The sequence below is a fragment of the Gymnogyps californianus genome, unplaced genomic scaffold, assembly GCF_018139145.2.
Source record: "Gymnogyps californianus isolate 813 unplaced genomic scaffold, ASM1813914v2 HiC_scaffold_95, whole genome shotgun sequence".
Taxonomy (NCBI): Eukaryota; Metazoa; Chordata; class Aves; order Accipitriformes; family Cathartidae; genus Gymnogyps; species Gymnogyps californianus.
In genome coordinates this window covers 73529-213240 of record NW_026114488.1, presented here as the reverse complement: position 1 = coordinate 213240, position 139712 = coordinate 73529, and the positions used below count along the sequence as shown (strand labels likewise).

General features: G+C 42.6%; 1 protein-coding gene across 1 annotated transcript; it reads left to right on the top strand.

The window, feature by feature from the left end:
- Positions 1-19842: 19842 nt before the first annotated feature.
- LOC127029289 (succinyl-CoA:3-ketoacid coenzyme A transferase 1, mitochondrial-like) lies at positions 19843-81157 on the top strand (the record flags this gene model as incomplete). Its single annotated transcript, XM_050914856.1, is given in 9 exon segments — positions 19843-19978; positions 22677-22826; positions 25572-25678; positions 31529-31589; positions 55332-55420; positions 55864-55939; positions 69773-69851; positions 71820-71923; positions 81122-81157. Coding segments are annotated over 9 exon segments (838 nt in total), but the record flags the coding sequence as incomplete, so codon positions are not given.
- Between the last annotated feature and the right edge of the window lie 58555 nt (positions 81158-139712).

Here is a 139712-nt window from a genome sequence, read left to right as displayed (position 1 = left end):
AAAGTCAGATGTCTCCTAGTGGCATTGTACTTTCTTTAGCAGCCTTTCTTTCATTAGGGAGCTCATCCTAAACTCTGTCTTGTGAAATAAGAGTCTTCTCACAGCTAGATGTACTGAGGTTACACACCCTAGTTGCTAAGGAAGCTAGTTTGTGAGCATTCTTTCCTTTTTTTCTTTTTTCTTAAAATTTTTTTATAACATTGCTTACCTTCAGCAAATGGTAACATCTGTGTTATTACATTTTCTGTGAACTTTTTACTTTTGGATGTGTATTTGTGGTGAAATAATAATGGGAATTTTGTATTGTTTTCATGGAACTTCATTAATGCTTGCAATTATGAGCTCTTTCCTTGGGTTGGAAGTCTCCCATCTGTTCTGTAGAAGCTCAGCCTTTATCTGATTGCAGAACAAGAGCTGTAGGGGAAAAAGAGACTGGGAAGCTGTTTTCTTCTGTACTTACTTTATTCTTCATACAAAATGAAAATACGTGTCAAACCCTGCTCCCACAATTCCTCCAGCCTTGCCAAAGAAGTGAATTAGGTTGGATTTATCTAGTCATGCAGATGTAGCATTAAATAATGAAAAAAGCTGTTTTAAAAAAATCATTGTCCCTTCTCATTTAAATTACCTATAACAAGGCTTCTTGGAGCAAGGAAACAACAAAAATCTGCATGCAGTCTTTTGCACTACCTTTTCAAATGCAGGTTTAAACACTAACAGAAGTCAGAATTTATCTTATTATCTACTCTGTTATTGACAGCGTTGCCTGGATGATGAGATAATACCAACCTGTAGATTGAAATTACCAGTGGTAAAAGGGAAAAGTGTTTAAAAAATGTTATTTTGTAAAAGATTGATATCATAAGAGGAAAAAATGCATTTGAGAAAAGAGTCAGGAAATAAATTGTCATGGTATGTGTCGTGGTTTAACCCCAGCCAGCAACTAAGCACCACGCAGCCGCTTCCCCCTCCCCCTCCCAGTGGGGTGGGGAGGAGGAAAGAAAAAAAAGTAAAACTTGTGGGTTGAGATAAGAACAGTTTAATAACTAAAGTAAAAATAAAAATACACTACTAACTAAGAATAATAACAATTGTAATGAAAGGAATACAACAAAAAAAGAAATAACACCCAAGAAAAGACAAGTGATGCACAATGCAATTGCTCACCACCCGCTGACCGATGCCAGAGCTGCGATCCACCCCTCCCGGCCAACTCCCCCCTGTTTATATACTGGGCATGACATTCCATGGTATGGAATACCCCTTTGGCTAGTTCAGGTCAGCTGCCCCGGCTCTGCTCCCTCCCAGCTTCTTGCACACCTGCTTGCTGGCAGAGCATGGGAAACTGAAAAGTCCTTGGCTTAAGATAAGCGCTACTTAGCAACAACTAAAACATCAGAGTGTTATCAACATCATTCTCACACTAAATCCAAACCCAGCACTGTACCAGCTACTAAGAAGAGAGTTAACTCTATTCCAGCCGAAACCAGGACAATATCCACCCCTTATTCTATACCATTTATGTTATGCCCATATCCCACACTTTCTGATACATTTCCAATTAATCATCATCACTTTTCCCGTCTTTTAATATATACACACAGATATCATTCCTGTGGTCTATGGGCCATCTCTATCCAATGTCTGCTGAGTTCATTCAGTCCATGACTTTGAGCTCCATCTGTCATAACAGTCTGTCTGGGCAGGAGGGATGGTGCAAAGTCCGCTCAGTCGGCAGAACAGGATCGGGCTTTGTGGTGTGGTGGGCGGGTAACATTGGGCGCAGCAGGAGGATGGTGTGTGGTGTCGGATTGTTGCATGCTGCAGTCAGTCCTGGTTCCATCACTACTGCACTTCACACAGTTTTGTCAAAGTTCATTCTTCATTAATCTAAGTAATTCTTACTGTAATACCATTAATATAGCACATAACAATTATAATAATGATGACATATAGTGGCAAGATTATATAGCAATTAACATCATACAATTTAATTCACTGGCTGTTCTCACCTAAAATCAAATCCCCTTGAGGCACACATCGGACTTCCCATCCTTCCGCATCACCCACCAAGTGCACCCAGGCCCTTGAGCAAAAGCAATCCCACGAATGGGTTTGCCTTTGCCTGAGGCAGGAGTAACCCAAACTGTTTTTCCTAGCATATTTTTTATGTGCACCACAGGGACTTTATCCCCTTCTACAGCATGTAAAAGTTCTGATTGGGCAGGGCCAGCTCGATTGACAGATCCTCTAGTGTTGACTAACCAGGTGGCCTTTGCTAAATGTATATCTGTGGGATTCGCAGGGAGTGTTGCGAGCGACCTTGAACAATTAGACATAGCCTTGAAAGACATAGAATGGCGGAGTAAATAAGTGATGAAGCAGGTGCGCAGAAAAGAAGCTGAAGACTGAAATAATTTGGAATACAGATATGAGACCGAAGCCAGAAGACGTGTGTCTTGCTCGAAAGCACCAATCAGAAGCTTAGCCGCGGCGCGTGAACAGAAAGTATTAACTAATCAAGGAACAAGCCTGAGCGCGTGGACAGCTAATGAATCTATATAAGCATAAACTTGTAAACAATAAAGGTCTTTGGTTTTACCCGCACCAGAGTCCGTGAATCAATCCCTACATATATTCCAATGTTTGAAGGTCCCACCACCCATTGCTCTCAATGTAGTCTTTAACAATCCATTGTATCGCTCGATTTTCCCAGAGGCTGGTGCATGATAGGGGATGTGATACACCCACTCAATGCCGTGCTCTTTGGCCCAGGTGTCTATGAGATTGTTCCGGAAATGAGTCCCGTTGTCTGACTCAATTCTTTCTGGGGTGCCATGTCGCCATAAGATTTGCTTCTCAAGGCCCAGGATAGTGTTCCGGGCGGTGGCATGGGGCACGGGATATGTTTCCAGCCATCCGGTGGTTGCTTCCACCATTGTGGAGCACATGGTGCTTACCTTGACGGGTTCGTGGGAGTGTGATATAGTCAATCTGCCAGGCCTCTCCATATTTGTATTTCAGCCATCGTCCTCCATACCAAAGAGGCTTTAACTGCTTGGCTTGCTTAATTGCAGCGCATGTTTCACATTCATGGATAACCTGTGCGATAGTGTCCATGGTCAGGTCCATCCCTCGATCATGAGCCCATCTATATGTTGCATCTCTTCCCTGATGGCCTGAGGTGTCATGAGCCCACCAAGCCAGAAATAATTCACCTTTATGCTGCCAGTCCAGATCTACCTGAGCCACTTCAATCCTAGCAGCCTTGTCTACCTGTTGATTGTTTTGATGTTCTTCAGTGGCCCGGCTCTTGGGTACATGAACATCTACATGACATACTTTCACAACAAGGTTCTCTAGCCGGGCAGCAATATCTTGCCACAGTGCGGCAGCCCAGATGGGTTTACCTCTGCGTTGCCAGTTACTCCGCTTCCATTGCTGCAACCACCCCCACAGAGCATTTGCCACCATCCATGAGTCAGTATAGAGATAAAGTATTGGCCATTTTTCTCATTCAGCAATGTCTAAAGCCAGCTGGATGGCTTTCACCTCTGCAAACTGACTCGATTCACCTTCTCCTTCTGCAGTTTCTGCAACTTGTCGTATAGAACTCCATACAGCCGCCTTCCACCTCCGATGCTTTCCTACAATGCGACAGGACCCATCAGTGAACAGGGCATATTGCCTCTCATTTTCTGGCACTTTATTATACAGTGGGGCCTCTTCAGCACGCGTTACCTCCTCCTCTGGTGATATTCCAAAATCTTTGCCTTCTGGCCAGTCCGTGATCACTTCCAGAATTCCTGGGTGACTGGGGTTTCCTATTCGACTTCGTTGTGTGATCAGTGCAATCCACTTACTCCATGTAGCATCAGCTGCATGATGTGTAGAAGGGACCTTCCCTTTGAACATCCAGCCCAGCACTGGCAGTCGGGGTGCCAACAGGAGCTGTGTTTCAGTACCAACCACTTCTGAAGCAGCTCGAACTCCTTCATATGCTGCTAATATCTCCTTTTCAGTTGGGATATGCATTCTCCAAAAACCTACAACACCTAAGAAAGCTTGCGTTTCCTGTTTACTAGTCAGTGGAGACATAGCTGCTATTTTGCTGATCACATCCATTGGGATGTGACGACGTCCGTCTTGCCATTTTATTCCTAAAAACTGAATCTCCTGTGCGGGTCCCTTCACCTTGCTCTGTTTTATGGTGAAACCAGCTTTCAGAAGGATTTGGATTATTTTCTCCCCTTTCTCAAAAACTTCTTCTGCTGTGTTGCCCCATACGATGATGTCATCAATGTACTGCAGGTGTTCTGGAGCTCCACCTTTTTCCAGTGCAGTCTGGATCAGTCCATGGCAAATGGTGGGGCTGTGTTTCCACCCCTGGGGCAGTCGATTCCAGGTGTACTGGACGCCCCTCCAAGTGAAAGCAAACTGTGGCCGGCACTCTGCTGCCAAAGGGATTGAGAAAAATGCATTAGCGATATCACTTGTGGCGTACCACTTGGCTGCCTTTGACTCCAGTTCATATTGAAGTTCTAGCATGTCTGGCACAGCAGCACTCAGCAACAGCATGACTTCATTCAGGCCACGATAGTCTACTGTTAGTCTCCACTCTCCATTAGACTTTCTACACTGGCCATATGGGGCTGTTAAAGGGTGAGCGAGTCCTGCTGATCACTCCTTGGCTCTCCAGTCGACAAATCAGCGTATGGATGGGAATCAGGGAGTCTCGGTTGGTGCGATATTGCTGCCAGTGCACCCTTGTGGTAGCGATTGGCACCTGTTGTTCTTCAACCCTCAGCAACCCCACAACCGAAGGGTCCTCAGAGAGACCGGGCAAGGTGGACAGCTGTTCAATTCCCTCTGTCTCCAAGGCAGCTATACCAAAGGCCCACCGGTACCTCTTTGGGTCCTTGAAATACCCTCTCCTGAGCTAATCTATGCCAAGAATGCACGGGGCCTCCGGACCAGTCACAATGGGGTGTTTTTGCCACTCATTCCCAGTTAGGCTTATTTCAGCCTCCAATACAGTTAGCTGTTGAGATCCCCCTGTCACCCCAGAAATACAGATGGGTTCTACCCCTTTATAGCTTGATGGCATTGGGGTACACTGTGCACCGGTGTCTACTAGAGCTTTATACTCCTGTGGATCTGATGTGCCAGGCCATCGGATCCACACAGTGCAGTAAACACGGTTGTCCCTCTCCTCCGCCTGGCTGGAGGCAGGGCCCCTCTAGTCCTGGTCATAAGATTCTCCACTCACTTTTTGTAAAAATGGATTAGAATTCCTTCTCATAGGATCAGGAGTAAGATCAGCCCTTCCACTCTGTCGGCCACACCGCTCACAGTGCTCACTGGAGGCTGAAGCAGCAATTTTCCTGGAAGAACCCTCATTTGTGATTGTTTTTCCTCTCAATTCATGTACCCGTGCATCTAGGGTCGAGGTAGGTTTTCCATCCCACTTCCTCATGTCCTCTCCGTGCTCACGCAGGTAAGACCACAGGGTACCCCATGGTGTGTACCTTCTCTCTCCTCTCTCTTGCCCAGAGGAATACCTTCTCCCAATAGCTGAGACATTGGTCCATACAGGTGGGCGGCCAAACGTATCCTCAAATCGCTGGAACTCTTGGGACCATTTCTCGGCTAGTATGTCTGGCAGTTTCTCCACAGCCGCGACGAGGGAGGAAGTGAGACTTTCTTCGTATTGCTGGAGATGTCCAGCCAATTCATCCACTGTTGGTCCCTCTTCATCTTTCCAGTCCATTACTGCCAATGCATTGGCATAGGACGATGGTGAGCTCTGTGTAAACTTCCGCCACATGGGTTGTGCACATTGGACTTTGTCTGGATCTCTGGGTAACCGCCCATCGTCTGGGTCATAATAAACCATCTCCCGCACTGCTAATTCCCTCAGGTACTGGATACCTCTCTCCATGGTGGTCCACTTGCCTGGGTGACATACAACATCTTCCTTGAAGGGGTACCTTTCCCTCACGCCCGATAGAAGTCGCCTCCAGAGGCTGAGGGCTTGTGTCTTTTTTCCAATCGCCTTGTCAATGCCCCCTTCCCTAGAAAGGGATCCCAGCTGCTTGGCTTCCTTACCCTCTAATTCCAAGCTACTTGCCCCGTTATCCCAACATCGGAGCAGCCAGGTGATAATGTGCTCGCCTGGATGACGGCTGAAGTCTTTTCGCATATCTCGCAGCTCACTCGGGGATAGGGATCGGGTGATTATCTCCGGTTCTGCCTCTTCCTCCTGTTCTCGTGATGGCCCTGCTTCACCTTCATCCTTTGCTAAGTGAACCGATTTTTTTGTATATTTCTTCTTCTGTATAGGGGCGATTGATATTGGCACCGGTTGATTCTCTAGTTCAGCTGCATCATCCATCGCCAAGGTTTGAATAGCCACAGGGCCTGTCGCCGGAGTCTGAGTAGCTACAGTGCTTATCGCTGGGGTTTGAGTAGCCATAGTTGTGGGGATTGGAGTAGCCACAGCGCCTGTCGTCACGGTTTGAGTAGCCGCAGTGCTTGTTGCGGGAATTAGAGTAGCTGCAGTGCCTGTCACCAGGGTTTGCGTAGCCACAGTCATGGGAGCTGATCTCTGGGTGGTATTTTTAAATAGTTGTTTAACCCTAGACAAGATCTGAATCACATGCAGGAACAGGCTGGTTCCTAGCAATAGGACCATGCTGAGTTTAACATCCCAAGGATATTCAAAATTTACAAACTCCTCCAATGCTATTGCAATGAACCTGGCAGAGAAAGGGAAGATGTGGGAAGATGTCTCCCCAATAGGTTGGCTCCCCGAGGAGAAAAGGTAGAAAGTGCAGTTATTAATATTCTCTAGGAGATAGCACCCGAAGTACGGAGATGTCTCCTCCACAGATTGGCTCCCAGAGGAGAAAAGGTAAAAGGTACAATTATTAATAGTCTCCCATAGGCGGCTCCCGAAGTACAGAGGTGACAACAATGCCGAGTACAAACACCCAATTAGTTTCACGGCCTGCACTTCTATCATATCATAAGCCAGTGTTACAAACAACAACAACAAGATGATAACTCTAGCCCGGTTCCCACAGGTGATAAACAGCACAACAGGGAGCATATACTGCAAGTAGGGCATTACATAACACAACTTCAAGAACCACAACACCAACTTTGAGAGCAAAAGAACCCACATTGCAACCAGTGACTATCAAACCAATACAATGAATACTTATAACAAGTTTGTTTTAACACACTCTGATCAAATCCGTCGTTATCTCAACCCTTCCTTGCCCCACGTTGGGCGCCAAAAAAGGCTGTCGTGGTTTAACCCCAGCCAGCAACTCAGCACCACGCAGCCGCTTCCCCCTTCCCCCTCCCAGTGGGGTGGGGAGGAGGAAAGGGAAAAAAAGTAAAACTCGTGGGTTGAGATAAGAAAGGTTTAATAACTAAAGTAAAAATAAAATACACTACTAACTAAGATTAATAATAATAGTAATGAAAATGAATACAACAAAAAAGAAATAAAACCCAAGAAAAGACAAGTGATGCACAATGCAATTGCTCACCACCCACTGACCGATGCCAGAGCTGCGATCTGCCCCTCCCGGCCAACTCCCCCTTGTTTATATACTGGGCATGACATTCCATGGTATGGAATACCCCTTCGGCTAGTTCAGGTCAGCTGCCCCGGCTCTGCTCCCTCCCAGCTTCTTGCACACCTGCTTGCTGGCAGAGCATGAGAAACTGAAAAGTCCTTGGCTTAAGATAAGCGCTACTTAGCAACAACTAAAACATCAGCGTGTTATCAACATCATTCTCACACTAAATCCAAAACCCAGCACTGTACCAGCTACTAAGAAGAAAATTAACTCTATCCCAGCCGAAACCAGGACACTGTGTAATCTTAAAAGGTTTGGAATATTCTTTTTGGCAATGATATGAAAATTCTGAAGTATCTGAGTTTGCACTTCAGATTAAATTGGAAAAGTATGTGGCCCTTCTGCATTGCAAAACTTTTGATGTTTGATAGAAGGTCACTCAGCTATTGATTGAATCCTGCTAGGTAGAGAAAGGTATGAGATATTAATGTTTAGTTCTGTTAAGGTTCTCACTTCTGTTCTCTCCTGTTTGAGTTCCTTTGCCCACCTTAGAAATAAGACACCAGTTTTTTTCTTATATTTGCTTTTATTGAAAGATAGTTGTGATTTTATTATTTTTAAATTTTTTTTAGAAGAGATTTAGTTCCTATATATAGTCCAGGCTTCTGAGGCTGAAGTTCACAATATATTGATCTTAATTTTTTTTTAGTGCTTCATGCTTGCCATTGCACACTCATGGATAACAGATATGATTTGTATTGGTATTTGGCACATAGATGGTCAAACTCAAGCTCCTCAGACTCTTGTTGGAAACAATTTCTGTTGGATGCTAAAAAGGAGAGAGAAAGAGATGGAAATAATTTTGAGAGGAAAGATCAGTGTTAAGGGAGAAGCCGCTGTCCGAGCATTCACACGCCAATCAAGGAGTCGCACACACACCACCCGAGAATTTAACTGCTAGGACCGGAGTCCCTTCACAGCGGGCAACTCCAGTGAGCCGACGGGTGCCCCTTTCAACTCCTTACACACACACACACTCACCCTCGGGCGCTGCTTCTTCCCTCAGGCTCGACCCTAGGTTCCCCGAAGCAGAATCTCTAATCAAGGCCTTCAAAATAAAAAGCATAATTTATTCTATCTATGGTGCACAAATTCAGACAGCTCGAGCTGGGTGCCTCTGGAGAGGGACCCCAAACACTAAAATCCCTGGGCAATACCCTTGCAATCTAAATTCCCGCCCCTCACACTATAGTTTGGTCCAATAGTAATATTTGGGTCTGGGGTCATCTTCTCTCTCATTGGGTCCTTTTTTGTCATCTCTAGGCAGGTTCTTTCTCTTTCCTGTTTGGTTTTTTTTTAGGCTAGTTGTTACTATGTCTCCTTTTCCTGGCTCAAACTGGCTCTGGGGCTTTCCGAATCTTCTTATTCCTCCAATCAGGGAATAGGTCAACATTAAGCAAAAGCATTAAGCAAGCTATGAGTTCTGCTTTATTATGAACAACTACTTTTAAGCAGCTAAACAAAGTCCTTAAAGCCCTCCAAAACATATTAACAGCCTCTATAACTTATATACATTCCTGTGCTATTATAGCCTCACAATCTTATCCCATTATTGCCATGTGCTGTTTACTTCTCGTTCGGGTGTGGTCCGCATGCTCATGTAGCTCAGCTTTGCCACCTTCCACAACATCAGTCACTTAAAGTAGACATCGATCACTTTTCTCATACTTTTATTTCTGAATGACACAGATATATGTAGATTGCACACCCTATTGTTCAGTGCTGCAATGTAATAGGGAGGAGATTCCTCCTGCAAATCCTTGCTCAATTCATGTAGTTGCTGGAAGGTAAAGTCCTCGTTTTGACCTTAGAAAGGCTTGCCAGGGACAGGTTGTACAGTAGTGTATAGAGTGCTCTTAGGCACCCTAGTTAGAAACATGATACTGCTAAACTTACTGTCTGTTGCTGTGGATTATGGTAGTGCGTACACTGTGTGCTAGCTAGTGAAATGGCACCTATAAGAGTAGTTACTCTTGCCAAGCCAAACAAGGCAAAGTGTTTGAAAGGAAAGCGATACAAATATCTAGTATCTCTGATATTTACACAACTTGCTGCAGGGGAAATGGGAGCTTGTGAACCAGGGAGATATTGAAAGATACCATGGTGGGTGAGTGTGCTTCTAAAATACCACCTCTCACACCTTCCCTTATAACTTGTTTTGCCTACATTGTTAGTATTTTAATTATTTCCTTTAGAGTATGTGTGGTGGGTTGACCCTGGCTGGATGCCAGGTGCCCACCAAAGCCGCTCTATCACTCCCCTCCTCAGCTGGACAGGGGGAGAGAAAATAAAACGAAAGGCTCGTGGGTCGAGATAAGGACAGGGAGATCACTCACCAATTACCGTCATGGGCAAAACAGACTCGACTTGGGGAAAAATTAGTTTAATTTATTACTAGTCAAATCAGAGTAGGATAATGAGAAATAAAACCAAATCTTAAAAACACCTTCCTCCCACTCCTCCCTTCTTCCCAGGCTTAGCTTTACTCCTGATTCTCTATACCTCCTCCCACCCCGAGCGGCACAGGGGGATGGGGAATGGGGGTTTGGGTCAGTTCATCACATGTTGTTTCTGCTGCTCCTTCCTCCTCAGGGGGAGGAGGACTCCTCACACTCTTCCCCTGCTCCAGCGTGGGGTCCCTCCCACGGGAGACAGTCCTCCACGAACTTCTCCAACGTGAGTCCTTCCCACGGGCTGCAGTTCTTCACGAACTGCTCCAGCATGGGTCCCATCCAGGGGGTGCAGTCCTTCAGGAGCAGACTGCTCCAGCGTGGGTCCCCCATGGGGTCACAAGTCCTGCCAGCAAACCTGCTTCAGCGTGGGCTCCTCTCTCCACGGGGCCATGGGTCCGCAGGTCCTGCCAGGAGCCTGCTCCAGCACGGGCTTCCCATGGGGTCACAGCCTCCTTCGGGCATCCGCCTGCTCCTGTGTGGGGTCCTCCACGGGCTGCAGGTGGATATCTGCTCCACCGTGGACCTCCATGGGCTGCAGGGGGACAGCCTGCCTCACCATGGTCTTCAGCATGGGCTGCAGGGGAATCTCTGCTCCGGCGCCTGGAGCACCTCCTCCCCCTCCTTCTTCCCTGACCTTGGTGTCTGCAGAGTTGTTCCTCTCACATCTTCTCACTCCGCTCTCTCTGGCTGCAACTGCAACTCCCCTGTAACTTCTTTTCCCTTTCTTCAATATGCTACCACAGAGGCGCTACCACTGTTGCTGATGGGCTCGGCCTTGGCCAGTGGTGGGTCCGTCTTGGAGCCAGCTGGCATTGGCTCTATCAGACATAGGGGAAGCTTCTGGCATCTTCTCACAGAAGCCACCCCTGTAGCCCCCCCGACTACCAAAACTTTGCCGCGCAAACCCAATACAGTATGTGATTATATGCTCTTTAAATTTAGAGGATTCTGTCTCAATAAGCTACTAAAATCCATTTTTTCAATCTTTGCTGCATTATTGTTTAAATAACGCAGCAAACATACATCAGTAGGTCCTTACTTTAAATCTTGATTCAGTAAATGCCCAACATAGTTGTGATTAGTATACAGTACCTTCTTGCACATGGCTGTTTTGTCATCTGCTTGTGACTTCGTGGTGTCTTGTTGCATACTGATTTCAAGTTACAGTAGACTTGGACGTTTCAGGTCAGCTTATGCTAAGGCTTCCCTAATGCAGGCTGTCAGACCTATTGTTTCAGGATCTGTGTTGCAACAAAACTAAGTTCTTGTTGCTAACAGTCAACACAGCCAAATATTTAAAATGAAAGTTTAAGAAATTGGATCCAAGTTATTATTTTTAATTATGCTTCATGAAATTGGTAATTAACTTTGGGTGTAATCGCATTCTGAGATCAACACCTTTGTTCTGTCTCTACCATCTCAATAGGCTGAATTTGTGCTGGGTAAAAATGAAGTCCATTACTTGTCATAGCTGCGCATGTGGTCTGACTGTTGTATCAAATTAGCTACTTCCCTCTAGGTTTTGTCTGCTTTTGGGACTTAAATATGCATTCTTTTTGAATGCAATAATGTTGAATGGTAGGGTTTCACTTTAAAGTAAAAATAGAAAAGTTACAGTTAATATCTTAATTACTAATCACCTGGGTGATCATCTAAAAGGAGATAGACAGCATGCTGTCAGATTATCACAGATTCAAACTGTCTGCTTAAAAGGCATTACCAGGTTTTTGAACCTTTGGTCTCTGTCTATTTATGGAGAAGTTCTTTTTATGTTACGATGTTATGCATTAGTATGAAGAAAATAGCTTTGCGATAAACATTTGAACTGTTGGTCATGGTGCCTGAGTGCACTAAGTTGTTTAGTTCCGTTGAATATAATGCTCTGGTTTTCCTTATGGGCTAATTGCAGTTGTAGAGTCTCCAGATAAGGCACTACTCTATGGCAGTCTTTTTACCATCTAAACTGTGTATCAGCTTATTGCATCAGATGCAGTGGTAAACTTACTGCACCCCATATTCTAAAGCACGAAAGGTATTTTTCTGTTCTTAGCAATTAAATATTTTGAATTTAAGACAGGATCAATAACCTTAAACTTTAACATACATAACATTTATCACATTTGTCAGTCATTGCTTTGAGCTGTATGTTTCTGTTAAAAACCAAAATGTGTCTGCCATCTTTACCACAGACTTCCTGTTTGTTCTTGCATGTGTAACTCCTATGGGTTAATTCATCCTTATTTTATATATATATATAAAAAAAATGCCCTCAGGTGGAAGTTCATAGAAAGTTGAGAAATCAAGGTGATGCTGAGAGTATCTTACATTGTGTGTGTCATTTTTGTATATACCTAAGAAATTCTTTAAACATTCCAAATTAAATGTACTTTCAGAAGTGAAATACAAGGTCATCAATGACTCTTATCTCTCTTGGTGGAGATATAAGAGTGGAGTTAGTTAGGTAAAATCCTGCTCATGGCAAGTTGCCAAAATAATGAGGCAAGGTCTATAAGATATTTTGAGTGTTAAGTTGAATATTTGGAGCAGTTTACTTTTTTTAATCTCTATTCTTTGTAAAGAATCTAATCAGATGCTTTTATTACAGCTGTTAAATTGGTGACACTGTATGAACTGAAAATCCCTGAAGATCTGACCAGGTCATCTTGCTAATTTTAGTGTGGAGGTTATTTAGGATTTTAGCAGGGCAAATTGTACCAAACTTTTGCACTACATGGAACTATTGAGAAATCAGCTGTGCAGATGACTTTCTGGTTGTGATTACAAACGAGGAAGATAAAATAGTTATAGAACTCAGCATGGTCAAGGAACTGTGTCAACTTGATTTTAGAAAAGTGACAATAAAAGTTCAGCCAGGAGAATTTTGAAGTATGATGCGTTCATGATGAAATTCAAATATTTAATGGATTAAGTCTGCATTACATAACTTCACTGCGAAGGAAAAATATGGTAAATTTTAAAAGTTGACGTAACTATGCAATGTACAGTACTTGTCCTCTTCAAAAATCATCTGCCTTCACAACCTTTTGATGGACTTGGCCTATATGCTTAAACCTGTCATTCTTACAGCAATGGTGCATCTTTTTTGGAGGAGGATGGCAGAGGATTCTGCTTTCTGTTAAGCAGTTCTCTTTAGGATGGATGAAAGAATGTCCTAGGAAAAAGGAAAGAAATAAGATGGCTGAAGACAGTGGCTCAAGGATCAATGGGGCAAATAAACATGCTTCTGTCTAATTTACCTTTCTATGAGCTGAATCTGTTTTCCTCTTCCTGTTAGTTGACTCCCATTCCTCATCTTCCCCTAATTCCATGTACTCTGCTGGGAGTGGGGAACAGAAAAGAAGCAGAAACAGAATATCATCTGAGCTGACTCCTCAATAATCTTTCAACGTAATGCATGGGGAATTATTGTGGGACATAGTCTCACTGTTAAGAGCCAGCTAGATGATTGGGGAAGACAAGTCATCAAGAGCTGTTACATGAGTGATTGTCCGCATTTATTTTAGCCTTGGTGTGCTTGCACTTTTATTTGGTGTCTTCTGGCAAAGGCCGTCTAGTAGGCATCTACTCATTTTCTGGTGCTGCCAGGATTACGCTTTATGATTATTTTTGTGGACCTGTGAATGTGCATCACTAAGAACTTGGATGGTATCTTCAGCCACATACATACCTTCTTTCATGTTGGTCAAGTTTCATGCCATACTTCAGGCACCCCTGTGAGCCTGAAAACTTAAGGCTGTGTTACTAAGAGATGCCAAACAGATAGCGATTGATGCATTCCTCTTAGTTGAGGAGCATATCTGGACTTCCCTAGGAAGTGTGGACCTATTGGGAGACATAATTGTATGTAACTTGGAGCAGATCCTTTCAAGGACTTAAAAGCTGATGTTACGAAGTTAAACAGACAAGATGAAGCCTTTTTTAAGTGGAGAAAGATGGAGGAAATTGTTTCCCTCTCCCACTCCTAGCCTCTTGCCAGGAAAATTTCTAGCTCTGAAACAGGTCCATCCATTATCAAGTTTCATGCATAGCTGTGCAACACTCGGACCTGCAGAATGCCTAGAGAGACTGCTCATGTATCTCCAGAAACTGACTACTGTCTTTATATAAAGCATTCTTCAGGAGTAGGACCAACCATAAATATGCTTTTTTTGCAGCAACAGCAAGTTGCGGGAAACTCTAGTTTCTGCCTGAGGTGGAGCCTTGCCCCAGGATTCTTACTACATGCTTTTCTTTCTCAATCCATAGTCTCCAGGGGTGATGTAGTTAGCCTCCCATCCTTCTGATCCCCAAATTGTGAGAGGAGAATGGTCAGATAGGGCATCTTGTTAGCTCCTCTTTGGCCAACATGTTTTAATTCTCCAAAACTCAAATATGCATGTTAACCTTTCCTAACCAGTGACTTCTGGTCTTGGTGGGGTCTCCATGGAATATCCACTGCAGGTCCTAGAGAATCCTTGGACAACAAGTATAGAGAAAGACTTCTCTTTAAGAGATGTAGAACGAAGCCCTCGTGCTAATTGATGCCGCTCGCCAGCAGTTTCCAGTGTTCCCAATAAGGGCAGCCAGTCTGTCCTGACTACCCCCACTTTTCTTGGACACCTATAAATGTCTTTACAAAGGCAGAGAGAAAGGAGAGTGTAATTATCTCCATTTACTCAAAAAAACCCCAAAAGCCATCTTATGTCTCTTGCCAGAGTAGTGTGACATTCCAAGTCTCCTTTTTTTTTTTCTGCATAAGAATGCAAATTTCTTTTCCCTACTTCATCAGGCTGTGTAAGGATTGTTGGTGTGTGAAGCTCTTATCAGTTTGGAAATTTTGTAATCTCTTCTTCACTGTGATGCTGTAGAATGTATTTTGCTTAGGCCATGAAAGGGAAAGGGCTGAGAACTCCTTGTATCTGGAGTGCAACACTGGCATGTTGCCTTTGACTACTTCCAGTATATTTGAGATTTGTGGGCTAGATCTGACTAGAAGTCGTCTTTGGCTAATTTTTTTTATTAGAAAAGGCAGACATTAGTTTTTGACCAGAAGGTTTTGTAGGTCTGAGAGGGACAAAACAATAGGAAGGAATGTGTTGCTAAACAACCAGACATGCTTGACTGTGATTACTTTTTCTGGCCCGCATCAGTAGAATGGGGACCATGAACTTGCATCACCTACGTTCTTGATGAGTGCCATGTTAGATCTCTCTTCCTATATTTGTTTCATGTATTCTGTAGATTCAGATTTCATCCTAATACAGAATGGGAAACTTCTAGAAATCTTAACATTTTTGAGGGTGAAAGTAAGCATTCTCTGTCTAGCGCTAATGTGTACTTTCCTTCTTCCAACAGCATATGTAACAACTATATCACCTTCCATGCCTTTTTCCTTCCTATCTAGGGCAACACATTTTTATTACACTCACCTTTGTTTAAATTTTTGAAGGACTGAACCCAGCTTTTAAAATAGATATACAGGATGTATTCTTCCCATGCCCTCAGTAAAGGATCTTTTTTTCTTTTTATAGTTACTATTTGATAGGAAGGGCATTGCCTGCAAGACAGATATTTTAGGGGTAACATTTTCAGTATAAACGTAATTTAAGCTGAAAAGTTCAAAGAAACTTTTGTGCCTAAAACAAAATGACCAAGAAAGCAGCAAAATACAGAAAGGGAGAACAGGTAACTAATAATTGCCATAAAAAAAGTTATATTGAAAGAAATTTCCCTAAACTGGAAATTGTTTTTATTTTTATTCTGGGATAGAGATGTCAAGTAAAGAGCAAAGGGTAGAGAGAATGGGAGCGAGAACAGCATTATGATGTGACTTGTATGAAATGTTGGTTTCTCGGGATATTCAATATAAGAAAAAAACATAGGAAACTTAGGATGAAGTGTTCAAAATGAGTTTTTGGAGGGAGATGAAAGGAAAACTGATGTGCATGGAAGGCAAAAGGGTTATTTCAGCTGGAAACCTGAATGCAGATTGCATCCTTAAAAAAAGATAGATAGCACTATATTTCTTTTAAGAAATTTACATCTAAAATAAACATATAAGTGAGTAACAGCAATTTGATTTTGTGATGCTGCTCTGAAGATGAAATGCACCTGGGAATGGAAGTAATCAGGCAGGCAGAGCCTCTTGATGCATAACTTTCTGAAGGTAAAATTCCTCTTCTTGTTGTGCTAGGAAAATAAGCTTGTATGACCAGTGTGCTTAGTGACTGATTCTCACTGCAATTTTATTTTTGAATAAATTGACTGCCTTTGAGGTAAAGAGAAAGAGTGACTTAAGAAGTAAAGAATAACTTGGGATGAGTGTGATGGAGAATAACTTTTGTGCAAATTTCTATTTAATTTCTATAGGGATCTTTGTAACTACAAAGTTTTGTTTGAGAGAAGATACCTTCCTGTAGTACATAAGGGAATCGAGCATATCCATATGGGATCCTGCAGCACGATACATAGAAATCCTGTTATAGACTATGTGCTCCAGTAGCTGCTTCTGAGACTGTGGGAGCAAGGATTATAGATCTTGGTGAGATGAGGCAGAAATTTCTTTAACTATTACAAATCTGCTGTTGACCCTCTGTTGTCATCCTTTTCTCATGTGAACACGCACTCAGAATTTTGTGTCTGCATGCAGAAATCTCGTGTCTGCCTGTTTCTATTTGATAGCTTGCAAGTTTTGCAATGGTAAGAGCAGTGTTAACCATCTGAATGATACATAGAAGTAGCAAACTCTGGTTTGTAAACAGTTCAAGTTGCCCCTGCTTGTTCTTGCACTACAAAGCACTGCACAATGTTTAACTTCTGTTCTTTTGCTATGTGGTACTCTAGTTATACAAACCCATTAAAGAGCTGTCAGATGCTGGCTGGTCTGTTACATTTGCTTATTATCTTTTATAATGAGAAGTCAGGGTTTGATGGTTTTCTTGTGAGAGGGATTGTCCTGCTTTGAGTGACCCTATACAGCAAATCCTGGCACTTGTGGTTGTTTTTTTTTTAATCCCTTTCTTTGCTCATAAGACTTCTCTTTCTACTCTGTCCTCAGCTCTTTTAGTTCCAAACTGCTGGGATTTTTTCCTGTGGGGAGTTAGAAAAATAGGTTGTTTCCAGGCAGCACACATTTTATTCTCAAGGCACTGCAACACTTCTGACATTGCATCAGAGTTAAGATTTTTTTTTTTTTTTTAATAGGTCAGAGTTGGAGAGTGGAGAAAGCTTTTAAAATAAGTCAAGTTCTTTACATCTAGAGAACGTAGAATAAATTTGGAGAACCAGATCAGAGAAGCTTATTTTACTTCCTCTCATGCAAAGTTTCCAAAATGCCTGAGTATGTGTAGAAGTGGGCTATCTTCTTAAAATAGTCCTAAGTCTTTCTGACTGCACATCTGTCTGTGCAGCTATTGTGAATATTATGATAGGAGGCGACGAGCTGGTGCTAGTACTGCTCTGCTCAGCCCCTCTCCCTTCACACCCAACACTGCAGCATGTGCTATGGGACATCGGTGCTGGCAAGCAAGAGGATAGTGGTGCTGTTGTAACAGTGGGTGAGTTGGGCCTGATACGGCCTGGAGAAGAGACAACTTGGTCTCTTTACTGACTTTGGGTTAATTGCTTAGGGGAAATTTTCAAAGGTGTCCCCCTAGCCACCTCCTTCTGCTTTTGAAATTTAGACTTTCAACACCTCTGTGCTTGAAAAACAGTCAATGTGAAGTAAATATATGCTCTATGTTGGATCGGTTGGTGTCTGTGGAGCTTTTTGAACTGGGAAATACCATATATGACATACCACATCTGAATTACTATATCTATCTGTGTTAATTAACCAGTATTAAACTTCAAAATAAAAATGGATGAGCCCATGGATTAGGTTCATCATTACCACTTTTATATTAGAAAATGAATACTATATATTAGTAAACTTTTTTAATCTGGCCTTTTGAAAGGATGCCAGGAGGTCACAGCTGGGATGTCTAACATGGAATCCTGAAGTGGTGGAATATTAACATACATTAAATGAGGTTTGGTTGTTGCTCAGTGGGTTCTTTCCTCTGATCTACACTGATTTATTGTGCAAAACAAATACCTCTCATCTCACTCAGCATCATAACTTGATTTTTAAGGGTGGGTTGTTTTTTTTTCTTTTTTGAGGAAGATAGTATTTTTTTGTACGGGGAGTATAGATTTGTTTTACAGTACTTATACGTGTCTCCTTTACATTCTTTTCTTTTCCCCATCACCATACTTTATAAAGCCAGGGTTAGAGGATATGCTTACCGATAATTTGGGTAAGGTATAAGGAGGGAGAATAGAGGGAAAGCAGTCTGATGCATTACTTTCTCCATGTGGTCATTAGTGGAAAGAGAGTTCATTTCTGACAGTACCTAGAGAAGAAAGCAGTATTATAGGCATGGTGGTGTAAGAATACCAAGAAGGTGAGATTTATATAGGGAATGGATATATTTCATTAAAGCAATTAATATAATTAGAAAATACAGACAACTGTTTTGGATACATATATTGTAAACATGTGCATGTTAATTACAGCGTGCTAGATACTGGGTTCGGTTTCTTAAAGGAGTCTTAATATTTTTCAATATTTCTTATCCTGAAATCTGAAGCCATTGTGTGGATAATTAAGTCTTGATGAATTGAGACAACTAGTGGCAAATATACATCACTTCTTGTGAGGTGCTTCTGGATCGTGGCATATTTCCCATAGGTCTGAGTTCTCCACTCTTACGTTACAGAGACCAACATAAACCTAGAGGAGCTTCACGCACATGTACCAGTCTGCCAATATCCTGCATAATGTATTGGGAATGTGAAAGAAACATGCCTTTGTAATATGGTCTTTGTTTATTTCCATTTTTATATTTTAACCTCATGTTTTGTCAAATTGAAATAGCTTTTTTTACAGAGCTTCTTTGTCACAGGAACTCTTGAAACATGTTCTTGTCCCATCAGTACACAATATAGGGTGACAAACATCACAAAAATGCTAAAGACTAATAGACACTGATGTCTTTAAGACATCAGAATTTAAAAACATTTAGAAGTATTGGCACAAGAAAAATATTGTATGTTATCTTTGGCATTCAGTTTAAGCTGGTATTATGACAGACAAGAAAATCTTGACTGCAGTGTTAATGTCTTCTGCTGGAGTAGGCAATTTCTTAGAAAGTGAAATATTTACTGTAATAAGAAAATTTAAATACAAATATTCTCTTGCCTTAGATATGAACCAGCACTATAAATGTGAATGTGCCTTTCTCCTTGAGCTGCTAAGCAATCACTTGCCTTTTTCTTGGGGAGCAAGAGTTTAAACAAAAATTAAGTCTTTGTTCACTAAAAGCCAAGTTTTGCCATGTGTGACTTTTTATTAATTAGTAAGGCTTTTTAAAGGAGCAGATATGTAAAATAACACCACTTGTTAAGCTGGTATTTGTAGCTGTTACATGTGAAACGTCTTTAAAATGAAGTTTTGGGTGCAGTCAGTGCCTTGGAAGACATGAGGTCTGAGCACTGGACTCCTAAATTTTAATTGTAGCTTTGATTGTTTTTTTTCCCCCTAAAAGCTGGAATTTGATTTTTGTCTTCAATTCCTTATGTCTAAAATAGGGGAAGATAACTTTGTCCTATCTTGTTAAGTCATTAAAGTTTATCAAGTGCTTTGAGTACAACAAAACTCTATTATAAATGCTGAGTATTGTCTTTTTTCTACACAGTGTTGACAATTTTGGACTTGGTCTTCTGCTTCACACTAAGCAGATAAAACACATGGTGTCATCATATGTTGGAGAGAATACTGAATTTGAACACCAGTATTTATCTGGCGAGCTTGAAGTTGAGCTTACACCTCAGGTAAGGAGTGTCTCTAGGAGACTGATTTCTTTTCATCTGAAATACTGAGTAGAATATTGCTTAAGTTCTTATAAAATTATTTTGCAAACCTAATGTTTTGCCTGTGTGCAGATGTGCAGTAAAGACAGATGGCACTTGCCATCTTAGGATCATGGGCTGTAGGCTGCAACTGGTCTATTAAGAACTGACTGGTCATATTGTGTGAATTCCTTTTATGGCTTGGTACATTATATTAATTTCAAGTACATATATATATTTTATTGTACAACATTTGATTTTTGGTAGTTCCTCCCGGATTGTAGAAAAACATATGAAGTATGCCTTGCTCACTGCTGTGGCCCATATAAGGGGAAAAAAGTCAGAGAGACCCTGGATTCCCATACTGGGGGCAACTCTTGTGTGCTTTTGGGGTTGTTGCATGTGCAGTGTCTGTCATCTAGTGGGTAGGAATCATAAGAGGAGATTTCAGTTCATTGTGAGACTTAAGAATACCTTAACTCTTTTATGCTTGTTCATTAAATCTCAACTGAATTAATCTCTGCATAATGTTATGATCGAATATTTAGAAATTTACTTTTTAGCACCATAGTTTAACTATTATAGCACTGCCAAGCTACCCACGTAGCCTGAATGCAATGAGATCCTAAAATCATAGAATGGTTTGGGTTGGAAAGGACCTTAAAGATCATCTAGTTCCAACTCCCCTGCGATGGGCAGGGACACCTTCCACTAGATCAGGTTGCTCAAAGCCCCATCCAACCTGGCCTGATCACTTCCAGGGAGGGGGCATCCACAGCCTCTCTGGGCAACCTGTTCCAGTACCTCACCACCCTTATCATGAGTATCGGTCATATTCTATTGAGATCTAGTTTTGTAAAATTAGTACTATAACTTTAAAACTTACAGCATGTTAGTGTGTGGCATTTCCAAAGGTGACACATAACCTTTGGGCTTTAAACAGCTATTGATTTAAGTCTCTGGGAAAAGCAAGAGTCTTAAATTTTTATGGAGAAGAGAGTCTCTTGGGCTCCATCTCTTGGGAATGTCTCTTAGAATCCCAGAGATGGGTAGGAAAGCTCCTTTTATACCCAGTCAGCTGACATGGAAATAACCAGGCACTTGTCACTTCTCATGTTTCAAAAGTCGCAAATCTCACCTTTCTATCATCTCACAATTCATTTTTTCACTCTTCCTACTTCATGCTCAATGCTTCCATCTAAAAGACCTTGAACTCCTTAGACGTGTCATTGGCTTTGTCGTGGTTTAACCCCAGCTGGCAACTAAGCACCACACAGCCGCTCGCTCACTCCCCCCCGGTGGGATGGGGGAGAGAATCGGAAGGGTAAAAGTGAGGAAACTCATGGGTTGAGATAAAGACAGTTTAATAGGGAAAGCAAAAGCCGTGCGCACAAGCAAAGCAAAACAAGGAATTCATTCACCACTTCCCATCGGCAGGCAGGTGTTCAGCCATCTCCAGGAAAGCAGGGCTCCATCATGCGTAACCATTACTTGGGAAGACAAAACGCCATCACTCCGAATGTCCCCCCCTTCCTTCTTCTTCCCCCAGCTTTATATTGCTGAGCATGACATCATATGGTATGGAATATCCCTTTGGTCAGTTGGGGTCAGCTGTCCCGGCTGTGTCCCCTCCCAACTTCTTGTGCACCCCCAGCCTACTCACTGGTGGGGTGGGGTGAGAAGCAGAAAAGGCCTTGACTCTGTGTAAGCACTGCTCAGCAATAACTAAAACATCCCTGTATTATCAACACTGTTTCCAGCACAAATCCAAAACATAGCCCATACTAGCTACTATGAAGAAAATTATCTCTACCCCAGCCAAAACCAGCACAGGCTTTGTGGACTGCACAGACAAGCTATGTAGATCCAGCATGACAATACTGGGTCTACAGTGTGCAATGGTAAACAGTAAGGTGAATTAATAACTTGGTAGGAGATGTGGGGATTTGAAATATTTGTGTCAAGATAAAATAGCATTTTGGAAAATGCTCTTCAAGTTTGGTATGACTTCAGGCAAAATTGGGGACTGTTGCATCCTTGTTATACAGTAAGGGAGAGGTCATGGTGAGATCTAGAAATGCTAAGGCTGCTTGGAACACAGGACTTGGTATCATTGCATGGTTCACATCTGCCTCTTGTCACCATTTAGTAAACCTAGCAGAAGTCATCGTGTTTCTTGCAGGAATAACTGGGGAAAATGCAACCTATGTTTTGGAAGCAGTCAAGCTAGATAATTGACCATGATGGTCTTTTCTTGCTTTAAATCCAGAAAAATATCAACAAAGTTTGGGAAAGGACACTAATGAAAAGCAGGCAGACATGTCTTTGGCCATAAGTCTACAATTAAGGCTGATGAGGAATTTGGGCTGTTAATATCCATGGTACGGCTGGACATAGAGCAGAGTACAGATGAGGTCAAATAGAGTAGAAATGCTCTATCAGCTTCTTGGTATTCTTAGCACGGGGAACTCAGATCACTGGACTCCCTCTTCCTTTCTTGATCTGCTATGCATGGCTGTTTCAACTTGGAGTGAAGTATTTGTTTTCCTAAGATGGGGGAAAAAAAAAAGCTGGAGCTTTTCCAGGATGACAGGATATAAAAATAAGTTCATGCAAGCCATTCATCAAAGTTTGATTTGTTATTTCCAAATGACTGCCTCTTGAATGTGTTTTCCCATAGGGTACGCTTGCTGAATGTATTAGAGCAGGAGGAGCAGGAGTCCCAGTGTTTTACGCCAGTACCGGCTATGGGACGCTGGTGCAGGAAGGGGGTGCACCTATCAAATACAACACAGATGGCACCATTGCCATTGCCAGCCAGCCAAGAGAGGTAAGATGTCAATTTGTTATTAGGAAGCCTTCTGCTTTGAAAACTGAATTTCTTGCATATTTCCAAGATAAACAGTAGCTTAAGTGCTTCCTGGCCAAGTTTAACCTTGGTATGTTGGATTAATGGGATGGCTGTGATACCAGACACATTAGTTTTCCTCCCATGACTCACTCCTGTCCCCTGTGATGTGTTAGTAAAGTTTTTGCAGCTTCAGGGTGACTTAGCATCAAGAACTGATCCAGGTGAAAACCTTCCTTGATGTATTACTCTTCACTTGACAGTTCTCTGACCAGGTTCGCTGTGTATTCAAACAAAATCTTGTACCAGGCCACTGCAATGCACAGTACGGATTGAGAACAACCTCCTATTAGCAGGGCAGGTTGCTCCTTACATACTGTGGCATGGAGTAAGCAGCCCTGCAGCTGTACATGAAGCTTTAGCATTAGAAGAGATGGGACATTTTCCTGTTAAACAGGGAAAAGCTCAGTTGACACACACTTTCAGGAAACGCATTTGCCAACAGTTGAAATGCAATTTAGTATCAGTATTTGAAATTGCAAAGAAATAAAACCAGTGTGGTTTCCAAGTGAGAAACAAGGGCTTCAAATTGAAATTGGGTTTTAGAATTTGGAGAGGGGAAGAGATTTCTCAGTGCCATAACTGTACTTGAAGAAATGGATGGGGCTAATGCTGTATGTTCCAATTAGGCTGCAGTAGGCATTAAACTCTACCTCAAGAACATCTCTGGGTATAGGTAACTTTTTCCCCCCATGGATTTTGTGTATTTTATACATGGCTATTTTCAGTATCTAATAATTAGCTTAGTCTTTTTTTTCCCTTTAATTTTCTTACTGAATATGTCATTATGATGTTTTACCATTTGAAGGAATGTCTTGTTTATTAAATAGCTTATAATTTTGATAAAACTTTTCTTCTACCTTTTAACATTTGTGGAAAAGTCTTTCTTACTCTCCTCAGTCTTTTGGGGGGGCTAATAACATCACTAACATGATTTGATCAAATCCATTCTCCAAATCCATTTCAAGTGCAAGTGTCATTTTATAAAAGCTCAGTTCTTCTTTTACAGGACCAGAAAACTGACTTCTGATAAACTTTTGTCATACTTCCTACCCCTCTCAGAAATTTTAAATTGCTCTCGAGTAGTATTTGTGTATACTCCTAACCTTCTACGTTGTTATGCATGTTATGTATATTAAGAAATGCTGGTTCATGTTTCTATATAGGATTTGTGTCTTACCTGCTTGGTGGTGACTGGCAATCATAAATATTCACCCCATCTTTTCTGAGACAGTAGAGTGTTGGGTTTTTTCTTGGTGTTTTTTTATGTTCTTTTGCTTTGCTTTCCTTTCTGCAATGGTCCTAGCGATATGCTATACTTAATGGAAATGCTTAATGAAGAGGTTAGGGGTTGATTTTCATGAGTATATCCATATTGTTTGGAACTGAGGTCTTGGATATGAATCTACATAGACTTGGAGTTCTCATATAAAGCAAGATGGGGAAGAACAAGGTTCTTGAAGAAGCCACAGTCTTCAGTGTGACTGGAGGATCTTGGATAATTTCAGGTTCCTTGACAGAGAACGCAGAGACATAGTCCAGATAACCTTTCTTTGGCAGATTGAGCTGGCTTCATGAAATTTTGAAAATGTTCTTGTATTTCCTAAAATTTGTCTAATAACATAAGAGGAATTCCTTTTGCCTTCCTCATTTTTCTCCATTTTTTATCTGAGTTTTATTCCTGTATACATTGTAACACAGTTCTGCATGAATAATTTTGAAATAATTTGATTCCTTATTTTAATGATTTAACAAAGTCCAAAACCTTTTCTTTTGGATGTCAGTGATCTTGTGGATGCAAAAATATATCCTGAGTTTGCCTGTATTGAATATTCTTTGAAACTAAAACTGATTTCCACTGAGATTCAATTCTGCCTCTATTCTATGAAGTGGTTTAATATTGAGCGTCACTTGTGACTGCAAAGAAAATGCAAGTATGTATTGGAGAATCTAGTGATAAGTTTGCCAGAATACTTCTGTTAGACTTCAGTTTCTACATTGAATGGAATTTGCATGTTTTAGTTTGCTTCCCCAGCCCAGTTGTTATGAGTGAGCTTGGCAATGAATCAGAAGAATTTTTATCTTCATAAAAAGAGATTCCATTTTGATTCTTGAAAAATGCATTTAATTTTATGGAGCTGTTAAAATACTAGCTGTTTGTCAGTTACATATTCTGGCTTCATGCACAACATCATTACAAATATTGATCATAAATGCAGAGAAAACCATATGAAATTCAACCTGTCGGATAATCTGACTTGAGTACTCTGTCTCAAATCCTCCTCATTTTAGATTTGGGTTTTCTGGTGATGGGCAGTGATTATGAACTTTTTCAACAGTTCTGCTTTAGCACTTTGGTTTTTGGTTAGCTGGTAGATGTGCAACAAAAACCCATGTCTAATTCCAGTATATGGAGCAGCAGGAATATGGATCTGATTCTCATTCTGTTTCACTAAACAGAGACACTATGATAAAACTGGGGTTTACAGACTTTCTGTGCTTCTCTGTGATTACACACTTGAGCTTACAGTTTTTCAGATAAAAACATATGTAGTGCAAAAAGAAGTCTAAATATAATAGTCTGTAAAATTAACCCCATAAAATAAATATTACATGGGAGATCTGTTTGAAAAAACCTACATCTCAATAGTGTACTTTTCTCTGTAGGTGTGAGAGTTTGATGGCCATCACTTTATTCTGGAGAAGTCGATTACAGGAGATTTTGCTCTTGTGAAGGCATGGAAGGCTGATCGTGCAGGAAACATCATTTTCAGGTATGGCTTGTTTACCAGTGGGAAGAGATTCTTTAATGGTTTAGATAATGAAAGAGGAGAATCCTGTCTGCTGGCAAAATAATGTTTTACTGATTTCACTTTCTTTCATATTGCCTTTCCCTACTGTCAAATTATACTGCTATAAAATAAAATATAATTGCTTTTTCTAATTACTTTTGTGAATTCAAATATAGCCATGAAATAAAACATTGGTAGTTAAAAATGAGGCATAGCAGACCAAAGTCGTCATGTTGACTGTAGAGAAATGTGGCGACATTCTGTTCATTTCAATTTTCATGTTAGTTTGGATCCTTTCTCTTGCGCAACTGAAGGCTGACCCAAGAAGTGCAGGTTCATGTACGTCAGAACAGAAGGGAGCTGAGTCACTCTCCTGGACAGTCAGTGATGGGAAAACTTGATTCTGTCCCCAGAAAAGTATGTTTAAAGTCTGTTTGATCTCAGTGGTATAGGGAGAAGCATCATATGAATTTAAACATCTTTTGTAGTAAAAAGTTTGGGCATTGCACTAGTGATAACTGTCCTGGTTTCGGCTGGGATAGAGTTAACTCTCTTCTTAGTAGCTGGTACAGTGCTGGGTTTTGGATTTAGTGTGAGAATGATGTTGATAACACTCTGAGGTTTTAGTTGTTGCTAAGTAGCACTTATCTTAAGCCAAGGACTTTTCAGTTCCCCATGCTCTGCCAGCAAGCAGGTGTGCAAGAAGCTGGGAGGGAGCAGAGCTGGGGCAGCTGACCTGAACTAGCCAAAGGGGTATTCCATACCATGGAACATCATGCCCAGTATATAAACAGGGGGGAGCTGGCCGGGAGGGGCGGATCGCGGCTCCGGCATCGGTCAGCGGGTGGTGAGCAATTGCATTGTGCATCACTTGTCTTTTCTTGGGTGTTATTTCTCTCTTTTTTTTGTTCTATTCCTTTTCATTACAATAATAATTATTATTATTATTTTTTATTATTCTTAGTATTATATTTTATTTTACCTTAGTTATTAAACTGCTCTTATCTCAACCAATGAGTTTTACTTTTTTCCCTGATTCTCCTCCCCATCCCACTGGGAGGGGGGAGGAGTGAGGGAGTGGCTGCATGGTGCTTAGCTGCTGGCTGGGGTTAAATCACGACAATAACATAATTTGTTTGGGTTGATATATTTGTGCTCTGGTTTGTCCTGAACTGAAGCAGGAGAGGTTTGCTTATGTTTAACGACTGGGTTTTATTTGTTTGTTTTATGGCAAGTGTTATAGTAATCAGTTGCAGTTTACTACAAGAAGATGCTGAATGATGCAGTCTGTCCTTGTATGTATTAAAAGGAACAAGGAGTTGAAAAAGCAACTAAAAAATATGTGAATAAAATAATACAGATAAAGTAATGCTTTTTATGTGTATGTATACACACATGTATTTATATAATTTTTTGTATATTTAATAGATATAATAATAAATTAAAATACTTGAAAATGAAGAGAGAATTTTTTATTTTACCTAACTTGACATCCTGGCTTCCCCATTGGCAAGACAAGATGGTTTCTGATTGAAAACTGAACTTTCCTCTGTGTGTGCACATGAATTTGATGGCTGTTAAACTGCTTTCCTTAGGCTCTGTGACATGGAATACAGAAAATAGTCTTCCCCCTTGGGCTTGTCTGTTTGACATGATCTTGAGTATCTACTGTCTGTGCTGCTACCCCATATCTATCTTACCTCTGAAAAATTCTTTCATTCTCCACAGATACAGATTGATTGTATTCTCCCTTTCCCCCCCCTTCCTTTGCATCCTGTTGGTCTCTTTCTGCCTTTACCTCTCCCTCCTGTTCCTTTCAGAAGTCTTCATATCCCTCCCACGTTCACACAATACAGTTGATACCAGATACTGCTTCCATCTGGAGTGGAGACCTAAAAATCTTGGCGACTTCTTTTAAGCGCAACTAATCAAAGATGGAAACATCATCATCCAGTGTCTTATTTCATGTAGAGTATTGCTAGCTTAAAAGAACTTGCTCATAACAAGCAGTGACCCATTCCATTTTTGGATGAGACACAGATTACCTGATAGCCTAGAACAGAGAAACATAGGCTCTTCTCATAGCCTGCAGGAGACAACAGAGGAGGAAATTGTAATAGATTAGATCTACAGGATGAAAAGGAAAATGTATTTTTGACATCATGCTACATACTGTGTATGTATTCACTGTCGGTGGGACTTTTCCATACTGTCGTGGTTTAACCCCAGCCAACAACTAAGCACCACACAGCCGTTCACTCACTCCTCCCCCCCTCTCCCCCCCCCGTGGGATGGGGAGGAGAATCGGAAAAAAAGTAAAACTTGTGGGTTGAGATAAGAACGGTTTAATAATTGAAATAAAAAATAAAATATTATAATAATAATAGTAATGAAAAGAGAGATAACAAAAAGAGAGAGAAATAAAACCCAAGAAAAGACAAGTGATGCACAATGCAATTGCTCACCACCCGCTGACCGATGCCCAGCCAGTCCCTGAGCAGCGATTAGCCCCCCCGGCCAACTCCCCACACTTTATATACTGAGCATGATGTTCCATGGTATGGAATACCCTTTGGCTAGTTCAGGTCAGCTGCCCCGGCTCTGCTCCCTCCCAGCTTCTTGCACACCTGCTTGCTGGCAGAGCATGGGAAACTGAAAAGTCCTTGGCTTAAGATAAGTGCTACTTAGCAACAACTAAAACATCAGAGTGTTATCAACATCATTCTCACACTAAATCCAAAACACAGCACTGTACCAGATACTAAGAAGAGAGTTAACTCTATCCCAGCTGAAACCAGGACACATACTTTTTTTTTTTTATGTGACTTCTGGTTTTGTTTGCTGAGGTATGCCTAGATAGACATAGACTCTGTGTTTACTCACATCTGCCACTGCTTTCACAGCAGTGCGGTACTATTTATAGTGTATTTTTCATGACTCTGGTATCTGTTGAGCCAATAGGAATGGAGTAAGTGTCTGCCAAACTGTTAATCACTCTCAAGCTAAGAGCTTTTTTAAATCTAAAGGATGTACTTCAGGTTGACTTATTAGGACCACACAGGCCAGCATGACTTTTTTTTGTCTATTCTCATACATGAAGCTATACTGTTTTCTTGGGGATCCTGAATGGCACCAGGTCCTTTAGAAAGCAATTTTTTAAACAGGGTTTTCTGCATGAGAATTCATGTCCTCTAGCTCTTTTGTTCCATACAGCATGCTGTGGCTGCTTTCCTTCCAGGCATCTTTATATGGAGAGGACTATTCTGCACCACAACTCTTGCCTAACGAGACCTGTGTCTGTCCCAGTAGATAATCATTCTTAAGTGTAGTGCACCATTACCAAGACAAATAATCCAAGACTCCCTCAAACATAATGAAATAATCTCACCTTGTTCCTGTGCTAGCTGAAAGGATGCATATATGGACATTTCACTTTGTTAGTCTGATGCAGGTACTAGTTCTGCTTAGCTGAACAGTGTCTCCAGGTTTTAAAGCTCGCTTGGAGCTTTGCTTGTTAGCACAACAGCAGGGAGCTTTACTGCTTTTGTGGGTATTCCACCTACTTTGGCTGTCCTCCCTTTTCATCTGGTACCATTCTGCTTTGGAGTTCTAGCCCAATATATTCTCGCTCTACAAGCGGAGGTGTAGTTTGGTGCCACTAAAAGTACGCTCTTGACAAAGGAACAGAGAAGTTGAAGGGATATCCAGAGTCAGGACCCCTGCTGTCACAGACAGTCATGTCAGGTCATCTCTTCATGCTTCAAGTGGTTCTGCAATACGTAAATTCAGCTCGTATCTGAGGTGTCCCTTCATCTCCTCACCAATAGGTGCGTAGTGGATGTAGTTGGTTGTTTTAGTCTACTATGAACTAGTTTGCTATCTTTTGCCTTTGGGAGAAAAGCCGTTGTCATGCCTTTGGGTCAGTTTAGGAATCAATCGCTGGAACAATGGACTTTGTATACATTGCTGAGTCTAGATGTCCAGAAAGCTATCTTAAAATAAAAAGACAGACTTGGCTAGCTAGTTTCTGGATTTCAAAGTCTGAAAACCTGAACCCTATTCTGTGTTGGAAAATAAGTGTAGTATTTCTGTTTTTTCTTCTTCTGGATTGATGTGTTCTTTAGAAATAAGACCTTTGATCTTGTAAAAGACTGCTTCTTCTGAAAGAATTTTACTAACCCAAGAACATTCTAAATTGCATAAGCTTTTGTAAATACAGTCAGAATCAAGCCCATTAATTCTTCTTAATTTGACATTGAAATGTTTTTTTTCTTGTAACTTTTTCCTCTATGTGAAAATAATTTTATATCAGTTTCTTTTACTGGCAGACCAGCCACTACAATCTTGAGAAAGTCTTTGGCTCAGAAAAGTAGTCTCTTGGGATGAAATACTGAATTCTTTGTTTCCACATCTGCCTTCCCCTATCTGTATCCGTTCCCCTGCTATTTTAATTCATCTTTTGTAACTTTATTTTTCTTTGCATTTTTCTACTCTACCTAGTTTAGGGTATTTTCCCCTAAATCACTACTAGCTAGTATTGTATTCATGCCCTAAGAGAAGAATATAAATTCAAGTCTTTTTTTATGATTTCCTCCTCTTATGTTCTTTTGTATTTACACAGCCCAATTGAAGACCCATGGAGAAAATATATTGCCCCTTCTATAGCCTCTGTTAGAGGTTTCACAGCTGGATAAAACAGGATTGCACAAAATATGTGCCTTGGGGGTATAGCTTTGATTCTGTAGGTCTGTGCATTAGTAATCAGCTTAAAACTGCATGGTTAGATTAGTCTCAGGACTTGGCCATTTCAGTTCCCCTAAAGCCACGAGGTGGCAGCAGCATCCCAAAGTTCAGCATGGTTATAGCGCTAGACATGGTCATCAGGCAAAAGGGTGAAGAAAGGAGAAGACATTGGGAAATAAGGATAGTCAGAAAAAGAAATGCTTCTGTGGAAAGGGGAAAAAAAGGAGGTTTTGACTTGTTTTGAACCTTAGTTTCATGCTAAAATGCATGAAAAATTTTCAAGGATTCTACTTTGTAAGAGAAAAATGCTGAGAAGCTATCAGTGGAACCCCACCAAAATATACATCATTTTTCTTAAATATTATGCCCCACAGTTTTGTTTGCTTTGTGGAAAATAGAGAGGGGCTGACACAGGTCACTTGTTTTTCCTTGTGCCTATTAGGATCTGGGTGCAGATCCCAGCATGGTTATACATGTCGTGTTACTTTTATTCCCTAGAGGTTCTTTTTCCTTATTACAGAAATACTGCGTGGGAATACTTAGGATGAATGCAAAGTGAGTGCCAAAACTGGCACAACTTTTTTAATCAAGTGAATTGGATTAAATTTGCTACCGTGCAAAGTGCTAGCCCAAGTCCATATAGCTTCCTAGTCTGAATTATGAAGGCATATGTGGGACTTGAGAGGTGGTTAGGCCCTGTGCTGGCTGTGGAGATTAATTTAATTCTTTGTGCAGTGAAATAATGGGAAGGTACATTGTACACAGCCCAGCTTGCTGCTACTCTTGTATCTGATAAATGAAGATACCAGTAGCACACCCAATTTCAATCAAACAATGTGCTGATTAAAAGTCAAAAGAGCTGTAATAAATACTTTCTAATGTAGCAAAATATGATTTAATTTCATATGTACCTTACACAATTCCATAATACTTTTTCCTCCTTCCTATTTTTTATTAGCCCTCTAGTGATGTGGTAAAAAGATTTGTGATGTTTATATTACAGAGATACTTGTAGTATTTTATGTCTGAAAAGTCTTTCCTTGTACTTTTACAGCTTTTAATATTTACTATTTTTCTTTTCTTTTGCAGGAAAACTGCAAGAAACTTCAACCAACCTATGTGCAAAGCTGCCAAGACAACTGTGGTGGAGGTAGGGAATTGAAGCATAGTAAGCCATATTTCTCTGTAGTCAACAAACTCCTTTGGTTTGCATGGCATTCTGAGGACAGAGTTCTCCTTTTCTTGACTCGTTGAATGGATTTCATACCAGAGACAGTGATCTAACCTGTCTCCTTGAATTGGCTACTCCTAACACTGTGTTCCGTTTTAGTGATTAGTTCACCATGATTCCTCAGTTTATTACTGTTCATCTGATCTTGGCCAGGACTTTGTGTTCACTGTGATCAGCCTTTGAAAGGGAAACACAGCAACAGGCTTCAAGTTTGTTAAATAAAAGAATATGTGGATGAAAGAAGAAACAATAGGCTTAGGCTGCGCTTGAAAAGATTCACATAAGACCATATGCAAAGCTTCCTGATAATAAGGATAAGTACATAACAACATAGATTGGGCAAGTCATGGAGCTATCACAGTTGAGGTCTCTAAAAATAAAATATATAAATATCAGTCCAGAATGAGATACAGACATTTGGTTATGCCATGAGAAAGAGGATGGTCTAGATGGTCTAGAAGTTTCTTCCAATCTTTTTGTCCTTTTGACTTGTTGTCTAAAACTATAATGTTTAAAAACATGAAGCAGCCTACACTGGAAATATATTGGTGACTGGAGAGTTGCTAAGGCATAGTAATATCTAAAAGATAGACTGCTCTATTAGCTTTTTCTTCACTCCCTGATAAGTTGGGTTTTTTATATATGCCTAATAAAAGCTAAATATGGTTTGATAGTAAGATCAAGACAAACTCTTCTAGACCATTTCTAGTAAATTCTAAATGGAAGAGGCTTGTGTTTCTTCAGGTTTTGGTTTTGTTGTTTTGAAGGGGGGGTGGTGGTTGGTAAAAACTTATCTGGAAAAGATATTTGTTATATAAACATCTCTGGATAATACATTTGGAAACTTGAATTATTTCTTTGTGTTTTACAGAACTATGGCAAAAATACCATAGAATTTGTCACACGACTTACAGTGACAATTCAGGAACAGTACATGAATTTTCACAATTGGTTTTCAAGAAAGGCTTAAAACATTTTTCCATTTAAAAAATGAAATAAAGAATCCGTAATTCCCTTTCCTTCTAGTCACTTGCCCTTCATGCTTTGTTCACAGTCTGGCATTTAGAGAATTTAAGTGCCTTCCACCTACATTCCATCTCATTCTCTCTTTCTGCTTTTCTATCCATATGTGATAGGATAGAATTTTCTTGTCAGTGAGCAGCAATTATCCAAACATCTTTCTTGCTATAATTCCACTTAACAATCTTTGGTAGATCTGCCGTGAACTGTGTCCACCATGAGTCTTGTTGCATTTTCAATACCATTTAAAAACTGATATGCTTTTTGCAAGATGGCACATTAATATTACTTTACAACTCTAGTTTTTTATGGACAAATTAATGGGCAAAGAGGCATAAACAGAGATTGACAAATAGATATTTCGAACCAAATGCAGTGCCACATTGGCTTAACTTTAAAGTGTCTTTTTTCCAAAGTGGAATTCAGAATGTTGTGTTTGGATTTAAGAGTTCAAACCCAGGGAATCAGAAGGAGATATCTCACTATGGCATCTAGTATATCCTCAGTACTGAGCATCGTCAGCCTGCAGCTGTCTAGAGTTAATCAGTAGGGAACTGAGGTGACTGAAAAGAGTTTTGTCTGACTCCTTAGTTAACATTGTTCAAAGCTGAAGGGTGAAATTCTCAATCCCACTTACAGGGAGAAGAAAAAAGATTCTGTAGGCTAGTAATTCAGATATTCCTTGGCAGCAGGGATTTCTGAGTTCTGATATCTGTTCCTAGCTCTGTTTCTGTTTGAGATTTGAAGCTATCCCTGCTCCTTTCCATCACCACTAGCTACAGGTCAGACTTGTCTTCAGAGTCATGCAGTGATTAATTGGGATTTGCAGGATTGTAGTTTCTCAGTCTGGTGCTCCCATCCCAAGTTTCAACTTGGAGCTTTGTACCTGTTATGCAACCAGACTTATGCTGCCAACATCTGCTTGTCTAGCACAAAGCACCAAGATGAGGCAGGTAACTAGCAAAAATTAGAGGCACATCCCTCTGTGTTTCTGTATTTTTGAGTTGCTGAAATTTTTCCTTTAAAATGAATGCTGTAAATACACAGAAAAAGAGAGTTGTTGTTCCTAGTAGCTACTCTGATGGGTTATTTATTTCCCTTTTCTACTTTTTTGTATACATCTAGTTTTAATCCAGTCTTTTAGAAGCAATCTCTTTTTCAGGAACAGAACTTCATTTGTTAAACTTTAGGTTAGAAGGATGGGTACTAGGCCATTCACTTATGTCTCTATTAAGCTCAGTAAGTACATTCAATCAAAGTATAACTTGAATTTTGGAAGATAGGTTTCATCAGAAAGTTATCCTGCCTTGATGTGAACAAAACAAGATATGGAAAACCCATCCTTCTGTTTGTGCTTGTTCCAGTGGTTAATCACCCTCACTGGTATAAATATGTCTTTTTACTGCAATTAGTTTGGCTTTAGGTTCCATCCAGTGCTTTTGCTCTCTTCTGCTAGATTAAAAAACTTTCTGAAGCTGGCATTTCCTTCCCACTGAGTGACTTCTCAGTGCTGTTGATACGATGAACAGATTGAGGTCTGATTCTAACTGTAAAACATTTTATTCAGCTCTCCTATCCTTTTTATGTTCATCTCCTTCTCGCTCTGTTTTTTTCTGAAACTTTACAAATGTGACCAACAGGAATGTCTTCAGCATTGCAATACTGCTGCCACTAATGATACCTGAGAACTAGTTACTCTTCTGTTTGGTCCTGCTGCTCCCGTTTGCATACCCATACTCTTTGCTGATTATTACACGGGGGGGGTGTTCTACAGATTTAGTTGCTTACACCTTGTTGATCCTTTTCTGGCATACTTCAGGAAAAGTGTAGTCAGTGTTTTCCAACATGCATTCTGTAAGTATGGCAGGTATTTTTTGATCACAGATGTCTAACTTTGTGTTTTGTTATGAAACATGTTATGCTTGAATAGACCCAGTTTACCTGTTGTGTCTGGTATTGCCGCTTCCTTCTTAGGATTTATTATTCCATCAATCTTTCCTCAGATTTATTTTGTTTTCTGATTATTGATGAAAATATGGAATGGCACTGGGCATAGCAAGATCCATATCAAGGGAAATATAAACTATGGGAAATATAAACTACTGGAAGTCCAAGAGGAAAGTGCACTGGGAATCAATTGCATTTGTTAACCTGTCCTTCTAAGTTATCCTGTGGAGCTGTGAAATCTCCTGACATGCATACACAATAGAAGGCACATTTTTCTTTAATGTATTAAAGCTGTTGTTCTCTAGTTTAAGACAGTGTGGCGTTTTACACTCTCTTAGCTGAAGTATGGACAGGCACTTAATTTTTGTAAGAATTCAGAGGTGGGAGAACTTGGCAGCATTTGCAGATGTGGAGGATAGGAGTAGAGACAAAAAAAACCCCATCTCCTCACAAACTGATAGCTATTGCTTGCTTAAAAATTGTCCTTTGTTGCGAGGAATGAGGCTGGCTGTGTGTAGAGAGGCTTCTGAAGGAGGAGGAAGTCAGACTGTACCATTACCAGTTATGTCTGTGGCACAGAGCTGAGGGCTGATTTTAAAATTCCCGTAGAACAAATTCAGATTAAAGTATCTGAGCCTCAGCCTTATTTATTTTGACTAGGCAAATGGTCAGAAGTAGCTGTTCAGTACCCTTTTTGGGATCAGAAATACATTGATTGTAAACTTCTAAAAAAATGCAGGAGGTGTTTACTGATGTCCTGGTTTTGGCTGGGACAGAGTTAACTCTCTTCTTAGTAGCTGGTACAGTGCTGGGTTTTGGATTTAGTGTGAGAATGATGTTGAAAACACTCCGATGTTTTAGTTGTTGCTAAGTAGCGCTTATCTTAAGCCAAGGACTTTTCAGTTTCCCATGCTCTGCCAGCAAGCAGGTGGGCAAGAAGCTGGGAGGGAGCAGAGCCGGGGCAGCTGACCCGAACTAGCCAAAGGGATATTCCATACCATGGAACGCCATGCCCAGTATATAAACAGGGGGGAGTTGGCCGGGAGGCGTGGATCGCGGCTCTGGCATCGGTCAGCGGGTGGTGAGCAATTGCATTGTGCATCACTGGTTTTTTTTTCCTCCCCGCCCTTCCTTTTTTTGTTATATTCCTTTTCATTACAATTATTATTATTATTATATTTCATTATTACTATTGTTAGTATTATATTTTACTTTAGTTATTAAACTGTTCTTATCTCAACCCACGAGTTTTACTTTGTTTTCCCTCTTTCCTCCTCCCCACCCCACTGGGAGGGGGAAGGGGGAAACGGCTGCGTGGTGCTTAGTTGCTGGCTGGGGTTAAACCACGACAACTGAACTGCACAAATATTTTGGATTGTTACATGCATTTTGTTTGTTTTTCTAAGTGATAGGAAGTAGAACCTGATAACGTTCATGATAATAAGGATGTATGCTGAGGCATAGATAACTTATGTAAAGATCTAACTGTGCTGAGTCCGGTGGAATTTCTACTTTAAAGATGATCAGTATTAAGGGTCAAGAAGAAGTTTTAACTGAATTGCATGATTCCTGTTATTTGGAAGGTAACTGTTGCAGAGACAAATGTTAAATAATCCAGTATCAGCAATATTATTTAGCTCGGCTTTATCTATATGTGAAAGTAAAATGATACAGGAATTTATTTGGTTTTTAGTTCTTCTACAGTGTTGCATTCCAAAATGGTTCTCTATTTGTTACATCTACTTCTCACTTCATCTTGCAGAACTTGCAGGAGTTAAGCATGCAGTTAGAGCTGCAGCTTTGTTTGGACCTGAGCCCTTGCACATGCACTCAGCCTGAGGCTTTCAGTTGATTTTCAGATCTATAAACACTTTCCTGCTCCCATGGTGTAGGCGCTCCTATTGCAAAGACGGGAGAGTTGGGAAATCAGCCAGTCTACAAGGAACTCAGCGCTCACAAGTTATATACGAGCCACAAGCCCTTGTAAAAGTGCAGAGGAAGGGCTTGGCACGTGAAGAAACTTCGAGGGCTTGTGTGGTCTTATATATGTGGTAACATTTCAAACACTCTCTGTTGTATGAAGGACGTGTCTGCTGAATTCAGCAGGCGGCACTGCTGTCAGGCCCCTCAACAGACCCATTGAATTGTGTGATAGGAAATGAAATGTGTAGCAGCTCGGAGTTACAGGGAGGCCTCCTGGATGTGTGCCTAGACTGCTAGGGCAAGGGCTGTGATATTAGGCTGTTTCCTAAGATGTGCATCTTCCTGTAGAGGCTCCTGTGAGCAGAGCCCCACCGGGAGGGACAGCTTTTGGTGATGATGCTTCTCTTTCGGAGAAAATCAAGGCAACCCAAAGCCACAGGAAAAAACTTGGTGTGACTTTGCCTGGTGTGGATGTCATGGCAGCACTGGAGAGGTGAAGGGTGATTTAGGATCAGGCTCTTGCTCTCTGCCATGGAGGAGTACATAAACATCCATAACAGCCCCAAATGTCCCTAAGCTGCTGTCAGTTTCCTGCCATTGTTATTCTTTGCTGTGAGACCTACTGAATACTTGTCCCTGGTGAAGTGGTTTGAGATCTCAGCCACTGCCACGATGTAAGTGTTTGATAGTGGTAATAGTCAATATGTTTAGAAATATTTATTGACTGGCTGTTTGAATATCCAGTTTAAATAATTTTCTTGTTCAGATTGCAGAGGATGGCTAAATATATCTCCCTGTGTAAACAGCATTTCCACCTCAAATAATATTGAGGAGGAAAAAAGTGTACTTTCTCATAAATGCATTAAATAAAAATCATTAAACCCTGCATTTTATCTCTGGTTGCCTAGTAACAACACAGCCATGTCAGTGAGTGCCATTATCTCAGGTACAATGAACTGCTCTGCACTGAGGGACAGAAGCCGACTGAAATAAGCCATTTGTATCCTGTTATTTGTGCTAAATCATGGTATTGTGTTTTATTAAGGAAACTGGAAAATTAACCCTTTTTTTTCCCTGATGTCTACTCCTCCAAATGTTTTAACACCGGGAAAACTTTCCTCAGATGCATAGGTCCATTCTGAGGAATTCTTCAAGGTTTTTACACAGTGACAGTTTATTGTAGAAAGCCTATAAGTACTTGTCATGGTTTAACCCCAGTCAGCAACTCAGCACCACGCAGCCGCTTCCCCCTTCCCCCTCCCAGTGGGGTGGGGAGGAGGAAAGAGGGAAAAAAAAGTAAAACTCGTGGGTTGAGATAAGAACAGTTTAATAACTAAAGTAAAATATAATACTAACAATAGTAATAATGAAATATAATAATAATAATAGTAATGAAAAGGAATATAACAAAAAAAGGAAGGGGGGGAAGAAAAAAACCAGTGATGCACAATGCAATTGCTCACCACCCGTTGACCGATGCCCAGTTAGTTCCCGAGCTGCGATCTGCGCCTCCCAGCCAACTCCCCCCTGTTTATATACTGGGCATGACGTTCCATGGTATGGAATATCCCTTTGGCTAGTTCAGGTCAGCTGCCCCAGCTCTGCTCCCTCCCAGCTTCTTGCACACCTGCTTGCTGGCAGAGCATGGGAAACTGAAAAGTCCTTAACTTAGGATAAGCGCTACTTAGCAACAACTAAAACATCGGAGTGTTATCAACATTATTCTCACACTAAATCCAAAACCCAGCACTGTACCAGCTACTAAGAAGAGAGTTAACTCTGTCCCAGCCGAAACCAGGACAATATCCACCCCTTATTCTATACCATTTACGTTATGCCCAGATCCCACACTTTCTGATACATTTGCAATTAATCACCATCACCTTTCCCGTCTTTTAATATATACATATAGATATCATTCCCGCGGTCTATGGGCCATCTTTATCAAATGTCTGTTGAGTTCATTCAGTCCATGACTTTGAGCTCCATCTATCGTAACAGTCTGTCTGGGCAGGAGGGATGATGCAAAGTCCGCTCAGTCGGCAGAACAGGATTGGGCTTCGGTGTGATGTGGCAGGCAGGTGACATTGGGCGCAGCAGGAGGATGGTGTGTGGTGTCGGATTGTTGCATGCTGCAGTCAGTCCTGGTTCCATCACTACTGCACTTCACACAGTTTTGTCAAAGTTCATTCTTCATTAATCTAAGTGATTCTTACTATAATACCGTTAATATAGCACATAATTATAATAATGATGACATACAGTGGCAGGATTATATAGCAATTAATAGCATACAATTTAATCTATTGGCTGTTCTCACCTAAAATCAAATCCCCTTGAGGCACACATCGGACTTCCCCATCCTTCCGCATCACCCACCAAGTGCACCCAGGCCCTTGAGCAAAAGCAATCCCACGAATGGGTTTGCCTTTGCCTGAGGCAGGAGTAACCCAGACTGTCTTCCCTAGCATATTTTTCATGTGCACTACAGGGACGTTTATCCCCTTCTACAGTACGTAAAAGTTCTGATTGGGCAGGGCCAGCTCAATTGACAGATCCTCTAGTGTTGACTAACCAGGTGGCCTTTGCTAGATGTGTATCCCAATGTTTGAAGGTCCCACCACCCATTGCTCTCAATGTAGTCTTTAACAGTCCATTGTATCACCCGATTTTCCCAGAGGCTGGTGCATGATAGGGATGTGATACACCCACTCAATGCCGTGCTCTTTGGCCCAGGTGTCTATGAGATTGTTTCAGAAATGAGTCCCGTTGTCTGACTCAATTCTTTCTGGGTGCCATGTCGCCATAAGACTTGCTTCTCAAGGCCCAGGATAGTGTTCCGGGCGGTGGCATGGGGCACGGGATATGTTTCCCGCCATCCGGTGGTTGCTTCCACCATTGTAAGCACATGGCGCTTGCCTTGGCGGGTTTGTGGGAGTGTGATATAGTCAATCTGCCAGGCCTCCCCATATTTGTATTTCAGCCATCGTCCCCCATACCAAAGAGGCTTTAACCGCTTGGCTTGCTTGATTGCAGCGCATGTTTCACATTCATGGATAACCTGTGTGATAGTGTCCATGGTCAGGTCCACCCCTTGATCACGAGCCCATCTATATGTTGCATCTCTTCCCTGGTGGCCTGAGGTGTTGTGGGCCCACCGAGCCATGAATAATTCACCCTTATGCTGCCAATCCAGATCCACCTGAGCTACTTCAATCCTAGCAGCCTTGTCTACCTGTTGATTGTTTTGATGTTCTTCAGTGGCCCGACTCTTGGGTACGTGGGCATCTACCTGATGTACTTTCACAACAAGGTTCTCTAGCCGGGCAGCAATATCTTGCCACAATGGGGCAGCCCAGATGGGTTTACCTCTGCGTTGCCAGTTACTCTGCTTCCATTGCTGCAACCACCCCCACAGAGCATTTGCCACCATCCATGAGTCAGTATAGAGATAAAGTATTGGCCATTTTTCTCGTTCAGCAATGTCTAAAGCCAGCTGGATGGCTTTCACCTCTGCAAACTGACTCGATTCACCTTCTCCTTCTGCAGTTTCTGCAACTTGTCGCATAGGACTCCATACAGCCGCCTTCCACCTCCGATGCTTTCCTACAATGCGACAGGACCCATCAGTGAACAGGGCATATTGCCTCTCATTTTCTGGCAGTTTATGATACAGTGGGGCCTCTTCAGCACGCGTTACCTCCTCCTCTGGTGATATTCCAAAATCTTTGCCTTCTGGCCAGTCTGTGATCACTTCCAGAATTCCTGGGCGACTGGGGTTTCCTATTCGACTTCATTGTATGATCAGTGCAACCCACTTACTCCACGTAGCATCAGTTGCATGATGTGTAGAAGGGACCTTCCCTTTGAACATCCAGCCTAGCACTGGCAGTCGGGGTGCTAAGAGGAGCTGTGTTTCAGTACCAACCACTTCTGAAGCAGCTCGAACTCCTTCATATGCTGCTAATATCTCCTTTTCAGTTGGGATATGCATTCTCCAAAAACCTACAACACCTAAGAAAGCTTGCGTTTCCTGTTTACTAGTCAGTGGAGACATAGCTGCTATTTTGCTGATCACATCCATTGGGATGTGACGACGTCCATCTTGCCATTTTATTCCTAAAAACTGAATCTCCTGTGCGGGTCCCTTCACCTTACTCTGTTTTATGGCAAAACCAGCTTTCAGAAGGATTTGGATTATTTTCTCCCCTTTCTCAAAAACTTCTTCTGCTGTGTTGCCCCATACGATGATGTCATCAATGTACTGCAGGTGTTCTGGAGCTTCACCTTTTTCCAGTGCAGTCTGGATCAGTCCATGGCAAATGGTGGGGCTGTGTTTCCACCCCTGGGGCAGTCGATTCCAGGTGTACTGGACGCCCCTCCAAGTGAAAGCAAACTGTGGCCGGCACTCTGCTGCCAAAGGGATTGAGAAAAATGCATTAGCGATATCACTTGTGGCGTACCACTTGGCTGCCTTTGACTCCAGTTCATATTGAAGTTCTAGCATGTCTGGCATGGCAGCACTCAGCGGTGGCGTGACTTCATTCAGGCCACGATAGTCTACTGTGAGTCTCCATTCTCCATTAGACTTTCGCACTGGCCATATGGGGCTGTTAAAGGGTGAGCGAGTCCTGCTGATCACTCCTTGGCTCTCCAGTCGACGAATCAGCGTATGGATGGGAATCAGGGAGTCTCGGTTGGTGCGATATTGCCGCCAGTGCACCCTTGTGGTAGCGATTGGCACCTGTTGTTCTTCAACCCTCAGCAACCCCACATCCAAAGGGTCCTCAGAGAGACCGGGCAAGGTGGACAGCTGTTCAATTCCCTCTGTCTCCAAGGCAGCTATACCAAAGGCCCACCGGTACCCCTTTGGGTCCTTGAAATACCCTCTCCTGAGATAATCTATGCCAAGGATGCATGGGGCCTCTGGGCCAGTCACAATGGGGTGTTTCTGCCACTCATTCCCAGTTAGGCTTATTTCAGCCTCCAATACAGTTAGCTGTTGGGATCCTCCTGTCACCCCAGAAATACAAATGGGTTCTACCCCTTTATAGCTTGATGGCATTAGGGTACACTGTGCACTGGTGTCTACTAGGGCTTTATACTCCTGTGGGTCTGTTGTGCCAGGCCATCAGATCCATGCAGTCCAGTAAACCCGGTTGTCCCTCTCCTCCGCCTGGCTGGAGGCAGGGCCCCTCTAGTCCTGGTCATAAGATTCTCCACTCACTTTTTGTAAAAATGGATCAGAATTCCTTCTCATAGGATCAGGAGTAAGATCAGCCCTTCCACTCTGTCGGCCACACCGCTCACAGTGCTCACTAGAGCCTGAAGCAACCATTTTCCTGGAAGAACCCTCATTTGTGATTGTTTTTCCTTGCAATTCACGTACCCGTGCATCTAGGACCAAGGTAGGTTTTCCATCCCACTTCATCATATCCTCTCCGTGCTCACGCAGGTAAGACCACAGGGTACCCCGTGAGGTGTACCTTCTATCTCCTCTCTCTTGAGCAGAGGGACGCTTATTCCTAATAGCTGAGATATTGGTCCGTGCAGGTGGGAGGCAGAACTTATCCTCAAATCGCTGGAACTCTTGGGACAGTTTCTCGGCTAGTATGTCTGGCAGTTTCTCCACAGCCGCGACGAGGGAGGAAGTGAGACTTTCTTCGTATTGCCAAAGTCGGCGAGCCAATTCATCCACTGTTGGTCCCTCCTCGTCTTTCCAGTCCATTACTGCCAATGCATTGGCATACGACGATGGTGAGCTTCGTACAAACTTCCACCACATGGGTCGTGCACATTGGACTTCATCTGGATCTGTGGGTAACCGCCCATCATCTGGGTCATAATAAACCATCTCCCGCACGGCTAATTCCCTCAGGTACTGGATACCTCTCTCCATGGTGGTCCACTTGCCTGGGTGACATACAACATCTTCCTTGAAGGGGTGCCTTTCCCTCATGCCCAATAGAAGTCGCCTCCAGAGGCTGAGGGCTTGTGTCTTTTTTTCCAATCGCCTTGTCAATGCCCCCTTCCCTAGAAAGGGATCCCAACTGCTTGGCTTCCTTACCCTCTAATTCCAAGGTACTTGCCCCATTGTCCCAGCATCGGAGCAGCCAGGTGATAATGTGCTCGCCTGGATGACGGCTGAAATCTTTTCGCATATCTCGCAGCTCACTCGGGGATAGGGATGGGGTGATTATCTCTGGTTCTGCCTCTTCCTCCTGTTCTCGTGATGGCCCTGGTTCACCTTCATCCTTTGCTAAGCGAGCTGTCTTTTTTGAGTATTTCTTCTTCTGTACAGGGGCAACTGATACCGGCATGGGTTGGTTCTCTGGTTCAGCTGCAGTGCCTGTCACAGGCATTGCAGTAACTGTAGTGCCTGTTGCTGGGATCAGAGGGGCTGCAGTGCCTGTCACGGGGGTCAGAGTGGCTGCAGTGTCTGTCATGGGGGTTGAAGTGGCTGCAGTGCCTGTTGCTGGGGTCGGAGTGGCTGCAGTGCCTGTCGCCGGGGCTGGAGGGGCTGCAGTGGCTGTCATCTTGTTGTCAGATCCAGAGACCTTCGCTTCCCCTTGAATAGTGTTAAACAGAGCTCGGTAGGCATGGGCCAGGCCCCAGCACATTGCAGTGATTTGTGTCTCCCTGGAATTGTCGGGGTGACAGCATACTTTTTCCAAATGTTCTACTAGTTTTTCAGGATTCTGCACTTGTTCAAGGGTGAAGTTCCAAAACACTGGAGGTCCCCACCATCCTAGGCATTTACTCATGCTACCCCACACACCCTGCCACTCATAACTCTGCAGCTTTGGGGCAGATCTCTGGGTGATCCTCTTAAATAGTTGTTTAACCCTAAACAAGACCTGAACCACATTCAGGAACAAGCTAGTTCCTAGCAATAGGACCATGTTAGTTTCAACATTCCAAGGATATTCAAAATTTTCAAAATTCTCAAACACTACTGTAATCAGCCTGGAAGAGGAGGGGAAGGTGAAGGAAGGTGTCTCCCCCATAGATTGTCTCTCTGAGGAGAAAAGGTAAAGGGTGTAATTATTAACAGTTTCCGCTAGATAGCTCTCGAAGTACAGAGATAACGGCAATGCTGAGTACAAATACCGGATTAGTCCCACGACCGATAATTTTATCGTACCATAAACCAGTGTTACATAGTAAAGCAAAGTGAAAACCTTAATCCACCTCACCTTATGGGTGATAAGCAGCAGCACAGGGACTATATACGGCAAGTGAGGTGATACATAACACAACTCTAAGAACGAACGCCACAACTCTAAGAGCCAATAACCCAACATTGTGACCAGCGACTACTAAACTAATACAATACAACAAATAACAAATTCGTTTTAACATGCTCTGGTCAGATCTGTCATTATCTCAACCCTTTACGCCCCACGTTGGGCGCCAAAAAGGACTGTTGTGGTTTAACACCAGCCAGCAGCTAAGCACCACGCAGCCGCTTCCCCCTCCCCCCTCCCAGTGGGGTGAGGAGGAGGAAAGAGGGGAAAAAAAAGGAAAACTCGTGGGTTGAGATAAGAACAGTTTAATAACTAAAGTAAAATATAATACTAACAATAGTAATAATGAAATATAATAATAATAATAGTAATGAAAAGGAATATAACAAAAAAGGAAGGGGGGGGAAGAAAAAAAACAGTGATGCACAATGCAATTGCTCACCACCCGCTGACCGATGCCCAGTTAGTTCCTGAGCCGCGATCCCCCCCTCCCGGCCAACTCCCCCCTGTTTATATACTGGGCATGACGTTCCATGGTATGGAATATCCCTTTGGCTAGTTCAGGTCAGCTGCCCCGGCTCTGCTCCCTCCCAGCTTCTTGCACACCTGCTTGCTGGCAGAGCATGGGAAGCTGAAAAGTCCTTGGCTTAAGATAAGTGCTACTTAGCAACAACTAAAACATCAGCGTGTTATCAACATCATTCTCACACTAAATCCAAAACACAGCACTGTACCAGCTACTAAAAAGAAAGTTAACTCTGTCCCAGCCGAAACCGTGACAGTACTATTTTAAGGTGGAAAAAGAATCTAAAAGAATCTTATTCCTTACCTGGATGCCCCAGCCATAGAACTTGAAACTGAACCCTGGTACAGGAAGCAATTCTACATTTGGGATGGGCACTGACATTTGCATTAGGATGTTTTTCATTAGGATGTTTTTCTGGGGAACCACAGATCAGGATTTGAGGCTGAGGAGGATACAGAACCAAGGTCCTTCTGTGCAAGTGCTGTAACCACTGAGCTGTTGTGTTGCTATAGCCTTTTTCGATATTGTTTAGGTGCTCAGTGATGACTATGTGTGTGTTCAGGGGATGGTTGCTGAGAGGGCATCCCAGGGGTCTGCAGTGGGGGAATGTTTTGTTTGAGAATCGCATTTGGCACAGGATGAACACTGAGCTGCTTAGTCCTGCCACCTTACCAGCAGCTTTTGGCACAAATGACATTAGAACTCTAGTTGCCATAATATATTAGTATAATATATGTAAAATATATATAAAATATTAAGTACGGAAATACTTGCATCTTAAACATTTAGGTGGTTAGATGGGACTTTGCATTATTGGATTTACATGCCTAGGTTTTGGCTAAATCCTGAATCAGAGATGTTTGTGGATCTGAATTTAGATGAACCCAGTTATAGAGTACAAATGTTACAATATCCTTTCCCAAAGGAACCTTAGATGAAAGATTTGAGTGAACACTTGTAGGAGAGTAACTATGAAATGCAAGCTCATGATCCTTAAATTACATAGAAGTAAAAACAGGAAAATATCAGGAATGGCTTTTAGGAAGACTGACTTTGGGAGCTCATAGACTTGGTAGATGAAGGCTTCTGGGAGGTATAGCTAAGAAGAAATGAAGTTAAGGGAAGACTGTGTTAAGGGCTTGAGAATAAACTTTTACAGCATGGAGAAAGCATTGGAAGAGCAGTAGGAGTTTGACCTCGATCACAATCGTCGCTATCTCAAACACAGGAAAAAAAAATACGACAGAAAGTGAGACCAAGGTCAGATATCTGAGGCTGAGCATTACAAAAACCAAACAAACACAAAAAGCTTAAGCACATAGGAGCAAACTCGGAAAACTCCAGCCCAGTACAAAATAAAGAAGACACGAAGGTAGCAAGAAATCTTTCTAAGAGTACATACGTAGTGGGCTGGAAGACCAAAGACCTTGATACTTCACTGCTGAATGAAGAGAGTAAAATTACCAATGCAGAGTACAAAGAAGGCTGAATGCCTTTTCTGCTTCAGTCTTCAGTAATGTTAAAAAGCAGTGTGGTGGCTATTATGGTGCCAGTCATAGAAGGTTAAAGAACAATTCTGAGAAGGACTGGAGTTGAAATCCAGGGACTACTCGTACTTTTTTTGGAAAAGCAGCTCCTAGAAACATTTGCACACCATTGGGACAGTAATTTTAGTTTGCCAAAAAGAAGCCCACCTCCAGACTTTGAATGCTCTTTTGTTGCTTTTATTTCACAGAATCACTTAGGTTGGAAAGGACCCTTAAGATCATAGAGTCCAACCGTAAATCTAACACTGCCAAGTCCACCACTAAACCATGTCCCTAAGCACCCCCTGTCTACATGTCTTTTAAATACCGCCAGGGATGGTGACTCAACCACTTCCCTGGGCAGCCTGTTCCAATGCTTGACAACCCTTTCAGTGAAGACATTTTTCCTAATATCCAATCTAAACCTCCCCTGGCACAACTTGAGGCCGTTTCCTCTTGTCCTATCACTTGTTACTTGGGAGAAGAGACCGACACCCACCTCGCTACAACCTCCTTTCAGGTAGTTGTAGAGAGCGATAAGGTCTCCCCTCAGCCTCCTTTTCTCCAGGCTAAACAACCCCAGTTCCCTCAGCTGCTCCTCATAAGACTTGTGCTCTAGGCCCTTCACCAGCTTCATTGCTCTTCTTTGGACACACTCCAGCACCTCAATGTCTTTCTTGTAGTGAGGGGCCCAAAACTGAACACAGTATTCGAGGTGCGGCCTCACCAGTGCCAGGTACAAAGGGACAATCACTTCCCTAGTCCTGCTGGCCACACTATTTCTGATACAAGCCAGGATGCTATTGGCCTTCTTGGCCACCTGGGCACACTGCCAGCTCATATCCAGCTGGCTGTTGACCAACACCCCCAGGTCCTCTTCCACCAGGCAGCTTTCCAGCCACTCTTCCCCAAGCCTGTAGCGTTGCATGGGGTTGTTGTGACCCAAGTGCAGGACCCGGCACTTAGCCTTGTTGAATCTCATACAATTGGCCTCGGCCCATCAATCCAGCCTGTCCAGATCCCTCTGTAGAGCCTTTCTACCCTCAGGCAGATCAACACTCCCACCCAACTTGGTGTCGTCTGCAAACTTCCTGAGGGTGCACTCGATCCCCTCATCCAGCTCATTGATAAAGATATTAAACAGAACTGGCCCCAATACTGAGCCCTGGGGAACACCACTTGTGACCGGCCGCCAACTGGATTTAACTCCATTCACCACAACTCTTTGGGCCTGGCCATCCAGACAGCTTTTTACCCAGCGAAGAGTACACCCGTCCATGCCATGAGCAGCCAGTTTCTCCAGGAGAATGCTGTGGGAAATGGTGTCAAAGGCTTTACTACAGTCCAGGTAAACAACATCCACAGCCTTTCCCTCATCCACTAAGCGGGTCATCTTGTCATAGAAGGAGATCAGGTCAGTCAAGCAGGACCTGCCTTTCATAAACCCATGCTGACTGGGCCTGATCACCTGGTTGTGCTGTACGTGCCGTGCAATGGTGCTCAAGATGATCTGCTCCATAACCTTCCCCAGCACCAAGGTCAAACTGACAGGCCTGTAGTTCCCCGGATCCTCCTTTCGGCCCTTCTTGTAGATGGGTGTCACATTGGCTAACCTCCAGTCAGCTGGGTCCTCCCCGGTTAGCCAGGACTGCTGATAAGTGATTGAAAGTGGCTTGGTGAGCACTTCTGCCAGCTCCCTCAGTACCCTTGGGTGGATCCCATCCGGCCCCATAGACTTGTGTGTGTCTAAGAGGTGTAGCAGGTCGCTAACCATTTCCCCTTGGATTATGGGGGCTTCATTCTGCTCCCTGTCCCTGTCTTCCAGCTCAGGGGGCTGGGTACCCCGAGAACAACTGGTCTTACTATTAAAGACTGAGGCAAAGAAGGCATTAAGCACCTCAGCCTTTTCCTCATCCTTTGTCACTATGTTTCCCCCCGCATCCAATAAAGGATGGAGATTCTCCTTAGCCCTCCTTTTGTTGCTAATGTATTTATAGAAAGATTTTTTATTGTCTTTTACCACAGTAGCCAAATTAAGTTCTAGTTGGGCTTTGGCCCTTCTAATTTCCTCCCTGCATAACCTCACAACATCTTTGTTGTCCTCCTGAGTTGCCTGCCCCTACTTCCAAAGATCATAAACTCTTTTTTTTTTTTTTTTTCCTGAGTTCCAGCCAAAGCTCTCTGTTCAGCCAGGCCGGTCTTCTTCACCGCCAGCTCGTCTTTCGGCACATAGGGACAGCCTGCTCCTGTGCCTTTAGGATTTCCTTCTTGAAGAATGTCCAGCCTTCCTGGACTCCTTTGCCCTTCAGGACTGCCTCCCAAGGGACTCTGTCAACCAGGCCCCTGAATAGGCCAGAGTCTGCCCTCCGGAAGTCCAAGGTAGCAGTTCTGCTAACCACCCTCCTTACTTCTCCAAGAATCAAAAACTCTATCATTTCATGATCGCTGTGCCCAAGACGGCCTCCAACCATCACATCACCCACAAGTCCTTCTCTGTTCGCAAACAACAGGTCCAGCGGGGCGCCTTCCCTAGTTGGCTCCCTCACCAGCTGTGTCAGGAAGTTATCATCTTCCACACACTCCAGGAACCTCCTAGACTGTTTCCTCTCCGCTGTATTGTATTTCCAGCGGACATCTGGTAAGTTGAAGTCCCCCATGAGAACAAGGGCTAGCGATCATGAGACTTCTCCCAGCTGCTTACAGAATATTTCATCTGCCTCTTCATCCTGGTTGGGTGGCCTATAACAGACTCCCACCATGATATCTGCCTTGTTGGCCTTTCCCCTGATTCTTACCCATAAACACTCAACCCTTTCATCACCATTGTCAAGCTCTAGACAGTCAAAACACTCCCTAACATACAGGGCTACCCCACCGCCTCTCCTTCCTTGCCTATCCCTTCTGAAGAGCTTATAGCCATCCATTGCAGCACTCTAGTTGTGCGAGTCGTCCCACCATGTTTCCGTGACTGCAACTACATCATAGTTTTGCAGCTGCACAATGGCTTCCAACTCCTCCTGTTTGTTGCCCATGCTGCGTGCATTGGCGTAGATGCACTTCAGTTGGGCTATTGACTCTGCCACCTTTTTTGGGGGAGAAGCCCTAATTCCTATGTGACTGTTCTCAGGTGCTTCCGTGGTTTCTAACGCATCGACAACCCTTGCGTCTTTGCTGCCGTGTGGATCTCCATCCTCTGCCCCCACCAAGATGGTTATGGAGCATTAATTACTGCTCTGGTTGGTTTGACTTTTTACCCTGTTGCTTTCAACCTCACAGGTGTCACCTCTATGGACCCCATCCCCCAGGCTTGTCAGTTTAAAGCTCAATTCAGCGAGTTTGCTAGCCTGCTGGCAAAGGTTCCTTTGCCTTTTCTAGTCAGGTGGATCCCATCTCTCCCTAGCAGGTTATGGTCATCAAAGAGTGTCCCATGATCATGAAAGCCAAAACTCTGGCGATAGCACCAGCCACGTAGCTAAGTGTTGATGCGTCTATTCCTGCTTGCACCCTTTCCTCTAACTGGTAAAATAGAGGAAGAGATAATTTGAGCACCAATCCCTTTCAGTCACACCCCCAGAGTTTTGTAGTCTTGCTTGATTCTGCCCAGGTTCTGGGTTGCCATGTGTCGTGGTTTAACCCCAGCTGGCAACTAAGCACCACACAGCTGCTCGCTCACTCCCCCCACATTGGGATGGGGGAGAGAATCAGAAGAGTAAAAGTGAGAAAACTCATGGGTTGAGATAAAGACAGTTTAATAGGTAAAGCAAAAGCCGTGCGCACAAGCAAAGCAAAAGAAGGAATTCATTCACCACTTCCCATCGGCAGGCAGGTGTTCAGCCATCTCCAGGAAAGCAGGGCTCCATCACGCATAACTGTTACTTGGGAAGACAAAACACCATCACTCCGAACATCCCCACCCTTCCTTCTTCTTCCCCCAGCTTTATATGCTGAGCATGACGTCATATGGTATGGAATATCCCTTTGGTCAGTTGGGGTCAGCTGTCCCGGCTGTGTCCCCTCCCAACTTTTTGTGCACCCCCAGCCTCCTCGCTGGTGGGGTGGGGTGAGAAGCAGAAAAGGCCTTGACTCTGTGTAAGCGCTGCTCAGCAATAACAAAAACATCCCTGTATTTATCAACACTGTTTCCAGCACAAATCCAAAACATAGCTCCATACTAGCTACTATGAAGAAAATTAACTCTATCCCAGCCAAAACCAGCACACTGTGTCATTCGTGCCCACGTGAAAAAGTAATATTGGATAATAATCCATGTTTCTAACAGGTTGTGGTATCCTCTCAGTGACATCCTGGACCTTATCACCTGGAAGGCAGCAAATGTCACATGATTCCCTGTCAGGCTGACAAATAGGTGCCTCAGTGCCCCTTAGCAGAGATTCACCCACTACGAGCACTCATTTCTTTTTGTGGTTTCTAGTGTGTGCTGCTGGTACGATTTCTCCCTGTGGAGCTTGCTCATAAGTGTCTTTAGCTGTTAAGACATCATATCTGTTTCTGGTTGTTGTGCAGGAGGATGGAGAGTGAAGCGGAGTCCTGCTCTTGTGGGTCACCAGGGTCCATGGTGCCTTGTTCCAAGTAGCGTCAACCATAGCAGGCTGGCTGTGAAACAACTCATCTATCTCTTCTTCAGCCCCTCTAATACCGTGCAGTCTTCTCACTGTCTCCTGTAACTCAGCCACCTGGTGTGACAGATCCTTGACCTGCTTGCATCTTTTGCAGGTACTTGCCCGTGCCTCAGGAGGAAGGTCTGGCCGCTCATTGTAACCTGAGGTCTGCACCGCAATCTCCTTCCTTAGCAGTTCTGTCTGGGTGGAAGCATCGGACATCTCAGGGGTTGTTGCTGTATAAACTCCGGCTTTCACACTGAGATGAGTGCCCACCGTTCTACTAAGAGGGGCAGATGGAGCTGACCAATAACAGGAAGAGAGGGTGGCCCTCCCTGTGTGCCCTTCCGCGTGAACTGCCACGCCACATCCTGTTTGCCCACCCTGGTTGCAGTGCTCCTGGTTGCTAGCGCTCCCTAGGGCTGCCTTCATTGTATTTGATTCCTTGCTTCTGTGTGTGCATGTGTTAATTAAAAGACAGAACAGAACAACAAAACATTTTTACAGCTGTTGTGCAGACCATCTCATGATGATTTGAGAAGCACTGGAATAGACTAGGCTAGAAGGGAGTTCATAAGGTAGTTCTTTTTATATTTAGTTAACACGCTTCTGATTTTCAGGGGAATAAACTTTAATAGTTAATTTAGCTATGTTTTTTTTCTACTGTTGCTTTTCTTTTATATATAGCCTCTAATTATGTGGGTTCAGATTTGGCACTTCATTGATAGAGTAGTGAATGTTAAGTGGTTAAAATTCATAGCAGATCAAATTGTTGCTGACTGCTGTTCAGACAGTTTTACCTAAACATAACATTGTGCTGGAAGAGTTGAATTTGTTTTTCTTTTATGATGTGACTCATTTTTTTCTTTCTAAATTGATACTTTCTTGAAGGAGTATCATGAGCTTCCTCAGCATTCAACTTCAGAAGTTCATTGCAGATGTGAATATAATCTTCAATGAAAAAAATTTCCTTTTATTCTTGTCACTGTCGTGGTTTAACCCCAGTCAGCAGCTAAGCACCACGCAGCCACTCCCTCCCCCCCCGCTCCCAGTGGGGTGAGGAGGAGAATCAGGAAAGAAGGTAGAACTCGTGGGTTGAGATAAAAACAGTTTAATAACTAAAGTAAAATATAATACTAACAATAGTAATAATGAAATATTATAATAATAATAATTGTAATGAAAAGGAATAGAACAAAAAAGAAGAGGGAAATTAAAAAAAAGGGAAAAAAAACCCAACAGTGATGCACAATGCAATTGCTCACCACCCGCTGACCGATGCCCCAGCAGCGATCCACGCCTCCCGGCCCACTCCCCCCTGTTTATATACTGGGCATGACGTTCCATGGTATGGAATACCCCTTTGGCTAGTTCAGGTCAGCTGCCCCGGCTCTGCTCCCTCCCAGCTCCTTGCACACCTGCTTGCTGGCAGAGCATGGGAAACTGAAAAGTCCTTGGCTTAAGAGAAGCGCTACTTAGCAACAACTAAAACCTCAGAGTGTTATCAACATCATTCTCACACTAAATCCAAAACCCAGCACTGTACCAGCTACTAAGAAGAGAGTTAACTCTGTCCCAGCCGAAACCAGGAAATTTTAATTTAATATCATGGTGCAGTCCAGCAATTGTTCACTGACTTGAAACATTTGCTACCTGGCTTAACAAATTGATACAATTATTGTACTGCCATGTTATTGCCCCTGTTTCAGTATTATATTTTAAATGTGAAGTTATTTAAGGCCATCTTCTGATTTGAAATAAGAAATTGAGGAATAAGGAATTGAGTCCAGCATTTCCCCAGTAGCTAGATAACTGTTGAGATACACTGTATGAAGGAAAATTTCAGAGGCACATGGGAGCTGAGTTAATGCTTGAACTGAAATTGAGGGCTTTAAAAAAAAATAATTATTGAAGGTATCATTGGAAGGAAAAAATTATTTAGAATAAAAAACATTTACCATAAAAGGTGAAATGATGCACGTGCATTAGAACTTATGTTCTAATATGGGTGCATTAGAAATGAACACGTTAACAGAGTGACAATGGAAGAATTCCAAGAACTTGATAAATACTCTGAAAAATCATTGTGCTTTTATATGGATATCAAGATGATCTTGAATTGTTATTTATGATTGATAAATACTTTTGAAGAGATAATCTTGCAGGGATGAAGCTGACATAAGAGATCAGAATGCAACATGGAAATCAGATTATTCTAGTATTGTTAATTCAGTGTTAAGCACCTTAACATCTTCCTCTGAAGCTGCAGTAGACAGGACACAGGATAGGTGAACTTCAGCTCTACCACCAAAATTATTATTATCATTGTTAAAACATTCAGAAGCTGCTAAATCCCACTGACACTTAGTTGGATTAAGACCACTCTAGGTGCTTTTCAGCCAAATTTATAAAACCATGTGAAGAAAATAGAAGCTAAAAGGCAAAGGAATAGAATTTAATTCTGTTTGCATTCATAGACTGGAATGGTCCAGTATCAGCCCCCAAAGTCCACAGTTTCAAAATATTCTCCCAGTTTGGGCTTTTGCCAATTTTTTATCTGCAAATGTAATGGTATTTTTCTAAAATTTATATGTGGTTTTTTTGTTCCATTTTCTGAATGTCTGTCTTAAATGAAGTTTATCTTCACTGTAATTGAAAGGTAGACTTCTGTCTTATAGATGAAATATTTACAAGTACTGACTTCCTGAGAGCATTTTCAAGAAGTAGGTAATACAGTGCTCTTGTTAAATTATTGTGTGGCCCTCACCCTGTGTCTCTTTCTTCTCAGCATTGCCTTAGCTTGTCACTTTATCCCAGGGTTCTTGCTCCATGTTGCTGCTTGCAGACTGTGTTGTCTCTCCCAATCTCTTGGGTGGGTGCCTGATAGGGAAAGACAATTCAGGCAGTTTCACAGCTGATCTGGATGTTTGCATGGTGAATTCTTGTGATCAGACTGCAAGACCGCTTGTATGACCTTAATTCTATACTATTTTGTGTGTCAAAATTTAATTTCCATACAGTGTCTTGGCATATAATATACATCAAATGAACTCGGTAAATTAATGCAGGTAACTTAGGTCTCTATTTTAACTTTCCTACAGTGTTTCCTTCCCTTTTCCCATCTTCTTAGTTAATCTCATTGTCTTTTTTCCCTGTTTTCTGGAAACTGTTTAATGATGTCTCATTTCTCTTCCCCTCTGTTGGAATAGAATAGAATAGTTCAGTTGGAAGGGACCTACAATGATCATCTAGTCCAACTGTGTGACCACTTCAGGGCTGACCAAAAGTTAAAGCATGTCATTAAGGGCATTGTCCAAATGCCTCTTAAACACTGACAGGCTTGGGGCATCGACCACCTCTCTAGGAAGCCTGTTCCAGTGTTTGACCACCCTCTCGGTAAAGAAATGCTTCCTGATGTCAAGTCTGAGCCTCCCCTGACGCAGCTTTGAACCATTCCCATGCGTCCTGTCACTGGATACCAGGGAGAAGAGGTCAGCACCTCCCTCTCCACTTCCCCTCCTCAGGAAGCTGTAGAGAGCAATGAGGTCGCCCCTCAGCCTCCTTTTCTCCAAACTAGACAACCCCAGAGTCCTCAGCCGCTCCTCACGGGACATGCCTTCCAGCCCTTTCACCAGCTTGGTCGCCCTCCTCTGGACGCATTCAAGGACCTTAACAGCCTTCTTAAATTGTGGGGCCCAGAACTGCACACAGTACTCAAGGTGAGGCCGCACCAAGGCTAAAGACAGCGGGATAATCACCTCTTTTGACCAGCTGGTTATGCTGTGCTTGCTGCACCCCAGGATGCGGTTTGCCCTCTTGGCTGCCAGGGCACACTGCTGACTCATATTGAGCCTGCTGTCAACCAGCACCCCCAGATCCCTTTCTGCAGGGCTGCTCTCCAGCCACTCCTCTCCCAATCTATACTTGTGTCCGGCATTACTCCATCCCAGGTGCAGAATCCTGCACTTGAACTTGTTAAATTTCATCCCACTGACGATTGCCCAATGCTCCGATCTATCTAGATGCCTCTGCAAGGCCTCTTGTCCCTCGAGACAGTCAACAGCACCTCCCAGTTTAGTATCATCAGCAAACTTGCTAATGGTGCATTCAAGTGTTACACTAACTTTTTCTTCTCAATGTCATCTGGTGCTGTAGTCTATTTTTTTTTTTTCTCTCTCAAGTTTCCCATGCTTGGTTGATAATTTCACCTACAGCTATGTTTCTTATGCCTTTCCACAGGGACTCTATATACAGGTGGTTGCTCAGACTGATTCAAAGTGCCAGCAGGAGAGGAAAGGGAGGGCTCTGGACAAAGTCAAAATAAGACACTTCCATGTGTGCTCCATTGCTTGACCCAAGCACTGTGCAGAGAACAGTACAGCACACAGAAGCACATTTTCTCGTGCACTTAAAGCAAGAGTAGACTATATCTGTCATTTATTTTTCTGTATTCTACATCATTATTACTCTAGATTATGTTGAATCTGGTCTGTTCACTCTTCCTTGCAACCTCTGTCTCCTGAAGATGCTCTTTCTCTGTTTCAGAAGAGAGTTACCTTTTGCTTTTTCTGTGGATAGAGCAGAAAGCTGAAGTCCACAGAGATTTCTTAGCCTCTGGTGTCAGTGATGTCTTGCCTGGAACTGCTGGTGGTCAAGGAGCAGGCAGTCCTCTCATTAAAAACTGTCATAAACTGCTTCACAATTCATTATGATTGATTAGGTTTACATGTGACTTAGTAAGTGTAATCGGGTCCGTAGTTGTACAGAATCCAAAGGAATTTGATATAAAACCTTTTTTCTTGGTTAATAGCTGTGACTTCATTTGTCAGAGACAAAATACATACATACTATAGCTTATTTCTTTTACAGGTAAGGAGACAGTCACGGTTCTTCCAGGTTCTTCCTATTTCTCTAGCAATGAATCATTTGCAATGAAAAGAGGGTATGTAATGACACAAACCCTGGTCTTTTGAAACATGAAAAGAATAAACTGAGTCAGTGACTGAACTCATTATTAATTCTTTGAAATGTGGTTAGCATTTAACAACCTGTAAAATGATCATGGACTTAATCAGTGATGGTTTACAGAGAATTAGGTCTAGCTATTGGAAAGTATGAGTTCAGAGCTGATTGACTGTGCGTGCAGTTAACCAAAACCAGACAAAAGTAGTAACATTTTTGAGGCTCAGTAGGCAGACAAAAATTTGCATCTGCGATACATCTAGAGGGAAAAAAAACCAACTACATGTGTGACAAAATGGTTGCTACCTCTGTGGTATACCAACGTTTTTATATTGATGTAATGAGAATATGAACAAAAGCTTGTAAAGATTTGTGGGCTGTTACTTGCTCATGATATGCTAATTACACACCTTCTGTTGCCAGAGGCCATGTTGATTTGACAATGCTTGGAGCTATGCAGGTTTCTAAGTACGGTGACCTGGCCAACTGGATGATTCCTGTAAGTAAGTAGGTGTTTGTACTACTGTCAGTGCACTATATTTAGGATAATATAAATGTATTTGTAGCTGAGAGTCAGGCAAAGGAGAAGAGGGCTGAAGCAGAAGGGGGGTTGTGAAGCTCAAAGCATTGAAATAGAGGATATGTGCAGCTTTAAGGTTAACAGGTTTTCTTGCATACTGCTGGCACCAAGCAATCAAATATCAGGAGTCAGCCCTCTAAAATTATGCTTGTGCTAAGCATTGTAAAAAGCTAAACATGATTTATGTAAGTCTTTTCCTCTTGGGTCTGTGCCTTTCAAATGTCATGTTTTTGAGCTGAGGACTGATGCTTTTTCTTGAGAGAGCAACAACTCTTGTATAGTTGTAACTGGAGCAAAAACTTGAAGGAAGGTGTGAAATAGCATGTGGCTCATCATAAAATTATAAAAAATTGTCTGCATTATTTTTCTCAGTGTTCCTGTCAAAGGATCGCAGCATTGCCATTTTGAATACATCTAGAAGGAAGCAATACTATTGTATTTACCTGAATAGTCCTACAGGTTTCAACCATAGAAATATAAGATAATCCCAGTATTATTTCAGCAGCTGATGACATTAAGCCATTCTTTGAACACAGTTTAGGTTTTAACATTAAACAACATACATATCTTTCACATGGTTTACAAGTTTGATATTTTCAATGTCTTTCAATATGGTACTGTTTGTATCAGAGATGCCCAGAAACAAATTTTATTTTTAGCCTTGTTTAAGGTAATGAGGTATATTTCTATCTGTCTGAGCAGTGATAAAGGTCTTGGGAAAGTCTTTAGAAACTGAAAGCTGGATAGAGGAGGAAAAAACCCAAATGAATGTCCTGTCTGTCTTCTGGAGAAGCATTAGTTGAGCCCAGCAGTCTGTGTGACTTCTCCAGGAGGCCTGCAAGGAGCGCACAAGTCGTGGAGCGGTAGCTGGAGCATAAGCTGCTTTTAGCAAGAGGGGACAAAGACAGGGTCTGTACAGGCAGATGTGGGAGAAAGGGTTATCTGAAGGGCTATTCCAGGTGTCAGTGTGTGAGGGATTGTAGGGGATGTGAAGGGGTTATGGCTAGGTTGGAATATAGCACATAGGGGAGAAATCCATAAGAAAACAGACTTCCTTAGTTGTTCTTTTCATAGCACAATCTGTTTTTATGGTCACACAACTGAGAACAGACAGACTAGTTCTGGCTAGACCTTTTCAGACCCCACTGATACAAGTGCTAGTTTTTTCAAGACTCTTCTACTTGCAGTGTCATCCAGTTAATATTGTGAAAAATGGGATCTGAAAATTAATGCTTCTACTAGTGCATCACTCTGGGATCCTGTGTGTGCTGTTCTATTGCTGTTTTATGTCTTTTGGTAGAACTCTGTGTTTGAACCTAATCTGATGGTTAGATATACTGTAGGAGTCCAAGTATGACGTGCATTAAGGTAATACTGGTTAGCTTTGCATTTTCCAATTTCAAATTTGTGCTCCTGGAATGTGATTAGGAACTTTTTTTTGTCTTGAGTTACAAGAACTTGTCACTAGAATCCAAAATAATGAAACCAGCCTCTATGGAGGAACCCACACACACTTTGAAATATAAGGAATAAATCAAATTACATTTTTAACCCTAGGTTTGCTGGTTGAACCAAGGCAAAAGTATGACAGTATCAGTTTTCAAGGAGTTGAAACCTTGGGTAACTAAAACTGGAGTTCACCTGATTTATCCATGGCCCTGTATCTTAAAGGTGTGATAAGTCACCCAAACTCTAATTATATATTTTAAATAGCTAACTTGAAAAAAATTACATTTAGTAAACTGTATTTTTTTTTTCAGATGATTGACATAAATAAATGTAAGTAATCTACACTGTCAGTCCAATAGTGCAGGTATATCACTGAGAAGCTGAGTGGGATTTTTTTTCCTTCATGTCAGGCTAAGAACTACTCTTTTTTCTTTTACTGGATGAAGTAGCTCTGGTTTTGTGAAAGTACTTGCTTCACTTTAACTTGTGGTGGCTATGATATCTTAAACAAGTATAAATTACTTGCTTACATAGTGGCTTGTAAAAATGATTCTGAATTATTACATTCTCTGTCAAAATTGAATTTTGAAGATAGACTAGAAAACATACTTAAAGATAAATTGTTATAGTGTAAACTCATTTCTTTTGGTAAATAGTATTTAGAGATTTTCTTATAGGCACAGCTCAAGATGATTTTAATGTATACATCTTTTTATTTCAATTGTCAGATAAATTCTAGATTTTGTTTAGCTGGGTTGTCTTAGACTGACATTCTCTTCATACTTTTGCAAAATGAAAGTCACTATATTAACGTGTCCCTAGACTGTCTGTTATATTCAAGATTACTTAACTCGTTAGATTTTCTTCTTTCACAATCCTTTGGTCCTGCTAAAGCAATGTTAAATGTTTCTGCACCTGGTAAAGCCTTCTGTTTACTCAAGCTGTTTCTGAAATGCCTATTAGAAAGCAGAAGGGAGTGGTTTGAATTTTAGGTAGGAAGAATTGCTTTGTTTGCTTTTTCATTGCTTTTGTAAATTGAAAGGGCAAGAGAAGTATTCTTCAAAATACCCAAGTGAACAAGTAATAAATAAAGATCCCTGCTCTACAGTATTCCTAGTAAACCAGCAAAAATACACATGTAGTGATAGCTCACGAAGCTGAAATGTTTGAAAAAAGGCACTCCTGATTCATCAGTGGATAGATTTTAATGCCAAAAAATCCCTGTAATTTCAACTGACCATATTTGTATCTCAGGATTTTATTTTTATTTTGACCTCCACTCCCATTGGCTTTTGCTAGGCCTTTCCTGCTATGTTAGGTTTTTAGCAAGCAGTGTTCAGGGTTGTTATTCATTATAGTATTTGTAAATAGAGTTGTAGGACTTTTTCTTTTTTTTTTTAATTAAAACTTGCCATTAAAATCAGCATGTATTGCCATTTTCTCATGCCAACTTTTGTTGGTTTTCCTAGTTCTGTCTTTTCTATTTTCGACAAAATTAGTCATGCTTAACAAGCATTTTCTAAACTTGATAAACTATGTGTATTTATAGTTTATACAACAAAGTATGTTTTGATGTTGCTTAAATATTGAATTAAAAATATAATTTTTGCACAGGGCATGTATATAGTTATCTTTAGAGAAAGAGGTGAAATTAAACTTTTGCTGTATTTAGATAAACTTCAAAATGAAGCTGCTAATTTTTTCCACAAATATTTTACCAATATATTTAGTTGACTGTCCAGAGCTTGTTTGATTCCTGTTAGCATCAGTTTCCAAAGATATGTCACAGTCGGAGACTATCATCAGAATTGTTTTTGTGATATTTTCAACTTGCTACTAACATCTGTGTTGAAGCAAAACATTTAACAGTCTGAACTGCTTCTAAAAACTCAACTTTAGCTTTTGTCCTAAACTTCTGAGACTGATCAAAAGCACAGCATTCACAGACACTGCAGGCACAAATAATACTTACAATACCACATAATACTTTCAGGAACTAAATAGTATTCACTTTTCCAGTAACTTTGTGCACTTTTTACTTTCTTTCAGAATACCTTTTGCCATATAGAGGTTAAACTCATTTTTCTGATCATGATGTTGAAATTCTTTCACTGACAATTTTTGTGACTTGTCTTTCAAGATCTGAACTATCAAAAGATGAAGCCAGCATTTTGCATTAGTAAAACAGTTTAATTTACAAACATGTTTCTTGAAACGTGGATCATTCTTGGAAAAAATAAATAAATCATCCTTGAATTTTAGAAGCAGCAGCCTTAGTTTTTAATGCTCTGACTTTGAGTAGCCAAACATAAAGGATTAAAGCATTAATAATGAAATAAATTGAAAGAAAAATTATACAAAAATTCTAAGCTTTACCAAAGAAAATTATCTGAAAAGAAGACATGAGGAAACCCACTTCAAATTTAGTAATAAATCTTTTAATTTACTATCTGTAGAGGTCAGTATAACCTAAGGCATTAGGAATGTAATTTTATATGTTATTGATAGGTATTTTTACAGGGCTTCAAAGTATATCTTTTGCACAGTTTTGGATGCTTTGACCATAAGGTGAACTGCATGTTCATTGGCAGAGACATTTTGAAAATGAAAGTAAACTGTGGCAGAGGCTGACTATGTGATTGCAGGAGGGGGTTTTTTGGTTTTGTGAGGTTTTTTAATTATTATTTGTAGCACCTAACCTAAAAGCAGAGGGCTCCACAGCAAGAGCTTTTCTGACTTGAAATGATTATTGTTAATGATGGGAGAAAGGACACGTATCCCTGTGTCATGGTTTAACCCCAGCCAGCAGCTAAGCACCATGCAGCTGCTTCCCCCTCCCAGTGGGGTGGGGAGGAGGATCGGGAAAAAAAAAAAAAAAGGTAAAACTCGTGGGTTGAGATAAGAACAGTTTAATAACTAAGGTAAAATAATAATAATAGTAATGAAAAGGAATATAACAAAAAAACGATAAATAACACCCAAGAAAAGACAAGTGATGCACAATGCAATTGCTCACCACCCACTGACCGATGCCCGAGCAGTGATCCACCCCTCCCGGCCAACTCCCCCCTGTTTATATACTGGGCATGACATTCCATGGTATGGAATACCCCTTTGGCTAGTTCAGGTCAGCTGCCCCGGCTCTGCTCCCTCCCAGCTTCTTGCACACCTGCTTGCTGGCAGAGCATGGGAAACTGAAAAGTCCTTGGCTTAAGATAAGCGCTACTTAGCAACAACTAAACCATCAGAGTGTTATCAACATCATTCTCACACTAAATCCAAAACACAGCACTGTACCAGCTACTAAGAAGAAAATTGACTCTATCCCAGCCAAAACCAGGACACCCTGAATGCCTGAGAACATTGTAGGTTCTTCTGCAAGGAGCCCCATTGCAGGCTATTTGCCTCTTTGCTTGAATAGGAGGGTCTTTGAACAAGGCTTGTCTTCATTTTGAATCCAAACACGCTGTCTGGTAACTGTCTCCTAGTATTTCTGTTGCACTGAGTGCATCAAACTGTCAGCATTTTCTTTCAAGTTGTACAGCATTGTAAGAAATTTTGAGAAACATATTTTATATATATTGTCTCTAAAATAAATGAAGCACTACAAATTAGCTAAATTCTGTATGAATAGAAAATATGCAGGTTAATTATGCTCAGTGATTGTGGGTTTCTCTTAGTACTAATGTGAAGTTGTCTGTTTGATGTCTAGGACATGATTGAATAGGGCTTATACAGCAGTAGTTTAACAAAGGGGAAGGACAGGACCTGCAGTTACCTAGATTCTCCTTGGAAATCTACATTTCAGTGGGATATTATTTTAATATGAAGTGATATTAATTTTTTGTGGACACATGCCTTGGAATGAAACCTACAGTAGTATATCAGCTTACTGTTTCTTTCCTAACAAACACATGCCTGGAAGCCCTGTAGAGCCCTTTCAGCACATAATTACCACCATTGGAAGAGTCCTGGAGCCTCAAAGGAGAAAGGGAGCATATTGTGTTAGCTCTACTTCTTCCACCTTTTTGAGGGCTTTTTCTATCAATTTTGTTTGTGTTTATTCCTCTTCAGACTGCATGGAAGGAATGTAGGAGCTCATTGTTGGTATTTTATTCATACTCTCTTAAATTTTCAATGTGGGAAGTGGCAGCTATGCATTAGGCATCTGTATAATGAGAGCAGCTCAGAAATTCTGCCTGTCTCAAAAATACAAGCATATGTCAAAAGACTCCTGATCTGTGAGTTAGTGGTAACAATTGTGAACTGTGATATGGAACCATCACTTTCAAGTGAGACTAGTATTACGTTGACAGTAATATTTAATTATTGCATGCTATGCTGTGTGTTTTGGGAATGGTATGCAAAGGTAAATGGAAGGCTTAACTGTCCCATTACACTGAAATAACATTCATCATTGTAAAGCCAGTCCATTTCACTGAAGCACGTCACAGACTGTTTTGAGTTGCTCTTGAGATGCAGTTTCTCAGTGTATTTATTTGAATTTCACTCAGTCATTCGAATCCATTGCCAACAGTTATTTCAAGTTAATTTTATGAGAGAATAAAGGAATAAAATTTCACCAACTTTCTTTGCACGTATTTTATGCTGTCTTAATTTTCTGTTTATGGAAAGTATTACTATGGCATATAGCAACTGTAGTAGTGATGACATACAGTGGCAGGGTTATTTAGCAATTAATATCATACAATTTAATTCACTGCTTTGTCTCACCCAAAATCAAAACCCCTTGAGGCACTCATTGGACATCCCCATCCTTCCGCATCACCCACCAAGTGCACCCAAGCCCTTGAGCAAAAGCAATCCCATGGATGGGTTTGCCTTTGCCCAAGGCAGGACTAACCCAGGCTGTTTTACCTAACATATTCTTCATGTGCACCACAGGACCTTTATCCCCTTCTACAGTACGTAAAAGTTCTGACTGGGCAGGGCCAGCTCGATTGGCAGATCCTCTAGTGTTGACTAACCAGGTGGCCTTTGCTAGATGTGTATCCCAATGTTTGAAGGTCCCACCACCCATTGCTCTCAATGTAGTCTTTAACAATCCATTGTATCGCTCGATTTTCCCAGAGGCTGGTGCATGATAGGGGATGTGATACACCCACTCAATGCCGTGCTCTTTGGCCCAGGTGTCTATGAGATTGTTCCGGAAATGAGTCCCGTTGTCTGACTCAATTCTTTCTGGGGTGCCATGTCGCCATAAGACTTGCTTCTCAAGGCCCAGGATAGTGTTCTGGGCAGTGGCATGGGGCACGGGATATGTTTCCCGCCATCCGGTGGTTGCTTCCACCATTGGAAGCACATGGCGCTTGCCTTGGCGGGTTTGTGGGAGTGTGATATAGTCAATCTGCCAGGCCTCCCCATATTTGTATTTCAGCCATCGTCCCCCATACCAAAGAGGCTTTAACCGCTTGGCTTGCTTGATTGCAGCGCATGTTTCACATTCATGGATGACCTGTGTGATAGTGTCCATGGTCAAGTCCACCCCTCGATCATGAGTCCATCTATATGTTGCATCTCTTCCCTGATGGCCTGAGGTGTCATGGGCCCACCGAGCCATAAATAATTCACCCTTATGTTGCAAATCCAGATCGATCCACCTGAGCTACTTCAATCCTAGCAGCCTTGTCTACCTGTTGATTGTTTTGATGTTCTTCAGTGGCCCGACTCTTGGGTACGTGGGCATCTACCTGATGTACTTTCACAACAAGGTTCTCTAGCCAGGCAGCAATATCTTGCCACAATGGGGCAGCCCAGATGGGTTTACCTCTGCGTTGCCAGTTACTCCGCTTCCATTGCTGCAACCACCCCCACAGAGCATTTGCCACCATCCATGAGTCAGTATAGAGATAAAGTATTGGCCATTTTTCTCATTCAGCAATGTCTAAAGCCAGCTGGATGGCTTTCACCTCTGCAAACTGACTCGATTCACCTTCTCCTTCTGCAGTTTCTGCAACTTGTCGTATAGAACTCCATACAGCCGCCTTCCACCTCCGATGCTTTCCTACAATGCGACAGGACCCATCACTGAACAGGGCATATTGCCTCTCATGTTCTGGCAGTTTATGATACAGTGGGGCCTCTTTAGCACGCATTACCTCCTCCTCTGGTGATATTCCAAAATCTTTGCCTTCTGGCCAGTCTGTGATCACTTCCAGAATTCCTGGGCGACTGGGGTTTCCTGGTCAAGTCCGTTGTGTGATCAGTGCAACCCACTTACTCCACATAGCATCAGTTGCATGATGTGTAGAAGGGACCTTCCCTTTGAACATCCAGCCTAGCACTGGCAGTCGGGGTGCCAACAGGAGCTGTGTTTCAGTACCAACCACTTCTGAAGCAGCTCGAACTCCTTCATATGCTGCTAATATCTCCTTTTCAGTTGGAGTATAGCAGGCCTCAGATCCTCGATATCCCCGACTCCAAAACCCTAGGGGTCGACCTCGGGTCTCCCCTGGTGGTGCTTTCTGCCAGAGACTCCAGGTAGGGCCATTCTCCCCGGCTGCGGTGTAGAGCACATTTTTAACATCTGGTCCTGCCTGGACTGGCCCAAGGGCTACTGCATGAACTATCTCCCGTTTAATCTGTTCAAAGGCTTGTTGTTGCTCAGGGCCCCATTTGAAATCGTTCTTCTTCTGGGTCACTTGATAGAGAGGGCTTACAGTCAGACTCTAATTTGGAACATGCATTCTCCAAAAACCTACAACCCCTAAGAAAGCTTGTGTTTCCTGTTTACTAGTCGGTGGAGACATAGCTGCTATTTTGTTGATCACATCCATTGGGATGTGACGACGTCCATCTTGCCATTTTATTCCTAAAAACTGAATCTCCTGTGCGGGTCCCTTCCCCTTACTCTGTTTTATGGCAAAACCAGCTTTCAGAAGGATTTGGATTATTTTCTCCCCTTTCTCAAAAACTTCTTCTGCTGTGTTGCCCCATATGATGATGTCATCAATGTACTGCGGGTGTTCTGGAGCTTCACCTTTTTCCAGTGCATTTTGGTTTAGTCCATGGCAAATGGTGGGGCTGTGTTTCCACCCCTGGGGCAGTCGATTCCAGGTGCACTGGACGCCCCTCCAAGTGAAAGCAAACTGTGGCCGGCACTCTGCTGCCAAAGGGATTGAGAAAAATGCATTAGCGATATCACTTGTGGCGTACCACTTGGCTGCCTTTGACTCCAGTTCATATTGAAGTTCTAGCATGTCTGGCACAGCAGCACTCAGCGGCGGCGTGACTTCATTCAGGCCACGATAGTCTACTGTTAGTCTCCACTCTCCATTAGACTTTCGCACTGGCCATATGGGGCTGTTAAAGGGTGAGCGAGTCCTGCTGATCACTCCTAATAGCTGAGATATTGCTCTGTACAGGTGGGGAGTAGGACTTTTTGATCAGTTCAATCAGTTTTTCGGACTTTTCGGACAGTTTTTCCACAGCTGAGACACAGGCTCGTAGGGATGAAGAGAGATTTTCTTCATATTGCCGGAGTTGGCGAGCCATTTCATCCACTGTCGGTGCCTCTTCGTCTTTCCAAGTTAGTACTGCCAATGGGTTGGCATATGATGATGGTGAGCTTCGTACAAACTTCCGCCACATGGGTCGTGTGCAGCGGACTTCATCTGGATCTCTGGGTAATTGTAAACTGTCCGGGTCATAATAAACCATCTCTAGCACGGCTAATTCCCTCAGGTACTGAATACCTCTTTCCATGGTGGTCCACTTGCCTGGTTGACATACAACATCTTCCTTGAAGGGATACCTTTCCTTCACACTTGACAGGAGTCGCCTCCAGAGGCTGAGGGCTTGTGTCCCTTTTCCAATCGCCTTATCAATGCCCCCTTCCCTAGCAAGTGATCCCAGCTGCTTGGCTTCCCTACCCTCTAATTCCAGGCTACTAGCCCCATTGTCCCAGCATCGGAGCAGCCAGGTGATAATGTGCTCACCTGGACGACGGCTGAAATCTTTTCGCATATCCCGCAGCTCACTCAGGGATAGAGATCAGGTGATTACCTCTGGTTCTGCCTCTTCCTCCTGTTCTCGTGATGGCCCTGGTTCATCTTCATCCTTCGCTAAACGAACTGATTTTTTTGTATATTTCTTCTTCTGTATAGGGGCAACTGATAGTGGCACAGGTTGGTTCTCTGGTTCAGCCGCAGTGCCTGTCGCGGGGGTTGGAGTAGCCGCAGCGCCTGTCGCAGGGGTTGCAGTAGCCGCAGCGCCTGTCGCTGGGTTTGCAGTAGCCGCTGGGTCTGTCGCCGGGGTTGGAGTAGCCGCAGTATCTGTCTGTCTGTTTTCCCTCCCTTCCCCCTGAGGGTGCTGCACAGTATCGAGCAGTGATTGGTAGATACTGGCCAGGGTCCAGCACAGTGCGATAAGTTGTGCCTCTTTGGAATCGCCACAGCATTTTCCTTTCAGATAGTCTATCACTTCATCAGGGTCCTGTAGTTGTTCAGGAGTGAAGTTCCAAACCATTGGAGGTGAGAAGTTCTCTAGATACCTGCCCATATTCTCCCACATGCCATGCCACCCATGACTATCCAGCCTTGGGGCAGATTTCCAAAAGGTATTCTTAAACAGTTGTTTAACCTTAAACAAGGCCTGGAACACATTCAGGAGACATAACAATAGGAACATGCTGGTTTGAACATCCCAAGGATATTCAAAATTCTCAAGAGCTACTGTAATTTGCCTGGAGGAGAAGGGGAAGCTGAAGAAATGTGTCTCCCCCGTGGCTTGGCTCTCCGATGAGAAAAGATACAAGGTGTAATTATTAATAGTTTCTGATAGACGGCTCCTGAAGTACGGAGGTGACGGCAATGCTGAGTACAAATACCAGATTAGTTTCATGACCAGCAATTCCATCGTATCATAAGCCAGTGTTACAAAGTAGAACAACATGATAACTCTGGCCCAGTTCCCACGGGTGATAAACAGCACAACAGGGAGCATATACTGCAAGTAAGGCATTACATAATGCACCTTTAAGAACAAGCGCACCAACTTTGAGAGCGAATACATCAACATTGTGACCAGCAACTATTGAACTAATATAATGTATGTTTATAACAAATTTGTTCTAACACATTCCAGTCACATTTGTCGTTATCTCAACCCGTTGAGCCCCACGTTGGGTGCCAAAAAGGACTGTCGTGGTTTAACCCCAGCCGGCAGCTAAGCACCACGCAGCCGCTCGCTCACTGCCCCCCCACCCCTGGGATGGGGGAGAGAATCAGGAAAAAAAACCTCGTGAGTTGAGATAAAGACAGTTTAATAGGACAGAAAGGAATGAAAAACAATGATAATGATAATAATAATATGACAATAGTAATACTAAAAGAATTAAACTATACAAAGCAAGTGGTGCACAATGCAATTGCTCACCACTCGTTGACCGATGCCCAGTTAGTTCCCAAGCTGCGATCCACCCCTCCCAGCCAGCTCCCCTAGTTTATATACTGGGCATGATGTCACATGGTATGGAACATCCCTTTGGCCAGTTTGGGTCAGCTGTCCTGGCGGTGTCCCCTCCCAGCTTCTTGTGCCCCTCCAGCCTTCTTGCTGGCTGGGCATGAGGAGCTGACAAATCCTTGACTTAGGATAAACACTACTTAGCAACAACTGAAACCATCAGTGTGTTATCAACATTATTTTCCTACTAAATCCAAAACACAGCACTATACCAGCTACTAGGAAGAAAATTAACTCTGTCCTAGCCGAAACCAGGACAAAGACTCTTCAGCTTAAGAAAGGTCATTGAGGAAGGGTAACATAGAAATATGTAAAATAATAAGGGCATGGAGAAGATGGATGCAGAATGGCTAGTCACTGCCTTATAAAAGAAGTAGGGGTAGCCAACTGAAATTAGCAACCAGCAGGTTTAAAACAAGAAATATTTTTCACAGCCAACTAATGAAGTTGTGGATGATCAGCAGGATGATGCAGGAGCTCAAAGAATTAATTCTATATGAAAGGGACTAAACTGTTTTGTGAGGTTAAATTCATATGTGACAATTAAATAGCATTGCCCAGAAGCAGTCTCTAGCTCAGGAAATCTATACATTACAGCATGTCAGGAACCAGGAGTTACTTTTTTGTTTATAACCATGAAGAAAAATAATGGAATATAGGGTTGTTATTTAATCTCTAAACAGGCACTGTGCACCTGTGCCCAATCTGCTAAATAGTGCCCAAGAGAAATAAAAGTTCTTACCCCCATACCATCATTGACATGTTTTGCAAAACATAGTAAAGTAATGGCTGGTAATTGTTCCATGTTGTAAAATGAGTTGTCTACACCATTCAAAAAAATAGAATGGAAACTAGTTTTAAGCGCTTGATTTGGACGTGACTGAAACATGGAGCACTGAATTGAAAACTCCTTTCTATCATTGTGAATAGTTTTGATTTTAATACATTGTGGAATATTAAGGACATTTTTGTTCTTCAACAACAGATTTTTTTATTTAAAGCAGGCTGAAACACCTTAAGGTTTTGGATTTCTACACAACAGTCTTTTCCTTTATCTGAACAAATCCCGTATAAACTCAGATGGTAAAAATTCATGCAGTTCCATTTGGATTCCCATTCTGATAGTGCCCTGATGGATGACTTCCAAAAGTCACCTTTAATGCTCACTGGTAATACAATAATCTTCAGCTCAAGTGTTAAGAAGCTGGAATGTATCAGTTCTCAGGGTCACAGGAGCCATTCAAGCTGTCACCTCTGCAAGTCCATGCATTTCGATCTCAATTGGATACCAAGAAGAGATACTTCATTTCATATGGCTGAGAAGTATACCTGATATCTTACTGAAGATATTACAAATAGTACAGATTAATCTTGGCTCTTAGGAAAAGTGTGCAGGAAGGTCCTTCAGATGGACAAGATATAAGTTGATCAATTGAAAGTAACACTCTGTCATGTCATTATTTTCATTAAGAGTGAGTGAGTTTCATCATAGCAGTTGCCTTGATACCAGATGTGGATCTTGCCAGTATAGTTAGAATTAGAATGAAGAAATAGTTCTTCACAGAAAAAGATAAATTCAAAAGCACATGGATTGCTCATTTCGTTATCACTCGGGAGTCAAACTGGCTGAGAGAGAGTTCCTGAGTTTATATTAAGCCTTAAGGCAAACTGATGATTGTAAATTAGAAAAGTATTGCATTCAGATGGTTAAATGAGACAAGTAATACTTAGAGAGTTTTGAAATGCGTAACTGAAAATTGATAATTAGAGAAAAAATAAAAGCATGTGATAATGGGAGAAACGTGCACTTAATGCTACCTCTGTAAAACACCTACAAATACTGACTAAAAATACAGTGATCCATCTCTTTAATATCCATTCAGAGCTTTTGCAGCCTACATTCATTTAGCAGGATCTAAAGCCATTTGTGAACTCCTATTAAAAAAATATGGAAGGGAAAAAAAAAGGAAAAAAAAGGAAAAAAAAAAAAAAAAGGAAAAAAAAAAAAAGAAAAACTCACCCCCCAAACCTTACATGGCCAGCTTCATGTCAGAAGTTATGTGTTCTCATTAGGTAATATTTTTCCCAGAATTTAGAGTAGCTGGCATTTGATGCCCCAGAAAAGAAAGTGCCTTAAAGTAAATCCTATTTTCTTTATATACATTCTTTTCTACTATGTTTGCAGGCTAATTTGTTCTATCTAAAACAGAGATAATGTAACTTCTCTGTAGCACTTGAAGATGAGCATATCACACTCATCTCAGTCTGCTTTTGTGCTTTCCTGGAGAGATGGAGGGAATGGGAATTGAATGTGGGTAAAGAAACTGGATTTACTATTTTCAAAGCATGACTATGCACTTGAGCCCTGGGGATTTGAAATGCCTGTCTGTATGGCTGATCCTGCACATGCTGTTTGTAATAAAGTATGACAGAGAAATGTCATGCCCACAATGTCTTTCTCTAATTTTTGTCCTTTACATGTTATCAGTGAGGTCCCATGTGTCTCTTATCCTCACACTGCAGCAGGAAAGACAAATTTATTAAGCAGAAGTATGCAGAACTTCTAAACTCAGGAGCCCACTCAGTGGTACAGTGAGATTCTTATTAGTCATCTCCCTATATGTGGGATTTAAGTAATAACTGTCCCAAATTGCCAGAGATGTAATCTGCCATAGAAGTGAATTTGAAGTGTTCTGAGTACAGTGAATGTTTCAATAACACTGAATGGCTAGAGCTGTGATTTTCATGTACATATTTGAATTCTGAGTAAGCTGTGTTGTTTTTGAAAATTAATGTTTGTCTGTATATTGTTAAATACAGGGCAATGTCCATAAAATCTTGGAAAAGTGCAATTTACCACTTACTGGGAAACAATGTGTAAACCGCATCATTACAGAGAAGATAAAATACTTTTCTTGAATCCTTTTCAATACTTTCCTCCTCTATCCCTAAGAAGTGCCACTCAGTAAAAGTAGTAAAGCTTAGTAAAAAATGAAGAATATATTTGGTATCTGTTGCCAATGAAGGGCAAAGATTCCCTTGGAGTTCAGTTCCAGAGGCCTGGTGGCTCATATTTTTCCTTTTAAAGCTTTCACCATTGACATCTAGTATACTGGACTGTACTCTTAGACATCTTCAGAACAGAGATGCCATGCGTGAGAAGTATGCAAAGTGTGTATCTGCTTATTTTTCCCAAAGTGTACCTGAAAATTTGCCTTGTGAGATGCAAATCCTCAAATACAGCTGTAATCACAGCTCTTTTTTTTTCCAACAGAGCAACAACTGGGTAGCACGTGTTAGACATTTGGCATCTTCCTTGGTGTATACTACAGACTCTTTCAGAGAAACATGACCTGTAGCTGTAGCAGGGCTTTAATTCTTTTGTCCTTACTTGATTCCATTTGTGAAGCAATTTACTCTCCAGTGCAAGTCCATGTGAGCATCTGATATTGCTGCTGCTCAAAGTACATTAGTGGATCTTTTCAGCAAAGGATAAGTGACTTAAGGTTTTTGCTGTAATCATACTCCTTTTATTATCAGTGTTTACATTTTTAAGGGCTTAGAGTAGTCCCTCTGTGAGCCATCTGTCATACTAAGTAGAATGCATCAAAGGTGCTGATGTAGAATTTACTTTCTCCCGGTGCTACTGTAATTTAAAGTTTTTCCTCCACAAAGTAAAGGAAAATAAATGAAAATGTGGAAGTTTTTCTGCAGTCGTCTTCTACTAACTGGCCACATAAAAATGTAAGGTACAAAAAAATGAGACTGAACAAGGACTGATAGAAAATAAACAACAAGCAAAAATTTCTCCAAGTCACCACTTGTCAGATCTGGTTGCTTTATTAGGAGATGACAAAAATGTACAACAGTACTTAGATAGTGTTGCAAATTATGTTTCCATACTACCTTCCTAGTGTGTATGTTCCTTATGCCCAGCTTCTCTTTTAAGACTTGGAGGAGCTATCATTTTTCAGTCCCATAAATCATTCTCATGTGCCCAGAGGACAGTTGAGCTTTAGTACACTTCTGCGATGAGCTTAAGACTTCACTTTCATTTCAAGTTCAATCTTCATTGGTCTTTTGCTACTGACTTTTTTTTTTTTTAAGGAAAATGACTATAGACCTTAAGGTTTCCCTGGCAACTAGCTTGCAACCTGTGTATCTCCCTCTGGTAGGCACCATTAAAGTGCACATCATTTTACAGATGTTTTTATTTGATGTGCTCACAAGCCTTGGAAGTGGAAAGCATGTCTTATGAAGACATCAGAAAGAACAGCCTTTGATCCTTTAGCCACTTCCTCCTAGGCTTTTGATTAAAAATAAACCAAGAAATTTTCTCTTTCATTGCTAGCTTCTGAAAATACTAAAATTTGCACTGGATGTGGAATAGCTGTTGGAGAAGTTCATAATCTGATGAAGGTGATCAACCTTCAGTAGGAGTACCTCTCTACTGGCCTAAAAATGAAACAGAAGAATGAGGGAGACATTGGTTTTCCCTCTTTTCTTTCATGATCTCTTGGTGGGCATTGTCTTGCAGCAAAGAACGTCTCAGCCCTTTCCTTTGGACCTCCCAATTCTCACCAGATTGGAGCAGGAGGCATGGTCCTCATTTCATGCAATGAAGAACAGTTGCACATTTTTCCCACAAAACTAACACATCTCATATTTTAGATTCTTTCCGGTACAGATGAATGTAGCAGAAAACATTATTGGTCAGTCAGAAAAGTGAAACCAATTGATAATGGCATCTTTTGTTACTGAGGGAACTCTACCTATTTCAGCACACCATTTTGTACAATATTGCTACTTACTTCCTCATTTTCTGCTTTGATAATAAAAAATTAATTGTGTGCTATTTGAACCTGACAGGCTGTGTTTGATGTGGACAAGAAGAAGGGGTTGACCCTTGTGGAAATCTGGGAAGAACTGTCAGTGGATGATATCAATAAAAGCACTGGCTGTGACTTAACAGTAAGTCATTTTACAAATATAGTTATTCTGGTGTCAGAACAAATATTCTCCACGAATACTCATCATATGAAGACTTGTAAATGCAGTAAGTTTCCTCCTTATAGGTGAGGGCTGAGTAGATTACCTGTGGGATTTACAATGAAAATAAGAGAATTTAGGGGTAATCTAGTATGATTATATTGGGTATTGGCATTAGAAGCTGGGAAAAACAGAAGAGATGGAAAAATGACTAAAAGGACAGTGTGGAAAGGGAACTTTTGTGATGCTTTGAAGAGGGGAGCTGATTCATATCTGAGGTGGATGAATAATTATTTTTCCACTGTATGAGTAAGTTTACCTAACTCTCTGTTGCTAAGTTTTCATGCTATCTTTAGGTGGGGTTGTGAGTCTTCTCAACAGGGGTGACTACACGTCCACTCTGTGTTACTAGTGCCAATCAATGAAATGCTCTACTGTTGATATCTTTGCTTTTTCTCTCCCATTCCCTTGTACGAATGAAACTTACGCTCTGCATTAATCCATAAAGCCACTGCCTTTTTACCTTCACATTCTTTCTTAAGTCTCACTTAATGCTAACACAAAACTGGCTTACTAATGGAAAGCTGTAGAACACTAGAGTGTAACTGATTGCATATGTGTGGTTGATAACTGTGGCGGGTTGACCCTGGCTGGATGCCAGGTGCCCACCAAAGCTGCTCTATCACTCCCCCTCCTCAGCTGGACAGGGGGAGAAAATACGATGAAAGGCTCGTGGGTCGAGATAAGGACAGGGAGATCACTCAGCAATTACCATCACGGGCAAAACAGACTTGACTTGGGGAAAAATTAGTTTAATTTATTACTAGTCAAATCAGACCAGGATAATGAGAAATAAAACCAAATCTTAAAAACACCTTCCCCCCACCCCTCCCTTCTTCCCAGGCTTAACTTTACTCCTGATTTTCTCTACCTCCTCCCCCCCTGAGCAGCGCAGGGGGACGGGGAATGGGGGTTTGGGTCAGTTCATCACACATTGTCTCTGCCACTCCTTCCTCCTCAGGGGGAGGACTCCTCACACTCTTCCCCTGCTCCAGCGTGGGGTCCCTCCCACTGGAGACAGTCCTTCACGAACTTCTCCAACGTGAGTCCTTCCCACAGGCTGCAGTTCTTCACGAACTGCTCCAGCATGGGTCCCTTCCACAGGGTGCAGTCCTTCAGGAACAGACTGCTCCAGCGTGGGTCCCCCATGGGGTCACAAGTCCTGCCAGCAAACCTGCTTCAGCGTGGGCTCCTCTCTCCATGGGGCCACGGGTCCGCAGGTCCTGCCAGGAGCCTGCTCCAGCATGGGCTTCCCACGGGGTCACAGCCTCCTTCGGGCATCCACCTGCTCCAGCGTGGGGTCCTCCACGGGCTGCAGGTGGATATCTGCTCCACCGTGGACCTCCATGGGCTGCAGGGGGACAGCCTGCCTCACCATGGTCTTCACCAGGGGCTGCAGGGGAATCTCTGCTCTGGCGCCTGGAGCACCTCCTCCCCCTCCTTCTTCCCTGACCTTGGTGTCTGCAGAGTTGTTCCTCTCACATCTTCTCACTCCGCTCTCTCTGGCTGCAACTGCAACTCCCCTGTAACTTCTTTTCCCTTTCTTCAATATGCTACCACAGAGGCGCTACCACTGTTGCTGATGGGCTCGGCCTTGGCCAGCGGCGGGTCCGTCTTGGAACCCGCTGGCATTAACTTTATCGGACATAGGGGAAGCTTCTGGCATCTTCTCACAGAAGCCACCCCTGTAGCCCCCCTGCTACCAAAACCTTGCCACGCAAACCCAATACAATAACAAATATAGTTTCTTCATGCCCTTGTCTTACATGCTTATTACGAAGTTTTTTCTGCTGTGTTGTAAAGTCTTTTGGGGCAGGTCAGCCCTCTTTTGGCAAGGACAGCGAGTATGACAGTATACAAATAGTGCTGTAAAAATAGTTGGGGAATATTTGGTAATGAAGTACAGTACTCTTCCTCTTTGCAGAGTTTCATGGCAGGGCTAGGGCACATAATTGAAAGATTGCAGAGCAGTTAGTATGTGAAAGGGTTTGTTATTAAGGCTTTGAACATACTATTGGCAGTAAGTAAAACATTCTGAGCAATGAGACTGTGGAATTTCATTCATTCCCTGCGTCCATAAGAGAGCATTTTTGATAACCAAATGTGATAGTGTATGTTTTTCTTGTGGAGTTCTAAATATTTTAAATAAAGAGCTGTTCACTTCTGAAAATATATTCATTTATCTGAGAAAAATTGTTCGGTTAAGGATGAGTGACCTGCAACTGCAGAGTGCAGGAAACTGCTACAAAATCACTTTGCTCCATTATTCATTTTCCATGTAACATTTTGTGGAAGTCATTATTATTTTTTAATTTACAGTGGAAGCAACCTTCCATATTCAACAATTCTATGTGCAAAAGAAATTATTCATTCAGCTTCTGACTGTGATTTAGGAAAAAATGATCAGTTTTTTAAAACTTTGATAATGTCAGGGCTTCTTTTTCATTGGCTGATCAGCCTGTCAAACAGCTAGCATCCAATACTAAAACATAAAAATGACCTTGTAGATTTGTATCTATTTGTTGCAGTCAGTCACTTTGTTTTGTTCTTGTGTATTTAATTTGGGGATTAACTTCATGATGAATTTGAAGGTGCCATGTTTAGTAAGCATTTAAATAGACTGAAACTACAGGAAAGGACTTTATTGTCAGAAGACACCAGTCCTTATGTGTTCCAAACCTGCTTGTTTGGAAGAAGCTGGTTTCTTTTTGGTTCAGGTGACCCAATATATATGTATTTAACTGAGTGTGTGTTACCCGAAGTAAAGGCCAGCAGCCTATGCTCAAGGCAATGAAAGCAGAAGCAACCAAAGAATTCAGAGAAAGAAGTGAGAAGCTTAAAATGATGGGCTATGAGATTAAGCTTTGCAGCAGCACAGTGTCCCTTAGTACTTTCCTGTAAATGTTATAAAAGAGTGGTATAAATTTTGAATCTTTAGGATAGCCTGAAGTTGGCAATTGATGAGAGGTATTGCAACAATCCACCATCTAGGTCCCTGGGATCTGTCTCACTGGGATCAGGAAGGGACACTTCAGGCACCCATTTCCTGGTTCTCGTGAAGGCAAACTCCAGCACAGTCTGCTCTGTACAGCTGCTGTGGTCATGCATGAAAACACAAGCTGCACTAAAGGAGCTGTGGGCATGAAAAATGTAGATGCTGCTTGGTTTATGCACTTTCATATACTTATCTTGAAAGTATGCAGCTTGCATAAATGCTTGCAAAGCATGTACTGTGCTGACCTCTGCCAAGGTATGTGCGTGGGTCAGCGTTACCTACTGATTGGTAGTTCCAAAAGTGCCTGAAATCTCTATAGCTCTGCAGATGGAAGGAATGAATTACAATGATTTGTTTATTAAAGCCGTGGCATGGAAAAGCACTAGCTCTTCCTTTCTTTTTTTTTTTTTTCCCTCCCCTAAAGAATGTTTCCAGGCCACAGTGACCCAGTCCTCCTCTCATTGAAATCCTTAGCAAAACTTCTATTGACATCAGTGACAGTAAGACTGGGTCACTGTTGCATAATGTTGGACACTCGAGGGCCTGATTTTCATATACAGTGAACACCTACAGCTCCCTCACTTAATTTTGAAGTTCAGAAAATAGAGATTTCAGCACTGTGATAGGCAGTTGTTCAGAAAGCAGTATCCTTGGTCCTTTTTTCCACATTTCAAGACTCTGCCTCAGGCTCCCTTGCAAGAGTAACAGTTGTGCTTGTGATTATTTATGTTCACTGAATGAGACATCTTGTTCTTGTTTATATCAGTGACAGGAACTTTAGTGATATTGTATTGCTATAGTAAAAGCAGGTTTTTTGCATCATATGTTTTGCTAGTTTGAAACAGAACTAACGAGTGGAAAATGAGTTGACCCTTTTCTAGCAGCTTTTTTCAGTGGATGCAGAGAACGATCTGAACTAAAACAAATATCTCTCTAGGTTCATTACAAGTGAGAATTTGAGGGATTGGTGTACCTTTATGTATAACTATCTATCCCCATGCAGGCTACTTCTTTTTGGAGAGGAGAACTTTATAGCCTCTATGGCTTTCTTTGAGACACATTTGGCTATACATTCCCATTTTCACAGCCTGCTTACTTATTTGGGAAAACATCTCCTAAAGGACATTTGCAACAACAAAATGTCAAAGAAAATGTGATTTAGAGTCAACAATCTTGATTATAGACTGACATCATATCAGAAATAAACAATTCACCCTCGATTTTACTGTGCTTGAAGACAAAATGTTGGCTTATCTTGCATGCTTAAATCAGATTTGCTGTAGCCTAGCATATAGATCACTTTGGCAGGTAATCTGTTTGGGCTTGTACTGGCTTATACCTTTGAGATCATGAGAGAACAGACTGAGAAAACAAACTTTTGCAGATGTATTTCATTATAAAAATCATCAGGATAAGTCTGTCTGGGTAAAAAAATCCCCCCCCCCTTTTTTTTTCTTAATCTAAGAGCTCAGTTTTACAAAATGATCTTAAAAAATAACATGGAGTTTAGGAAAAGTGTCTGCCAGGACAAAGGAAACATTAGGTAGTTGAATAGCAATTGACTAGTGTATGTTTAAAAAGAAATTGACTGTCCAAGTTCAAGCCAATGAGTGCAAAATAATAGAGGATATGGCTTTATTTTCTGGAAGTACATTTTCCTTTGAGGAAACAGGCTGTTGCAGGATTGAGTCCATTTTTAAGTGGATGTTGTGTTTTTTTCCAGATCAATCACTTCCACTACAGAAGTCACATTAGGAACAGATTTTTATACAAAAGCTGATGTTAGAATTGTGTTTTGTTTTTATCTGCAATTTCAAATATTTAGTAGTCAATAAGGGATAAACAACTTTTATTATTTTAACAAATATGCTAACACTGGTGGTCGGGGGTTTTTGGGGGTTTTTTTTGGTTTTTTGGTTTTTTTTTTGAGTGGCTGTTTTTACATTTTTTGAACAATAACTTGCTTTTGCATTCCTGATGAGGTCATTAGAAGTTATTAGGACTCAGCATCATTCAGAATCAGGCCTTGAAAGAACTGCTTGCTATAAATAAACATAATGAAATAAGCATAGGGATGTTTGTGTAGCTGAAAATGGTAGTTTGGGGTTCGAAATCGGAGAGTCAACAAGCTTGAATTGCAGGGAGTCCCTGAGGCCGTGTGTCCTCTTACCAGTTCGGAGGCTGCGTACAGGACTGCCCAGGCAAACCGCTCCCAGTACACCTACATGTTCAACGTTAGCAAAGTATTTTGAAGCTTCCAAGATAAGCTGTTCTTCCTGTAAGTGAAATAATATTAAGAATGTGTTGCTTAGGATGTACTGTAAGAAAGTAGCAACTCTGCGGCTGTGTACTGTAAAATAGTCTCCATTAAGCACATTCAGCCCTTATCAAAAGTTGTGCTGTTAGCACAGGGTGATACCGAATTGACTGAATCTACTGGGATTTAAAGCAGTGGACTCAGGGGGCTTTCTGCATTTCAGACTTGATTACTCCTTGTTTTCCAAGCCCAAACTATCCCTTTTGTTACGTTAGCATTTTTCTGCTTATTTAATCACATTTATTTAGAGCAAACAGTTGTATTTGGGTCCAGTTCTGAGTGGTGCTGGGTTCTCGTCAACTCTGTTATCGTCAGCAGGCATTGTGGCACTTCAGCACTCATGGGGATCAGACCCTTTCTGAAGCGGACAGTGATACACACAAATGACAGCTGTTAGCATCAGATGTGCAGACATTACATTTAACGTAATTTGCTCATTCAAATGTAAAACACTTGAGGTTTTGATGGCACAAAAATCTACAACAGCAGAAAAACAATAATCTCCTCCAGTAATTGTCTTTTGTCATTATTTGCAGAATACAGAATTTAATGGTGCTATCTTCATCCTCCAGTTTTTGTCTTTACTTCAATGGAACCATCCCTGGGTGAGGCAGAAATAGGCCCAAATTAAGTGAGTCACATATGCACTTTGAGTCAGAAATGTTGAAACATTTCTGGAACTAGTCCAGGAATGTTGGTGCACTCAGGGAGTTTTTCCAGCTCCTCTACACTTGTAGCTATTACATCTATTTATTATCTGTCCTGGTTTCGGCTAGGACAGAGTTAATTTTCTTCCTAGTAGCTGGTATAGTGCTGTGTTTTGGATTTAGTAGGAAAATAATGTTGATAACACACTGATGGTTTCAGTTGTTGCTAAGTAGTGTTTATACTAAGTCAAGGATTTTTCAGCTCCTCATGCCCAGCCAGCAAGAAGGCTGGAGGGGCACAAGAAGCTGGGAGGGGACACCGCCAGGACAGCTGACCCAAACTGGCCAAAGGGATATTCCATACCATATGACATCATGCCCAGTATATAAACTGGGGGGAGTTAACTGGGAGGGGGGATCGCAGCTTGGGAACTAACTGTGCATTGGTCAATGAGTGGTGAGCAATTGCATTGTGCACCACTTGCTTTGTATAGTTTAATTCTTTTAGTATTACTATTGTCATATTATTCTCATCATTATCATTGTTTTTCATTCCTTTCTGTCCTATTAAACTGTCTTTATCTCAACTCATGAGGGTTTTTTTTCCTGATTCTCTCCCCCATCCCAGGGGTGGGGGGGCAGTGAGCGAGCGGCTGCGTGGTGCTTAGCTGCCGGCTGGGGTTAAACCACGACATTATCCCAGTTCACGCAGAACATCATATTGAAAAGATCAATGAATAGTTTCCATCCACTGAAAGCATTTCATTAGCATTTGATACAGTAAACACATTCTTCATGAACTAAGCTTTCCTTGGTGGCTATTCTCATAAGGTTATAAACGATGATATATTGTGGCTGGAGGAAGGATAACTTGGAAATCTAACTGGTACAGGAAATACAGCCCTGTACCTTTTCATTCTTTCATGAGTTAGCTTGTTCAGTACCATTAAGTGAAAAAGATGGGATAAGGAGGCAGAAGGAATGTAATATGTGATGTTTCAGTGGGACACATTAATCAACTAGGAGCCAGATTATCTGTGGAACTGTTTTTCATCCTGAACAAGTAAGATCACAAGTTATTTTTGATCTTCATCCTGGGGCACCTATTTAAATAGGGCTGGGAACAGGAGATTTTTAAAGAGGCTTGGATCTTCTGTGGAGAGCTTTTCCTCAGGGTATCTGTGTAGACCTGCAGTCAGGGTTCAACCAAATGTTAACCATTGCTACTCTTCACTCCAAAGTCTTCTCTGTATTGTTCCCATTTACACCTTCTTTCCTCATCCAGTTTCCTATTTAGGCTTACTGTGTTTTATTTTTGGTCTGCTGGATATCTTTTAATATCACTAATTGATTTTTACTACTATATGGAATTAAAACAATAGAATACATAAGTGTGTCCTCACACAAAAATGAATGTGAATGGAAGAAGGTAAGTTTTAAAAAAATAGGTAAAATTAGAAGTATTGAACTATATGTATAGTATACGTATTGTATACTATACAAATCATCAAATCAAATGTATACCTATACTATACACACAGTATGTATATAGTATACGTATATATTTCATTGTATATTCCCTGCTAATATGCATGTTCCAAAACTCAGTTGACTACTTCTGCACAGACCCAGCATTGACAGACAGCATCCTATCTCCTGGTGGGTGGGGAGGAAAAGCAGAATTAAATTGGCTATTGAGCAAAGAAGGGAAATCATCAGTTTAAGATTCCTTGGCATGCTTGTTTTAATACTGCAGTGGCGATTCAATCATGTATTGAATATAATCTGTTTTGTTGCTTCTACATCATTCAGTGTATTGATGTGTGAATGCAAGTGGATTACAAGGTGATGGCTGAAGCTGTTGCCCATCTGCAGCTATCTGTCCTATTGCTGTTCATGGCAAGCGCAGCCCCACTGTACACAAACTATGACCATTTATGGGCCAGTGTATTAACTAAGCCACAGCCTATTTTTGAGTTCATAGAATCATAGAATATCTCGATTTGGAAGGGACCCATAAGGATCATTGAGTCCAACTCCCTGCTCCTCGCAGAACCACCTAACACTAAATCATATGACTAAGAGCGTCGTCCAGATGCTCCTTGAACTCTGGCAGGCTTGGTGCTGTGACCACTTCCCTGGGGAGCCTGTTCCAGTGACCAACCACCCTCTCAGTGAAGAACTTTTTCCTAATGTCCAATCTGAACTTCCCCTGACGCAGCTTCATTCCATTTCCACGTGTCCTATCGCTGGTCACCAGAGAGAGGACATCAGCACCTCCCCCTCCTCTGCCCTCCCCTTGAGGAAGTTGTAGACTGCGATGAGGTCACCCCTCAGCCTTCTCTTCTCCAAGCTGAACAAACCAAGTGACCTCAGCCGCTCCTCATAAGCCTTGCCCTCGAGGCCTTTCACCATCTTGGTCGCCCTCCTCTGGACACACTCTAATAGTTTGATGTCCTTCTTATATTGAGGCACCCAAAACTGCACACAGTACTCGAGGTGGGGCCGCACCAGTGCAGTGTAGAGTGGGACAATCACCTCCCTCGACCGGCTAGCTATGCTGTGCTCGATGCACCCCAGGACACGGTTGGCCCTTTTGGCTGCCAGGGCACACTGTTGACTCATATTCAACTTGCCATCGACCCAAACCCCCAGATCTCTTTCCGTGGGGCTGCTCTCCAGCCTCTCGTCCCCCAATTTGTATGTATAACCAGGATTACCCTGTCCCAGGTGGAGAATCCAGCAGAGTTACATTCATGTGCCATCCTGTATGCTGTATAATTGAGGAGCTGCTTCACCTGAGTTCAGCTATCCCTTCTGCTGGCATTGGAAGTCCTCCAAGAAGACCATGCAGTTAGCAGGGGCAAGTACAGGTTCAGCTGTCCAAGTTTAATCTGCTTGCATTCTTAAATCAATAGTCCAACTCAAAATAAATGAAGTTCAGAGGCTGGACAGTAGCACCACACACATCTTGTATTCCTGCATCAGAAAATTTAGTGGTGGGAGTGTTTATCTCTGAAATACTGCAAATATATCAATTTAAATAAATACAGTGTCTCTAATCTTCAGTGGCACATAGTTGATAGAGGTGGAAGTGGACGGTGGGTTGTACTGCTATATCTGTATGCCAACTGTTGTCTTTTTTCCCTCCTTTTTGCTAGGTTTCACCAAAACTAATACCAATCAGGCAGATTTAAACCTGAAATACAGACTGGGCTTGACTTGCCAGAAGGCTTGTTTCCAAATGGAAGCTCAGTGAAGAGAAATCAATGGCTGTTTTGCAATTTTACTTTTTTGTTTGTTTTTAAGGGCTTTGTAAGTAGTTTCCAGATAGTTAAACTCAGACTGTGACTATCACCCTAAATTGTATTTTACTTTCATAACATTACCAATTTTAATGGAAAGGTGAATTTATTCCCTAAATTTTGAATAATGTTATACTAAAATGTTAATGAACATTGTCCAAAAAAAATGCCTTGTAGTCTCTCTGCCAAATACTACTTTTTTTTTTTTACACAGATTGAAAATGACCGTGCAAAACTTATAATTGCCTCTGCTTTTCCTGATGTCATTAAACTTACAAATCACTCTATTGCTCTGGAACTACAGCACTTACCGTGTCCATTCTCCTGTAAAGGTGTGAGTTTTTTTTTCTGGAGTGGTCTATAGCAAATGTACGCAGCTATAGAGAGGTATCAGGAATATGGACTTCCTTTTTCCTGAACCTTTTAATGAGTCTGTGACAAAACTGTTTATACCAGTGGAAATAACTGGGTCCTTCACCCTGAATGTATCTGCTGTTTCCATGGTGTCTGTCTGTTGGCATTAGGAAGCCTACACCTCCCAAAGTCCAACTCTGACCCCTTCTATTTAAATTGCACAAACTAGAATGGGGCTAGTATGAAGGAGGAAGATTAAAAAGTCTCTGTCCCCATGCAGACAACTGGTAGCTGCACAGTTGTCCCACATGAACCGCTCTTACTCTCCAGATATAAACCTTCTCCTCCCCAGCCCCCATTCAAAGGCAAATAAAGATTATTTCTGGAGTGAGGTCTGTCCTTCCAGTGTTACATAGAGAAAATCAAAATGAAAAGTCATTCTCTCATACTGGTTCTGCTATTTAATAAAGATCTTCCTTTCCTTGTTATTAATTACAAAATAACTGTTATTTTTGCAAATAAGTAATATGACAGCATTGGATCTCACATCCCAAATCAGCACAATATATCTTTATTATACAGAGCATGAATTGACTGGAAATCTGCATTTACAGTGTTCTCTCCAGGTATGATGGTTTCCATCATTCATCTAAATAGGAACACTTAAAACACTTTAGTTAAAATAATTCCTGTGTCTTGGTTTCGGCTGGGACAGAGTTAATTTTCTTCTTAGTAGCTGGTACAGTGCTGGGTTTTGGATTTAGTGTGAGAATGATGTTGATAACACTCCGATGTTTTAGTTGTTGCTAAGTAGCGCTTATCTTAAGCCAAGGACTTTTCAGTTTCCCATGCTCTGCCAGCAAGCAGGTGTGCAAGAAGGTGGGAGGGAGCAGAGCCGGGGCAGCTGACCTGAACTAGCCAAAGGGGTATTCCATACCATGGAACGTCATGCCCAGTATATAAACAGGGGGGAGTTGGCCGGGAGGGGTGGATCGCTGCTCTGGCATCGGTCAGCGGGTGGTGAGCAATTGCATTGTGCATCACTTGTCTTTTCTTGGGTTTTATTTCTCTCTTTTTTTTGTTATATTTCTTTTCATTACAATTATTATTGTTATTATATTATTATTATTACTAGTTAGTATTATATTTTATTTTACTTTAGTTATTAAACTGCTCTTATCTCAACCCACGAGTTTTACCTTTTTTTTTTCTTTTCCAATCCTCCTCCCCACCCCACTGGGAGGGGGGAAGGGGAAGCGGCTTCGTGGTGCTTAGCTGCTGGCTGGGGTTAAACCACGACATCCTGACATAATGTTTGACATCAGGACTGGAGCAGATGAAGTGACTGAAAAACATGTAAAATGTATATGCACAAATAAATATATATATGCCTATCATACATGTGATAAGCAGTGTTGGGATATGGTATAGAAGGGCATTCTAATACTAGATGGATGAGGTATTCACTGTATTCAGTGTGTGTTGTGGAAGGAATATAACACATTTCTAGGGAACCAGATATGAAATTCCTGCAATATTTAGCTCCTGTAGTAGCCTTTCTACTGCATTTTTTCCATTCTAAAATAAGAAATACTTCTCTTTCATGGGACAGTTATAAAATTTGTCTTGATCCACACATGGGTTTTATAGCAGTAAATCTGGTTTGATTAGAGAGATTATTTTTGTTTAGTTGCACTTACTCTAAACAATTCTTTGATAATCTCTTTTCAATACCAGAATAGGTTATCCTTCATCCCACAAAGGAATAAACAAAATGCCTTTGTAAGCACCTTTATGCTAGTACAAAAGTACTCCCATAATCCTAAATTGTATGACTTGAACTCATGGGTGCTAATGGGTGGTAGGCCATTGTATAGCCTGAATGTGTAGGCAAGACCTGATGCTGAGCCCATGAGAAAGAAATGTGTTGTACAAAGACTAGTGCTAATTTCATGATTAAACATATACAAGTGATTTGATTGATATAGGTAATTTGCATGCAAGACTTGAAACTACATTGATCAAAGTGCTCCAGAATATCTTAACCCAGGATTAGCACAAATTAGTTTTTACCTAGCTTTAGTTTTCACCTGTTTTCTCTATTTAGGTATATTCCCTATGTTATTCACTCATTCCAAACAAGTTATTTTCTTAAAGTTTGGCCATTTCTATTGCTGTGGAAGAATCTGAGAGGTGGACTGAAGTTCTGCTCACAAAGGTTTTGCAGATTCAAAGTCTCTATATAACAAAAGGTGACTCTCTTTTAGCTCAGTATGAAACAGTTTTGGTTTCAGATAGAGCAGCCCAGAGGCCTCTTCCCCAATCCATAAAGACACTTCAGTGACAATTCTGACCCTTGTGGTGCTGTACACAGCAAAAGGTGCCTATCTTTGCCTTCGGGGCCAGGGATGGGTAAAGAGCTACTCTGAGGGGATGGGTGCGATCCCTGAAGGTGTCTTGTTCATCGTCACTCAAAGCTCTCGTAGAGAGTACCCAGAATGGATGCTGGTTTTAGGGGAGAATATAAAAACTATTATACAGGGGAAGGGAGTTACTATTAACTTATCCAGAGAAAAAAAAAATATATATATTTAAATAGCTGGGGAAGTCTTAAAGAAATCTATAAATTAAATGTTGATCTATTGCAATTACCTATGTTACATTAGTTGTAGGACTGATTAGTTAATTACAGTGTACATTTATTGACATATATAAAGTACAGAAGTGTCTGAGGGCAGCATCAGGTGTATGCTGCTGCTGCCATAGAATTGTGCTTTGCTGGCATACGCACAGAAGCCACAGTTGTCATTAATATATGGCTATAAAAAGACTAATGACCTGATAATGTCTGGGAGTTCAGCACCTTGGTTTCTGAACCAAAGAATTAGGAGCCAAGAACTCCTGAGTTTCAGCTTTTCCAGTTCTCCACTTACTGCCTTGAGAAATGTCATCTGTGCTCTCTGCCTTGTCTCCTGTAGCTGGAAAAGGAGATGGCTTTCTTCCTACCTCACAGGGATGTTGTGAGGAATAACCAGCTAAGGTCTGTGCAACAGGTTATTTTTTCTCTTCAGCTTGGAGATCACACTTGATCAGGAGTGTGGAAGAGTACTTGAAGACTGTCATACATGCTGGATATTTGAGTTCTGTGTCTTCTCTTATTTGTATCAGTGTTAATGCAAGAGACCAAAGTCAATATGGTGCTGAAGACTGGGGAAGAAAGGAGAACAGGCTCTCTCTGTATACAACAGTGGTGCAAATACCTGTATGTCATACTTGATTTTTTTTTTATCTTGAGGACATTATATTGTTGTAGAATATGTTATGAAAACGTCATGTGCCTGCACAAGTGTCGTGGTTTAACCCCAGTCAGCAACTCAGCACCACACAGCCGCTTCCCCCTCCCCCTCCCAGTGGGGTGGGGAGGAGGAAAGAGGGAAAAAAAAAGTAAAACTCGTGGGTTGAGATAAGAACAGTTTAATAACTAAAGTAAAATATAATACTAACAATAGTAATAATGAAATATAATAATAATAGTAATGAAAAGGAATGCAACAAAAAAAAAAAAGGAAGGGGGGGGAAGGAAAAAAACCAGTGATGCACAATGCAATTGCTCACCACCTGCTGACCGATGCCCAGTTAGTTCCTGAACCGCGATCCGCGCCTCCCGGCCAGCTCCCCCCTGTTTATATACTGGGCATGACGTTCCATGGTATGGAATATCCCTTTGGCTAGTTCGGGTCAGCTGCCCTGGCTCTGCTCCCTCCCAGCTTCTTGCACACCTGCTTGCTGGCAGAGCATGGGAAACTGAAAAGTCCTTAACTTAGGATAAGTGCTACTTAGCAACAACTAAAACATCAGCGTGTTATCAACATCATTCTCACACTAAATCCAAAACCCAGCACTGTACCAGCTACTAAAAAGAAAGTTAACTCTGTCCCAGCCGAAACCAGGACAACAAGCTAATTGCAACAAGCTGTGACTCCACTTTTTAAACTGAGATTTGTAAAGTAGGATTAGAAATTAAAACACTACTAATTATTTCTGTGGATGCAAGTGTGGTTCATAGGTAAGGTATACTCTGAGCAGTAGTTGCAATGATTGCTGTTACAGGGATGAGAGATTCTCATTCCTCTTTCTCTTCTGTGGCTGTAAGAAAGATGGTATGCATGAAGGTTTATTGGGACATCATTGAGATCATCCCCTGCTTGACAGCACTTCACAAGACAAGGACAGCTGATACTCTTTGTCCTGAAGAAGATGATGATTCTACTATATTATCACATTGGACTTATTTCACTTTATATTTTATTGACTTTTGTCCCTGAAAAAGAAAAAAATGAAAGATTATATAAAATGTAGTTGTACTGTAAGCTCTGCAAACTAAATGTCAAAGTCCTTCTATGTATTTGCAAAACAATCAATAAAAGAAAGATTAAAAATCCCAGGTTAAATCTCTTGTTACCATTTTTCATGGTGTTCTGTTCTGCCATTAGGAGCAGTAAAAGATTAGCTCGTGTTCACACCAGCATGTCACACCTCAGCACACACAAAAACCTCAAGGTCTTGGCTGAAGGTGGAGGGATTTGATAAACAGAAATAATGAAGCTCAAAACTCAGCTAACAAACAGCCGAATTCTCCATGTTCTCTCTTCTCACTGATGTCTCTGTTGGGTCAATCTCAAATGTAATTATCACATTCATTTTCATAATGACTTGTTTTTCAATCAAGTCAAATAATGGACTACATATGTAGTCCTTAGAGAAGTGATTTTTACCTTTTGATTAAAACTGCTGTATAAATTATAGCATTTGAGACGTTTATCATTGATGTTAGTGTGTGGCTGCACTCTGAAAATAGATAATTTTTTGATAAATATGAAGAAAAATATTTAGGCTCAGAAAAAAATGTGATGATTCACTCTGAAATGAAACTCTTCAGTAATTTATATGTATGGTCAAAATCCAACAGTCTGTCACCCCTGTGAAGGGGGGTACAAGGTAAGTGCCAAAACCACTGAAAGAATACACCAGTCTAGCAGCAATAAAATCCACTCATATGAATGTAGAAGGTAAAGTTTTCCTCTGACAAGAGGAGAAAGAAACCAATTGGTTACAGGCATATCTGAGCAGTTTTGTGGCATCTTGTATATCTTCTGTTGTTGCCTATTTTACAATATCCCATCATTTCTTTGATGCACTACAGTATTCTGAGCCCCTCTTCTGCCTGTATCCATCTGCTCCTATAGACCAGAGGTCTTAGCTCTGAATATACCTACACTGCAGTATGTGTGGCAGTTTTTAATGGAACAACTTCAGGGGACAACTTTGGGGGAAAGAAATTCCTTTCCTGAATGTATTTACATAACATCAGATTTTGAGGCTCCAGCATCGGTAAAAGTAGCTATTGTGTTTGTGTTGCAGAAACTTGCTGTGCCTGGTTCACATATTTAGGTACATATTTAGAAGAAGTGAGAGCATGGAAGAAATTCTTGCCTTCAAGGCTAATGGGTTCTCCATCTGCCTCCCATGGTACTTGTATTTTATTCATTTTATTTTATTTTATTGTAATGGCTTGCAAAAACAAGTAGAACATTACTTATTTGTGGGAGCAGTAGAGTCAGAACTAGTATTTCTATTTCCATACTCTTAAAGCTGTCTCTTGAGCATGCAATCCAGAGAGAAAGTGATAGGTTTGTGTAAAGCTGTGGTAGGTGCTTAGACTGCAGCTGCTGTTGTTGGGCAGGGGGAGAAGTGCTGCCCTTGGTGCAGTGCAAAGCATCGTGTTTGTCTCAAACCTGTGCCTGTATGAGATTCACAAGCTGGTGTCCATCCACCTGACTGCTGAAGGGTCTCACCAAGTAGGTAGGCTTGTGCAGTTTTCAACATAGAAGTGGCACAGCCACAGCTCCTTTAAAAAATGGTGATGATGCTTCTTCCTCTGTATTAACCCAGCAGGGAGAGGGTTTGTCAAGGCTCACTTCCTAACTCTGTCCAGGAAGATTCAAAGCGCATCTCGCTTGTCCCAGGAAAGCACCTAACCCGCCACACTGCGGGGTAAGCTGTGTAAGAGAGCTGCTTTGGGGGAAACTGGGTTACTTTCCAGAAAGGACTGCAAAGGCTATGGGGCTGTGAATAGAGAAGTCAAGAAGGAGCAGGAGACGGTCATCTAGCGTGTAAGTCATTCACCCAGCAGTGGGAAGGCCTGAATTATGCTTTGAAGAATGGCTTTTGTTTTATTAACACAGACTTTAAACTGTGTAAGCAACTTGCTTCCCCTCCTTTCTGGCTCCCCTGCTGTCGTGGTTTAACCCCAGCCAGCAACTCAGCACCACGCAGCCGCTTCCCCCTCCCCCTCCCAGTGGGGTGAGGAGGAGGAAAGAAAAAGGTAAAACTCGTGGGTTGAGATAAGAACAGTTTAATAACTAAAGTAAAATATAATACACTACTACTACTACTACTAATAATAATAATAATATAATAATAATAATTGTAATGAAAAGGAATACAACAACAACAAAAAAAGAAACCACCCAAGAAAAGACAAGTGATGCACAATGCAATTGCTCACCACCCGCTGACCGATGCCAGAGCCGCGATCCACCCCTCCCGGCCAACTCCCCCCTGTTTATATACTGGGCATGACGTTCCATGGTATGGAATATCCCTTTGGCTAGTTCAGGTCAGCTGCCCCGGCTCTGCTCCCTCCCAGCTTCTTGCACACCTGCTTGCTGGCAGAGCATGGGAAACTGAAAAGTCCTTGGCTTAAGATAAGCGCTACTTAGCAACAACTAAAACATCAGAGTGTTATCAACATCATTCTCACACTAAATCCAAAACCCAGCACTGTACCAGCTACTAAGAAGAGAGTTAACTCTGTCCCAGCCGAAACCAGGACACCTGCGTGTAGGCACCTACCTGCATTAAGCCAGGTGTTTCTGGGCAAGCTCAGAAGAGAACATGAAGGCACCTACAGAACTGGCAGGTCAAGCAGTGAGATGCCCTGGCACCTTGGCACGGTACAGAGCAGGATTTTCCCTTTTAAGATTAGATTGCCTAAATTAATCAAATTCTCTTGTAGGTGCCTATGTCAATTACTTTTATTTTTTGGATAATTTCCTAAATACTCTCTTTGGATCCGTCAGCTAGAAGGTACATAGTATGTAGGTAGAAAAGGGAACTGAAAACTTTTGTAAATGCAGGAAAACATGTTACAAGAAGCAGCACAAAAACTGCAGCCAGGAGGAGAATTAGAATATTTGCATAAACTGAGCAAAAGCAACGTGAAAAGCAAACTTAGATGTTACCTGAAAAAAATAAAGGCAAGCCACAGAAGGAGCACGTTGGTACTACCTGCAGAAAGTATACATTAATTCTAGGACAAATTCTATCTATCTATCTATCATCTCATCTGTTTAGGTGGTGAGTGAATAAAGATTATAAATTGGATCTGATGCCCATATCCTGCAAAATAGTGCTTCCCCCACCCCTTTGGAAAATCCGGCTGTATGAGCAATTAACACTTTCTCTCAGATCTGTCCAAGAATAAAGCAAGCTGTGCGAGGCTATAGCAGGCAAAGCTGTCTTGTCCAATAAATATCCCTAAAAATAAAAACTTTAAAGCTATAATCAGGAACTCTGGCTTGCCAGTCATTTCTGTCTAGTTTCATCTTGGTGCCTGCAGAGTTGTTTCTCTCACATATTCTCACTCCTCTCTCCTGGCTGCTGTTGCGCAGCAGTTTTTCCCCCTTCTTCAATATGCTACCACAGAGGCGCTACCACTGTTGCTGATTGGCTCGGCCTTGGCCAGCGGCGGGTCCGTCTTGGAGCCGGCTGGCATTGGCTCTATCGGACATGGGGGAAGCTTCTGGCATCTTCTCACAGAAGCCACCCCTGTAGCCCCCCCCGCTACCAAAACCTTGCCACGCAAACCCAAAACACATTTCCTCAAATGAACCCATCACATATGCTTTGCTTCTTCCCCACTATCAGCTCTTCTGGCACCCTCCTAATACTAAAGGATGCCTAAAGGATCCTAAAGCCTTGGGCATACCTCCTGGCTGCAACGCCCGCTGGGGCAAGGAGGAAGACATCAGGCTTGGACACAGCTCTCCTCAGATCCTAGATGCTTGTCGTATGGGCTGTGCTTACACAGTGGCAGGGGGACAGGGCTTTACCACCACATCTGTCTACCTTGGCTGACAATGGCTCAGGACTTCTTCAGAGTAAAAGGCAGGGCTGAGATCTGGGACCGAACAGCACAAAAACACTTCTCTGTCCCATGCAGCGGAACTGCTACTGAAGCTTTCGGTTCCATGAGGAGATGCTTCTCATGGTATTCCTGATACTTCTTTCTTCTTTGAGCTTACAGGCTGGCATTTGCTGATTCTCTGCTGCTGTATCGATTAACACGGACATTTTCAGATTCTTCCCTTCCTCAGGCAACCTACAGCCTGGGGAAAAAAAAAAAAAGCCAACTGCATAAATCTGCTAACTATAAAACTGAAGGATGGTGAAATTAGTCTGCAACAGCATATCCATGTTCTCATTAAGAGCAATTCAGCATTTTTAGGACATGTTAACTGCTGCAGTGAGGAAAAGAGGCTGTAGATCAATATAAAATAAACCACAGCCTCACAAAACCCCATTTATAATTTCCAAAGTACTTTCCCTCAGTCGTGCAGGAAAGTCATTGTCGGTACATCAGTGGGGCAATAGTTACAAAGAAAATGTCACAGACCAGTTTGGGTGTGGAGCTGCAAAACTCATCCAATCTGAAAAAATCTCCATATGTTAACGAGGACAAAAACCTAGAGGTAATCTATATTGTCACAGAGAAACCGAGAAATGGTGAGAATCACTGATAGCTTCACTTCAAAAGTGGGAGAGGTCATGGCTGGTAATTATCCAAATCACTGCTGTTGTAAGTCTCTACCTAACAAGCTGTTTGACCCTTTGCGAAACAATCCCTCTGAGAACGTATCAACCTGACAGCTTGTTTCTATGGGGATTTTAATTGTGCAGCAGAGCAGATTATTTTCATGGCGGAGCTGAAACAGGTAGAGGGACCAGGGAGCAGCAAATGGAAGCCGGGTGCAGCAGATGGGAAGCTCTCAGGCAAACAGCATCATGCCTGCAGCCCTGTCCCTGAACCAGGCAGCACCTCCAATGAACACACAGGAGTGCTGCCCAGCAGGTTTCCATTATGTTCACAGGTCGAAGAGCGAAGTGGTGAAAGAAGAGCAAATACAGGAATTTTGGGACTCAGGGAGGACTCCCTCCCCGGCCTTGTGGCAGGCGTGGGAGCGAAGTCCCAAAAGCTGCAGCAACAGCCAGGGCTCTGCCTTGATCCCGTTTTTTTCTTGCTTTTCCTCAGTTATTGGGCATTTGCTGCATCTCGCCAAGCATCGCAGCCATGCACAGTGCCCCATGGGAAGGCAGAGTGCCAGCAGCAGAACGTCCTTCACCCCCGCCAGCTGTGCGCGCTGGGCCGTGGTGCTGCTGGTCCTGGGGCAGCAAACCTGCCCGCCAGAGATCACTGCTCATGGCTATTGATTTAGACAGGATCCTCTTTAGGGTAATCTCTACAAGTGCATGTTTAATTTAAGCATATCTTCAAAACTTATCAGATTTAAGCATGTGCTTGGGGACCTCCGGGAGCACAGGCTTAGAGGCAAAGGCTGGAAGAAAGCAAGTGATGGGCATCCTGACCTGAAAGGGCTTTTCGGCTCCAGCAGAGCGTGGCCAGGCAGGACCTGCCAGCGGCCGGGGCACTTGTTTGCAGCCTGTGCAGGACAGGACAGACCACCTGTTGTGGTTTAACCCCAGCCAGCAACTCAGCACCACACAGCCACTCACCCCTCCCCCCTCCCCCCTCCCAGGGGGGTGGGGAGGAGGATGGGGAGGAGGATCAGGAAAGAAGGTAAAACTCGTGGGTTGAGATAAGAACAGTTTAATAACTAAAGTAAAATATAATAGTAACAATAATAATAATGAAATATAATAATAATAATAATAGTAATGAAAAGGAATATAACAAAATAAGGAAAAAAAAAACCCAAAAAAAGAAATAAAACTCAAGGAAAAAAAACCCAGTGATGCACAATGCAATTGCTCACCACCCACTGACCAATGCCAGAGCTGCAATCCACCCCTCCTGGCCAACTCCCCCCAGTTTATATACTGGGCATGACGTTCCATGGTATGGAATACCCCTTTGGCTAGTTCAGGTCAGCTGCCCCGGCTCTGCTCCCTCCCAGCTTCTTGCACACCTGCTTGCTGGCAGAGCATGGGAAACTGAAAAGTCCTTGGCTTAAGATAAGCACTACTTAGCAACAACTAAAACATCAGAGTGTTATCAACATCATTCTCACACTAAATCCAAAACACAGCACTGTACCAGCTACTAAGAAGAAAATTAACTCTATCCCAGCCGAAACCAGGACACCGCCATCCACAGCAGAGCAAGTGACGGTGGGATGGGAGAGCTGGGAAGCACTGTGCAATGCCACTGCTGGTACAATAGTTTCCCTGTGCTGTTAATCCCCATCTCAAAGTCTGATCGATGCTATGCAGAGCTGCGTGAAAAGGGGAGGTGCTTCAGTCTGTTTTGCAGAGATTTTACATGTTTTCCACGAGATGCTGAGTGCTGAACCCTGGTTTGGATGGGGCACATCTGAAGGCTATCATATACAGAACAGTTCTTCTAACACAACATTTTTTGGAGCTAACTAACAGTTTTACCCCAAATGGAGAAGAATTCTTAGTACGAGACACTCCTGTGCACAACATGTTGCTCCAGCTGGGGCAGACCTGCAGGGGGGTGGAGGTTGCCCAGCACAGTTTAGCTACTTAAGCATTAACTACTAAATGTATTAATTTTGTGAGATTGTGGCCTAAAGATCCCAGGATTACTGCTCCCAGGTGTGGGTCTCATCATTGGGTCACATTAAATGATTTAAGCCTGGGGCTTTCAAGTATTGAGACAGGTTGTGCTAAACCCTAGAAATAATCTAATCCAACAACTAAATTTAATTTGAGAGGTTCTGTAAAAATCTAGTAAAGAAAGAGAGCAGGAGGAGGAGGGCTTTCCCATGACTTTCTTGCTGCTTAACACTTAAACCTTCATACATTCACACAGTGCTTCACAGTTTAACAAGACTTGGGCAAATCAAACCCAGCAGCAGCCATTCATCTGCATAATTACTGGGGGCCAGAGGAAACAAACTCTAATTCCACCACGCTCATTTGCAGATGAAGCCTGGGACAGTAAAAAATTAATACAGCTTGAGTCTCATTAGTTATATTGAACCTTTAAGGTGGAAAATGAAAAAAAACCAACTTGGTTTGCTGAATAAATCAGCACTGTCTTCTCTGCTGGGGAATGTGCTGGTTACCTGTATTATGGCAGGAGGAGGTGGTCGGTGCCCAGGCACTGTGCAATCACCCGGGTGAGTGATGGGGGGAACTGCAAAGACGGCTGGAAATGGTGCACTCAGCACATCCTCACCCACAGAGGGGTAATATCCAAACGGGCTGAAAAAGACAGAAGAAAATGTCAATTCTTAGCTGGTTTCCACCACAAAAGCCCAGGACCACAGAAAAGGAAAGCTGCTATGTCCTCTTAGGTGAATTAAATTGGCGGTCTAAAATGAGCATGAATTCTCTTCCAAAGCATGGTTTGCTGGGGTGGTGTGGGACCAAGGTTTTGTCACTGCCCCCAGCTGTGAGGCTCTTGGTGGCAGAGAGCCAGTGCACTCCCACCAGCACCTTTACACCAGTTTTGTTGCCATTGCTATTTTTTAAAGCGAAACAATGGAGGTCTTTAAGCATGCAATGGAGCTGTGGTGAAGATGTTATTCAAAGCAGAGGGCTCTTATTTCTATTTGAGTGGTTTGAAGTGAGATTGCAGAGATATTTGCTAATCCCAGTAAACAAAAAAATCCCTGCAGCTGAGAACCATCTCCAGAAAGCACAGGCAGAGTTGACTCTCCCATGCTGTTCCCCCACGGTTTTCCTTCCCTCTCAGTAATGCACAAACACATTATTTGTCTTTCACCCTTTGCCCTGTGTGGGGAAAAAAAAAATATCTCTTGGAACAAGAGATATTTTTTTTTTTGTACCTTTTCTTCCACAGATGCTAACAGGATAGTCTCAGGATCTTCAGCATGTGTGCATCTGTATGAGTGTAAGATAATGGGGGAGATGATGACAGTCAAACATGTTACAGTGATACTAAGTGGCATGGGGCTAGAAATGCTGCAGTTTAAGGATAATTTAGAATCTCTTTGGCCAGGTCACTGTCTTGTTACCAGTCCTGGAAAAGGGAGTGCACATCATGTTATGAAAATCCTGTGGTTTGCTGTTGAAGCCACTTAAAATGAGGGAACAGGCAAACTTTCAGCATCTCAGAGCTTTTTAGATAACTAAAGAGCATAAAGTTTGCCAATTAGTATTTCGGACAACACTAGAACTGACAAAGCATGTAAAGTGCTGGCAGGGCAAGATCTGGTTTCAGTAGTGGAGATGTGCATTACTTCCCCAGGATTATTTTTTGGGAAATAATTATTTCTGATTACAAAACAAGGAGTGCATGTGATGCCAGGGCTGAGGGTACTGATGTGAGCCAGAGATCACTACTACCCTTGGGGCAGCTGAGCCTGCAGGCAGGGTCTTGCTGTGGGGTTAGGGCTTGGATGCTCTGCTTGTGCTCAGTCAGGGCTTTGGCTTTTAATCAGGCTCTGGAATAGTCCCTAGAGGATCTTGGTACACAATAGAAAACAAAGGACAATGTGAGAATATCCAGGAGAACCAGCTCATTTTAAAATTCAAATGAAGTTTTGGAGAGGAGCAGTTCCTATGCTTCCAAGGCCAGGAAAATGGTTTCTTCATTGCCCGTGGCTGGAAGAAGTCTTGTGAAACTTGTTTTAAAGGAAATTGTTGGCCAATGGTGGTAGTTTTCCTGTTGCCAAAAAAGTTTTTTTTTTTTTACCTCCCATCCGACAGGATCATTAAAAGTTCATCCTCTCACTTAACCTTTGCTTCAGCTCTTAATGAGTGTAAAGTAGGTTTGACCATCTGTATATTCCCCCTATTAAATGTTCTTTTCATAGTAAATTATACTGTAAGTCTCCCAGGGGTGAGATAACAATTTATTCCAATGCAACTATTCTTTTGATGAGAGTAAACCTGCTCCAAGAGAGCAGCCACGAGGGAAGGTACAGTCTTCACTCATGTCCCTACAACAGGCTCATTTCTCTGATGTTTATGGTAAAAGGGACTTACAGGATAGCTTTGTTCTGTATTTACACTGAAGATCGAGACAGTTTCCCAGGCTGCTCGTGATGGAAGTCTTCAAGTAACCCTGGAAAAAGATGAGGCTATTACATGACTATTTCTTGGGATGTATCATGCTGTGTAGACTATTGCAGGGCCAGAGGGAAGTACTGCATGAAACGCAGGGGAGAGGCACATGTTCCTGAATTATCAGCAAGGCAGGTTTCTCACAGAGAAGAGGCCTGCTCTACCACAAGATAACATGAGAGGGAAGTGCTCTAGTCTGGCAAACTGAGACTGCTCTCAGCAGGAAATGTAAAAATTTCTGATTTTTTCCCTTATCAAAACCAAAAGCCTTCAGCTCTGCCAAAGCTGTGCTGCCTGATTTTGGGCACCAACCCACCTCAACCATGCCTAGAACCCCTCTGCCCTGCTGCCCCAGGGTCTCATACCTCTCCAGCACACACTTCAGCAACAAAGAAATATTCCCCAGGGAAACTGCAACCCTAGTGAACACCTGGGAACAATTATTGAAGGCAAACAAATGGGATTTCAGACCTGTTATTTCCTTTTAGAGAGGGTCACTGGAGCAGTTGAGCACCCTCCCACTGGCATTTAGAGCAGCTGGTCCAGGACCCTCCTCTATCACCCTCTGCAGGGCTTCACCCCTATTCGCTTCTGTGGTTGTGCTGCAAAGGTGCTGGTTTCAATTTTTTCTCTCAGTGGCCTTTCATGAAATTATATTAATTATAGTCCTGTGTCCATTCACATCATCTTTACTCTCTAACAATAAACTTAACAATGCCTTTGCAAGCCTTTGTTATTTGCTGAATGCTGTAGGGTGCTGTGTTTCTGAGCTAACAAGCACTTCAAAGAGCCTATGATTTGTCTCTTGGGTATGTTATCTTGCTATTAGCTGTAAATAGGGATGTAGATAATGTTTTACATCTGTACCATTAAGAAGCAACAAATTAGATTCTTCCACAGCCTCTTCCCCTAGCTCACAAATCTTTAACTCCAGGAAAAATGGAATAAAAAAATCATTGTTTGTAAAGATACAGACAAAACTCTGCAATTCGTATGCTTGTGAATATAACAATTGAGATTTTTAACAAGATCTGGTTGAAATTCAATATTCCTTTTCCTGGGAAAGCTCCAAAATGTTGCTATTTGTTTTCATAGCAAATTGAAAAGAAAGCCCAAAACATCAAACTTTCCTTTACAAAACAAGATAAAAAGCAATTAATTTCAAATCAACCATTTAGAACATTTTGTTTCAATGAAATAGATTTTCTATTTTTAATAAGGTACAATACAAAATAAACCACTTCAGAATGAAAAGTTACTTAAGAATAAAAAATATCAAAATGTTCCTCCTCAGTGCGACTGAAACATTTATTTTCAATATGTAATGTGAATGTAATTTATTTGCAAAATAAAATAAGCAGCTTCTAGATATTCTCCAGAAAGTTTTGTTTTCACAGGCTGACTGGGCAGCAGCTTTTGAGCTGCCTTCTCCCTAGCCAAATTCCTGGCGCCTCTTTGCAGGCTTCCTCCACAGGCAAACTGGAGGGCAAAGGCAGGTAGCAAATAGTTGCAGACACTCGAGCAAAAAATACTGAAGTTCTCCTTCCCCTGTGCTGGCCCTGCTTTGCAGGTGGAGCTGAGCTCATAAGCAATTTGTTTTTTTCAAGACCCTTTGGAGAGATTTTGATCAACTCCTAAAAAAAATGCTTTTTTAAAAATTTTTTTCCACGTTGACAAAACTCCAGCCTTTTGGCTTTTTTAAAGTAATGATTCAGTAGCCGAGATTTTGAAGCTGAAAAGCACAGCTTAGTTTTGGACAGAGGGGCTTTCCAGACAGACAGCCTATGCTGGACAGCGTGCTGAGGCGGTGGGACAGACAAACCACTTGGGCTCCCCACTGCCCCCGGCCCCTCACCCTCCCCGAGATGCTGAAGCTTTGCCTGGCCTCTCTGCAAATGTGCATCCCATTCAGTATATAATTTTCAGAACTGATGTGTTCTGAGGTTTGAGGTCTCAGTTTAGCACTCCAAAATCAGGTTTAAACACCATACATAGTTTTTGGAGACCCAAAGAGGTTGACATTGTCTCATTGCCTGAACTCCAGTTTCTTCCAGAACTTCTACATCAAACCCATAACACCCCTTGCTTAGTTTGGTAAGGAGTCTACTTCAACTAAATTGATATAATCTAGATTAATTTGCTATTAATTAGAGCACCCCTGTTGGGATTTTGCACTAAATTAAGTTGCTTTTTGAAACTGATTTTTGTTAAAGTAGTGCCACTTCACATATACTCAACATGGCTATGACCATCATCATGGCTATGACCATGCGATAACTTGCCCAGAGATTTCCTAAACCTCCCTCAGTCACTGCCTGATATATACCCTAAAGCAGGACAGTTTATACATAAATGTGATTTAAGATGTACTCTCTCTTGAACACACAATAAAGGTTTTTGTTGAGCGTCTCATGACAGTCCAGAACATCTTTCTCCTGCATGGCTACTGCGAGTGCAGTTGCAGGTCCCGGACACAGATGTCCCCACAGCCGGCAGAGTTTGGCCAACCCCTCGGTGGTCTCGGCCCCCGTGACCTCCATGGCCATGACCAACTGGCATCACTGCAAACGTCATCACTTCACTGTTCGCTTTTTTCAGGGTTTTTCCTAATCACACTGAGTATCAGCTCTCTACATAACCAGGAAACACCCCACAGGCAGTTTTTTTGCCTTTTTCTTCTACACTTGATTTTCCCTCTAAGTTTTTCCTTTCTGGGAGCAGTTTCATTACCTGACACTGATGGAAAAGGACTTGGGAATATGCTGCCAACCCATTTGCTCGCTGGCATGAGGAAACCATTGCAATCCACTAGATATGCCGTTTCTTCACCAAAATCATGTTTGTCCATCTCAACATATTAACCAGTTGTAAGGTTGACACGAGCCAACCTCTCTGCTTACAGCAACAGACTGATTTGTTTTGTTGGAAACTGCCACCAAGACGGCGAGCGGACGTGTCCGTGGCTGAGCAGACGCTGGCATCTGTGAATACCTCATTTGTGGGTGGTGGTTGTTGGTGTTTGGAGAAAAGGGAACACAGGATCAGTAAAATAACTTGAGTGGAACCACAGTTGCCTGGGGGAGCTTTGTGCACTTTCAGAAGATCAAGTTAGCATGACTTAGGCCTCAGGAAAAAACTGAAATTCGGGGTCATGGCAGACCCTGGTGCAGCTTTTGTTCCCAGAGCCAGCAGCAGTATGCTCAGCGCGGCTGGACCCAGCGGCTGGCCTAAACACAGGCGGCAGCAGCAACATCTTTCTCATCTCATCACCTCTGGTGTGCTGTGAGGTAACTGGAGGGGGTTTGCTGTCTCTTTCTGGTTGTACAAGTGAGATGCTTGTGTCCTTTCCTGAAGGCCACGGCAGTGGCAGTGCAAGGGGGCAGGAGGGACGTGCCTGCTGATGGGCACCATGGAGGGAGCTGCGGTGCTTGGGGTAAAGCTCTGCAAAATGCAGTGAGTGCCTGGTCTCCGGGTTTCTCACATGAAGGTAGAAGGGGTTCGGCAGAGCTTATCAGCACCTCGCAGTGGCAGACGCCATCCTGCAGCAATGTGCGCTACAACTGGAGCACAAAAGTTGCCATCTCAACTAATAGGTGCTGGTGAGGTGTAGGATAGGATAGTATCGGCTATAACAATGAGCAATAGAAGCAAATTAAGTTTTTATGCAATATTCATAGCTTTCTTAATTGCTCCCTTCCTACCACGAAGTGATTCACCTATCCTCTTACAACTTCTCATCCTCTGACATACTGGGCTAATTTTGCTGTGTTGGTTTCACTCCCTTCCAGTTTTCTCTGTTGAATTTCACCTGCTCTTCCCTCTGGCTCCACAACGGCTCTTTCTCATTTTCTGAGGGAGATCTATTTAGTCTGAATAATTGGAAGAGTTATTCTTTGTTAGATTTTAAGATGTATTTTCTGTGTATCCAGAGCTGGTGGGATTGGCATTTCCCATGAAATTTCTAAGGCACAATGATCCAAATTTAGATCTTTTAAGAGAAAATAGGAAATACCGGGGAGAAGCAGCATGACAAAAATTTTTGCCCGGTTATTAAGATTTGCTGAAGTTTTGGCTGGCTGGTTGGTCTCGTGTTTGGCTTTTTTAAAAAAAGACAACTGTCAAGAATCTTCCTAGAAACCATGCAAATCTGTAAGAGAAATTCACAACAGGCTATGTGGAATATAAATCACCTCTGAATAGTGTTATTGTGGCCACAATATAATAAAAAAAAGTGGTGTGATAAAAAGGGATAAAAAACTCACTGAAACTCAATTATAAGTGGAACTTTAAGATATATATGTTATTGGCTGGGCTACAAAAGTTAACAGTAATGAATGTACAGAATTGTTTTAAAACAGAAAGCATGTTTTTGTTGAATATTCCTTGATTTCTAATGAATTCAGTTCAAAACATTATGCACACTTTTAATAGGGTTGGATTTGTTCGCTCTATGCAACTAAACAATCAAAGCACATGTATTTTCAAATGGTGACAGTATTTAAAATGGGAAAGGGGATGGTTGCTATGGGGATTATGCTGAGGAGTGTAGGTGAGCACCTGAACTTGAAACGCAGTGCAACCTCCAGAGAAGCAATATCTGAGAGAGCTCTGGACTTCCAAAAATCACACCAGAGGTCAGGCTCGGCTCCGCTGGCCAAGCACGGGGCTCTGAGATGTCATAAGGATGCTCCAGAGGCATGTGATGAGCTGGGCACTAATCCTGCCCCCATGGGTACAACCTCTCAGGCACCTGGTGAAGGTAACTGGCTGCTTCTCACTGAATATTTGCTAAAGGAGAATCACCCCCGCACACACCTCACAGGGCTCAGAGGCACTCACCTGCTGCCCCTCACTACCATTTGCTCCAAGACAGGCTTCCCTTTATTTACTCCAGCTGTACACTATGTAATTAAGAACAAGACCAGGTGATACATTTTCAGTCCCCCTTCTTTAAATCCTGTCTCTGCATTTCCCTCTGGGCTAATTGGTGGCTACTGCTACTCAGATTTTGGCTCATAAAAGCTAGCAGTCAGGAGGGTCTGTAAGGGACTGAAAGAGTTAATGCCTGTTAATGATGTTTCAAACATTGTAGCAACCAAGGTGCGGTCTGCATAACAAAAAGGGCCATTAGCAAGAAGTTGGCTGGCATGGACACAGGGGGTGTGCCGGAGGGTGTGCAGTCCCGTGTTCTGGCAGACCCAGCCTGGGAACCCACCACATATGGCCAGAGGCCACACAAAGCTTATCTGAGGAGGGGGCTTGTAGCTCCTTGGAAAGTCCCTGAGACCACCACCCCAATAAGCCACACATGCTCAGTAGGTGAAGAACCATCTGGAATACCACCATATTTGTCAGGAACTGTCTAGAATGAACCTGTATAAGTCTTCAGGAGGTGTGACTAGGGGTGGAGATTTAGACTATAAAAGGCACAATTGCAAAGAGCTATGTTGTGTGTGCCTACCACTGGAGGACCACAACCCAGAGCAGAGACCATTGCTGGATCTAAGGGTGGTGATATCTTTCTTTCTCTCCCCCTTTTCTTGTACCTCTCTTTTTCTCTCTCTGTTTTCTGACCTTATTCTGGGCACATAAGGGTGATATTGTGATGAGGAGTTTTGTTGTGGTTATACTGTTACAAGTTTTTCCAAGCCACTATCTGCTGTTTTCTGCTAAGTTTTAAGCAAGTTTTGAGTAAAGCTGTGATCTGATTGAACCTCTCGAGTAATTGTTGCTCCAGATTACTGCACAGAGAATCAAAAGGTTAACCTCACCCACCGAGTGGGACAGGACAGGGTCCTATGTTCTTTCACCTCTCTCTGTGTCCTCAGAAATGTTTCTAGGAGAAGCAAGCTAAGGCTGTGGTGTTGCACATCTCTATACAGTTAAGATAAATAAAAAAACTAAAACAATTTTCTTCACAGAAATAGGGGCTACCTCATCCACAAGGTGAGTTATTGTGCAGTGAATGCTGTGGTACTGAGCTTGCAAATGTAGAAGCTGAAACTATGTGTGGTTTGGGTTTTGGTGGTGGGTTTTTTCATTTGTTTGTTTGTTTTGGATCCTGGGGGAACTCAAACCTGGCTCTGGATGTCAGTCTGTAATTGCTGGATGTGTTGGAGCAGGAAGGGCTGGGCAGATGCTCCTGTTATTTTAATAAGTCCAAATAGATTTCTTCAAAGTGTTGCCATTGAGCATCTCGGGGAAGTGGGAGTCAGGGCAGGAATATGAATAACCTGACTCGGATACAAGCTTGTCCAAGTTTGAAGGCAAGGGCATAACTCCTTTCTGTGGCATTTGCTTGGTTTTTTCCCACCTTATAAAAATACTAAATTAAAAGATCCCTGAAAGATTGGGGGGCAAATAAAACCATGGTAAGGGTTAAAGCACTAGCTGGAGGTTGAAGCATAGTGGGAGCTGGTGGAGATGCTGTTCCTGCTCCAGCCTCAGCAGCCTGTGACAAGGGAGGCAAACTGTCCCAAATGTTACTGCTCCCCACCAGCTTCTGCACCTCAGTCCCTAGAAGGGGCAGTTCTGCAAGTTGAAACAGCAGGAGCTGCCCCAGGGAAACTAATGTTTAGTAATACACAGGCCTTGCAGGGGTCCCTTGCAGAGGGCACCTGTCCTCTGCAGTGGGCAGAAGAGTCTTCTTCTAACTTAGACCTAAACCTCAGCAAATTTAATCCTCTAAATCAGGAGTTGCCCACTCCTGCACATCTGTCAGGTGTGGCAAGGATGTGCCAGTGGGCACTGAAGCACAGAGAAGTTTCTGCTTTCCACTGGTATTCACCTAGAGGTCCTCACAGGTGAGCCCCAGGCATTTAGACAGCGTTGTTAGTGAATTAAATGAACACCAAAGGGGATTCTAAGCAGCCTGGGATGTGACTAGCTGTGTTAGGTTATATAAAGGTAATGACAAGGCTGATCAGGCACAGTAGGGCTGGGATGGTTGGGATGGCCCTGGGGGAGAGCAGTAGAAAAGATGGATGGGTTGGCCCCTGCTGTGCACACTGCAGGAATGGCTTCCTCGGAGCATCCCTTCTGCAGGTGAAGAAGCCAAGGAAAAGAGAAGCAAAGACTGACCTAAACCCACAGACCAAGGGCCTTGCCTTTACCAGGTATTAGCCCATTGCAAGGGCCATGCCTGGGCTTTGCGCTGACATCTGGGCTGCAAACTTCACAGACTACTCTGTCTGAGCAGCTGCTCCCAAGGGCTGGGCTGAACCAGTGGGGATGCAGGGCAGTGGCTTTGCAGCAGCAGGCACCTGCAGGGAACAGTGTTAAATGTCTTTCCCAGTGTTTGGAGGAGTGCTGCTGCAAAGGAGTGTGAAATCTCAGCTGGCAGTTCCCACTGGGGCTGCTCTGTGCGGCACCAGGGATGGTTGGGTGCTGCAGGGAAGCCAACAGACTTTGGTCCACCATGGGCACAGATTTGCTGGGGAGGCCAGCAAGGCTGCAGTCACTAAGCATACTGCCAGCAAGGGCAATGGGATGGGATGGCACTCAGGCATTCCTGCTTGTCCCCGGGGTGGAAAGGCACTGTGTGGCAGGGGATAGCTGGTCCTCCCTGGTCGGTACCATGTAGACTATTTGCTGGTGGTCAAGTCTCTGTTAGCTAATTCACCAAGTAATGGAGGGATTAATACTGGGAAAGGGCAAGTCTGAGTAAAAAAGATGTGTGTGTGGTCTGCTTGTATTAATAAACCTACATGTAGGATCTCAACAGATCACGCCAATGTGCTTGGGTGCCACAGAGCCTGTGCACGCAGAGGGGGGAGCAGGGCAGGCTGCTTGCCCCAGGGCTGGGCAGAGGGGTCAACTGCTGCTGGAAGTAGAGTATTTTTGTGCAAGAGGAATTATGAATTACATACAGCAGCAGACACTTTCTAGTTCTTTGTGTTCTTTCATCTGTGTCTCCAGCCTTAATTTAGTGGGAAATATATTTGATTGTACACATCTAAAGTTGGTGGAAACTGACTCTTATAGTGGAATGCTGCCAGTGGTGCTAAGCATGAACATAGAGAGAGAGAAGCTTTTTATGTTGCCACATGTTAGAAAAGCTGAAACTGAAATACTTGTGATGGGGATTTCATGCCTGGTGCCTCAGGCAGCCCAGAGAGAGTGTGCAGTCTCCATCTTTGGAGAGGTTTGAAACCTGACTGGACACTGTCCTGAGCAACCTGCTCTGGATGACTTACTGACTGACTTGAGCAGGGGGGTTGGGCAAGATGACCTCCAGAGGTGCCTTCCCATCTCAATCACCCTGTGATATTACAAATAATGAGCTTTTAAAAGCTTGGGAGTTCTTTCTATTTCTTAGGCTCCTTTGTATTGCCTTTGTGTGAAAATGAAATGGTCTATGGATTGGTCCCTTTTTCCCTCTGGTGAATGGCTGTGGTGGGCCTCCAGCCAGCTGCAGCTCCGAGGGCAGCCATAGCACCTCTCCCTTGCCACAGGTGCCAAGGACACCAAAAGGCTTTGAACCTCAGATCTCAAGCAACAAACTCTGAAAATTGAAGAGAAACTCAAAATGAGACAGAATAGAAATAAGAGGTTTAAAAAAATCCAAAACACAAAAAATATTAAAAATTCCTTTGCTCCCTAGTGCATCCTGCAGGTTGGTCCTTTCTTTCAGGCTTTGCTCACTCTGTAGTGGCTTTACTGGTTTTCCACAACCTCCTGCGCGAGCAATGGCTGTATCCCCAAAATGCAGCCCTTCCTTCTCTTTGATGGGATGTGATCAGCTTGACAAACCCATTTCTGCTGTGGATGGGACAGGGCTGTCTGCAGATGAACTCAGGTTCTTGGAAGTGGGCAAAACTGGATCTGTATTCCCGTTTCCTTTTCCAGCTGGGTGTATGCATTTGCACACAGACTGCACTGAAACTATTTCGTTAATGACTTTTCTCTCTCGTGCCCACAGCTCACAGGCATGTTCATGTGCAGGTGCTGTGGGAGGGTGCTTGCTGCAGCCCCCACAGGAGACCTACAGAGATAGGGGAAAGGGGTAGAAAAGACTTGCCTTTTGGAGCAGCATTAGCTGCAAAAAAATCAGACTATCCTATCTAAAGGTTTATTTGATTTAAAAAGAAAAAAACTTAAAATAAATGCATTAAAGACTAAAATGTTGACAGTAAGAAAGATTGACCTACGGTCCTTTAGAGAAAAGAAATTTAACTATTTGGCTCTGTCTTGCTTTAATACTACTTTTAAATCACCTACTCTGAAAATAGATTCATATATTGCAGTTTCCCCACAGTGTGGGGCACTGCTGGAAAAATCCTTTGCTAAAGGAATGGATGTCATTAATGTGTAGTAAAAAAAGGTTTGACTGATTTGTTCTAGAGTCTGTTTTAACATGTCTAAATTACAGTCTTTTCCAGTCTAATCTGTCATTTCTTAGAAGAAAACCATCAACTGATGTTTTTAATCATTCATTTATTGCCTAAACTGGCTGCTCATGAAAACTCTGCTTTTCACAGGAATTGGCTTTGAATAATGTGGAGTTGTAGTATGTTTTCTTTAAGTTATATCTCAACTTTTTTGTTGGCATCATCAGGAAGGTATTTTCTGTTGTAGCGCCTCTAAGGTGAATCCCTTCATGGCTAAAGAAAAGGCAGATACCTTTTTCCCACTTCAGGATATTTCCCCAGGGATTCAGCAGCTGTATAAAATTGCAAGATCTTCCAAAATATCTTGGTTAGTCCTTCATCCCACTATTGGGCTCTTGTTTAACAGAAGGGGAAGGGGGGGAGAAATCAGCCTCAGCCATACAGTAAATGGTGTACATGAACCTCTTCATGTATGCTTGTGTTCGTGTGCTGTGTCTGGCAGAATCAGGCCCAGGGCTCTGGGCTGCTCCTGTTGTGGCAGGGTGCTGGGAGGCTGCACGGGGCCATGCCAAGGACCATGCCAAGGACCTGGGAGCCTCGCAGGGTTCAGTGGTTGGAGCTACACATGCTGATGAAACCTGAGCCTATGTTTAAAAACCCTGAAATGCAAAATATCATTTAAAGCCAACAGTAAAAATGAGGCAAAAGGAAGAAAGGAGTTACTGCCTATTTGAAGAACAGAAATTGTTTTCTTCTATTAGTTCATCATTCACTTGCCATTTGCCTTTTTAATGTATTACCTCTGCTGTCTGTAGTGTTAGACTTCTGAAAATGGCTGTGAAATTAGAGTACTATTTGAATGGAACATAAAGGCTAATTTTATTTAAAGTCATATTATCTTCAAACTGAAGTCCTATGTCCAGGTCATATCCTGTTATTATTTATTGTTTGTACCATCAATGTGTCTTGGAGCCCAAATCCTCATTGTATGAAGGGCTTTGGGAAAACGGTCCTCTGTGCCTCTCTCTCCCCATCTCTTCCTCCAAGGAGTTGTTTCTCTTATGCATGCTTTGTGGGTAAGGCAGACATCGCATCAAGTGGAGCCAGGATTAATCCAGTGAGGAAAGAGCTGCAGGGGTATACCCTACAACATACATGACCAAAGCCTGGTGCTGGCATGCCCTCCCAGGTGGCTCTAGCACAAATTGCCCTGGAAAGGGACTGATCCAGCTTCTTCAGAGAGCTGCTTTGTGTAGGTAGCCTCTTATCCTGCTGCAGGCAGCAACCTTGAGATATCAGAGGAGCCCCAAGGGAAGGAGGGCCCACCCTCCTTCCAGCAAAAGCACTGTCAGACCCATCCGTGCTGAGAGCTGGTGCCAGCTGCAGGGCTCCAGCCTGGGGGGCTAGTCCTTTCCCAAGAGCGGCGGTGTGTGGCAGCATGCTGTGAGCGAGCCACCTCCATTCATCTGCACAGCACCCTTCAGCCATATGGTGACATTTGCATCTTCATCCATCACTCAGTATAATGAAAATACAGGCATTTGTTGTGCTATAACACTTGTCTTCCATGAATGTCTTGATATTTATGTACCACCAAGAGACATTATCTTATGTCAGGATTTTATTCTTGTGGCTTTATCTACCCTAATTAAGGCTTTCCCTACCTGCTTCAGCCACGTAGCAAAGTAACAATGAGCTTGTTTTAACTTCTGAGTCTTTTGAGGTTGTAACAAAGGAGGCAGTCAATGCCAGGAGGACAGGTGCCACATCCCTGCAGCCTGCCTCAAATGCTGCTCAATGCCATGCAGGTAATAAATGAGGCAGCTCTTTGGAGATGCCCCAGGCTCTCGCATGATTCAGGTGTGTCTCAGCACCTCCTGCAGACAGCCCAGGTCTGTCATCTGGTGCCATTTGCTCACCTCTAGCTTCTGCCAGGTGCTGCAAGTTATGTCCTTTCTTCTAACCTCCCTGAGGTGCGCCAGGGCTGGACCCTTCTGCATTTATGGCAATGGCTTGACAGCCAATGTGAGCTTGTGTCCCTGGCTTTCATCCTGGGGCCCTGCAGCATATATCTGGCCCAAATACCCATAAGGCCACATGTAGGATGTAAATCATGTGGTTTGCTACCAAACAGCTGTAGTATTCTATTAGCATGTTTTTGCTCATGGAAGAAAATGTAATGGTTTGGGAAAAATGAACTGCAGATGAGGAAGAGAAATAATCTCCTATAGTTTTTACAAGTTTTATCAGACTGCAGGGCAAGAACACTTTTCTTCCTCTATGCAAATGGAAGCAGTTTCCTCTGGCATTTATGGAAGCATCTTTTATACAGATGTGTGCATATACATATATAAAAATACGATTCCTGGATGCTTAGAGATGCTGTAAGAGTCATCAGGATTCAAGCACAGTGAGCCAGAGTGGGTAGAGGGTTCAACAGCTGATTAATCCTTGCTGGAGTAGATTTGTATTAATGAAGTGCCCCTTACCCCTGCAGTGCTCTAATTCAGACAAGGAGACAAGTGCCTCGAGAGTGCCCTCCCAGGGCCTCTCTTCCCAGACACAGGTGAGTGGTGCCACGTCCCCATCACAGCTTTGTGTCTGTTCAGCCACTGACTTCTTGGAGAAAACTGTCATTAAAATCAGAGACTTTTTTTTTCCTCTGCTGTTTCTTCTCAGACATTGAGTGTTTGGCATATTGAGTGCTCCTGGTTTAATAACAGGGCTCTTCCCCAATGTGGGGCCAAATTTCCTGCTTTGTTTACCTGCCATTCAACCTCTGACATGTCAAAGTAAAAACATAAATGTCTTAAAATCCCAACTTGGTTAAAGAAGGGGAAATATTTTTTTTCTTAAAAGTTGAAAAAAGACTTGATTGGAAATGGAGCCAAGTGGGTCTGACAGTCTATGTCAGTGGAAAACAAATTCAGTGTCAAATGATCACTCCTCAGCACAGCCAGTCTTCTGCCTCCCACAGCAGCTAACGCACTTGCTGCCTGTGCTGCAGCTGGAGGGAAGCTGAAGCGACCTCCTGAGACCCACACTGGCAAAGACAAGAAGATGTGCAAAGAGTTGTTTAAGCTGGAGGCTGGCTGGATGCTGGGTGGGTTTGGTATTGTGGAGTATAAAGTGAATTATCCTTATCTTTAGTAGGAGACTGACTTATTCATTGCTGACTGACTGTGTCCCATGGGGAAATATATATTTGGGAAATTATCATCTCCAGCTAAAACCTCTAAGGCAGGTACCTTCATGTTTTAATTGTTACTACTGAAGTCCCCCTGACTTTGTAGTCTCTCTATTCTCTCTTGTTAGTAGAACTGGTAATTGTATCTTAAAATAATTATGACATTTCCTCTGATGAGCTTAGCTCATTTAGCCAGGTCGAACAAAGGTTAGAGGGGATGTAATATCTCTTAATAAATATCTTGAGTGGTAAATGCTGAGGAAAGAGTTCTTTGAGTTGAAGGATAATATTAGCTCAGGATCAAATGGCTACATATTGGTCATGAATAAATTGATACTGTAAACTAGAAGACAATTTCTGGATATCTGAAGAGGCAAGTTCCGAAATGCTCGTTCGGTCAAGGAAATGGAGGGCTTGGGCTTGTTTTAAGACAGAGCTTTGTGGCCCCACGCGAGGGGCAGAATAGGTGAAGGGAGGAATTTTTGGAGAAAAGGGATGAGGTTTGTGCTGTGAGACCTTGGGTGCAACGAATTAAATCCAAAAGTTTTTTGAAGAGACACTGGATTCCTTGGCTTACACTGTACTTGTACTGTCATTACCTCATGTTTCAGCTCTCTGGGGTGCTGGGAAGGGCATGTTGTCCTGGTTTCAGCTGGGATAGAGTTAATTTTCTTCCTAGTAGCTGGTATAGTGCAGTGTTTTGGATTTAGGATGAGAATAATGTATGTTGATAACACACTGATGTTTTTAGTTGTTGCTAAGTAGTGTTTATACTAAGTCAAGGACTTTTCAGCTTCTCATGGCCAGCCAGCAAGAAGGCTGGAGGGGCACAAGAAGCTGGGAGGGGACACCATCAGGACAGCTGACCCAAACTGGCCAAAGGGCTATTCCATACCATATGACATCATGCCCAGTATATAAACTGGGGGGAGTTGGCCGGGGGGGTGGATAGCTGCTCGGGAACTAACTGGTCATTGGTCAGCAAGTGGTGAGCAATTGCATTGTGCATCACTTGTTTTGTATATTCTAATTCTTTTAGTATTATTATTGTCATTTTATTATTATTATTGTCATTATTATTATTTTTCTTCCTTTGTCCTATTAACTGTCTTTATCAACCCACAAGGTTCTTCTTTTTTTTTTTTTTTTTTTTTTTTTTTTTCCCCCCTGATTCTCTCACCCATCCTACTGGGTGGGGGGAGTGAGCAAGCGGCTGCGTGGTGCTTAGTTGCCGACTGGGGTTAAACCATGACACATGTCTCCTTGGCCTCCCCCAGCACTAGTGACTGGTGAACCAGGGTGGTGGCAACATGCACCGTTGCTGCTGGGGTGTTCACTTCAAAGGTGTCTTGGTGCACATCCTCTTTCCTGCTCTGCTTAAACCTGTCACCAGAACTCAGTCTAGAAGGGACAACTTCTCATGCCTGCTTTGGTAGCATGATCCTAGTCTGCTTTGTTGGTCCATCTAGGATTTTTTAAATTTTTTGCAATAGCGCAACAATTTGCAGTTATTGGAGAGCCCAGTGGTATGAGTGATGTCCCTGATCTCTCTTGTTTTCTTCTGGTGGATGGATCTTGGTTTATTATCATAGGCTTTGAGTTTGTTGCAGAGGGGGATGCTCTGTGGCCTGCAGCATGTCCTGGCAGATGGATGGATGTCCTGGGGTCCCTCTACACTAGACACTTGCTGCCTGGCACCTTGTGAACATGACAGTCCCTCTAGCTTGGCATTCCTGTATGTACTGAGTACCACTGTCCATTACCCTGCAAATAGCTCTGGAAAGCAAAAGAGATGCTGTTTTGTAAGGTTTTTTTAGTCCAGGGTGAGTTTTTACAAACTGGGGAATTACCGTGACTAAAATTACCCTCCTGTGTCTGTCTATTTGCTGTGTACTTTTCTCCAGTGTTCATATATGAAATCACAAAGTTCTACTTAAATGAAGATTTTTGCTTAGAATAAACTTTCTCTTTAAAAATGCTAACTTATATCAATTGGGCCTACAGTAGCTTGAAATATAACAATCACAGAGTGGGAGTTGTGTTTGCAAAAAAGCTGCTTGTTTAACTGTGCAGTGTCTCTCTGACCATTAGCAGTGTGTTATCTTTGCTTGAGACATTATTGTGGAGTTGAGTCTTCTCCTGGGTGCAACACTTAAAGCACTAACTGTTGAAGCCCAGATCTGGGGAACTGAAAAAAAACCAATAAACCAAACAATCTTTGGCTATCTTCTTCTGTTACATTCTTAAAGTCTAGGCAAATGCTATTGGATGAACAAATCTGGCAGTTTTGTCAAAAAAAAAAAACCAAACTGATAATTTTGACAGTATGGTGTGCACACTGAAACAATACTGAGTTTTCAGAGAATTGAGGTTTTCTATGAGAATGTGATGTGACATTATCTGAGTGTGGCCTGTCCTAAAAAAGCAGGTTTGTTCTTTTTGTATCCTTTTGCACTCGCTGTTTGAATTTCTCCTCTGAAAACTTCATATGTAAACCACCATAGACTGAAAGCTGAATCTGGCCTAGGGTGCAGCACCTACAACTTTTAGGACTATGAAGAACTGTAAATCAGGCAGTATGTCCATTTTCTTACTACTCGTGCTGCTGTTGCATATGCTTTGCCCACTCTGCGCAGGAAATTCCTCAGCATGCAAGAAAGCTGTGAAGCTTTGTCATGGTTTAACCCCAGCTAGCAACTAAGCACCATGCAGCTGCTTCCCCCCCCAGAAGAGAGTTAACTCTGTCCCAGACAAAACCAGGACAAGCTTCCCATGTGGCATCACCAGCATGCAACCCTGCTTAGCCCCTTAATGCTCCAAATCAATCTTTTTTTTTTTTGTGTGTGTGGTAGAAGAATGAAGAGAAGCTTGACTGTGAGCAAAAATACTGTGAAAGCACTGATTCAGTATCTGCACCCCTGGTCAGTCAATAGCTCTTCAGCTCCTTGCTGCCTAGCTCTTTCCTCCTCTATTGGAGCAGAGTACAGCAGGAGTATGAAACTTTAGTGATCAGTTTTGGTTAATAGAAGATGAAAGACCAAACTAGCTAATTTTTCAGGGAGATTTCTTTTGGAAATGCCAGTGGGGTCAGAGCAAAAGTGAGAGCAACTGGCCCAGCAAGGAGACAAGTCTGAGGAAGACGGTCTTTAGGCAAATCCACTATTCCAAAGCCTGGAGCCATGTAGATGTGTCTGTGTATGTGCATGCAGGTAGATGCGATGTGTGAATGTCAGTAGTTGTCCTTTTTTCAGAACAATATTTCCTACTGATGTTTTTATCTTTCAGTAGGGAAGAATTTTTTGTTTGGAAAATACAGCTTGGAAGTAATTAGCCTTACTTTATATTATGCTTTTAATTGTAAGCATTTTACCATGGGCAAGTTAATGAATTAATCATGGATACCTTAATAAAGAAATCCAGTAGGTCAATAAATTGTTCATAACCATGGCTAATAATGACTGTAGATAATTATCTACAATCTGCTCAGGGCAGGAGGAGGAGTCTTCCTTTTCCCCCTGAAGTGCCCCTACATAACAGGTACGATGCCCTGGGGCTGGAGAATGAAGAGAATGTGAGTAACGGGCAAGACCCAGGAAAGGCCAACCATGCAAAGTTGGTCCACCCGCATTAGAACCGATGCCACCAGAAAAGTACGTAGGATGTTAGTAATTGGAGACTCCTTGCTGAGAGGCACTGAAGCACCCATTTGTTGCCCAGACAATGTCTCTAGAGAAGTCTGCTGCCTGCTGGGAGCTCGCATCCGTGATGTTACGGAGAGGCTGCCGAGCCTGGTAAAGCCTGCAGACTATCACTCATTCCTACTATTCCAAGTAGGGTCGAATGATGCTGCAACGAGGTGACTCAGAAATATCAAAAGAGACCTTATGTCCCTCGGAACAATGTTAAAGGGATTGGGAGCACAGGTGGTGTTCTCCTCTATCCTCCCAGTCAGAGAAGGGGGTTCAAGAAAAAGGAGACAAATTGAACAGGTGAATGACTGGCTACGTAGCTGGTGCCATGCTCAAGGTCTCGGCTTCTACGACCTTGGGCATACCTTTGAGAAACCGGGCCTGTTGACAGCTGACGGGGCTCAACTGACCAAGTGGGGCAAGAGCGTCCTGGGCAACAAGCTGGCTGGACTTCTTATAAACAGAGCTTTAAACTAGATTTAGTGGGGGAAGGGGATGGAGTTCTAAGCACTAGAGAAGAGCCAGGGGCTGCTGAGGCATTAGGAAGCAACAGGGAAACACCTGTGAATTGCCTCAAGGGAATTAGGGTGAGCTCCTCTAAAAAGGTGATGTGGCCAATAGCCCAGCTGAAGTGCTTCTATACCAATGCACACAGCATGGGAAACAAACAAGAGGAGCTGGTAGCCGCTGCCCAGATGGAAAACCTGATGGCCTGATTGCTATCACAGAAACTTGGTGGGATGAATTGCACGATTGGAGTGCTGTGATTGATGGCTATAAACTATTCAGAAGGGACAGGCAAGGAAGGAGAGGTGGGGGAGTTGCCCTCTATGCCAAAACCAGGATTGATTGCACAGAGCCATCTTTGAAGAACAGCAATGTGCAAGTAGAGAGCTTAAGGGTGAAAACTAGAGACCAAGCCAACAAAGGAAACTTTGTGGTTGGTGTCTACTACAGGCCACCCAATCAAGGAGAGGAGGTGGATGAAGAGTTCTTTCTTCAACTGCAGGAAGCATCACGCTCGCAGGCCCTGATCCTGATAGGGGACTTCAACCACCCGGACATCCGCTGGAAAAGCGGCACAGCGAACTGCAAGCAGTCCAGGAAACTACTGGAGTGCATTGAGGACAACTTCCTAGTACAGGTGATGGAGAGCCCGACCAGAGGAGAGGCACTGCTGGACCTGTTGCTCACTAATGCAGAAGAACTTATCGGAGAGGTCAAGACTGGAGGTAGCCTGGGCTGCAGCGATCATGCCCTGGTAGAATTCTCAGTCTTGAGGGGTACAGGACGGGTAAAAAGTAGAGTCAGGACCCTAAACCTCAGAAGGGCAAACTTTCGGCTGTTTAGGGCGCTAGTGTGTGGGATCCCTTGGGAAACTGCCCTCAGAGGTAAAGGAGCGAACGAGAGCTGGGAGATATTTAAAGACACTTTTCTTAGGGTGCAAGAGCTCTCAATCCCGACGTGCAAGAAGTCGGGCAGGGGATGCAGGAGGCCAGCTTGGCTAAGTCAAGACCTCTTAGCCAAACTAAAACACAAAACCAAAATGCATAGGCAGTGGAGGCAGGGATACACATCCTGGGGAGATTATAGGGATATGGCCCGGGAGTGCAGGGAGGGGATCAGGAAAGCCAAGGCACAGCTGGAGCTGAACTTGGCTAGGGATGTGAAAAATAACAAGAAGGGTTTCTTCAGGACAACAAAGGAAGATGAAAGAAACTGTACCCCCCAATGAGCGAAACGGGAGACCTGGCTACAACCGACACGGAGAAGGCTGAGGTACTCAACAACTTTTTTGCCTCGGTCTTCACCGGCAAGTGCTCCAGCCACACCGCCCAACTCACAGAGTCCAAAGGCAGGGACTGGGAGAATGAAGAACCGCCCACCATAGGAGAAGATCAGGTTCGAGACCATCTAAGGAACCTGAAGGTGCACAAGTCCATGGGACCTGATGAGATGCATCCGAGGGTCCTGAGGGAACTGGCAGATGAAGTGGCTAAGCCACTCTCCATCATATTTGAGAAGCCGTGGCAGACTGGTGAAGTTCCCAGTGACTGGAAAAGGGGAAACATAACCCCCATTTTTAAAAAGGGAAAAAAGGAAGACCTGGGGAACTACAGGCCGGTCAGTCTCACCTCTGTGCCTGGCAAGATCATGGAGCAGATCCTCCTGGAAACTATGCTAAGGCACATGGAAAACAGAGAGGTGATTGGTGACAGCCAATGGTTGGAGCCAACATGGCTTCACTAAGGGCAAATCGTGCCTGACAAATTTGGTGGCCTTCTACGACGGAGTGACAGCATTGGTGGATAAGGGAAGAGCAACTGATGTCCTCTACCTGGACTTGTGCAAAGCATTTGATACTGTCCCGCACGACATCCTTGTCTCTAAAATGGAGACACATGGATTTGATGGGTGGACCACTCGGTGGATAAGGAATTGGCTGGATGGTTGCACTCAAAGAGTTGCGGTCAACGGCTCGATGTCCAAGTGGAGACCAGTGACGAGTGGTGTCCCTCAGGGTCCGTATTGGGACCGGCGCTGTTTAACATCTTTGTTGGGGACATGGACAGTGGGATTGAGTGCACCCTCAGCAAATTTGCAGATGACACCAAGCTGAGTGGTGTGGTTGATACTCTTGAGGGAAGGGATGCCATCCAGAGGGACCTTGACAGGCTAGAGAGGTGGGCCTGTGCAAACCTCATGAAGTTCAGCAAGGCCAAGTGCAAGGGCCTGCACCTGGGTCGGGGCAATCCCAAGCACAAATACAGGCTGGGCGATGAGTGGATTGAGAGCAACCCTGTGGAGAAGGACTTGGGGGTACTGGTGGATGAAAAACTGAATATGAGCCAGCAATGTGTGCTTGCAGCCCAGAAAGCCAACCATATCCAGGGCTGCATCAAAAGAAGTGTGGCCAGCAGGTCAAGGGAGGTGATTCTGCCCCTCTACTCTGCTCTGGTGAGACCCCACCTGGAGTACTATGTTCAGCTCTGAGGCCCCCAGCATAAGAAAGACATGGACCCGTTAGAGTGGGTCCAGAGGAGGGCCACAAAGATGATCAGGGGGCTGGAGCACCTCCCCTATGAGGACAGGCTGAGAGAGAGTTGGGGTTGTTCATCCTGGAGAAGAGAAGGCTCCAGGGAGACCTTATAGCAGCCTTCCAGTACCTAAAGGGGGCCTACAGGAAAGCTGGAGAGGGACTTTTGACAAGGGCATGTAGTGATAGGACAAGGGGTAATGGCTTTAAACTGAAAGAGGGTAGATTTAGATTAGATGTAAGGAAGAAGTTCTTCACTGTGAGGGTGGTGAGGCACTGGAACAGGTTGCCCAGAAAAGTTGTGGATGCCCCCTCCCTGGAAGTGTTCAAGGCCAGGTTGGATGGGGCTCTGAGCAACCTGATCTAGTGGAAGGTATCCCTGCCCATGGCAGGGAGGTTGGAACTAGATGACCTTTAAGGTCCTTTCCAACCCAAACCATTTTATGATTCTATGATCGTAGATGTGCATAGGACCATCTCTAATGCTAGCCACTGGAGCCTGGCACACTACCTATTCATCATTTAGGGACTCTTTACAAGTAGAGTCTCCATAGAAATTGTGACCAAGGATTGTTACAAGTCACCCATTTCACAATCTGCCACCTTTCCAAATAAGAAGCATGTGGGTCTGTAATGTCAGAGTCCTCTGCGGGGGTGTGCAGTCACTTCCACATGTGCATAGGGCTCTTGTGTCTTAAAACAGCAGAACTTTGCTTTGCCAGGTGAGGTTTTTCTGGACAGTTCTGTTGTTGTCCTTAAAAAAAAAAAAAAAAATCAAATCAATCTGAATTGTTAGGCATATTTTTGTCACTCTTCCCAGTTTACAGGAATCCTGCACATTCATTCCCTGCGAGAAGAATTTTCTTGTCCTTTGGGGATAATCTTTCATTACATAGGAGCTAAGATGTGTATGCTTGTAACCCTTAAAATGTAATTCCCTCTTTCTGCTCATGAAAGAACATGCAGCAAAGTCACACTGTGAAGAACAAGATCAGTGCCATCACTCTCAAAAGACTTTGGAGTCACTAGCATAAAATGAAGGCTTCTTTAGACTATCCAGGAAGTGCATGCAGCCCAATGTTACTTGTTTATTCTTCAAAATCACCTATTGTTCATGACTGTTTAGTTTCTCATACACAGTCATGCACATGCTCTCTGCAGCTTATGTTTTTATAAGCCCTAGAAACAGCATCTGAACAGCAGCTTTTTCACTCATGGTAATACCTGGGTTTTGCTGGTCCTAGTGAACATCAATTTAGCAAAAACCACAGAGTGCCCAGTGCTGGGCCAAAGCAGGCTGTGAGGATGGTGCTGTGAGAGGCCTATGGGCTCTCCAAATGATGTGGCTTCAAAAATATTTCAAATTTGAAAAAAAGCCCTTGAGTCTACAAAGTTTGACTGGTTTATACCAGAAACAGTGGGCTCATAATTCATTCTTATACAATATTAATGACATTAAACAATCTTTTCCCAGATGAACTGAATAGAGATTATTTCCTTCATCACATTCAGATTTACAATAGAGAATAAACTTTAGAAGGCACCACATAAAGCAATTCACACTGTGCTTCTGCAGGGGCTCTAATGCACAGTGTTAACTTCTCTCTTCTGTGTATGCATCTAATCAGGATTGTACAGATTTCATATAGGTTTTTACAGAACCCCCATCACTGTAGCATCTGAAGGGTTTCTGTGGTACTTCAGTCAGGCATGGGCCATTCTGTAATATGTCTTCATAGGAAAAAATGTAATTGCAGAAGAGCTTTTTACTTTAGAAATATTTTTGTTTAGATTTAAACCTTTTTAAGTTTCAGGCCCTATTAATGTTACATGGCTATAGTTCTGGTGGCAATAATAAAAAGTTGTGAAACCAAGGCTGAGTCACATGCGAGGATGGGAATGAACCTCTTACAGACACAGCAATGATGAAAGCACTGTTCATCGCTGCTACCTGGCATCAGCACCATGAAAATGCCAAGAAAAACTGCAAATTTCAGACTAAACTTTTTCTGCCTGCAGATATGCAAATAGGAGCCAAGCCTTCCTGAGCCATCAAGTCTAATCTCCCACTATCCGTGTCTGTCACTTCATGTTTTGCTGTTCACACATCTGCCAAGCCCCACTTGAACATGTAGTCTTGCCCATTGTCCAGGCTGAGAGGCTGCTCCAGAGCCTCTGGTAGTTGGAAACTCCTCTCACTTCCAGCCTGATACTATTAATGGCAGTTTGTACCTTTTGCTGTGATGCCAAACACACATCTTGGCTTTAATGATTCTTCTCTCTGGTGTTTAGTTTATCCATACTGTATTTCAAGAGAAAAATCCCACCGCTCCTTGCCAATGGTTTCCACAGCTAACTGCTCCAGGATGTTTTGTGCCCTTGCAGGGACTGGCCAGCTGCTCTTACCCATCTTGATGTGTGCCTGCTCTAGTCTGCATTCATTCATACTGAAGACAAATGGCTTTCATTGTATGCCATTACATTTAAAAATCAGATTATGTTAGCAATTCATTTTCTATATTTTGTAATAATATTGTTTAAGGTTAGTCACTGGATGAGGTAAGCCCGTAGCCTGGTGGATGGGAGCCTTGACCACACTTCTGCGTGTGGTCACGTTCACCCCCCTCTCTGGCCTCAGGAGTATTTCATTATCCCTTGCAACATGGTGCTCAGAGTTTTGCTCCAGGAGAGCTCATAGCTGGTGGTTTGGGCACTCGGGATGCTGCTGTGGGCTCAGACTCTTCTTGGTGAGGAAGCCCTTGCTATGGGGCATGGGGATCTGGGCAGGCCCTTGGGGTCCATAGGGTCTTTCCTGGGGACAGCAGGGACATGGGATATTGGTGAACCAATGTGGCAGGTGAGGAGGGAGTCACAGGGTTTAAACTGGTGCCCTTGCATCCTGAAGTGGCAAGTCAGTAATTTTGGGGCTCCAGCAATGCGCTGTATCTTGAGCCATTCCTGTGGCTTGTGGGCACCAGTCCAGCTGCAATGTCCTGGGTGCCTTTGCCTCTTCTGCAAAACAACAAAGTATGGGGAGCTAAACCCATGGCTGCCTGCCAAGGGCTGGAAACTCTCTGGTGAAAGGCAGTTGCTGTGGCAAGGATTTTTGTTGCACAAATGCCATCAGCAGGGGGAGGATATTGCTGAAATAGGATGAGCAAGTTCAGTGTTACCTGGAATATTTTTGTAGAAACCATAGTAACAGTCTTCCTCAAAATAATAGCAGCTTTGCTGTCTGGGAGCTCATCCTGCACCTGCTTAAGCTGTTACTTGTGGCTAATGCCTTCCATTTGCTAGGGCTGCCCAAGCAGGTGAAGCCAAGCACCTGAGTACTTGTTTGAGAGTTTGTCATTCGACCATTGCAGCATCAGAGGAATAGCTCAAGGGTAATTTTCTCAGCCAAATCTCTGTGTATGCATTTAAGTGTGTGTATCTGTGTATAATTTCCTTTTCCACCTAGATAATTTTAATTTATTGATGTATAAAAGCTCTCACAGTTTGCTGTTCATCCTGCATTGTTCTTGTACACAGACAAATCACTCTACAACACCGTGTCAGAAACAATTCATTACAGCCTGGGGAAGGTCTCATTTTTCATTATATTTTATCATTCTGCTTTATACTAATTACAAACTAGGTCTGTTTGTTTATTTACTAAAACCATGGTGGTTCAGCAGTATTTCTAGGTACTTTGCAAGACAATGCGAAATGCAGAGAAGAGAGTTGCTCTCTGAGAGGGCTTTTCCCCATGCACACAGGGCTGCCAGCATTATGGATGCATGGAGGCACCCTCATCTTTGCTTATTCTGCCAACTTATGTGTGTTAATGCTATTTAATGTTCAATTTGAGGAGGGTCTTTTGGAGGACTTCTAAGGACCAGTTTGGTCTCAGACTTGTTTTAGAGGGGGGTCTGTAAAGAGCATCTTCTCAGAAGCTCTTACAAGAGCATCTCTTGTTGCACCAAATGAGCCACACTGCCACCCCAGGGCTGTTTTGTACCTTGGGGGGTGCAGCAGAGCATATGCTGCCATGGGTTGCTGCGGGGCAACTGTGTAGGGGGGAGCTGGGCAGTGCTGTGGCAGCTCCTGTGTTTGTCACCCAGCTCCCCAGTGTCCTGGTTTTGGCTGGGACAGAGTTAATTTTCTTCTTAGTAGCTGGTACAGTGCTGTGTTTTGGATTTAGTGTGAGAATGATGTTGATAACACTCTGAGGTTTTAGTTGTTCCTAAGTAGCGCTTATCTTAAGCCAAGGACTTTTCAGTTTCCCATGCTCTGCCAGCAAGCAGGTGTGCAAGAAGCTGGGAGGGAGCAGAGCCGGGGCAGCTGACCTGAACTAGCCAAAGGGATATTCCATACCATGGAACGTCATGCCCAGTATATAAACAGGGGGGAGTTGGCCAGGAGTTGCAGATCACTGCTCGGGCATCGGTCAGCGGGTGGTGAGCAATTGCATTGTGCATCACTTGTCTTTTCTTGGGTGGTATTTCTTTTTTTGTTATATTCCTTTTCATTACTATTATTATTATTATATTTCATTATTACTATTGTTAGTATTATATTTTACTTTAGTTATTAAACTGTTCTTATCTCAACCCATGAGTTTTACTTTTTTTTTTTTCCTTTCCTCCTCCTCACCCCACTGGGAGGGGGAAGGGGGAAGTGGCTGCATGGTGCTTAGTTGCTGACTGGGGTTAAACCACGACACCCAGCCAGACCAAGTGCAGAGGAAAGCCACTGGGGAAGAGGCTACAAGCCCTCGTGCTTCTCCCCTAGTTTGCTGCAACCTCCCAGGCAGCCGATCTGTCCTGCTAGCCTGAGGATGAAAATAGTAATAGCAATAATATGATTTTTTTCCAGAGATTTCTAAACTGCACTGCAACATTCAAATGAGAGAATAATTTTTTAAAAAAATAAATCATCTAAACATTCCAGGCCTATATTTCTTGATGATTTTTTATTAACATGAGTCACTGAACACCATTGTTAAAATAAAAACTGTTGTCCTAGTTGCTGCAAACAGAGCCAATGTTTTATGGCAGAAGTTCTTTTAGCTGCAGCTGTGTAGAGCCTGGTGCTTTTTATTGAGTCAGAGAGCGCCAAGATTTGAACAACACATTAGTAGAAAAGGAAAATCTCATAATTTTGTTGCTTGATATGGTGATCCATTTGTAATTCAATATCATCAGTCTTATATCAGATGGTAATAAAATCATTGTGAGCTGAGGTACAAATCTGATGGTTATTTTTTTTTAAACTGAATGGAGGCCTTTTCACCCATTTTTAAGGAGCTCTCCTTGCTAAGAGTACAGAAATTGCTTTTACTTGATCCGATTTCACATTAGGACAAAAAGTAAATTTCATGCTACATTTCATTTTCAGATGTAGGATATAAAATCATGAGCTACAAAAGAAAGTCGCATACTGTTCCTATCCTTTGTCTCATAATAAAACAACAACAACAACAAAATCTGAGTGAAGAGAAAGTTTCCTAGGGAAAAAAGCTCTACTACTTAGGGGCTGCCCTGAGGAATTGAACTCAACCTGTTCTCTGAAGAGGGAGGGTGCAAACAAGGGGACTAATTTTGAAGGCTAAACCATTGTATCGAGTTTTGCCGTGGGTCTCCAGAATTTGGGAAGCTTGGCGAGATCGCTGCAGGCCAGCAATGCTTGTAACTCCCCAAGCAGCGCTCTGTCCTCATTGATTACTGAGCCAATGCTGCAACCGTCTGCTTTTGATATGGTCTTCCAGACAAGATGTGAAATTGAGGCCCTGTGCACCTTCCTATAGAATATGTCGTGGCTTTATTTAAGGAGCGGTGATTTGCCCGCTGGAAGGTCAGGAAATTATATCCCTTGCCTACATTTGATTCTTTCCTGTGGTTCTTACTGAACGCACAATCTTTCATTCACTGGTCTGATTGGCTGACTAATGGATATTAAGACTGGAAGATAACTCTAGTTATTTAGTCTGACCCATATGCCATGTGCTATAAAGCTTCACCCTGGCCCATTGATCTATGATTTATTTTCCAGAAAGATACCCAGTCTTGATTTGGAGAGACCAAGTGACGGCTGAACATCGATGTCTCTTGGTGCTTTGTTCCAGCTGTCAGCATCCTCACCTGTCAGACTTTGTGTCCTCATATCTCTAAGGTGATGTCTGCCATCCATTCTTGTTATTCTTAGTATGTGACAGTGTCGTGGTTTAAGCCCAGTCAGCAACTAAGTACCACGCGGCCGCTCGCCCACTCCTCCCCCCCGCTGGTGGGATGGGGAGGAGAATCGGAAGAAAAAGGTAAAACCTTGTGGGTTGAGATAAGGACAGTTTAATAGGACAACACAAGGAGAGAAGAAGTAATAATAACAATAATACTAATAAAAGAATGTATAAAGCAAGTGATGCACAATGCAATTGCTCACCACCCGGAACCCGATGCTCAGCCCGTTCCCGAGCTGCGTTCCTTCCTCCCCCTGCCCAGGGCCAGCTCCCCCAGGTTATATACTGAGCATGACGCCATATGGTATCGAATATCCCCTTGGCTAGTTCGGGTCAGCTGTCCTGGCTGTGTCCCCTCCCAGCTTCTTGTGAAAATTAACTCTATCCCAGCCGAACTCAGGACAGACAGATATGACTTGTCTTTACTGATGGTTGTATTTCAGCAGGTGGCAAAAGGAACCCTTATTTACCTTCTGAGCTTTACAGTTCTAGGAAGCTTTACAGTTTTAATCCATCCAAAAAATATATATACCCACATAGTAATTTTTACCTCCAGAAAGCTCCATGTTCCAGGGAAGATAATACTTCTGGGACAGGTTCTCGGTTGCTTGAGGTACACAGGGCATCTTCAGTTTGTATCCCTGTAGTAAGAGGAGAGAGTGGGCTGAGCATGAGCCTGACTGTGATGATACAGAAGTGTATAGCACATTCTTCTTTAAGACCAGAGATTGGTACTAATGCATGCTAAAAAAAAAAGAACAAAACACCCTAACCTCCTCCAATATATATATTCACACCCTGCAGCAGGGCAAGGGAATGGGCCAGGCAAGCAGGAAGATGGGGTGACCTGTGATTAAGGTGTTGCCCCCAGACTTTACCTCTAGGCTCCTCTTGCCCAATTTTTAAATCTTTCTGAACCTTGCTATCTATCTCATTTGTAAAATGATGGCTTGAAATACTGCTTTTGTCTTTTATCCAGATAAAATAAGATTATGTTAATGAATGATTGTAAGGGATTGGGATAATATGATGATGGGAAAAATTCCATTTGTTTTTGAATCTGTGGTCCTACTTGGATAAAATCAAACTTAATGCCTAAACATCAAAGATTATTTTCTAAAATTACAAATGGTGGGCAAATAAAGAATTCAAGATATGTTTAATTAAAGCTCTTGGAACAGCTTGGGTGAAAGTCACCATAAAATTGCTCATTATCATATTTCTACACTGGACTGAAGTGTAGAAGCTTCTCCATTCTTTTCACTCAGCCTTGCTTTCTTTAGAAGGCACATTTGATGCTTTGATACTGCTTCTTGCTTAAATGAAAAGACCATGTTTTCTACAAAATGGCACAAATCCAGAGCACGTCCCACTTGTGCTTGTCTGAAAAGTTACCACGATGGTGCCACACTGTGCTTACAAACGTGACCAAGCCATTGCTGCCAGTAGCAGTCCATGCCCTGGTTAAACCTCAAATAATAGCTGATGGTGAAGAAGCTGCTAAGCTGAAAAAACCACCCCCTCACACTGCTTATTGCCCCACTGTCATACTCAGGCCAGTGGGATGGGAGGACACATATGCTCACAGCTGCCTTCTGCTGCTCTGTGCAGAGCAGAGGGGTCCTGGGAGAAGACCGGGGAGTGGGGGTTGGAGAGCTCCTCCTTGCCTGGACCTGACCAGCCACGGGAACATATGTGGGGACAGAGCCAGGGAGGATGTGTTGGGCTGCACACAGCAAGCCATGAAGCAAAACAAAGCTGTTAGATCTAGTTTTACATGTAGCAGCACTAGCAGTGTGTCTCAAGTTCAGGGAGATGTTCAGCTCCTTTTGTTTTGTCTTAGAAAATCATACTATAAGAAATTACTTAGTGTAGCTGGGATTTAATAAAGCAGTTCTATTATATTTTATGTTGTGGAAAATTATATTGAAGGAAGAACATATTCAGTAGGAAAGAGGTTGTGCCCTTTCCTAATGGTTGTCTCCCTCAGGAAAGAGGGCTGTTGGCTGCAAGGACTTGCCGTTCCACCGCTCACCGGGAGCTTTGGGGTCACAGTTCTCACTGGTATTAATGGGAGTCACTCCTCTGTGTGAAAAAAAGCCCTGCTGGCAGCAAAAAAAATTCAACTCATTCCTTTCCTTCCATTCTTCAAAGTTTTTGTAATTTTGTGGATAATTGCAATTACTATTTTGAAATCAGTGAGCTCCAAAGTTTTCAATTATGTATATACCTCTGTTAAAAAAAAAATAAAAAATTGTGGCAATGTGAAAACATTGATACCGGTAGTAAGTACAGTGGTGTGAAATGAAGTCAGTCATGTTACTACTGGAAAATCTGTTGTGATTATCAAGCAAATAGAAAGTTCAGGGATTATTCCCAATTAATTTGATATACATGACATTCATTGCCTTTTCTGTACACACTAGCTATTTCTACATTAGCCAATAAAATTAAGCTATCCGTAAACCTGAAGGCTCTTCTCTCATATGCAGTTTAATATGTCAATAAGAACAACGCAATTTCCTGAGGATGAATAACTAGGGGCTTGCTGGGAGCTAATGGGCCAAGGTGTGCACAGAAACAATCACATCCTTCTGGCCATTAATCAGCATGTTCTGATTATTACTGTGTAATTAGTTAATAAAGCCCCTTTCAAAGCGCAAGAGAACCACTTTCTCTGAGCACAATGTGCACTGCACCTATCATGGTTTATTCATTCTGGATGAATCTGATTCTCATTTAAGAGGATGTATTCTGGGAACTTAACATGTCTATTTTAATGTTTCTGTTGTTTTCAACACTGCAAAAATAAAAGATGGTGATGATTATTAATTATTTTAATCTGAAGAAAATTTTTAAGAAGCAATTCACATTGGGAACAGTGTTTTGGGTTGGGTATAAAAAGTAGAGGTGAAGGAGGGAAATTTTTATTTGAGAGACATTTGCATGTATGACTTGGAGAAGATAACAATTTGAACAACAAATATTTTCACTTTCTGTTGTCCAGAAATGGAGTGAGATTTTATTTACTATCTACTATTAAATTACTATTTACTATTAAATGTATTTTTGAAATAACTGCTTTGAAGAGTAGCTAGTCTTCAAAAAGAATCCTCTTGAGCTGTTTTAATTTAATGCATATGTTGCATGGTATTTAAGTGTAAGCTGCCAGGCCAAAGGTATTGGAACTCAAAACAACTTAACATTAGTGTTTTCCACATCAGATCACAGAGTAAATTCATTGAACAGAATATTCACAGAAACAACTACAAAGAAACTTCATTGTAGTCAGGGGAAATTATTGTAAAATCTTAAATGAGTATTCACAAATAGTTGTGTGTGTTTGGTTTTTTTTCCTTGCAATACTTGGCCAGGTTAACTGATCAGCTTCTCGAATTAGAAAGCAGATCCTTCCCATTCCTCTGTGAAAGCTTGATGAGTTTAGGTCCTGGTCCAGAAGACACAGTGGGAATCAAATCCAGCCAAAATTGTCTCAATCCCTGATCCAGTAGCAGCCTGATCTTCTTCATTATTGAAAGGGTCTTTTTCAAAATACAGATAACATTGTCAGCATCCTGAAATGGGAATACTGAACACCTTACTGATACTGCTTGGCCAATGAAGCTGTTATGAGTTCATATAAGCAATGAACAAAAATGTCCCTCCTAATACCATCAGATCAGCAGTAGTCTATTTTAATTAAAAATCTCTGCTGGGAAATCAATGGGAGCACCTTTGTAAGCTTTTATTGTACAACAAAACTCAAAGAAAGAGGTTGATTAGGTGGAGTGAGCCCAGCGGAGGGCCACCAGGATGCTCAGGGGCTGGAGCACCTGCCCTGCAAGGGGAGCCTGAGGGACGGGGCTGCTTCAGCCTGGAGAAGGGAAGGCTTTGGGGGCACCTCAGAGCAGCCTTCTCCTGCCTACAGGCAGGTCACTGAGAAGACAGAGCCAGGCTCTCCACAGCATTGCGAGGCAGTAGGACGAGAGATGGTGGGCCTAAGCTGAAACAGGAGAAGCCTGCATTATATATAAAGGGAAACCTTTTTCCACATGAGGACAGTCCAGAGTGGAGCAGGTTGCCCAGAGAGGCTATGTGGTCTGCATTCTTGGAGCTTTTCAAGACCAGGCTGGAGAAAGCCCTGAGCCACATGGTCTGACCTTCTTCCTGCTGCTGCTTTGAGCAAGCATTTGCACTGGGGATCTTCTGCCATCCCTTGGCAGGTTTGTCAGGGTTGGTCTGACTCATGCTGTGACACACACATGCCATACTTTTCTGTATCTCAAAACTTCCCATTTTAATTAAAGGTTCTCTCTCACAAGCTAAGAAGCTAATTTAAGCTGTTTTATCGAGTACTGCGGACAGACATTCTTTTATTGCTGTTTTTTTCTATACACCTCTGATTATCCAACATGCTCTTCTTTAGGTGCATCAGTGTGAGCAGTCTTCAAAAGCCAACTGGATCTCTGGGCACAACAGAGCTGATACCGCATATGCAAGGTTGGTACAGTCTGTATTTGCATTTGTAGTTAGGTCAAGTGAATGTTTCTTCTTCTGTGATTGAATTTGCTCAGCTTGGGGATTATTTTAGTGAGGACTGAAGGGGAAATTCAAATTGTAACTGCTCAGCAGCAGTAATTTGTGACCGAGGAATGATCTGGCACGGAGGGCAAGAAGGCCCAACTGCAAGAAGGGGTTAAACTGACTGGAAGCAGGAATGCCAAAGACAGAATGACTCCCTGCAAGGGAGTAAAGTTTCCCTTGGTGTCTTGTAGCCATCCTGGAATACAAGAGTTCAGGGGCCACCTTTGGGCAGCTGAGCTGGGCTGGGGGATGGACCCAGGGCTGGGCTGAGGTGCCCCACGCAACCGCTCTCGGGATTGGTGCTGATGCAAGTGTATATAAGGAATCTGCTTGTGACGCATCTTTGCAGACTCCTTGTAGAACCGCTTATTGTGGTAGGACTCTGCCCAATGCATTGTTCATTAAATTTTTCTTTTATATTTAAGCACAAATGTGTGTTTAATTCGCCTCGAGGGGTACCATAAAAATTCCCCAACAGGATTCTGCTGTGCATATCTGCTGTCTGCTGATTTCTCAAATGCATTGTACCTTATTTACAGTCTTCTGCTCCTATCATGCAAACTTTCTGTATAATTGAGTTTTTTTCATGTTTTAGCTCATTGCTTAGGTTATGAGCAAGCTGCTGTACACTGGAGCTCTAGAATCTATAGCTGATGATGGTTTTTCAAATTTCAGGGAACATTTTTCCCTATTATCTTATAAGAAACATTCCAACTCATTAGCCAGTTCATGTGCTTTGAAGATATTTTAGAGCATTCATTTTTCAATTGTGACTTTGTAAAGAACAAAGTTAAGTACATGTTACCAATATTCAAGACTACAAGCCACTCAAATGAAATCAGCTGTCTGGCAAGACTTGTTTTCCATAAAATCACATCGACTCAAGTTAATTATTGTCTTCCTCTAATTCTTTATCAAACAAACTCCTACAATAGATTTGATAGACTCTACCTAATAGCAGCCAACGAAGATTCAATGAATAAGCTGTTTCTCCATCTACAACTAAAGAGCATTGACTCAGGAAAAAGGAAGAAGGAAGGCAAGGAACATGGAAAAGGCAGAAATCTGGGGGTAAGGCCAAAAAGGCCTTGACTTTTGAGATTAGCTGTATCTTCCTCTTGTCTGCAGAGCAAAAACCTTCACTGTTTGGGCAGAATAAAGAGTAGCAGTGGCAAATGTGTTGCTATGGCAGATGTAATATGGCTCATTTTCTGTGGGCTGAATCTCCTACAATTGATTATTTGATTTCCCACTATTTTGCCTGAGATTGCTATCAAATTAAGCCACCATCTGTCATTCTGTTTGCTCCTGCTGAAGCGTGGACAATGTTGCAGCTCTTCCAGTCATAAGGTATTTTCTCTGGCCTCTCCTAAAATTTATTTTCTGTAGAAAATCCATTGTCTAGAATCTTCCTCAGTAAATTTATTTCATGACTTATGAAAAAGTTATCTGGCCCTGTTGACTCAAGTGTTTATCCCCTATATATAGCTTGGTGTGCTTCTTTGGTTGCTGCTGGCCTGGGAATCATTTCATCATTGTAATAAAAATACTTCATCTAGTAACTCATCTTGCCTTTTTCCAGATATAGAGCAGTAAATGACTGTAGAAAGGCTGTTACTAATGGGGTAGAAAAAACTGTTCAGTAAATGGGTGCCCATCTTGCTTTCGTTATTTTTTTTCTTTTTTCTTAAAACACTTAAATGGAAATTGCTTTGTTCTTTGCCCTGCCTGCCATGGATTTTTATCTAACATCGTTAACTGTTCAGGAGGGATAGGCAGGCAAGGTGGAGGTGTTGCACTATATGTAAAGGAGAGGTTTGATTGTACAGCCCTTACAGTTAGTGATGATGTGGTTGAGAGCCTCTGGGTAAGGATTAGGGGGATGGAAAACAAAGGAGACGTAATGGGTATCTACTACCTATCGCCCAGCCAGGATGTAAGCACTGACGAGCTATTCAATAGGCAATTAGGAGAAATTTCAGGATCGGTAGCCCTTGTCCTTATGGGAGATTTCAACTTCCCAGGCATCAACTGGGAATATCATACTGCTGTGATGAGCAGGTCTGGGAAATTCCTGAAGTCTGTAGGAGATGATAACTTCTTGTCACAAGTACTCAGGGAGCCAACTAGGAAAGATGCCCTCCTAGACTTGTTGTTTGTGAATAGAGAAGGACTTGTGGGGGATGTGATGGTAGGTGGCTGTCTTGGCCACAGTGATCATGAAATGGCCGAGTTTAAAATTTTCAGTGTAATGAGAAAAAAGGACAGCAGAGTTGCTACCCTGGACTTCGAGAGAGCAAACTTTAAGCTATTCAGGGAGCTACTTAGCAGAGTACCCTGGGAATCTGCTTTTGAGGCCTTAGGAGTCCACGAGTGCTGGTCATTTTTTAAGAACCACCTTTTAAAAGCACAGGAGCAGGCAATCCCTGTGTAAGTGTTGTAAGTCAAGCAAGCGGGGCAGAAGACCAGCTTGGCTGAACAGGGAACTCCTCGTGGAGCTCAAGAGGAAAAAGAAATTGTACGATCTCTGGAAGTGAGGTCAGGCTTTGCAGGAAGATTACAGACCTGTGGTTCGCATATGCAGGGAGAAGACAAGAAAGGCCAAAGCTCAATTAGAGTTGAAACTGGCCGGTGTTGTGTCAGAAAACAAGAAAGGCTTTTTTTAAGTACGTTAATAGCAAGAGGAGGTCTAAAGAAAACATTGGGACGATACTTGTTGAAGATGGTCACCTGACTAATAGGGATGAGGAAAAAGTGGAGGCATTCAATGCTTTTTTTGCCTCATTCTTTAATAATACTGATAGACCTTGGGCTGCCTGGTCCCCTGAGTCGGAGGACCATGAGTGTGGGAGCAGTGACTTTCCATTTGTGGACACTGAAATTGTAAGGGACCAGCTGTATCAGCTGAATGTTCATAAGTCCATGGGGCCTGATGGGATTCATCCCAGAGTGCTGAAGGAGCTAGCGGATGTTACGGCAGGACCCCTCTCGATCATCTACCAAAGGTCTTGGGAGTCTGGGGAGGTCCCTGCTGACTGGAAGCTAGCCAATGTTATTCCAATTTACAAGAAGGGCATCAGGGAAGACTCAGGAAACTACAGACCTGTTAGTCTAACCTCAGTACCTGGAAAAATTATGGAGAAGATCATACAGGGTACCATTGAAAGGCATTTAAAGAACAATGCAATCATCAGGCACAGTCAACACGGGTTCACAAAGGAAAAGTCCTGTTTAACTAATTTGATTTCCTTCTATGATAAGGTCACCTGCCTAGTGGATGAAGGGAAGGAAGTGGATGTAGTTTTTCTGGATTTTAGTAAGGCTTTTGATACTGTCCCTCACAGCATCCTTCTGGCCAAGTTGTCCAACTGTGGGATGAGCAGGTTCACGGTGCGCTGGGTGAAGAACTGGCTGAACGGCAGGGCTCAAAGGGTTGTAGTGAATGGGGCTACATCTGGCTGGCGACCGGTCACCAGCGGTGTTCCTCAGGGCTCAATCCTCGGGCCGGTTCTGTTCAATATATTTATCAATATGATCTGGATGCAGGAGTTGAATGCACCATTAGCAAGTTTGCTGATGATACCAAACTGGGAGGTGCTGTTGACTCTCTCGAGGGACAAGAGGCCTTGCAGAGGCATCTAGATAGATCGGAGCATTGGGCAATCGTCAGTGGGATGAAATTTAACAAGTTCAAGTGCAGGATTCTGCACCTGGGATGGAGTAATGCCGGACACAAGTATAGATTGGGAGAGGAGTGGCTGGAGAGCAGCCCTGCAGAAAGGGATCTGGGGGTGCTGGTTGACAGCAGGCTCAATATGAGTCAGCAGTGTGCCCTGGCAGCCAAGAGGGCAAACCGCATCCTGGGGTGCAGCAAGCACAGCATAACCAGCTGGTCAAAAGAGGTGATTATCCCGCTGTCTTTAGCCTTGGTGCGGCCTCACCTTGAGTACTGTGTGCAGTTCTGGGCCCCACAATTTAAGAAGGCTGTTAAGGTCCTTGAATGCGTCCAGAGGAGGGCGACCAAGCTGGTGAAAGGGCTGGAAGGCATGTCCCATGAGGAGTGGCTGAGGACTCTGGGGTTGTCTAGTTTGGAGAAAAGGAGGCTGAGGGGCGACCTCATTGCTCTCTACAGCTTCCTGAGAGGAGGGGAGGTGGAGAGGGAGGTGCTGACCTCTTCTCCCTGGTATCCAGTGACAGGACGCGTGGGAATGGTTCAAAGCTGCGTCAGGGGAGGCTCAGACTTGACATCAGGAAGCATTTCTTTACCGAGAGGGTGTTCAAACACTGGAACAGGCTTCCTAGAGAGGTGGTCGATGCCCCAAGCCTGTCAGTGTTTAAGAGGCATTTGGACAATGCCCTTAATGACATGCTTTAACTTTTGGTCAGCCCTGAAGTGGTCACACAGTTGGACTAGATGATCATTGTAGGTCCCTTCTAACTGAACTATTCTATTCTATTCTATTTCCAGTAAGAGTAATTTACGGGTGGGAATGAAATGTTGACATGAGGGAGTGCTTGCTTGCTTTTTTTAACCCACAGGTATTAGCTCTTTCATCTGAAAAGCACCTAAAAAGCATTGGCTTGAGGAGACTGATGCATAAACAGCTTTCATTTGCAAAACCTCGGCTTCCAAAGCAAATTTCAAATTTGCAAATTTTGGTAACTACTTTAACAGTGAATTATTACTGAAAATATTTTTTGCTATGCAATTACTCTATTTTCCATGAGAACTCCTGCTGAGCCAGCTCAGGGACAGCAGACGCAGTGGTACCACTTTTGTAAGCTAAGGCAAAGCCTCAGTAAAGTATTAACACACATCTACAGCTGTCACCTAAGCGCTGACTGATTTAAAATAGATTATTCTTCGCAGAGTGAACTGAGATGCTTAGATTATTTGATTGATTTCCATTTCTATGATAATCTCATATTTGTTCAGTCTTGCCTCCTGTTTGATGCTAGGGATAGGTATTTGGGCTCCATAGTTTTCCCTCAGCCCCCTCCACATATTGTGTGTACAGCAGTTGGCATTGCAGTTTGGTTTGTTGCTTGGAGACAGCTGCAGGGATGCACAGTGGCATAAATCACACCTGACTCTGTTGCTAAGGAAATAAAACTGTCTCCTGCTTTTCCTTCAGGCCTTGTAATAAGAGAGGCAAACAAAATTCATATTCAGGATATTTAAAATATTGCTTTAATTTAACAGAAGTGAAAAGGAAACTACATAATGCACATCTGTAACAGCTTTCCTGGCGAACAAATGCTGCATTTTCTTTCTTCTGAAGGTGATTACTGGAAGCACAGGATTCGAACATGTGATGGAGGAGAATAATTAGACACAATCTGGATTTGGGGCATAAAAACTCAATAAACTTTTTGGAGGGTTTTTAAACTTGCAGAGCAGTGCCTGCTGTTCACCCTAATGTTTATGGAGTTTCAAAGAAAAAAACATGAAATTTTTGCTACCAAAAGCTTGACTGTAAAAGTGAAAATTGGACTTGAGAAGTTAGTTTTTCCTTCAGGAAGACCATAAAAGAATTGAATTTGTCAAGCTAATGAAGAATCACAGATGCATACTTCAGTTGTCCTTGACAAAATGCTCGTTAAAGAGTTAGCTAAGAAAATATATTTGGGGAACAACAGAGAATCTGTGAACACATTTCTCAGTCTCTCCCAGCTTTCCCTTAGGCTTCTTTCCCAAGAGGAAACTGGGAAGAGGCACGAGCACGAAGGCTGGTTGGATGGACCTATTGCTGCTGCTGGTCCCTCAGAGCAGCAGGAAGGAGTCAGGCATCCTCTGTTCTGAATTATTCTTTCCCCTTGGTGAAAGCAGCGTGCAAATAGCTCCCTTTTTATAAACACAACTTCACAATGTGCAGCGTATGTTATTTTGCCCTTTTTTAAAGACGAAAAACTTTCTCATCCTTTGCAAAATCCATGTAAGACCCTAATCAGCACAGCATACCAAATCTGTGTGTTGCATAGTGTTGGAAACAAAGTTCATCACTACAGGGAAACAAATCCTTGGAAATTTTACTTTTGAGAGGTATTAAGAGATTTGGAGGTACCTAAACATTTAGAGTCTGTTACTAGTATTGGCACTGATTTACAGGTCTCATAAGTATTTCTTTACTTCTCATTTATTTATTTTGATTTGTACAACCAATAAAGGAAGAACATGTCCCTGTCCCTAGGCACTCCTCTTAACTTTTAAGATAAGTGTCTTAAACTTCCCAAGCTTTACCAGACAAAGCACCATCAACAATATTTATTCCCTTTTATGAATATTTTAAAGACCCCAGCTTAAATGCCCACCATTTATCCTTCTGAGAAGTTTTGCCTTCAAAATTCAGGAAACAGAGATGGGCTTTGTAGGCTTGACCTTCCTTTAGGCAAAACAAAAATATCAAACAATACAAAACTTTCCCAGCAATTCCTCCCCTCTGATGCAAGGCAAGGCTGATGGCTGACGGTGCAAGCGGCTGGTCCTGGTGGTGTCTGGTGGAGGGTCAGGTGGGTGGTGGGTCCTGCAGCTTTCCCCACCATGGGGGACTTCAGAGCTGCGGGAGCCGCTGAGGTGAGCAGTAGAAACGCCAAAGCAAAAACCCATCCAGGATTTCACATGCACATTTAACCACCTGAATACTAATATGCTAACCATTCCTTCAGGTTATTAATTTGTATTTCATTAGTGAGTAGAGGTCCCTATTAGCACGTCACTGTGAACAACACCTGAGCTGAAGAATTTACTACTACAGTAAAGAAAGTGAATTGCAAGGAGAGGGAAAAGTGAGGAAACAGTGAGGGTCAGGGTAGTACGTAGTGCTGCCAGAGCATCTGCCTAACCATTGCAAGGTGTTTTGTAGGTGCTGTGCTGTAAGTGGATTAAAAGGAGAATTTAATTGAAATTACTGTTCTTTCTCCTTTCTCCTGCCCTCTTATCTCTCACAGACACAGGCAGTTTTAGCAGAGAGATTCATTGCCTTTTCATACTTATATTTTAAAATATTTTCTTTATTAATTGTGTGTACATGAAATGCCAGAAGTTCCTTCTATATCTAGCAAGACTTCCTTTTTTCAAGGACTGAATGTACAGTAAAAGACATTCAGATTATTCCAATGTACTTTTGTGAGGATTTTTTTTTCCCGAAGGTATTATTCCTTGGTCAGCAAACCATTTATCTACTGCTGGCACACACACAACTTCTGAAATCCTTTGCTCTCATATTTTTCTTAATTATTCTTCTTCATTGTCCTACAGCTCCTCTCCGTGCAGCAGAAAGAAGGTGGCACTTCAAACCAATCTCATCTGAACTTCTCTAACTTGCTGAAAGTTGCTCAAACAGCTTCTCCCAATAAAGAGAATTTCTAGAATATTTTATAGTGAGAAGTATTGGAGAACAGAGTTGAGGTGGTGACTAACAGATATTCTTCTCTTAGTGTTGAAATCCCTCTAGTGCGGGTGATGCATGTCCTGGTTTCGGCTGGGATAGAGTTAATTTTCTTCCTAGTAGCTGGTATAGTGCTGTGTTTTGGATTTAGTAGGAAAAGAATGTTGATAACACACTGATGGTTTCAGTTGTTGCTAAGTAGTGTTTATACTAAGTCAAGGATTTGTCAGCTTCTCATGGCCAGCCAGCAAGAAGGCTGGAGGGGCACAAGAAGCTGGGAGGGGACACCGCCAGGACAGCTGACCCAAACTGGCCAAAGGGATATTCCATACCATATGACATCATGCCCAGTATATAAACTGGGGGGAGTTGGCCAGGATCTACTGATTGCTGCTCGGGAACTAACTGGGCATCGGTCAGCGAGTGGTGAGCAATTGCATTGTGCATCACTTGTTTTGTATATTCTAATTCTTTTAGTATTATTATTGTCATTTTATTATTATTATTATCATTATCATTATTTTTCCTTCCTTTCTGTCCTATTAAACTGTCTTTATCTCAGCCCACGAGGTTTGGGGTTTTTTTCCAATTCTCTCCCCCATCCCACTGGGTGGGGGGAGTGAGCGAGCGGCTGCGTGGTGCTTAGTTGCTGGCTGGGGTTAAACTACGACATGCACCATGTCCCAGAGGGACTTCCAACTTCAAGTGTGCATGCATGAAACCCATTTCTCAAAATGGCTTTGCTTTTCCTGGAGGCAGTAGGGTTTCAAAGTACTTCATTTGCCCTCTGGGATGCCTTTATTTTGGGTGATTAAGGATACCTGTCTCCACACAGGTTAAGAAAATTTTCAACCTGGAATCCCAAGTTTGTTTCCAGGGAAGAATAACAATACAGAAGATCAGTGCGTATTTCTGATTCTCATTTGCAATGGAAAAAGTAGCTCCTGCTTTTCCTTCTCTTTCCATAAAACTGTGGTTGTTTAGCCAACATTGTGACTTGCAAAACTTGCTACATCCCAGGGAAAGCCAAAACAGCGCTCATGAAGGCTGGCTCTCTTGCATTCAGTGCCGAGCCTCCCATCAACTTCAAAGGGGCGAGGATTTTACCCACTGTGTCTCCTCAGTCTGTGCATGATTCAAGTTGTTTATCATCCAGACCATTCACAAACCTCCCGCTGCCACTTCTCTTTCAGCAGTGGAAAATTCTTCCAAAAATGAAATTCTAAAAATGAGACTGAGTTTTGCTGGCTTTTTCACTTCATATGGCTAGTGGAATAACACATCAATGCTCCTGTTTTTCAGATGACATATGCTTAACATAACAGTGAGGAGACATTATCAGTCTATCTTTACAATTTAGCTGCTGCTGAATATGCTGTATCATTTCCACACAGAGATTTTCAACAAAATACTTATGCCCTGAATCAGTATACATTTTCTTCCATTCATAAATATGTATTGTCTGATTTTGATATGCTTATATATGTACACTTGCATAAATCTGTTGATTTACATAGAACTATATCTCACCACACTTCAACCCAGAAAGAAACTTGTTAAAACAAAAGGCTACTTAAAAATCTTCAGATTTAACCTAGCGCTTAAAATTACACTAATTAAGCCTTGAATTCAAAAAGCAAGTGCTGAAACCCTCTTTGTTAGACTACGATCATATGTAGGTGCTTCAGTGGATCAAGGCCTTATTCTGATTTCCAAGCTACTGCATCCAATGAAAAATAGTTAAAAATGGGTAAAATGGGAAAACACTGTTAAAATACTGGCAGGCTGTGAGGAGCATTGTATTAAAGCTGCAACCTGTATAAGCTGCTGAAGGTGTGCAGCATTTGCAGTGCATTGAAGAGCAGTTTGCAGGCTTTCCCACATGCTCAAGAGCAGCAGGAGGAGGCTGGTTGGAGCCAGACTGCACCTTCTGCCCTTTGCATGGGTTTATGGTGCTTGCAGGTTATGTGAGGAGAAGTCTCTGATGGCCTTTCTAACCCTGGTCTTTCTCAAGAGAATTAGGCAAATATTTTACAGCCTAGCAGCTAAAATGTGACTTTATAATGCAAAAAATAATGAGTTTTAATCTTAAAAGGGGATTGTATTTTTATGAGGAATTCCTCATATCTTTTATTTGCTCGGTGTCATATGGTTCATTACATTTTCAAACTTAATTATCTTTATAATCCAGAGCTGCACTGCATTTAATTAAACTGTTTTTAACAACTTTTCATTCTGGTAGCAAGTCGTGATGCACAGCAATTAGGGCCCAATCCTGTGGGCAGAAAATTCTTTCAGAAACTGATGCCTGATTTCCAAGCTCTAGCTAGAAATATTTACAGCCTTTTGGAATGGTTCATTAGGTGCAGTGCGATCAGGCAATTAAGGTCTTAGGTGCATAATTTAATTTGCCATGTAGGTCAAGGGTGAGGCAGCAATTCAAAGCAGAGAGAAGCAGAGCTGAGTCCACAGGAACTGGGAAGAGCCAGATGGCAGAGGGACAGATGCTCTCTGAAGGAAAGGCGAGACTAGCTCCTCCACCCCATCGGTCCAGGGGCAGAGATAAGCCCCAGAACTTGGTCTCTAACCTCTTGGTGATACCACCACCTTTGGATATCAACTTTCTCCATGCCCTTGGGGAATTCTTTTTCTCTCTTCGTTACCACCTACTTTTTCCATTCTCTTGTTCTATCCCTCTTTCTCTCTCACCTCATTTTCTTGGGCTGGAAGAACAAATATTCCTGGTTTCAGGTAAGAAGATTTATGTTGTTGCATAGGATATTACCTTTGAGCAATGACTGTGTAGCATTCCTTAACATCACAAGGTGGAGTGGGGCACACCACGGAAATGCTGACCTCCCAGAATTAGCTCTCATCTCTGTTTCTCTAGCATCCATGCCAACCTCTTCCTACCTCTTCCTCTAGAGAAGCCAGGTGCACCACCTCTTTCTTTGGGGTTGAGACACTGCCCTGCATCCTGTACTACCTGGCCTGCAAATGCCAAGATGGAACGACTGTGCTGCTCACACCGATCATGGGATGTGTGTAATTAAAAAGGAACATTACCTCTCATCCCCATAGCAGGCACTGACTGCAGCCTGTGAAATGTGGCTAGCATACCGATTCCAGTAGTGTGCTAAAATCTCATTAGTCATGCTGACTATTTTCAACACCTTTTGGGAGTGCTTCATTACCATGCAAACAGCAAGAGCCTGTTTGGAAAGCCTCATCCAGGATGCAGAAATATATCTTTCATGAAACATTACTCCGGTTGCCAAGAGTGGAACTGACCACTGTTAACACTCTGCAACTCCTGTTGGAAAGTCTCTGTGTCATCCATCATCCTTTCTATTTAAAAATAGAAAAGACTTTTCACCTCCAGTGGCTTAGGATATAAGCACAGTAGACGCATCAGCTATTAACCAGCTGATACTAGTTTTCCATCCGAGGGATCCAAATCCCACTGAATTCAGTGGAGTATTTTCATTATCTTCACTATTCTCCAACACTCACAGAAATAAAAATTATTTGATTATTATTGCTTATTATTCATTGTTTAAGCAGCCATTATACGTTTATTTGGTGTATTGGGTCTGGCTGAGATGGAGTTAATTTTCCCCACAGCAGCCCTCATAGTGCTGTGCTCTGTATTGGTAGCTAGAACGGTGTTGATAACACACCAGGGTTTTGGCTACTGCTGAGCAGTGCTCCCACAGCATCAAGGCTGCCTCTCCAACATTGCCCCCCCCTCACCAGTAGGCTGGGGGTGGGCAAGATCTTGGGAGGGGACAGAGCCAGGACAGCTGACCCCAACTGACCAAAGGGATATTCCATACCATATGACGTCTGCTCAGCAATAAAAGCTAGGGGAGGAGGAGGAGGAAGGGGGGGCATTCGTTTGTTTACGTTTGTCTTCCGGAGCAACCGCTACGCGTACTGAAGCCCTGCTTCCCGGGAAGTGGCCGAACATCGCCTGCTGATGGGAAGTAGAGAATAAAATCTTTTGTTTTCCTTTGCTTTCGCGTGTGACCTTTGCTTCTGCTTTATTAAACTGCCCTTATCTCGACCCATGAGCCTTTCGCTTTATTTTCTCCCCCTGTCCAGCTGAGGAGGGGGAGTGATAGAGCGGCTTTGGTGAGCACCTGGCATCCAGCCAGGGTCAACCCACCACATTTGCTTTCACTATTTTCTCATTTAATGCAGTTCCCATTTCTTTTAGCCTCTTTTAAATAACATTTACTACAGAACATGAATGGTTTGACTGATGTTTGCTATTATTTTAAAAATAATCCTACAGCAAAGAAATGGGAACTACATAATAGTGCATATGTGCTGCTCAGTCATAGCCAAGATCAATTACAAGATATCATTCTGAATATCTTGATGGTAAAGAAACATTTGAAAAATCTGAGTCCCTTTTTATAGCACTTAATTTCCATACTTTAGCAAATAAAAAAAGTACTTTACTAGCTATTTAGAAATACTATTTTCCTCTTCTCCCTCAGTTGCTAAATACCCTATCCAGTAGGTCTGAACTACATCCTAAATGGCTGACACATACAAACTGATTGCATCTTCTGTCTCTGGTGGTCCACTGTAAAATCCTGCAAACACTATCCACTTCTGATAATCTCATCCATTTCATTCCTGGTACCTTCACTGATTTTTCTGTGTATGGGTTTGTCTTTTCTTACCACTATGTGATAACATAATAAATATTGTCAATGAAAATAGTTTTTTTTCTTGACTTGGTTCTGTCTTGCATTTTTAACAGTTTTTACCCTGCCTTGAATGTTCCTAATTTGTCTATACTGGCTACAACCCCAAAGGTAAGATCTCAGCATCCAGATAATCTGAATTCTTCTGGAGTGTGTTTTCTATTATCATATTGCTTTTTAGTAAAGATTTTAGTTAGACTTGTCGAAATTTTCTATTCATACAAAGGAGTGGGTTTTCTGACAAAACTAAACAGAGTCATTGGACTATCTAACTGCCTTGAAAACTTTTCGTTCTTTTTTGCTGCTGCTGGAAAACATAAAAATTGGGAGGGGAGAGAGAGAGGCTGGATGAAGAGGTTGGTTCAGGGCTTTCAACTCTATTTTTTTTAACCAAGGGTAGATATTTGCATATTGAAAAAGTATTTTGTGACCACCTCAACACTACATTGGGTGGCTACATGGATTATGATCAGCACTGGAGCTTGCTTCTGCATTGCCTGTGGTAACTCCACTGCTAAACTAGCTCATTTAGCTCTTGTTTTTGTTAAAACCTGGTTTTCATTCTTGAGAATGTGCTGAAATTAATATGCTTGAATCAAGCTTTCTCTGCAAGTTGTTTATCAAGCTAAATGTGGGCCTTCAAGTCACAGAGACACTTGTTCATGACAAAATGTTCATGAGCTTCTATAGAAAATTTTGAAACATTGTCAAGTCTTTTAGAAATAAAAAGCAACTTCTCCCATTCTTCCCTGTACCAAAGTTGCGTACTTTTCTGTGATCTTATAGCACCATCTAGAAAATAGGGCTTTTCATGTTCTGCCATCACTGCACTCAGTAATGCCATTAGAGTCTTTGCAATAATGCCAAAATAACCAAACTTGTTTGTTTTTAACCAGGTAAAAAAGTAGCCACTGCTGTGTTTCTAAGCAAACATCTTAGGTGAGACTCCACATGACAAACTTGGAAAAGAAAAAAAAACAACAAACCCTCTCTTCCAGAAACCTTAGAAATACTCTTCAGAGAAGAGTAGCTATGGTGAAATTGATTTCCGCCTGAGGACTGGATTCAAGCATGTCCTGGTTTCAGCTGGGACAGAGTTAACTCTCTTCTTAGTAGCTGGTACAGTGCTGGGTTTTGGATTTAGTGTGAGAATACTGTTGATAACACGCTGATGTTTTAGTTGTTGCTAAGTAGCGCTTATCTTAAGCCAAGGACTTTTCAGTTTCCCATGCTCTGCCAGCAAGCAGGTGTGCAAGAAGCTGGGAGGGAGCAGAGCCGGGGCAGCTGACCCGAACTAGCCAAAGGGGTATTCCATACCATGGAATGTCATGCCCAGTATATAAACAGGGGGGAGTTGGCCGGGAGGGGCGGATCACAGCTCTGGCATCAGTCAGCGGGTGGTGAGCAATTGCACTGTGCATCACTGGTTGGTTTTTTTTTCCTCCCCCCCCTCCTTTTTTTTTGTTATATTCCTTTTCATTACTATTAGTAGTAGTAGTATTAGTATTATCATATTTAATTATTATTATTGTTAATTTTATATTTTACTTCAGTTATTAAACTGTTCTTATCTCAGCCCACAAGTTCTGCCTTCTTTCCCAATTCTCCTCCCCATCCCACTGGGAGCAGGGGAGGGGGATGGGGAGTGAGGGAGCGGCTGTGTGGTTCTTGGCTGCTGGCTGGGGTTAAACCACAACAGTCCTTTTTGGCGCCCAACGTGGGGCAAGGAAGGGTTGAGATAACAACAGATCTGACCAGTGCGTGTTAAAACGAATTCGTTATAAGCATTCATTGTATTAGTTTAGTAGTCGCTGGTCACAATGTTGGTTTATTGGCTCTTAGAGTTGTGGCGTTCGTTCTTAGAGTTGTGTTATGTATCACCTCACTTGCCGTATATAGTCCCTGTGCCGTTGCTTATCACCCATAAGGTGAGGTGGATGAAGGTTTTCACTTTGCTGTACTATGTAAAACTGGTTTATGGTACGATAAAATTATCGGTCGTGGGACTAATTCGGTATTTGTACTCAGCATTGCCATTATCTCTGTACTTCGGGAGCTATCTAGCGGAAACTGTTAATAATTACACCCTTTACCTTTTCTCCTCAGAGAGCCAATCTATGGGGAGACACCTTCCTTCACCTTCCCCTCCTCCTCCAGGCTAATTACAGTAGTGTTTGAGAATTTTGGAAATTTTGAATATCCTTGGAATGTTGAAACTATCATCATGGTCCTATTCCTAGGAACTTGCATGTTCTGAATGTGGTTCAGGTGTTGTTCAGGGTTAAACAACTATTTAAGAAGAGGATCACCCAGAGATCTGCCCCAAGGCTGGAGAGTTATGAGTGGCAGGGTGTGTGGGGTAGCATGGGCAAATGCCTAGGACGGTGGGGACCTCCAGTGTTTTGGAACTTCACCCTTGAACAAGTGCAGGATCCTGAAAAACTAGTAGAACATTTGGAAAAAGTATGCTGTCACCCCGACAATTCCAGGGAGACAAATCACTGCAATGTGCTGGGGCCTGGCCCATGCCTACCGAGCTCTGTTTAACACTGTTCAGTACCCTCAAGGGGAAGCGAAGGTCTCTG